Genomic DNA, 144,179 nt, shown 5'->3' with positions numbered 1-144,179 from the left:
CAGGACAAAGCTTGTACACTAAGCTCGAAGGCTCATTTTTTGTTGAAAATGAGGTAAATCATTTATTTGAAACTCCTCCTAGTTTTTTCAGATATACAGAGCTTGATGAGACTCTAATTAAAATTCGGAGGCACCAAATGCCTAAGGAGGACTGGTGGCAGGCCATGCTCCAAATTCTGCCACGGTAGTTTCAAGACATTCGGCCACTGCCAGCTCAGGTCACCAGAAGACAAGTGTAAAAAAGTTAATGTTTGAAAAGCACCCAAAAAGTGATTCATCACTAACGATGACAGCTAGCCACATTTTGAACAGCACGTCCCCAACCGACTCAGCAGCTCCCAAAGGCCAGAATATCTTCTGACAGAACATCAAGGCGCCTTTATTTTGTATTCAATGCTGTAATAAATTTCTGATAAAAATATCTCAAAAGTTGGTGAGAATATTAAGTCTGAGATAACTTAGAACTCAGATATTTTTGTAAAAAATCGAAGTATATATTCACCCCGCAGATAAGCTTAAGGGGTTGTTGTTATTTTCATTTTGGGCATCTCACTTGCTGTAAAATTCTCAGAGAAATAATAAAAAGGGTGAATGGAATTTCCGAAGCTTGGTGTACCTTGATGCATTGTGATGAATGGTGAATGTTGCAGGATTCCAGAGTGTTTCATAAAACAATAAGTCTTTCTTAAATCTCTGTATTACATGTTTTTCGAGTCTTTTGTTCTCTTTTGTTGTTTAAATGTTTTACACTTAATAGCAAAGTAGAAGAATAGTTCCAGGATTTAATCACTGATTACCCTGAACTCAATCTAAGCTATTATCCATGTTTTCTTCAGATACAGTGAAAGAAGTGTAATTCTTAATTGCTGCACTTTAAAACTATATCTTTTACAGTGATAGACATTCCCAGGGATTCAAGTTTGCCCCTAAGACATCTATCCGTTACTCATACCTTAGTTTGGTGGGAATACTTAAATACTTTAGTGAAAATTCTTAAATGCTTTCACTGCTTGTTTCATCTGTTCATGTTATAAATCAAAAATTTTGTTGTATGAAGTATCCAAATGGCCCTGTAAGTTTCACCAATTCACCTCAAGGTTCCTGGACACCTACAGCCATAGACTCCATTGCCCAATGATATTTGACTCTTTGAACACTACATCACAAGACCTGAAAGAAACTCTTCAACCAAAACATAAACAAAACTTGTGCATAATACCTAGCCTAAAACACTATCATAATAGGTACGAATCATAAAAGAGAGAGCCCTCTCTGATCACAGTTTGGCTAGAAACAGTGATCCAAAGATTGGTTAGTGGTTACCCCGGCCGTATTCCCTTGGGAGTCATAGGGAACAACCTGGGAGATAACATAATTGGCGACTCCACTGGGGACTTCTTAAGATTTTTCAATTACTATCTATCTTCCAAAGCTACCATCAAGCCTGAAACTAGCCAAGAGGCCTTAGGACTGTTTCTGTAGCACAGGGACAGCTTTAGGGAAGAGCTAGTTAGGGAATCTTCATCCTAGCTCTGAAACATATATAGCCATTCCAAAATTTTCATCCAGTCCTTGCATATATAAACTTCTTTTACAAATTCAAAAGAATATTTAGAAGCTGGCTCCCAAAAGAAACCCAAGGCACACTAGGGCAAACCCTGACCCTAATCAACCCATCATTGTTGATAATCCAAATATCATTCCAAAGAACATAAGGAGACAACAAAAGCAGGAGAAGCCTGCTGATTCAGATATAAGTTCAGATCAACCTATCCTCATTCCCACTCCTTGCAAAGTTCTTTTCCGGTCCACCCCTGGTTCCCCTAGTTCATCATCAACACCTCAAAGCCCTGCTCTCACATCTTCACCAACTGCACATACTCGTTCAACCAGTTCCCCGTTTGCTACCCACCCCACCAACCCCGTTACACCAATAATCCCTGTTGTTCCATTTCTTCCTATTAACCCTCTAAACTTCATAAACATGGCTAACAGGTATGCACCTCTGCAGATACCAGCTAATGCTCCAGCTCTACCCCAAGACTACCAGACCAAAATCTCATTTTTTGACTCCCATGGCCCTTTGACAGCTGTCCAGCATGCTAAGAAGATGCAAGACCACTTTGAGACCTATGAAATAGATGATAACAGTGTCAGGATGAGAATTTTTGTTCAAAGCTTAACTGGGGATGTTAGAACTTGGTTTAGATCCCTAAATGCAAACTCCATTGCAACCCCTGAGGACCTGTACCAAGAGTTTACCAATAGATGGGAGAAAAAGAAAGACCCACTCCACATACTTGGTGAATATGATACTATTAAGAGAGGTCCCCAAGAAACAGTTTTGGAATATTGTGCTAGGTTTAACAATGTATATAATGCTATCCCACAGAACTTAAGGCCCCCTCCTGATTTGGCCCTATATAAATTCCCTGACGGTTTTGATCCTGATATGGCTTATCAGTTGAAAGAAAGAGATCCTCCAACCCTTGCAGATGCTCAAAGGGTTGCTGTCACAGTAGAGGCCAACCTAATTGCCAAAAGAAATAGGGCAAAGTTGGAGAAAAGGACTACCTTCAAAGAAGAACCCTCGGGTTTTGATCAGAAGCTAGATGCAATCCTAAATAGCATGAAGAGATTGGGTGAAAGAGTGGAATCAGTTGAAAGAAAATCATCATGGGAGGCATCACAAAGCAACCCTCCTAGAAATCCGAATTTTAGGAGAACTCAAAACCCAAATATAGGAAAGACAAGTGCTGACCAAGACATTAGACCCCCTTTTCAAGAAAACTATGCAGAAACTTCCACAGCCAATCAGCTCAATGAAGATCCTGAAATTAACTTAATGGGCCTGGATGGTAAAAGCCATGTTTTCTTAACACAAGAAGACCATGAGGAGGATGAAAGCAAAACATTCCAAACTAAATCAGGAGAATCCTTTGACTTTAAACAAGGATATGATACTGCTGTCTATGAAGTCCATAAACAGTATAAACTGAGGAGTAGGACTGTGAATGTAAATCAGCCCGACAAGATAAAGGATAAACAGAGGTCTAAAGAAACCATGGTCACAGAACCTAATGACAAAATAAACTTGCCTGCAGAAGAAATTGTAGTTGAGGAGGTTACTGAACTACTGTCCCCACTACAACAGCCCATGGCAACTTCGTCCTCTCACCCTGATTCAAATTTTACCCCTCAAGACATGAGTATAAGGGGCAGGTTTCAAAGTCAAGATGAAATCCAACAAGAAGATTTAATGAACAGAGAAAGGGCTGTTATCCGTGACTCCAAAACCCAAATTGAAAAACCTTTTGACCTAGGTACAGAGATTGGCAAGCTAAAGATAGCAATTCCCCTCTCAGAGCTAGCCAGGCATGACATATACAAGCAACAGATCAAGAAATCTCTTCAACTCACCAATAGCAAAGATGATGTAAATGTGCTAGATGACACTCCAGAATTACTGTTTGGCCCAGAGGTAGATGGAAAAGCAGTAGTCACAGGGGTTTTACCTTTTTATGTCAGCCTGCATGTTCATGATAAAATACTGCATAATGCAATGTTCGACTCAGGCGCCTCTCACAACCTTATGCCAAAAGCAGTCATGGAAAGATTGAACTTGGATATAACAAGACCATACAAAGACCTGTTTTCTTTTGATTCTAGCCAAGTCAAATGTTTAGGCCTAATAAAAGATTTATGTGTGTCTCTGGTTCAATATCCCAACAAAACCATTCTAATGGATGTTGTAGTCGCTGATATCCCACCTAAATATGGGATGCTGTTATCAAGATCATGGGGAGCCAAGCTCCAAGGCTCCCTGCAATTAGATATGTCATATGCAACTATCTCTGTCTTTGGGCAACCAAAAAGACTTTACAAGGAAACACTCATGAAGTATATGGTCAGCAGTGAAGAAAAGCCTCAAAATTTTCCAATATATGCTGTCCATTCGGACATAGACTCCTTCATCCTCTTCAATGACAGCACAAGCCTCTCAAACAATGACATTAGGACCGAAACACTCATACAAGAACAAAACATTGATCAAACAAGTAGTACCTGCCAAACATCAATCAGCCCAACGATACACATTATCCCTCCTCTAGTTGTCAAAGATTGTCAAACAAGTGATGAAATTGTCCTAGAAAACAAATGGGAGAAGAAACCCCAACTCAGGCTCACATTGCCATCCCATGAACAAGATTTTAAATCTCCTGTCCAGCAGGATATCCTGTGGGTCCTAGAATTTGATGGCTCAGTTAACAAGTTAGGGGCAGGAGCTGGAGTGTGGATACATAACAAAGAGAAAGATTATGCAGAAGGCAGGGCTTACAGATTAAATTTTAGATGCACTAATAACATGGCAGAATACGAAGCTCTGTTGCTAGGCCTCAAACTAGCAAAGTCATTACGAGCACCTAGGCTCTCCATCATGGGAGACTCTGATCTAGTAATTCAACAAGTGAAAGGAAATTTTGTCACCAATGACAAAAGATTGAGGTCCTACAGATCTGCTGTAATTGAAATATTAGAGACCTTCTCTGAGTGTGTTATCACAAAAATTTCAAGGGGCCACAATCTCCATGCACACAACTTGGCAACATTTGCCAGCACCTTCAAATTCCCACTAGAACCCAATAACTGTTTCACAGCCGAGGTCAAATACAGACCTTCTATTCCTAACAATGTCAAATAATGGCAAGTATTTGAGGATGACATGCAAATAAACAATTTTTTAACCTTGCAACAAGAGTTCACAGGATTAAATATTGATATTGATGGAGCAAGTCAATCACAAATACTTGAATCAGCAAGTCAATCACAAATACTTGAATCAGCAAGTAAATCACAAATACTTGATGGAGCAAGTCCATCACAAATACAGTTTCAACAGTCTGCTCACCCAATGTCACCTAGAACAGCAAAACAATTACTGAGCCCAACCATTTTCAGCAATGAAAACATTCAGCAAATTCACCAAATTGACTGTGAAGAGATGAGCAACGCTGAAGCTGAAATCATACAACTCAAAGACAATTTCCTTCCAGTAGGCCTTACCCCACTAGAGGACATTTTTTATTCGAATGATGTCCCTAGGAAGCCAAAGATGCAGCCATTGGATGCAGCAGTTGAAGAATGCAACATTGGTACTATTGACAAGCCCAAAATAATAAAACTATCTGCTTCTTTGCCCCCTGATCAAAAGCCCAAATACATTGACCTCTTTAAAGAGTTTCAAGATGTTTTTGCCTGGGGTTATGAGGATCTAAAGTCCTATGATACCTCTGTCATCCAGCACACCATTCCCCTCAAGCCTAATCAAAAACCATTCAAACAGAAATTGAGAAGGATCAATCCTGTGCTCCTTCCTTCCATTGAAAAGGAATTACATAAAATGTTCAAAGCTGGTATCATAGCACCAATCAGGTTCTCTGAGTGGATTTCAAATTTGGTCCCTACAAGAAAGAAAACTGGTGAGATTAGACTTTGTGTAGACTTAAGGAATCTGAATCAAGTATCACTCAAAGATAACTACCCTTTACCCAAAATGGATCACATTCTCCAAAGAGTAGTAGGGGCTTCAAGGATATCATTGCTTGATGGGTTCTCAGGCTTTAATCAAATCCTAGTACACCCTGATGATCAAGACAAAACTGCATTTACAACCCCATGGGGAACTTTCAAGTATGTAAAAATGCCCTTTGGATTGAAAAACGCAGGGGCAACGTTTCAAAGAGCAATGGACATTGCTTTTGCAAAAGAGATTCATGACTTCTTGGTCATTTACTTAGATGATCTTACACCCTTTTCAAAATCTGACCAAGAGCACTTGAAACATTTGAGACAGATTTTCATAACATGCAGGAAATATGGTATTTCCTTAAACCCCAAGAAGTCATTATTTGGCTTGGAAGAAGGGAAACTCTTAGGACACATTATTTCAAAAGATGGCATAAGAATTGATCCAGACAGGATACAAGCTATCCTACAAATGCCTCACCCAAGGAATGTCAAGGAGTTGCAGGGATTCTTAGGGAAGATTAACTTTTTAAGAAGGTTTATCCCAAATTTAGCAGAACTAATCAGATTATTGAACAATATGCTAAAGAAAGATTCAAAGGTCAAATGGACTGTTGAAGCAAAACAAGCCTTTGAAAGTATAAAATTGGCATTAACTCAAACCCCAGTGTTAACCAATCCTCAGTTTGACAGAGACTTTATCATTTTCTCCTTTGCCTCCCAACATACTATTGCTGCTGTTTTATTACAGAAAGATGACCAAGGGAATGAGAAGCCTATTGCCTTCTTCAGCAGGGCTCTTAGAGATGCCCCTCTAAAGTACCAAATTATGGAGAAACAAGCTTATGCCTTGATCAAAGCTATTAAAGACTTTAGGATTTACATCCTTTACTCCCATGTTGTGGCTTATGTACCAAGTCCTATTGTCAAAGACATTCTCACCCAAGAAAACTTAGAGGGCAGGAGAGGAAAATGGATTGCCAATATACTAGAATTTGACATTGAAATAAAACCTACAAAGCTGATAAAAGGGCAAGGTTTGGCCAAATTAATGACAGAAGCAAATTTCCAAGCCTTAGATATCAATCAACTGGACAGTGAAATAGAGCTGGCGACTCCAAAGATCAATGTAGCCTTTGAACAATCTCCTTGGTACTCTGATATCTGCTATGTGTTACAAAACCTGTGTGCTCCCCCAGGACTGTCCAGAACTAAGTGTAGGTTCCTAAAAATGAAAACATCTAGATTTTGTGTGATGGATGGAAATTTACTTTGGAAAAACCATGAAGGTATATTGCTGCACTGTCTAATGGAGAATGAAACTAACAATATCATGCAAGACTTCCATGCAGGAGACTGTGGTGGACATTTGTACTGGAAGTCCACTGTGGACAAGATACTGAGGGCTGGTTATTACTGGCCCACCATGTTCTCTGATGTGAAGAAATTCACAGCCTCATGTCACAAATGCCAACTGTTTGAAGGCAAAAGACAGTTGTCGCCACTTCCCTTAAGACCCATTGCAACGGAGAGACCTTTTCAACAATGGGGCTTGGATTTCGTTGGGGAAATTCATCCTTCATCTTCAGGCCAACACAGATGGATTTTAACAGCCATAGACTGCTTCACCAAGTGGATTGAAGCTGCCCCATGCAGACAAGCAAATGATTCAGTAATCATTCAGTTTTTAGAAAACAATATACTGGCTAGATTTGGCTGTCCGGACAAGATAATAACAGACAATGCTGCTGCCTTCAGATCCAAGAAAATGGTGAACTTCTGCCACAAATTTCACATTACTTTGGGTCATTCTACTGCTTACTATCCTCAAGGAAATGGCCTCGCTGAATCATCAAACAAAAGTTTAATAAATATCATAAAGAAGGTGCTGGAAGAGAACAAAAAGAACTGGCATAAGAAACTAGTAAATGCTTTATGGGCAGATAGACTAACAACAAAAAGATCAATTGGGACCAGCCCATATGAGTTGGTCTATGGACTAGAGGCCAAGTTTCCATCATCACTAGGAGTGCCTGTTATGAAGCTTCTGCAAGAAAGTCAAGCAGAGCCAAATGATATGCAAAGGAGGATCAATCAGATAATTTGTTTACAGCAAACTAGAGAACAAGTTTTCAGCAGAGTGCAGATATTACAAGAAAAATTAAAAAGGGCCTTTGATAGAAGAACCAAAGCAGAAGACTTCAATGTGGGAGACAAAGTTTTGAAGTGGGATGCAAGAAGAGAAGAGAAAGGAAAACATGGAAAATTTGATTCTTTATGGAGAGGACCATTTGCTGTCCAAGCAGTGCAAGGTAACAACACTTACTTCCTCAAGACTCTGACTGAAACTGACTTGGATGAAGGGCCTGTCAATGGCAGGATGCTGAAGCATTATTTTGACTGTTTCCCATGATTGCGACATCAGGTTCCCTTGTATATATGCAGATGTACATATTATTTCTATTTAGATTGTAAAAATGCAGTTTCCTAAGCAATTCACCAAACAGCAAGAGGCAAATAGAATCAGAGGTCTTCCAAGTAAGAAGCATACAATTTTGACACATTAATGCAGTAAAGTTCAAAGATTGGTATGGGCAGCTAAAGAGCAAGGCAATCTGACCTGTTGTTCTTGGTCTTTCAAAAGAAAAACCATCCCCATGTGGAGCCACTGTTGGATACCTATACCAATAGGTTTCATATTTCATGATTGGCAAGAGAAAGTCCAAATATGCTCTGCTTTGAGTTCACAAAGATCCCATATTTCCTAAAGAGCAAGAAGGTGTGTAAAGTGTCTCAAATGTTGATGACCTTATTTCAAATTTTGATGGATGATCCAACAGTTTAACCTGGATCATGCCATGTTTCAATTTTGAGTTATAGAATAGAGAAAGAAGTCTGTCCAAACTGTTTAATCTTGGCAGACAACTAGTTCAGGTAGAGAAGAAAAGGCTCCCAACAGCTTAATCTGGGACCTTGGAAGAGATAAGGGTAGAAGTAGATAGAAAAAGCTAAAGAAAAAGCCGAAGAAAAGAAAAGGCAAGTAAGGGTCTGCAAGTCCAAATGCACCCTCCAAGAAGAAATAAAATGCTAGGCAAGTAGCTGGGTAGGTAGTTGGGGTTGCAGAAAGGATATCCCTATCATTGCAAGAATGGTGATGATGGGCAGCAAGGCAAAAGATTACAGCAGAAAGCATGACTAATTTCCTTCACTCCCCTCCAATTTCATTTCTAACATTCCCACTAGCCTGAGATTCATGGAAAAGACTAAGGTTTCATGTTGTTTCTTAATCTTTAAGAAGCCACATTTCTTGTCTAAAGATCTTTTCATTTTGATCTACTCTTGAAACCAAGCTTGTTTCATATAAACTCAATGGTTTCCACATCCACTTACCCCCTCCTCCATAACTAACACTAACCCTACTATATAAATCCCTTATATCACCTTTTTCCCTAATATTACTAACACCAAGGTGTATAAATCCCAGCATTATCTACATATTCTCCTTTTAGCATTATAGCCAAGTAAATGGTCTAAGGGGACTTCAGTCCACCTGGGACTGTGGTCAACCTTGTCTTGGATGTGCTCTGACCTCTGGTTATGAGCAGAAGACCTGTCCCTCAACCCTCACCGTCTCTCTGCTGAAAACACACAAAAACACCATTTTCCTATATAAACCCTTGAAAAGGCCCAAAAAACCCAAAAAGTGCGAAAAACCCACTTTCCTATAGTCCTCCGCCCAATCATTAAATTGAATATTTTATTGCGCTGGCGGGCCCCCCCCCCCCCCCCCCAAACATGCTCGACCAGTCGGAAGGCCCGCCAGCCGTCAGATCTCCGTTGCCCGGATCTTAAGGTGGGCGGTCATTTTCACTCCCCGACCTGCCGACCTTTAGCGTCCGGGGAAAGTGGTTTTGGACATCCCCTACAGGGGACGCGTGGCAGGCGGTGGGGTTGTTCGGAGCCCCCCTCCCCGTTACCGCCTTTGCCCAAAGGTGGTGCGGGGAACCCGCTTACCGCCACCCCTAATACCACTTTCCTCTCATGTCAGTTGCACGTCACCCTGACGTCACCTCGCCGGTACCCGCCCCAGCGTCCCGTGGCCCTCCACGCGGACCCGCCACTGTACCCGCCCGCCACCGTGTCCTGCCACCCTGGCGAACACCTCGGCCGCCATGTCACCTCTGTATCTGGGCCCCGCCATGACGTCATGCTGACGTCATCGGTGGAAAAGCGCCAAATGCACACTTTTGCCAAAATTAACGATTTAAACGACTAAATGAGTTGTTTTCGCTCATTTTCATGCGAAAGAGAAACTAGCCATTGCCAACAGCTGCTGCGAAATCTCTCACTCAGCCATCAAATTCGACAATCCGACCATTCAAAGTTCAGAACTCGACGGCACCAACTCTCCACAACCCGGCCCGCGAGCTTCCAAGTCGATTTTCCAGGTATTTTGCCATTTCCTTCCACTTTGCCCATGAATTCCAATTCTCTGTAGAATTCACCATTAAAGACTGGTAAATTCACTTAATTCAGCTCCACCTGAGCACCTAAACCAAACCCAAGCAACCTGCCCCATCCCTAAGCCACAATTTGACATTGGAGAAATCAGTTCGCGGGTTAAAACTGCAAAATTTGCCCCCGAGGTACTTGGCATTGTTCCCTTTTGCCAAGTACAGGCCGCCTGCACTCTTCCTAATAAATTATCATTGTCTCTGCAACGTCCCCTTAGGCAATCCACATCCCTGAGAATTTTACAGCACTTTACCAACCTGCTTACAATTTTACACTAGAAGAGGACATCACACTGTGTACAGTTTCCTGCTGCTTAAGTCTTCAAAGACTTATCAAACTATTACCTCTCCCTGCACACATACAGATTATATCATGGCAGCCTCTGCATCCTCTTCCCTCAGTGTTACTCCACTGAATCAAACCAATAAGGAACTGGAGGCCTTGCCATTTATTGACAAGGATTGTCTCATCAATGACTTTGAGGGAGACAGGGACTTTTTGAAGACCTTCACTACACTAAGGGAAGACCATAAGGAGGGACTTGGTACAGATGGAATGTGGGAGTCAAACCTGCCCTATTACTGTCTCCCAGCTGTGAATGTTTTCCCTGAAATCATTCACTTGTGTGCTCAAAACTATGATCTGGAGCACAGAGCTGTCAATACTCCATCAGGGAGGATCCTTTTTTATATAAATGCTGAGTCCATCAACAAGATGTTACAGTTTGATCAAACGGAGTTGCTAGTCCCTTTCTCCATGAGGTACTTGCTGGAAGCTGGTGACAAGATGACCAGTGAGGAGCTGCAAAAGGTCACCAGGAACTACATGAGAGCTGAGTGCCAGCCTACAGGGCCACCCCCTTATCTGCATGAACATTTCAATGACTCAGGCAGGCTGCTACTGGACATGATAGCCTATGTGCTAGGTTACCAAAACAGTAAGCATGTGGATCAAGCCATGCTCGTATTGCTGTCTGCTTATAGCCCACGTCAACCCCCTGCCCGAAAGTATAACTTTGCTAAGTTCATAGCCAATAGGATTCATGATCAATTGAGCAAAATGGACAGACAGGGGGTCTTCAGATACTCAGCTTACATCTACCACCTATTCATGTTTTATCATTCTGAAGCTTTCCCATGCTACATCAGAAGGCTGGATAACAAAGGAGAGAGGAGATCTGTCATTTTCTGGACCTCAGTCTATCATGAAATCACAAATTCACCCTATACCTACTGTGAATTTGTTGACCAGTTTGTATACCCAGTCTCCTGCATGCTTATGAAGTCCCCTCCACCTAGAATATCTAATGAGATCAAGAAAGCTTTGCAGCTATCTAAGAAGTACAAAATAGGTGATTGGTACCTATATGAACACCATACTGTGTTCAGAGTATATGGCTGTGAGCTCTGTCCATACAGGCTACCCAAGTATGTTCCTATGAGATTATTTGCCTTGGAGTATTATAGGCAATTAATTCAGTCAGACCTTACCCATTTCCACAGCTCCAAGAAAAAGGCACACCTTAACTTCAAAAATGAGTTGGGCCCTTTCATCATGAACAAGAAGGAAGGATGGGAATCTGCAGACCTGATCCTCAAGGACAAATATAAATTGTCATACAGTTTTCGATGGGTCCCTTATGACCCTCAAGGTTTCATCACTGCTAGGAGAACTAAGTACAGACTCCTAGGGATTAAACACTGCCACTACCCACACATAGAAAAGTATGCCAACTTACAAGAATGGCAGCTGGACACTCTAGTTGAGAGCTTAACTGAAGAAGAAAGAATGCTTAAAAATATGAAAGAACTCGAGAAGACTATTGACCTGGACTATGTGCTCCAGGTACCTTTCAGATTGCCTCAATCAGTGGGAGGAGGGACCTCAGTTACCAGGACAGCGCCGCAGACACTCTCTACAGCAGCACCAGGCTTAGATAAAGGAAAAGGAAAGATGGATGCAGAGGATGAAGCAAAAAAGGAACAGTCAGAGCAACAATCACAGCAAAAAGATCAGCAAACAGAACAACAAACAGAGCAGCAACAAGGACAAACTGTCCTGCCACAAACTGGGCTGCCAGAAACCCCCCTAATGCAAACACCGCCACCTCAAATTGAGCCATTAACTACCTCAGTTTTGTAGACCCCAGCACATGAAGAGAGGGGTACTAAAAGGCAAAGAGAAGAGTCCACTCCCCTCAGTGGATCCTCCCACCAGCCAGAAGCCAAAAGGCAAAGGGCAGATTCCCCAGAGGTGGAAGACATTACTGAAGATGTCTTAAACGATACAGCAAAGGACAGGGAAGGCAGCCAACATACAGGGACAAGCTCCTTTCAGCAGGAGCAGAATTTACAGCTTGGTTTGGAGGTGTCATCCTCTTCTCAGCAAAGCCAGAAGCTTAAAGGTGCTAAGGCTACCTTCAAACAAATCAAGGCAGCAAATGAGTTATTGAGGGCTGAGGTTTACAAACAGTTTATAGATGCCACTCCAGCCCAGCAGGAAAGGTTGATGTCGGTCTACGACTTCAAAGAGGAAAAAATGATATTCAGCCATTTCAAACCCAAGGGGCCGCACCCAATGACAACTGCAGATTTCATCAAAACAAGGGTGGAGGTCCTGGCCAAAGACATACATCCTATGGACCAAATTGAGCTCCACAAGCAGACTGGGGAGATGGTCTATGCCACCTTGGTAGAGAAGGCCACATTGGCTCATGAGCTGAAAGAATCTTTGAAGAACACAAATACTCAATTAGATTTTGAGAGGATGTCCTCTAAGGCCAAGGACAATAGGATAAAATCCCTTGAGGAGATTATTATTGATCTAGGGCATGACCCTAGTGATCCAACCGGGGTAAAAGCTCTCATGAAGAAAAAGGATGATGATCTAAATGCCATGAAGAAGAGGTTGAGGCTATTACCTACAGAACACCCTCAGACAGCTGAATTGCAAAAAGAAAAACAAGTTAATGAACAACTTGACCTCTTACTACAGCAAGATCAAAGGATCCAAGAGCTAGAGAAAGAGCTGGAAGGAGCATTACAAGACAAACAGGGAGGATCTACACTCCAAGCTCCTCCAACAGATTCCACAACAGCAACAACTTCTGGGGCAACAGTGGCCCCCACAACAGAAGCGGCAGGTACAACAGCAGCTCCAGATGCCCACCCCAGTATAGAAGAATTGACCAAAGCTGTCAAGGCAATGGAGCTACAGGCGGATGAAATAAGGAAAGCAAAAGAAAAACTGGCAGAGATAGATGCCAAATATGATCAATCAAAGATAACGGTAGCAGAACAGGGCAGACAGATTAAGGCTCAAAAAGATAAAATAAAAGCCCTGGAGAAAGAGCTCAATCTGGAAAATACTATGGCAGAAGTCAAAAGAATCTTGTGGAATAAAATTACCCAAGCCATTATCAAACAGTGGAAATCCGTTAAAACAATGCATGAGCATATGGATTTAATTGTACAAGCCCAGACGGATGTCCAGAGGGCCAAGACAGTGTTAGAAAACAGACCTGAGCAAGCTAGCCAATTGATAGAATTTTTGAACAGGCAAGACAAAGAGGAGCTGGCAGCCGTTGGAATCACCAACAGAACAGAGGCCATCCTCATGGCTAAAAAGGTGCTAACTCTCAGAGGTTATGTACAGACGGCAGAAAGAAAAAGTTATGAGATACAGACTGAAGTTGAAGATTATAAACTCAGAATGGGAATGCTACAAGCAAGAGGACTGCCTAGCCTGTTGAGCAGCACAGGAAAATTGATCAGCAGAGATCAATTTACAAACAGGGTGGCCGCTTACATTGAAAATCAAATCACTGCATCCAGCAGTACTTCTGAGGAAACAGTTCCTCCAACAGGACAAAGCTTGTACACTAAGCTCGAAGGCTCATTTTTTGTTGAAAATGAGGTAAATCATTTGTTTGAAACTCCTCCTAGTTTTTTCAGATATACAGAGCTTGATGAGACTCGAATTAAAATTCGGAGGCACCAAATGCCTAAGGAGGACTGGTGGCAGGCCATGCTCCAAATTCTGCCACGGTAGTTTCAAGACATTCGGCCACTGCCAGCTCAGGTCACCAGAAGACAAGTGTAAAAAAGTTAATGTTTGAAAAGCACCCAAAAAGTGATTCATCACTAACGATGACAGCTAGCCACATTTTGAATAGCACGTCCCCAACCGACTCAGCAGCTCCCAAAGGCCAGAATATCTTCTGACAGAACATCAAGGCGCCTTTATTTTGTATTCAATGTTGTAATAAATTTCTGATAAAAATATCTCAAAAGTTGGTGAGAATATTAAGTCTGAGATAACTTAGAACTCAGATATTTTTGTAAAAAATCGAAGTATATATTCACCCCGCAGATAAGCTTAAGGGGTTGTTGTTATTTTCATTTTGGGCATCTCACTTGCTGTAAAATTCTCAGAGAAATAATAAAAAGGGTGAATGGAATTTCCGAAGCTTGGTGTACCTTGATGCATTGTGATGAATGGTGAATGTTGCAGGATTCCAGAGTGTTTCATAAAACAATAAGTCTTTCTTAAATCTCTGTATTACATGTTTTTCGAGTCTTTTGTTCTCTTTTGTTGTTTAAATGTTTTACACTTAATAGAAAAGTAGAAGAATAGTTCCAGGATTTAATCACTGATTACCCTGAACTCAATCTAAGCTATTATCCATGTTTTCTTCAGATACAGTGAAAGAAGTGTAATTCTTAATTGTTGCACTTTAAAACTATATCTTTTACAGTGATAGACATTCCCAGGGATTCAAGTTTGCCCCTAAGACATCTATCCGTTACTCATACCTTAGTTTGGTGGGAATACTTAAATACTTTAGTGAAAATTCTTAAATGCTTTCACTGCTTGTTTCATCTGTTCATGTTATAAATCAAAAATTTTGTTGTATGAAGTATCCAAATGGCCCTGTAAGTTTCACCAATTCACCTCAAGGTTCTTGGACACCTACAGCCATAGACTCCATTGCCCAATGATATTTGACTCTTTGAACACTACATCACAAGACCTGAAAGAAACTCTTCAACCAAAACATAAACAAAACCTGTGCATAATACCTAGCCTAAAACACTATCATAATAGGTACGAATCATAAAAGAGAGAGCCCTCTCTGATCACAGTTTGGCTAGAAACAGTGATCCAAAGATTGGTTAGTGGTTACCCCGGCCGTATTCCCTTGGGAGTCATAGGGAACAACCTGGGAGATAACACATTCATATTCATTTCCAGTGAAAGCTTTCTAAGTAAAAAAGGAATAATTCAGTGCACTGCTCTGCCTTGGGATAGTTTTCACGTTCTATGTTTTCTTCTGTTGAAAAGGATTCATGTATTTATGCCCTTTTCACACTCTTAAACAATCTCTCCACTTCATATTATTTCAAATCTAATTGCTATACTTTCCGCCTGTCTTGCCTCATGAAATAACCTGCATTTTTGAGTTAAATTCTCTGCTCATTCTATTCCTTGGCCCCACACATCCCAGAAAACTCAGTTATTCTTCAAATATCTCCATCATATTTATTTACCTAGCCTAAAATCAGTATCCATTTTTGCGTCATCTCATACCCTATTGTTTATTTTCCTGAGTGTGACCCGGAGAGATCCCTCTCCTGTTCTGGTAGGACTAGCTACCAGACTGAGCGTGGTTTGTGGTTACCCTGAATTTTGCCTTCCTTCAGCCTAAGGCAGATTTAGGTGCTAACATAGTGGCAACTCCACTGGGGAAGGAAATTCTTTGTTTGTTAGTCTTCTCCGTCGCATAAACGGAAAGTTTAACCTATAAACACCCCATACTTCTGATAATTCTAAGCTTCCGAATGATAAGTTTAGGATTTGATAGGCTGAGTAAGTTGTTCATGTCCTGTTGATTTTTTGAAAATAGCACGCTGGCTTCAAGACAATATACCAGAGCCAATCTATATCTAGATCCTCCTCATATCTACAAAAACCCCAATTTGATTCCAAGACTCCTTCATCAAGAGAGCTCTATAACTCTTGTGTTCAAATCCCATTCATGTCCTGAAATTTTTTAGTATCTTGAAGAGCTTGAGTTTGATGAACGGTTTGAAATATCATTGTTCGAGACCAAATCCGAAAGGGTTGTTGACTCTACTATCCCCAATCCATAGTTTCTTGTAGACCTAGAAACTGAAAGGGCTAACCGGTCAATTGATAATTATATTGCGACACAGCTTCAAACTCAAATTGTTAATTCCCTACAAACTGCACACACCCATCCAACACCTCCAAGACCAAACCCACCAAGAGTGATGGCTACCCGTTTCGCACCTCTTGTGCTGCCTCAAGTTCTAGATGATATGCCCGCAGATTATCAAAGCAAAATCCCTTTGTTTGATGGTGCCCCTCACAGCGTTACCGCTCAGAAACATGTGGACAGAATGGCAGATTTCTATGACCTTCATGAAATCGATGCAGAAAATGTAGCAATGAGACTCTTTGTACAAACATTTTCAGGTGAAGTTAGGAAATGGTTTAGAGGTTTGCCGGTTTCTCATATTGCTACCTTGGCTGAACTGCAAAGACAATTTTTAGACCGCTAGGAAGTGAAAAAGAATCCTCTTCAAATTCTTGCTGAGTATGACCAGATCAAACGAAACGCTGGTGAGTCGGTCCAAGACTACTGCATTAGATTCAATTCCGTTTATAATGAAATTCCTGATCATCTAAGGCCACCTGTGGGACTAGCTATGATGAAATTTCCGAATGGTTTTGATGCTGACATGGCTTATCAACTAAGAGAAAGAGAGCCGGCCACAATGGAAGACATGCAGAAAATTGCGGTCAGCGTTGAAGCAAATCTGCTATCCAAGAGAGAGAGAGAGCAAAAGCAGAAAAGAAGGTCACAGTCAAGGAAGAGTCTTCCTCGATGGATCAATTACTCAAGAAGGTAGAGCAGATGCTTGAAAGGGTGAAACTCGACAAACCTGAGCCACAAGGTAGAAATCCTAACTTTCGTGGCCAGCAGCAGCCACAATATAGGATAAGGCAGAGAGATCAGCAAGCCCAAGATCAAATAGCACAGCAGCCAGTACAGCCACCTCTGCAGCAAAATTTTGTGAATGGACTGGAGTCTGATGAGGAGGGGAAGGTAATAGGGGAAGAGAACCACTTCTTTACTCCGGATGATTTTCCTACTTACATTACTAAAGAGGAGGAGTATGCGGAAAGTTCAGCTGCACACAAAGACGCAGATTTCATTCTAGCAAGTGACACTATTTTAGAAGAAGAATCAGAGGAGTATCAAAGAGGCTATATGAATGCTCTGTCCGCTCAGTAGCAGCAATATTCACTTAGAAACAGAGATGTGCCAGTTAACCCAATTCAGAAGAGGAAGGAAGTTTCATCATCAAAGAAGGATTCGTCAGTTGCACAAAAGAAAGGCAAAGAGGCACTTGGACCTGACGGCAGCAATTCACCATCAGTAGAAAAATCAAATCAGCAAATTGTATCGAGGGAAAAGGAGAGGAAAGAAGTCCTGGTCAAAGAGGTAGAAAAGACTTCCGCTTTTAGTTTAGAGAATGAAATTTCTAAATTGAAGGTATCCATTCCCTTGACTGAAATAATGAAGAACAACAGTTATAGAGGGCAGGTTTCTAAGATTTTAAATTGTGATCCAATGTATGATATGGTGAATGTCGAAGATGATCAACCCGAAATGAATTTTGGGCCAGCATTGAATGGTGAGTCTCCAGATAACGATGTGCCAACTTTTTATATCAGTTTAAGATTGCATGATTTTGTGTTACACAATGCCATGTTTGATTCTGGAGCTTCTCACAATCTCATTCCCAAGGCTATCATGGATAAGTTGGGTTTGGACATCACCCGGAAATACCATGATCTCTATTCGTTTGATTCCAGCAAAGTAAGGTGTATCTGGCTCATCAAAGACTTGGTTGTAAGTCTGGATCAAATCCCAGTGAAGAATGTTTTGATGGATATTGTGGTAGCGGATATTCCTCCCAAGTTTGGCATGCTTCTTTCCAGATATTGGGCAGAAAAATTGAAAGGGAAACTACAACTAGATTTCTCCTATGAAACAATTCCGGTGTTTGGTCAAATGAGAAAACTGTATCGGGAACAAAAAATGAAATACATGATTACAAGCAAGGAGAAACCCATTAATCATCCAATTAATTATGTACATATAGATCTAGAGCCTTTTGTTTTGTATTCAGATAGTTTTAATGATGTAGATAGTCAGTTAGTTGAATCAGAAAGTATTCCAAAAATAGTAGAAAATTTCAAAGAAGTTTTGAAGAAAGAAGGACGAGAACAACAAAACACCATTGAGAAATCAGCTGAAGGTAATGGACAGTAAACAGGAAAAACAGAGCCAACAGAATTTCAGCACTTGGAAGGAGAAGAAGAAGGTTTGCAGACCATGGATTTCGACAGTGCAGTGGGAAATGATGGTGTTGGAATTGGTATTTGGGTACGCAGTCCTTTCTCCACCCCGAACAAGGTGCCTAGTAATGTGTGGGTATGCTTTTACGAATTAGATTTTGATTGTTCGAACAATGAGGCTGAGTATGAAGCTCTGATTGCTGGCCTAAAGATTCTAAGAAAGATGAATGCTAAAAGGATTGCAGTATATGGCGACTCCGAATTGGTTATTAAGCAGGTCAGAGGTGAATATCAAGAAAAGCATCCTCGGATGCAGGCTTACCGGAATGCAGTCCTAGACATCCTGAAATCATTTTCAGAATATACCTTGACATGTGTGCCTTGTATTCAAAACAACATTGCTGCATTGCTGATGCTCTTGCTAAGGCAACCAGTAGTTTGAAGATTCCAATGAACTCTAGTAATAAATTCGAAATCCATGACAAGCATCGTCCGACTATCCCCAATCAGAGGTATTGGCAAGTCTTCCAAGATGATGAGGAGATTGATGATTTTCTGCAAAACAAAGGTAAGTTCAAAGAGACCTCAATTGATGAAGAAAATGATGATGGCAAATATGAGGTGCAGATCAATCAAATGGACATGTTGCAGCTAAAGGATAACATCATTCCTAAAGGCTTGATACCTTTAGAAAACTCTTTGATCAAGATGACGTAGCCCGCAAACCAACATTGCAACCAACAGAGAAGGGTGTTGAAGACGTCAATATCGGAACAACTGCTAATCCTAAAATGGTAAAATTGTCTAAAGCATTGCCACAAAAGATGAAAGCCAAATATATCAGTTTGTTGTCTTCATTTGCTAACGTTTTTGCTTGGGACTATTTTGACTTGAAGACATACGATACCAATATAATTCAGCACACTATACCCACTAAGCCTAATCAGAAACCTTTTAGACAGAAGTTGAAAAGGCTAAACCCAAAACTGCTGCCATCAATTGAAAAGGAGATAAACAGGTTGTACAAATCAGGAATCGTTGTTCCCATCAGATTTTCAGATTGGATATCCAATTTGGTGCCCGTGTGGAAGAAGACAGGTGAGATTCGCTTATGCATCGATTTTAGGAATCTCAATAAAGTTTCATTGAAAGATAACTACCCACTGCCCAAAATGGATCATATACTTCATCGAGTAGTTGGGGCATCTCGTATGTCACTACTTGATGGTTATTCTGGATATAACCAAAATTTTTTCCATGAAGATGACCAAGACAAGATAGCATTCACCACTCCGTGGGGAACTTTTCATTACGCTAAAATGCCTTTTGGTTTAAAGAATACGGGTGCCACCTTTCAGCGGGAAATGGACTTGGCTTTTGCAAATGAGAAGGATGTCTTTTTGGTTGTATACCTTGATGATCTAACAGTGTTTTCCAAATCTGATGAAGAACACATGTATCATTTGAAAGTTGTCTTTCAAAAGTGCAAAAAATATGGTCTATCGCTGAATCCGAAAAAGAGCTTGTTTGCCATGGAGGAGGGCAAACTACTTGGGCACATCATCTCAAAAGATAGCATTCGTATTGATCCAGCGCGTGTGCAAGAAATTCAGCAAATCGATCTGCCCTAGAGTAAGAAGGAGATTCGATCGTTCAATGGTAAAATGAATTTTTTACACCGCTTTGTACCTAATCTTGCTGAGCACCTAAGAGACATCACAAACATGCTTAAGAAGGACAACCAAGTGAAGTGGACGGAAGAGGCTGTAAAATCTTTCAATTTAGTCAAATTAGCTCTTTCTTCAGCTCCAATTCTAATCAGCCTGGAATACACTCAGGATTTTATATTGTTTTCATTCGCTTCGGAGCATACTATGGCAGTGGTGTTGATGTAGAAAAGAGATGATCATGAAAGACCGATTACTTTCTTCAGCCGAACTATAAGAGATGCAGCCTTAAAATACAACATCATTGAGAAGCAAGCCCTCACACTTGCGAAAGCATTGAAAGATTTTCAGGTATACATTCTGCATTCTCATATTTTGGCTTATGTTCCTAACGTTGCTGTCAAAGATGTTTTAGTGTAGACCGATCCGGAAGGAAGACGAGGCAAGTGGATCGCAGCTTTGTTGGAATATGATGTCGAGATAAAGCCCACAAAGTTGGTTAAAGGACAGGGATTGGCAAAGTTAATGGCCGAATCAAACTTGCACCCCTTAGACATAAATCTGATCACTACTTTGTCCGATGAGAATCACGAAGGTTCATCAATTCAGGTATCTGAAATGTTTGCTCTTTCTCCGTGGCATTCAGACATCATATATGTGCTTCAAAATTTGTCACCACCACCCGGCATGACTAGAAACAAAGCTAGAACTCTCAAATTAAAGGCTGCCAAGTTTTGCATTCTAAATTCTGCACTTTATTGGAAAGATGCCGATGGCATTCTTTTGAATTGTTTGGTGGAAGAAGAAGCAAAGCAGGTCATGGAGGATTTCCACTGAGGAGATTGTGGTGGTCACCTTTTTTGGAAAACAACAAAAAATAAAGTTTTGAGAGCGGGATACTATTGACCGACATTGTTTTCTGATGTATATCAGGTTGTCAAGAGCTGTCATAAATGCCAAATTTTTGAAGGAAGGCAGAAATTACAACCTTTGCCGCTTAATCCCATTGAGGTGATTGCCCCTTTTCAGCAATGAGGGTTTGATTTCATTGGTGAAATTCATCCTGCTTCTTTCGGTCAGCATCGATGGATTCTCACGGCAACAGATTAATTCACGAAATGGATCGAAGCAATTCCTTCCAGACAAGCTACAGATATGGTAATTATTTCATTCCTTGAAAATAACATCTTGTCTCGCTTCGGTTGCCCGAATAAATTAATCATTGATAACGCAGAAGCTTTCAAATCGAAAAGGATGGTAGAGTTTTGTCATAAATATCACATCATTTTGGGTCACTCAACTGCCTATCATCCGCAACGCAATGGATTGGCAGAGTCTTCTAAGAAATCTTTGGTCAACATCATTAAAAAGTTGTTGGAAATCAACAAGAAGAGCTGGCATAAGAAGTTGGTCAATTCACTTTAGGCAGATCGGGTCAGTCTGAAGAAACCCATTGGTATGTCCCCCTTTGAGCTTGTGTATGGAGTTGATGCCTTGTTTCCTACCTCTCTTGCAGCCCTGGTAGTCAAACTTCTTCAGGAAGCCGATAGTGAAGATGATCCTATGCAGAGAAGATGGAATCAAATGATCCATTTGTAGCAGACCAGAGAAGAAGTTTTCCAAAACACATCCAAGTTGCACGAGAAAATTAAGAAAATTTATGACAGAAAAGCAAAGGCGGATAGATTTCAGCTAGATGATGTAGTGCTGAAGTGGGATGCAAGGAATGAGGAAAAGGGTAAGCACGGTAAATTCGATAATCTCTGGAAAGGTCCCTTCAAGATTGCAGCATATCGGGGTCATAATGCCTTTCTTCTGAAGGAAATGAAGGGGGGAAGATTGACCAGGAGGGCTGATAAATGGTCGGCTGCTCAAGCGGTACCACTTCTGAGTTGTTTCTACTGTTTCCATTGTCATTGTAAATACCATTTTATTTTAGTTTTTGTTAGAGTTTTTCAAGTCAGTCTTTGAGTCATTTTAAGATCAAATTTGAGTCAATTTTTCAGTCATTTTGGTTTCATAATCGAGTCGGTTTGAGTCAAGTTTTAGTCAACAAATGAGTCATAGCCTCGTGTTGTTTGTAAAAATAATGACTCCATAGCCCAATGGATGAAGGCACTATTTGCTCTCCCAAAGATCTGTCGTTCTTGGCACCTCCAAGGAGCTACCATCCCCCATTGGAGCCAATGTTAGATTCGGTCTTGTCAGTGCTCCGTCAAAGATCAAAACTCTTTCTGCATTTCATTTTTAGGTGTCTCGCTCCATTCATTCAGCTGCATTCCACTAGGGGCATGACATAATCTGATGGAAGGGCATTATCATTCATTCCCCTCATGTCTTGTACCTACTGGCTTAGGTCTTTTCATCAATGTTTATTAAAGTCCATGACAGTCAAGGTTTGATATTTTAATGGACAAGAGTCATTTCGGTCATTAATTCTAGGGATTAGTCATTTGGTCTTCAAACAATGTCCAATAAAGCCAGCAAGGCCAGAGGGAGGCTCTCATAAAGTTGTGATTCACAGATTTTCATCGTCATGTTGATAGATTACGACTGTTCTTCAAAACTCTGTTTTGAAGAAAAGTCAACAGTTTATCATTTGTAATAATTTTGAAAAGTTTCTCAGTGGATTTCTCCAAGCGCAGCCCTGGCCTCCTTAGCCAAATTCAATGTCGGCTACCCCTGCAAAAAATTGCCAAAAATTTCATCATTTTAGTTAAAGAAATCAAAAGGAAGTGTGAAAAGCAGAGTTGTATTAATTGTGAAAAAATGCCAAAGTGAAAACATTACAAAATGGGTTTTGGAGAAAGGAAAAATCAAATCCAACTCTTGCAAGATATTTCTCCAAGTATATAAATAATTTGTACCAAGTTACATTCATAAAATCTCATAGCAAAGTCGAGTTTGGAGGTTGAAGAACAAACCATAACATGAAAGGTCGTGATTGTGTCAAAGGATTGGAGCGCGGTGCACAGGTGGAGCAGCGCGACGCACTTGGGATTTCCGCTCAGTGTTAATTTGAATGGGCGCGACGCACTGTTGGGTCCCTATAATACTAGTGATTACCCCATTACTATTATAGTTATACCCCTTATTTATATTTTTGTGCCCCTATTACCCCCTTATTGTTATTTTTGTGCCCCATAGAATCCCTCTCTTGTTATTTTTGTGGCTTTATATTATTATTGTTAGGTCGGCTGGATTATATTGTGACTCCTTAGACTCCTATATATATAGAAAGGAGGTTTTTTCATTTGAATTATCCAAGAATTGTTCATTTATGTAATGTAAAGGAGGTTTCCCCCTTGAAGAGGCTGAATTCTAAGGCGTTGATCTATCTTTTCTATCATTTCTTGAGCTAGTTTCATAACATTTGGTATCAGAGCTTTGGATTATAGGGTTTCACTGCTCCAAACAGTTTATCGTGGAATTTTCGCTATAACTCGTTTTCTGTAACGTTTCTGAAGTCGCAAAGAAAACCCATTTGAGAAGAAATCGTGCTGAACCTTGGGTCCGAATTTCAGAGCTTTTCGCACAATATTTTCGGAGATATGATCTGAGGAAGTTGGTCTTTTTGCAAACTCCTGAATTACATTCAAAATAGGTGACCTAGGGAAAATTGTCATAACTTTCTCTCTGGGAATCAGATTGAAATTTCGTAAGAAGGTACAGAAATAGGACGGACTGTAGTTTCTTGTATATCATTTTCAAAACCAAATATCGAAAATTGTACACATGGAACTTCATACAACTTCGCTCTTCTGGAAAGGTCTATAATCAGGTCATCTTGGGAGATTGTGCATAACTCTTTCTTGGAGAATCCAATTTGGATCAGACGGGTGGCATTGGAAAGAGGACACAGAGAGCTACTACAAGTCAGAAATTCAGAACTAGATGATTGGAAAGTACAGAGATACATCAGAGGCAATATCAAGCTTCTACAAAGTGAAAAAAGGTGTGTAGATTTTTTTTTTATTTTTGCTTAAGCTTGGTTTGAAAATTTATTTTGAAGGAATTCAAAGGGAATAGTAGAGAATTATTATCGGTAACTGATGCCCCAAGGAAAGAAAATGAAAACACCTATTAAGGAACCTGAAAGCTCTAGCATGACTCATGAAGAAGAGGAAGAAATGCTACATGATATATCAAAATTAAAAGAACAAGTGCAACAAATGTCACGCTCACAAAATTAACAGATGCTAAGATAAATGGCGTGGAAGCTAAGATGGACAATTTGAAGATAGATTTGAACACAAATTTGAAGACAGGCATGGCATATTTGAAGACAGATTTGACAAATTTTCTACAAGAAATACTTACTAATGGTGAAAAGGTAGTAAAGGAAACTCATGATGAGAACAAAATAAATGTTAATCATGATTCCATAGACGCTAATGTTGGATCGAAGAATCACCATATTCCAAAAATCGATATGAGGAAGTTTGATGGCAAGGATCCCGCCACATGGATATTACAGATGGAGCAATTCTTCGACCTCAATAATGTGCAAAACGCACAAAAGGTACGTATGGCAACTGTATATTTGGAACCAAATCAGTTTGTATGGTATCAATGGTTTTGTTCTCATAAAAAATTTATCACTTGGGCAATTTTTACGGAAGAATTGATAGCACATTATGAGGACACAAAAAGCAACACTTTTTTTAGCCAATTGATAAGTCTCAAACAAAAGGGTTCAATAATGGAGCACATTGAGGAGTTCCAAAAATTGAACATAAGGGTAAAAGATATTCCAGAGGAGCATAGGATTGATGTGTTCATAGGGTCTTTAAAGGATAATATCCAACATGATGTTCGCCTTTGGGAACCCGATTCATCAGAGAAGGCATTCAGGTTAGCAAGAAAAATGGAAAGCAAAATTATGGCAACTAGGAAGCATACCACTCACAACTATAAAGACGGAAGTGTTGTTGCCCCTAGTCTTCCACAACCTACAAGGTTGACACCACAACAATTAGAAGAAAAAAGAGCAAAAGGGCTTTGTTACAATTGTGATAGCAAATACAAAAAAGGTCATAAGTGTGTTGAGAAGAAATTATTCTACATAGATTGTGAAGAGGAAGAAGAGAAGGAGCAAGAAAGGTCAAAAGAAGAGGATATATTCCAGGAACAAAGCCTAGATGAAGAACAAATAAATCCGACCATATATTGTAATGCATTGGCGGGAATTACCACTCCTCAAACCATCAAGATAGAAGGACAAATCAAGAAGAAAAAGGTAATAGTGTTGATTGATTCAGGAAGCACCCACAATTTTATTCATTGTAGGGTAGCAAAAGAATTGAATTGCTTCCTATATCCAGCACCAGAGTGTTAAGTGATGATTGCAAATGGAGGAACAATAAATTGCTCTGGAAAGTGCCATAATATCAAGCTATCCATGGGAGAATATGTATTGACTAGCCCAATGCTTTCCATTCCAATGGGAGGTGTCGATGTTGTACTAGGAGTCCAATGGCTACAATCCTTGGGTACAATAGCTTTTAATTTTCAAGAACTTTTCATGAAATTTTCTGTGGAAGGAAAGGAAGTTGAATTAAGGGGTATTGCAGGGAAACCAGGAAAGATAATCAGCTCTAATGGCATGACTAAGCTTCTAAAAAGGAGCAAAGAGGTGTAATTGCACAATTATGTTCGCTAGATGTTTCCACATTGGAATCATCTATTGCTCCAAATCTCCAAAACGTCCTGGACAATCATTCCAAGGTATTTGAGACTCCCAAAGGTCTCCCACCTATGCGTGATCATGATCATGCTATTCATCTGATTCCAGGAAGTTTTCCTCCAAACATCAGGCCGTACAGATATCCCTATGTCAAAAAAGTGAAATTGAACGTATGGTTGCAGAAATGCTAGAGGCTGGTATAATTCAACCAAGTCAAAGTTCTTTCTCAGCTCCAGTAGTATTGGTGCACAAGAAGGATGGATCATGGCGCATGTGTCCGGATTATAGGGAGCTCAACAAGCTCACTATTAAAGATAAGTTCCCCATTCCTGTCATTGATGAATTACTGGATGAATTGCATGGATCAATTTACTTCACCAAGTTGGATCTTCGTTCGGGATATCATCAAATCAGAATGAAGATTGAACACATTCCGAAAACGGCATTTAGAACTCATGAGGGTCATTATGAATTTTTGGTCATGCCTTTTGGCCTTACCAATGCACCTTCAACATTTCAAGGTTTGATGAATTCAATTTTCAAACCATTCCTTAGAAAATTTGTGTTAGTACTTTTTGATGATATACTAATCTACAGCAAGTCTTGGAAGGATCATGTTGAACATGTTGACAGGGTGCTACAACTATTGGAGGAGAAACAATTATATGTAAAAAGATCCAAATGTTTCTTTGGAGTCCAGGAGGTGGAATATTTGGGTCATATTGTATCTCATGAAGGAGTTAAGGTAGACCCTAGCAAAATTAAATCCATTAAGGAATGGAAAATCCCCACATCCATAAAGCATCTGCGAGGATTTCTTGGGTTGACAAGGTATTATCGCAAGTTTGTTAAGAATTATGGGAGAATAGCAGCACCTCTAACAACATTATTGAAGAAAGATTCATTTTCATGGACTCCGGAAGCAACAAAGGCCTTTGAACATCTTAAAGAGGCAATGTGCCAAGCACCGGTCTTAGCTACACCGGACTTCACAAAAACCTTTATTGTGGAATGTGATGCTTCAGGAAATGGAATTGGTGCTGTTCTAATGCAAGATGAAAGACCCATTGCTTTTGAAAGTCGTCCAATCAAGGGAAATTTTTTAAGAAAAGCTATTTATGAGAAGGAAATGTTGGCAATACTCCATGCACTTAAGAAATGGCGACCCTACCTAATGGGAAGACACTTCAAGGTAAAAACGGATCATGATAGCCTTAAATACTTTTTAGAACAAAGATTATCCTCTGAAGAGCAACAAAAGTTGGTCACAAAGATGTTGGGTTATGACTTTGAAATAATCTACAAAAAAGGGAAGCAAAATGTGGTGGCAGATGCACTCTCAAGAAAGGATGAGGATGTGGAAGCATTGTTCTGTGCCATTTCTATTATCTAACCAGATTGGATAAACGAAGCAAGGGAGCAATGGAAGAATGACAAAGAAGTGTGGGCACTTATTCGAAACCTACAACAAGATTCCAGTACTTCTGATACATTTAGCTGGAAAAATGATTCGTTATGGTACAAAGATCGCTTATACCTCTGTAAGAATTCCCAGCTAAAACAAAAGATTCTTATGGAATTGCACACTTCTCCCTTAGGAGGGCACTCAGGATTTTTAAAAACTTACCACAGGGTTAAGAAGGAATTTTTTTGGCATGGCCTTAAATCAGATATTCAAAAGTTTGTGGCGGAATGTTTGGTTTGCCAACAAAATAAAGTTGAAACAATTAAGACACTGGGTCTATTACAACCTTTATCCATTCCAAGCCAACATTGGGAGGAGGTTTCAATGGATTTTATCATAGGTTTACCCAAGTCTGAGGGAAAGAGTGTCATCATGGTGGTAGTTGACAGACTTACCAAGTATGCACACTTTTGTGCATTATCACACCCATTTAAAGCCAGTACAGTTTCTACTGCATTTATGGAAATAGTTCAAAAGCTACATGGAAACCCAAAGATTATTGTAAGTGACAGAGATCCCATTTTCACTGGAAATTTTTGGACAGAATTATTTTCTTGTCTTGGTACTCAGTTAGCTCATAGCTCATCTTATCATCCTCAATATTATGGGCAAACTGAGATAGTAAACAAATGTTTGGAAGGATATCTTCGTTGCTTTGTATCTAATAAACAGACACAATGGGTCAAATGGTTGCCTTTGGCTGAATGGTGGTATAACACTTCCTTCCATACAGCAACAAAAATGACCCCATTTATGGCACTTTATGGGTATCAACCACCATCCATCACATCATATTTAAGAGAAAATTCTAAGGTTAAGGCAATGGAACATCACATCGAACATCAACAACAAGTCCTCCAACTCTTAAAGGAAAACCTCGTGTTGGCACAAAATAGAATGAAACAACAGGCAGATCAACATCGCAGTGAAAGAAGTTTTGATGTAGGTGATTGGGTATTCCTACAGCTACAACCATATAAGCAAATGTCCCTAAAGCAAGCTAAGAAGGATAATAAACTATCACCAAAGTATTATGGTCCGTACAAGGTGTTGCAAAAGATTGGTACTATGGCATACAAATTGGAGCTTCCTGCAGCTTCTCGATTGCACCCAGTTTTCCATGTTTCATGTTTAAAGAAGGTTATAGGCGACAAGCTCCTAATACTTGATGAGGAAGGAAAAATTATATTGGAACCAGAAGCAGTCACAGAAACAAGAACTCGACAGCTACGAAATCGATCAATTTCAGAGTATCTTATCAAGTGGAAGAACTTATCCGCCGAAGATTCCACATGGGAGGATGAGAATTTTATGTAGAAGTATCCAGAATTGCTCAAGCGTTGAGGACAACACTTTTTTGAAGGAGAGGGGCATGTTGGGTCCCTATAATACTAGTGATTACCCCATTACTATTATAGTTATACCCCTTATTTATATTGTTGTGCCCCTATTACCCCCTTATTGTTATTTATGTGCCCCATAGAATCCCACTATTGTTATTTTTGTGGCTTTATATTATTATTGTTAGGTCGGCTGGATTATATTGTGACTCCTTAGACTCCTATATATAGAAAGGAGGTTTTGTCATTTGAATTATCTAAGAATTGTTCATTTATGTAATGTAAAGGAGGTTTCGCCCTCGAAGAGGTTGAATTCTAAGGCATTGATCTATCTTTTCTATCATTTCTTGAGCTAGTTTCATAACACACACATAGAGGGCGCGGCGCACTGGGTTCTTAGCGTGGTGCATATACACAGAAGCCTGATTTTGCTCAGAATTTGCAACCAATCGCGTTCAATCCCTTGAATTTTCCAAGTGGGTTCAATCTCTCAGTGTTTCATCCATTTTTATGTTAGTATGATGTGGTTTATGGTGGCTTATGTTGCAAAAAAACTCTTAAACCCTACCACTTAAAATCATCAAAGAAAATGCTCTTAGGGTTACAAATTCATTGTATTGGTGCCAAGGTTCTTCCCCCATTTCATTTTTCCTTCTTGCCCTCATTCCCTTCTTCCCTATTCCACTTTTTCCATTTCTCCCTATCCTAAAATGCTACTAAAATCCTATTCCCTATCCCCTCCGCACATTTGTCAAAAGTAAAACCCAAAACCCTACCCCATATAAATTTTCCTAACACCCCAAACCCTACTCCATATAAAATCTCCTAAACTCCCTACTCCCTAAATAAAATTCCTCCTCATAGTCGCTAATCCCTTCATATTATTCCCCTTCCTAACAGTCCCTTGTTGCATTTTCCCCTTGGTGGCAGATTTCAACACATAAAAAAGAGCAGTTCAAGCACGGTTCATACACAACAGTCATCTTGTCTTCAGGGTATTTTGTATAGCAGTCATGGCATCCGAGCATTCATCGGACTATGGGGTGGAAACCCAAAGTGACTCTCCTTTGGAAGAACAGGCACCCCGGAGGCCTCATAAAAGTGGCAGACATGTGAGAGAGGAATCGACCACCCTTACAGAATTGCAGGTTTGTCCTCTTGCTATGTCATGTTTTCAGCATCAGTCATGTTATGAGTTTTGTCAAAAGGTAGCTAGTGTCCAATTTCATCATGAGTTGGCTCATCTTTTTGTGCTGCACTTGCACGGAGATCAAGCTATCTTGGCTGGTGTCACCTTCACACTCACACCAGAATCTGTCTCATTAGCAACCGGTATACCGAACATTGGTGAACCATGGCACAAGAAACAGAAGATTGACCGGAAGCATTATGAGCCATACATCAAAACCAGTTTCTTAAGGCATCTCAAGAGAGTGTTCTCGTTCCGATAGCTGAAGGATGAATATGTTCCACTAATGAGATTGATCATGAAATATTTCAGTTGTGAGGGACGGTTCTCTCGTCTTTATGCTTACCATTTCAGGTTGCTCATGCATTTCAGCAGGGTGCGGATGATGAACATTCCGTATTTCATTTGCCTAAACATAGAGAGGATGACCACCTCTATACAGCGCAAAACACCTCAGTAGCAACTTAACAGTGTCTATCATTTTTCTCTTATTAAGATTTTGGTGGTTCGTCAGCTTGGATTGCAGGGCATCACTTGGGATGATTTCATCTCGCGTGATTTCTTCAGAGCTTCATGGGGAGCATTAGAGGTTAATCATGAGGGTGAACCTTCTCATTGGTATGAGCGCCATGAGACTGCTAGTGTGCCGGTTTTCATTACATATCAGAAAGGCACCAGACGTTTGTTTGCAGCGGCAAAGTGAGTGTTATCTCCACGCGGGGTGGAAGGGCCCTCGCTTCCTCCATCAGCATCACAAGAACAGGACAAAGGCAAGGATCCAATGCAGGATGAGGGACCTTCAGGTGAGCCATCAGGTGAACAAGAGATCGAATTCATTCTCCTTCATGTTGATGATACAGATACAGATCCGCAAAGTGCACAGCTTAAAGAGATCATCCAGGAGCAGCAATCAGAGATCGAAGCCTTGTCCCCTGACTTGGAGAGGGCTAAGTGGAACATGAAATATCTAGAGCAGAGGAACAAACAACTTGAGGATCAGCAAGTGATCGTGGAGCTAAAAAACATTCGCGAGAATTGCCAAGCTTCGCAAAGGAGAAGAGTTGAGCTCACGTCATTGGAGCAAGAGATTAATGAGGATCGGGAGGCCAATCTCGAGAGATTTAACATGCACTTAGAGAGGCTGCTGGACAAAGTCGACAAGGACCATGAATTGCTAAGACACATGGCTTTCCACTACATGGCGCGAAACAAAGTGTGCAAGGCCCGAATCAAGAATTTGAAGGCGAAATTGAGGAAGGCAATCAAGAAGCAAAAGAGGCAAAGGGAGCTTGATCGTCTTCAGATATTGGCTGAGGCCTCTTTAGCCTGACATAACACTTAATAAGGAATCTCCAGCCCAAATTTCAAGAAATTTGTGGCATTTTGGTATTTTTGGAAATTTTTGTGCAAAAAACAGGGTTTTTCTCCCTGTGCGCCGCGCCACCTGGCGCGCGCTTACAATAGGAGGCTCCAAATGCAAAAGCATTTATAGTTTTGCACTTTCCATCGAAAATCATGACTGTTGGTGCATGGACAAGAAGTTTGGGCCAATTTTGAGTCCTTAGGAGGTCAAAAACACCCAAAAAATGACCTCTTTGCCCCTATTTGACACATAGGAAGAAGTCTTGGGAGATTGAGGTTTTGGAGGGGAAAATGGGCACCAAATTCAGAAATTTCACTTGAGTTGGAAAGTAGACAGGTAGGGCTTTCCAATAAACACACTTGGGCTCAATTTGGGCTTCAGAAAGTGCCTCAAAACCAGCTCCAAAGTGGCGCAACGCATACAGTTTTTGGCGTGATGCACAGAGACCCAAAGGCCAAAATCACTCCCGCTTCGCGAAGTTTCAATCCAAAATTTGCTCCAAGTGGGCCCACTCATTTAAAATACATTTTTCCTGGCATCAAAAGAAAATTTTAAAAATCATTTTTGGCTTCTATCCAAGTGGCCAAATGAAGGCGAACAGCCACCCAAAAAATCTACGCTCATATTTGCCTTCTTCTAAATGGTCCTCATAGAAAATTAAATGTAAGTGCTAATGGTTGGATCTTCACTTCCTGGGTTAATCGACCTTCTCATGGCAAAGCTTATTTATTGTATTGAGAGTCATTTTGTAAATGGTTGGAATTTCTGGGAAACTGTGGGAGAGAGACCCAGTCACTCACTGTACATTTTGACAGAGAATTAATGAAAGATTGTAGCTCCAGTTCATGAGATTCATGTGGCATGAGTTTAGAAAATGTATCTTCTTTATGTTTCATATGTATTTCATTATGTTTCATAGTTTCATTCATATTAATTTCCAGTGAAATCTTTCTAAGTAAAAAAGTTAGAATTCAGTGCACTGCTCTGCCTTGGGATAGTTTTCACATTCTATGTTTTCTTCTGTTGAAAAGGATTCATGTATTTATGCCCTTTGCACACTCTTAAACAATCTCTCCACTTCATATTATTTCAAATCTAATTGCTAGACTTTCCACCTATCTTGCCTCACGAAATAACCTGCATCTTTAAGTTAAATTCTCTGCTCATGTTGTTCCTTGGCCCCACACATCCCAGAAAACTCAGTTATTCTTCAAATATCTCCATCATATTTATTTACCTAGCCTAAAATCAGTATCCATTTTTGCGTCATTTCAGACTCTATTGTTTATTTTCCTGAGTGTGACCCGAAGAGAGCCCTCTCATGTTCCATTAGGACTAGCTACCAGATTGAGCATGGTTTGTGGTTACCCTGAATTTTGCCATCCTTCAGCCTAAGGCAGATTTAGGTGCTAACATAGTGGTGACTCCACTGGGGAAGGAAATTCTTTGTTTGTTAGTCTTCTCCGTTGCATAAATGGCAAGTTTAACCTAAAAATACCCCACACTTCTAATAATTCTAAGCTTCCAGATGATAAGTTTAGGATTTGATAGGTTGAGTAAGTTGTTCATGTCCTGTTGATTTTTTGAAAATAGCACGCTGGCTTCAAGATGATATACCAGAGCTAATCCAGATCCAGATCCTCCTCATATCTACAAAAACCCAAATTTGATTCCAATACTCCTTCGTTAAGAGAGCTCTATAACTCCCGTGTTCAAATCCCATTCATGTCCTGACATTTTTGAGTATCTTGAAGAGCTTGAGTTTGATGAACGGTTTGAAATATCATTGTTCGAGACAAAATCCAAAAGGGTTGTTGACTCTACTGTCCCCAATCCATTGTTTCTTGTAGACCTATAAACTGAAAGGGCTAACCGGTCAATTGATAATTATATTGCAACACAGCTTCAAACTCAAATTGTTAATTCCCTACAAGCTGCACACACCCATCCAAAACCTCCAAGACCAAACCCACTAAGAGTGATGGCTGCCCATTTCGCACCTCTTGTGCTGCCTCAAGTTCTAGATGATATGCCCGCAGATTATCAAAGCAAAATCCCTTTGTCTGATGGTGCCCCTCACAGCGTTACCGCTTAGCAACATGTGGACAGAATGGCAGATTTCTATGACCTTCATGAAATCGATGCAGAAAACGTAGCAATGAGACTCTTTGTACAGACATTTGCAAGTGAAGTTAGGAAATGGTTCAGAGGTTTGCTGATTGCTCGTATCGCTACCTTGGCTGAACTACAAAGACAATTTTTAGACCGCTGGGAAGTGAAAAAGAATCCTCTTCAAATTCTTGCTGAGTATGAGCAAATCAAACGAAACGCTGGTGAGTCTGTCCAAGACTACTGCATTAGATTCAATTCTGTTTATAATGAAATTCCTGATCATCTAAGGCCACCTGTGGGACTAGATATGATGAAATTTTCGGATCATTTTGATGCTAACATGGCTTATCAACTAAGAGAAAGAGAGCTGGCCACAATGGAAGACATGCAGAAAATCGCGGTCAGCGTTGAAGCAAATTTGTTGTCCAAGAGAGCTAGAGCAAAAGCAGAAAAGAAGGTCACAGTCAAGGAAGAGTCTTCCTCGATGGATCAATTACTCAAGAAGGTAGAGCAGATGCTTGAAAGGGTGAAACTCGATAAACCTGAGCCACAAGTTAGAAATCCTAACTTCCATGGCCAGCAGCAGCCACAATATAGGATAAGGCAGAGAGATCAGCGAGACCAACATCAAACAGCACAGCGGCCAGTACAGCCACCTCTGCAGCAAAATTTTCTGAATGGACCGGAATCTGATGAGGAAGGGAAGGTAATAGGGGAATAGAACCACTTCTTTACTCCAGATGATTTGCCTACTTACATTACTAAAGAGGAGGAGTATGCAGAAAGTTCAGCTGCAAACAAAGACGCAAATTTCATTCTAGCAAGTGACACTATTTTAGAAGAAGAGTCAGAGGAGTATCAAAGAGGCTATATGAATGCTCTGTCCACTCAGCAGTGGCAATATTCACTCAGAAACAGAGATGTGCCAGTTAACCCAATTCAGAAGAGGAAGGAAGTTTCATCATCAAAGAAGGATTCATCAGTTGCACAAAAGAAAGGCAAAGAGGCACTTGGACCTGACGGCAGCAATTCACCATCAGCATAAAAATCAAATCAGCAAATTGTATCGAGATAAAAGGAGAGGAAAGAAGTCTCGGTCAAAGAGGTAGAAAATACTTCCGCTTTTAGTTTAGAGAATGAAATTTCTAAATTGAAGGTATCCATTCCCTTGATTAAAATAATGAAGAACAACAGTTATAGAGGGCAGGTTTCTAAGATTTTAAACTGCGATCCAATGTCTGATATGGTGAATGTCGAAGATGATCAACCCGAAATTATTTTTGGGCCAGCATTGAATGGTGAGTCTCCAGATAACGATGTGCCACCTTTTTATATCAGTTTAAGATTGCATGAGTTTGTGTTACACAATGTCATGTTTGATTCCAAAGCTTCTCACAATCTCATGCCCAAGGCTATCATGGATAAGCTGGGTTTGGACACCGCCCGCAAATACCATGATCTCTATTCGTTTGATTCCAGCACAGTAAGGTGTATCGGGCTCATCAAAGACTCGGTTGTAAGTATGGATTAAATCCCAGTGAAGAATTTTTTGATGGATATTGTGGTAGCGAATATTCCTCCCAGGTTTGGCATGCTTCTTTCCAGATCTTGGGCAGCAAAATTGAAAGGGACACTACAACTAGATTTCTCCTATGCAACAATTCCAGTGTTTGGTCAAATGCGAAAACTGTATCGGGAACAAAAGATGAAATACATGATTAAAAGCAAGGAGAAACCCATTAATCATCCAATTAATTATGTACATACAGATCTAGAGTCTTTTGTTTTGTATTAAGATAGTTTTAATGATGTAGATAATCAGTTAGTTGAAGTAGAAAGTATTCCAGAAATAGTAGAAAATTTAAGAGAAGTTTTGAAGAAAGAAGGACGAGAACAGCAAAACACCATTGAGAAATCAGCTGAAGGTAATGGACAGCAAACAGGAAAAACAGAGCCAGCAGAATTTCAGCACTTGGAAGGAGAAGAAGAAGGTTTGTGCACCATGGATTTCGACGGTGCAGTGGGAAATGATGGTGCTGGAATTGGTATTTGGGTACATAGTCCTTTCTCCTCCCCGAACAAGGTGCCTAGTAATGTGTGGGTATGCTCTTACAAATTAGCTTTTGATTGTTCGAACAATGAGGCTGAGTATGAAGCTCTGACTGCTAGCCTAAAGATTCTAAGAAAGCTGAATGCTAAAAGGATTGCAGTATATGGTGTCTCCGAATTGGTGATTAAGCAGGTCAGAGGTGAATATCAAGCAAAGCATCCTTGGATGTGGGCTTACCAGAATGCAGTCGTAGACATCCTGAAATTATTTTCAGAATATACCTTGACATGTGTGCCTTGTGTTCAAAACAGCATTGTTGATGCTCTTGCTAAGGCAGCCAGTAGTTTGAAGATTCCAATGAACTCTAGTAATAAATTCGAAATCCATGTCAAGCATCGTTGGACTGTCCCCAATCAGAGGTAATGGCAAGTCTTCCAAGATGATGAGGGGATTGATGATTTTCTGCAAAACAAAGGTAAGTTCAAAGAGACCTCAATTGATGAAGAAAATGATGATGGCAAAGATGAGGTGCAGATCAATCAAATGGATGTGTTGCAGCTAAAGGATAACATCATTCCTAAAGGCTTGATACCTTTAGAAGATTCTTTGATCAAGATGACGTAGCCCACAAACCAACATTGCAACCAACAGAGAAGGGTGTTGAAGAGGTCAATATCGGAACAGATGCTAATCCTAAAATGGTAAAACTGTCTAAAGCATTGCCACAAAAGATGAAAGCCAAATATATTGGTTTGTTGTCTTCATTTTCTGACGTGTTTGCTTGGGACTATTCTGACTTGAAGACATACCATACCAATATAATTCAGCACACTATACCCATTAAGCCTAATCAGAAACCTTTTAGACAGAAGTTGAGAAGGCTAAACCCAAAACTGCTGCCATCAATTGAAAAGGAGATAAACAGGTTGTACAAATCAGGAATCATTGTTCCCATCAGATTTTCATATTGGATCTCCAATTTGGTGCCCGTGCGGAAGAAGACAGGTGAGATTCGCTTGTGCATTGATTTTAGGAATCTCAATAAAGTTTCATTGAAAGATAACTACCCACTGCCCAAAATGGATCATATACATCATCGAGTAGTTGGGGCATCTCGCATGTCACTACTTGATGGTTATTCTGGATATAACCAAATTTTTTTCCATGAAGATGATCGAGACAAGACAGCATTCACCACTCCGTGGGGAACTTTTCATTACGCTAAAATGCCTTTTGGTTTAAAGAATGCGAGTGCCACCTTTCAGCGGGCAATGGACTTGGCTTTCACAAATGAGAAGGATGTCTTTTTGGTTGTATACCTTGATGATCTAACAGTGTTTTCCAAATCTGATGAAGAACACATGTATCATCTGAAAACTGTCTTTAAAAAGTGCAGAAAATATGGTCTATCGCTGAATCCGAAAAAGAGCTTGTTTGCCATGGAGGAGGGCAAACTACTTGGGCACATCATCTCAAAAGATGGTATTCGTATTGATCCAGCACATGTGCGAGCAATTCAGCAAATCGATCTGCCCCGGAATAAGAAGGAGATTCAATCGTTCATTGGTAAAATGAATTTTTTACGCCGCTTTGTACCTAATCTTGTTGAGCACCTAAGAGAGATCACAAACATGCTTAAGAAGGATAGCCAAGTGAAGTGGATGGAATAGGCTGTAAAATCTTTCAATTTAGTCAAATTGGCTCTTTCTTCAGCTCCAGTTCTAATCAGCCCAAAATACACTCAAGATTTTATATTGTTTTCATTCACTTCGGAGCATACTATGGCAGCGGTGTTGATGCAGAAAAGAGATGATCATGAAAGACCCATTGCTTTCTTCAGCCGAACTATAAGAGATGCAGCCTTAGAGTACAACATCATTGAGAAAAAATCCCTCACACTTGTGAAAGCATTGAAAGATTTTCCGCTATACCTTCTGCATTCTCATATTTTGGCTTATGTTCCTAACGCTGTTGTCAAAGATGTTTTAGTGAAGACCGATCCAGAAGGAAGACAAGGCAAGTGGATCGCAGCTTTGTTGGAATATGATGTGGAGATAAATCCCACAAAGTTGGTTAAAGGATAGGGATTGGAAAAGTTAATGGCCGAATCAAACTTGCATGCCTTAGACATAAATCTGATCGCTGCTATGTCCAATGAGAATGAGGAAGGTTCGTCAATTCAGGTATCTGAAATGTTTGTTCTTTCTCCGTGGTATTCAGACATCATATATGTGCTTCAAAATTTGTCACCACCACCCGGCATGACTAGAAACAAAGCTAGAACTCTCAAATTAAAGGCTGCCAAGTTTTGCATTCTAAATTCTACACTTTATTGGAAAGATCTCGGTGGCATTCTTTTGAATTGTTTGGTGGAAGAAGAAGCAAAGCAGGTCATGGAGGATTTCCACCGAGGAGATTGTGGTGGTCACCTTTTTTGGAAAACAACAGAAAATAAAGTTTTGAGAGCGGGATACTATTGGCCGACATTGTTTGTTGATGTATATAATGTTGTCAAGAGCTGTCATAAATTCCATATTTTTGACAGAAGGCAGAAATTACAGCATTTTTTGCTTAAGCCCATTGGGGTGAGTGCCCCTTTTCAATAATGGGGGTTGGATTTCATTGGTGAAATTCATCCCGCTTCTTTCGGTCAACATCGATGGATTCTCACGGCAATAGATTACTTCACGAAATGGATCGAAGCAATTCCTGCCAGACAAGCTACAGATACGGTAATTATTTCATTCCTTGAAAATAACATCTTGTCTTGCTTTGGTTGCCCGAATAAATTAATCACTGATAACGCAGCAGCTTTCAAATCGAAAAGGATGGTAGAGTTTTGTCATAAATATCACATCATTTTGGGTCACTCAACTGCCTATCATCCGGAAGGCAATGGATTGGCAGAGTCTTCTAACAAATCTTTGTTCAACATCATTAAAAAGCTATTGGAAATCAACAAGAAGAGCTAGCATAAGAAGTTGGTCAATGCACTTTGGGCAGATCAAGTCAGTCTGAAGAAACCCATCGGTATGTCCCCCTTTAAGCTTGTGTATGGAGTTGATGCCTTGTTTCCTACCTCTCTTGTAGCCCTGGTAGTCAAACTTCTTCAGGAAGCTGGCAATGAAGATGATCCTATCCAAATAAGATTGAATCAAATGATCCATTTGCAGTAGACCAAGGAAGAAGTTTTCCAAAACACATCCAAGTTGTAGGAGAAAATTAAGAAAATTTATGACAGAAAAGCAAAGGCGGATAGATTTCAGCTAGATGATGTAGTGCTGAAGTGGGATGCAAGGAATGAGGAAAAGGGTAAGCACAGTAAATTCTAGAATCTCTGGAAAGGTCCCTTCAAGATTGCAGCATATCGGGGTCAGAATGCCTTTCTTCCGAAGGAAATGAACGAGGAAGATTGTCCAGTAGGGCTGATCAATGGTTGGCTACTCAAGCGGTACCACTTCTGAGTTGTTTCTATTGTTTCCATTGTCATTGTAAATACCATTTTATTTTAGTTTTGGTTAGAGCTTGTCAAGTCAGTCTTCGAGTCATTTTAAGATCAAATTTGAGTCAGTTTTTCGGTCATTTTGGTTTCATAATCGAGTCGGTTTGTCATGTTTTAGTCAATAAATGAGTCAGAGCCTATTTTTGTTTGTCAAAATAATGACTCCATAGCCCAATGGACAAAGGCACTGTCTGCTCTCCCAATGATCTGCCGTTCTTAGCACCTCCAAGGAGCTACCATCCCCCATTGGAGCCAATGTTAGAGTCGATCTTGTCAGTCCTACGTCAGAGATCAAAACTCTTTCTGCATTTCATTTTTAGGTGTCTCGCTCCATTCACTCAGCTGCATTCCACTAGGGGCATGCCATAATCTGACGGAAGGGCCTTATCATTCAGTCCCCTCATGTCTTGTACCTACTGGCTTAGGTCTTTTCATCAATGTTTATTAAAGTCCATGACAGTCAAGGTTTGATATTTTAATGGAAAAGAGTCATTTTGGTCATTAAGTCTAGGGATTAGTCATTTGGTCTTCAAACAATGTCCAATAAAGCCAGCAAGGCCAGAGGGAGGCTCTCATAAAGTTGTGATTCACAGATTTTCATCGTCATGTTGATAGATTACGACTATTCTTCAAAACTCTGTTTTGAAGAAAAGTCAACAGTTTATCATTTGTAATAATTTTCAAAAGTTTCTTAGTGGATTTCTCCAAGTGCAGCCCTGGTCTCCTTAGCCAAATTCCATGTCAGCTACCCCTACAAAAAATTGCCAAAATTTCATCATTTTAGTCCAAGAAATCAAAAGGAAGTGTGAAAAGCAGAGTTGTTTTAATTGTGAAAAAATGCCAAAGTGAAAACATTACAAAATGGGTTTTGGAGAAAGGAAAAATCAAATCCAACTCTTGCAAGATATTTCTCCAAGTATATAAATCATTTGTACCATGTTACATTCATAAAATCTCATAGCAAAGTCGAGTTTGGAGGTTGAAGAACAAACCGTAGCTTGAAAGGCCATGACTGTGTCAAAGGATTGGAGCGCAGTGCACAGGTGGAGGAGCGCGACGCACTGGGGATTTGTTCCCAGTGTTAATTTGAACGAGCGCGACACACATAGAGGGCATGACGCACTGGGTTCTTGGCGCACCGCATATACACAGAAGCCCGATTTTGCTCAGAATTTGCAACCAATCACCTTCGATCCGTTGAATTTTCCAGGTGGGTTCAATCTCTCAGTGTTTCATCCATTTTTATGTTAGTATGATGTGGTTTATGGCGGCTTATGGTTGCACAAAAACTCTTAAACCCTACCACTTAAAATCATCAAAGCAAATGCTCTTATGGTTACAAAGTCATTGTGTTGGTGCCAAGGTTCTTCCCCCATTTCATTTTTCCTCCTTGCCCTCATTCCCTTCTTCCCTATTCCACTTTTTCCATTTCTCCCTATCCTAAAATGCTACTAAAATCCTATTTCCTATCCCCTCCGCACATTTGTCAAAAGTAAAACCCCAAACCCTACCCCATATAAATTTTCCTAACACCCCAAATCCTATCCCATATAAAATCTCCTAAACTCCCTACTCCCTAAATAAAATTCCTCGTCATAGTCCCTAATCCCTTCATATTATTCCCCTTCCTAACAATCCCTTGTTGCATTTTCCCCTTGGTGGCAGATTTCAACACATCAAAAAGAGCAGTTCAAGCACAGTTCATACACAGCAGTCATCTTGTCTTCAGGGTATTTTGTATAGCAGTCATGGCATCTGAGCATTCATCGGACTATGAGGTGGAAACCCAAAGTGACTCTCCCTTGGAAGAACAGGCACCCCAGAGGCCTCATAAAAGTGGCAGACATGTGAGAGAGGAACCGACCATCCTTACAGAATTGCAGGTCTGTCCTCCTGCTATGTCATGTTTTCAGCATCAGTCATGTTATGCGTTTTGTCCAAAGGTAGCTAGTGTCCAATTTCATCATGAGTTGGCTCATATTTTTGTGATGCACTTTCACGGAGATCAAGCTATCTTGGCTGGTGTCACCTTCACACTCACACCAGAATCTATCTCATTAGCAACCGGTATACCGAACATTGGTGAACCATGGCACAAGAAACAGAAGATTGACCAGCAGCATTATGAGCCATACATCAAAACCAGTTTCTTAAGTCATCTCAAGAGAGTGTTCCCGTTCCGATATCTGAAGGATGAATATGCTCCACTAATGAGATTGATCATGAAAGATTTCAGCTGTGAGGGACGGTTCTCTCATCTTTATGCTTACCATATCAGGTTGCTCATGTATTTCACCAGGGTACGGATGATGAACATTCCATATTTCATTTGTCGGAACATAGAGAGGATGACCACCTTTATACAGCGCAAAACACCTCAGCAACAACTTAAGAGTGTCTATCATTTTGCTCTTATTAAGATTTTGTTGGTTCATCAACTTGAATTGGAGGGCATCACTTGGGATGATTTCATCTCGCGTGACTTCTTCAGAGCTTCACGGGGAGTATCAGAGGTTAAGCATGAGGGTGAACCTTCTCATCGGTATGAGCACCATGAGACTGCTAGTGTGTCGGTTTTCATCACATATCAGAAAGGCACCAGACATTTGTTTGCAGCAGCAAAGCGAGTGTTATCTCCACCCGAGGTGGAAGGGTCCTCGCTTCCTCCATCAGCATCACAGGAACAGGACAAAGGCAAGGAGCCAATGCAGGATGAGGGGCCTTCAAGTGAGCCATCAAGTGAATGAGAGACCGAATTCATTCTCCTTCATGATGATGATATAGATACAGGTCCGCAAAGTGCACAGCTTAAAGAGATCATCCAGGAGCAGCAATCATAGATTGAAGCCTTGTCCCTTGACTTGGAGAGGGCTAAGTGGAACATGAAATATCTGGAGCAGAGGAACAAACAGCTTGAGGATTAGCAAGTGATCATGGAGCTACAAAACATTCGCGAGAATCGCCAAGCTGCACAATGGAGAAGAGTTGAGCTCACATCATTGGAGCAAGAGATTAATGAGGATCGGGAGGCCAATCCTTAGAGAGTTAACATGCACTTAGAGGGGCTGCTGGACAAGGCCGACAAGGACCATGCATTGCTAAGACACATGGCTTTCCACTACATGGCGTGAAACAAAGTGTGCAAGGCCCGAATCAGGAATTTGAAGGCGAAATTGAGGAAGGCAATCAAGAAGCAAAAGAGGCGAAGGGAGCTCGATCATCTTCAGATATTGGCCAAGGCCTCTTTAACCCAGAATAACACTTGATAAGGAAGCTCCAGCCCAAATTTCAAGAAATTTGTGGCATTTTTGGTATTTTTGGAAATTTTTGTGCAAAAAACAGGGTTTTTCTCCCTGTGCGCCACGCCACCTGGCGTGTGCTTACAATAGGAGGCTCCAAATGCAAAAGATTTTATAGTTTTGGATTTTCCATGGAGAATCATGACTGTTGGTGCATGGCCAAGAATTTTGGGACAATTTTGAGTCCTCAGGAGGTCAAAAACACCGAAAAAATGACCTCTCTGCCCCTATTTTGACACACAGGAAGCAGTCTTGGGAGCTTGAGATTTTGGAGGGGAAAATGGGCACCAAATTCAGAAATTTCACTTGGGTTGGAAAGTAGAGAGGTAGGGATTTCCAACAAGCACACTTGGTCTCAATTTGGACTTCATAAAGTGCCTCAAAACCAGCTCCAAAGTGGCACGACGCATACAGTTTTTGGCGCGGCGCACAGAGACCCAAAGGCCAAAATCACTCCCGCTTCGCGAAATTTTGATTCGCAATTTTCTCCAAGTGGGCCCGCTCATTTACAATACATTTTTCCCAGCATCACAGGCAATGTTTAAAAAGCATTTTTGGCTTCTATTCAAGTGGCCAAATGAAGGCGAACAGCCACCCAAAAAATCTACGCTCATATTTGCTTTTTTCTAAATGGTCCTCATAGAAAATTAAATGTAACTGCTGATGGTTGGCTCTTCACTTCCTGGGTTGATCGACCTTCTCATGGCAAAGCTTATTTATTTTATTGAGAGTCATTTTGTAAAGGGTTGGAATTTTTGGGAAACTGTGGGAGAGAGACCCAGTCATTCACTGTACATTTTGACAGAGAATTAATGAAAGATTGCAGCTCTGGTTCATGAGATTCCTGTGGCGTGAGTTTAGAAAATGTATCTTCTTTATGTTTCATATGTATTTCTTTATGTTCCATATTTTCATTCATATGCATTTCCAGTGAAAGCTTTCTAAGTAAAAAAGGTAGAATTCAGTGCACCGCTCTTCCTTGGGATAGCTTTCACGTTCTATGTTTTCTTCTGTTGAAAAGGATTCATGTATTTATGCCATTTTCACACTCTTAAACAATATCTTCACTTCATATTATTTCAAATCTAATTGCTAGACTTTCCGCCTGTCTTGCCTCACGAAATAACCTGCGTCTTTGAGTTAAATTCTCTGCTCATGTTGTTCCTTGGCCCCACACATCCCAGAAAACTCAGTTATTCTTCAAATATCTCCATCATATTTATTTACCTAGCCTAAAATCAGTATCCATTTTTGCGTCATCTCAGACCCTATTTTTTATTTTCCTGAGTGTGACCCGGAGAGAGCCCTCTCCTGTTCTAGTAGGGCTAGCTACCAGACTGAGAGTGGTTTGTAGTTACCCTGAATTTTGCCTTCCTTTAGCCTAAGGCAAATTTAGGTGCTAACACCATCTAGGAACATGTTAGAATGCATCAAAGGGATACTTGCTTGGAATCGCCACAAATATTTAGATGCAAAAATTGTTATGATTGCCCAATCTAGTCATTCTTCATTCAATTCAAAGGCTCATCCCACCCCTTCTAGTGGCCCCAACCAAACCCTTAAGGTGCAAAAGGTGACACCTATGTAAATCACCAAAAGGAGAAGATAAGGACAGTGTTACTATTGTGATTACAAATATTTTCTAAGACTTAAATGCAAAGAACCAAAGTTATTTCAGATTAAAACTGTTGAAAATAGCTCTAACGACAAGATATGGCCCAGTGAAGTGTTCAGTGAGGATGTAATGGAACCCCAAGATACTAAAATATATACTACAACAACACTTGATGAACCACTACATCATTTCATGCATTAGCAGGTATTTCTTCTCCACAATGCTTAAAATCAAGGGCCTTTTTAAGCATGGACCAGTGGTGGTATTGATTGAGAGTGTGTTGCCACTGCTACAACACCCTCCAAAATTTCACTACATGTGAATTTTGGATCCCACTCTCATCATTGTATCTATTGTTTCCTTGATCATCAAATGTCGTATCATGTAATTCTATGAGTTTCAATTTACCTTGAATGATATCAAGTGTTGTCACATTGATTAGAACATCTTTAGGTGCACTTCATGGTCATAATACAATTCTTGTTGTAAAACAACACATTTGGGTCACAGTTGCACACACTTCACCATTTGTACTTGGGGAATGTGCATAAAGTGTTGTTTTGATGTATATTCATTTTTTATCAAGATTTTCTAAGTTTTCTTGAGTTAGTATGTGTCACACATGGTTTTATGTCTAGAACTCATCTTGCACATGATGAGTTAAGAGTGCATGAGCACACTCTAAAGCCTTGGTGGGTGATCCTACGTTGTTCAGAAGTGCGTCCTGCACCCTCTCATATAATTGGGCGCACTCCAAAAGCATGAAGCCTATTCCCTATTTTGAACTGTGCCCTCAAAAAATGACTAAGTCCTCCTTGAGTGCACTCCTTCGACTTGAAGAAGTGCACTAATGATCCTGAAGACGTGAATCTTATCCCTTCAACCTTCCCTGATGCTCCATTTTCCCTCGTGAACTGACTTGAGTGCATCATTGCACCCTGAAGGCATGAAGCCTCAACCTTCAGCCTTCAAGAGTGCTCCCTACGCCCTCCCTCTTTCCCTTGGGCACATAGTGCACTTGGGAAGCCCAAATCTTTCCCCTTCGTCCTTTGAACTTGTGATATCTGCCCTACCTTGATTTATTTCTTCCTTAGGTCACATGAGAACATGTCGAAGCCTAGAAGCTCCTCCTCCTCCATCCTTTAGCCTTTCAAAGTGTGCCCTTGTGCCCTAAAGCTCCACTCATCATTTTAAGTGCACTGAAAGGGAACGAACAAGAAAATATGCATAAAACATGGTAGAGTAGGATATTTTTAAGCTTATAGATGCTCATCGTGAGTGATTGAGAAAACATGTATTCCAGGGACCTCATGGAAAGTTCAAACAAGGAAGATCGGGCAAAGAGGATGAACAAAGGAAGCACAAGAAGAACGAAGAGAAAACTTGAACCTTGATGATAAAAACACCCCAAAGACTCCATTACATCAAAGACCATTTGTAGTGTGAGGAAATAAATAATAATATTTACTTGAAGAAATGAAGACACAAGTGGTATCCATGTCACCATTGGAGAAATTACATGTTATCAGTTATTATTAGTCCCAGTCATCAAAGACAATGACATGTGAAGTCTCATCATATGATGATGAGGAAGTCATGATGTAGTATTCTAATCATTGTAAAATACAAAATGTAATGTGTGGAAGTCCAAGAGTCATATGTGGAATGTGGAAAGTCACTTATTCATATATGGACAAAATTTCGTTAGGAGAAGTCCAAAATTCATATAGAGAATTCCAAAAGACATTTTAAGTTCAAGAGTTATTTAGAAGTCCAAAAGACACATTATTACTCCAAGAGTCATGAGGGTAATTCAAGATTCATGGGGATATGAAAGGTCATTCCCCTTATTATAAAAGCAACCTCATAACTCAAGCAAAAGGCTTTTAGAGGATTAATCTTTGGAGAGTTGCTCTTGGCTTCTCTACTTGGAATAAGAGAGAAAAACTATTCTTTGGAGAAGCAAGCAGTGACTTAATGTTCCAGTATTTGAACTAGTGTTCTCCAGTGTAATTGATGTACTTGGGTCTTTCAACTTATAATTGAATATCTATGTGCCAACACATTTTCGTGCATGTATCACATTTTTTAGGACTATTATTTGGATGTTTACGGTATATGTTGTGTTCATATGTGCTGGAGAAATTGAACCATTTCGGTGTCTTCGGTACTCATCATGTTGAATGTGTGTTGTATTCACTTTAATATCATTGTGTGAACTATTTTTCTAACAAATATTTCCATTCTCTCGTGTGCCTCTTCTAGGATAGTACTATTACTTTCCTATTAGAGACTCACTTCTTGTCCCCTCTTGTTAAGGTTTCCTTTTACATCCTACAATTGGTGCTTCACAATGTCAACTTTCTTATTATGGTTTATGTATATAATCTCTTATTTTATCCATTGAAACCAAGACCAACATTTGTGTTATGGTGGTTGGGTCAATACTCTGGATGGGGCTCCTACTCCAAACGATGTGAGGTATAATTGGGACTTCACATCGAGGAGACCCCCTTTGAATGTTGGAAAGTCCAACATTGTCAACACAGTGGCAGCACGTATAATTTTTTCCATAAACGGGTTGTTGAGTTCGTGCATTATTTTGTGAGGGAAGTATCTAATTTCTAGGTCCTTATAACCGATAGGGAGGCCATTAAATGTGAAAGTTGTTTTGAGGATACAAATCTCCAAATGGGGGACTATCACCTTAAAACACATATGTTTTCCATTGAAATGGGAGATTATGACATCGTCCTTGGAGCTGAATGGCTTCGAAAACTAGGCCCCATTACCATGGACTTCCAAGAGCTATATATGAGCTTCAAATAGAATGGACACACTCATACACTCTGTGGACTCTAGGAATTTTCTCCCACTATCATCATATCGCATAAAATGGAGAAGCCTTAAAAAAGGGACACCATGGGGTAGTTTCTCAATTCATTTCAATCTAGTATATTGAATCAAGCCCTGCTAGTATCCGTCCATATCTACAAAATGTGTTGAGTCACCATCAATAGCTGTTTGAAAAACCCAAGGAACTACCCCCTTCTCGAGGTGAGCATGATCATAGCATTTCTTTTATTCTAGTTATCCAATCACCCAATGTTTGGCCCTTGTTGTGGGGAAAAATGCCTATGCAGGACGATCCTATCCACCTAAGGTGTGACAGTGCCTTAGCAACAAACAGAGACAGCTATTCTGGTTTCTTCCTTTATGAAATGTGAAAGAAGAGAGATCAATAGACTTACCGGTGTCTTCCGTTTGTCCCTCGATCCGGTCTCTCTTCTCTTTGGGAGTTCACAGCTACTTGCCTTCTTGCTTATCCAGCTTCAACTTCCTGCAAGATCACAAGCGAACAGCTACCTGCGACAAGAGAACAGCTACTTGCGACAAGAGAAGAACTCTACACAAAGACAGATATTCACATTCATAACTAGTTTAGGATTAGAAATAAACTAAATATACTAATGCATTCATACATCAGAAATATATCAGCATATAGGAGAAACCAAGATAGCTTTATTGATGAATAACAAGGTTCAGGAAGAGATACAACCCAGAGGGCTCCAATCCAGCATCTCCTTCCCAGCAAATGGAATTCCTATCTTCACCCCCTTCAAAGCATTAAGCACCCAATGATTCCAGTCTCAAACCAACAGCAATTCTTTGCAATAACAAAATTCCAGCCACTAGATCTCATGGAGGAGAGATCCATATATAGATGTTTGGAGAGAGGATGAGTCAGCTTGAGATCTAACTAGTGTCCTCTCCCTCTGTCAGTTCTTGAGTCCACTTGGAGGTTCTTGCTTCCAGTTGGAGATTTGGAACCTCTTACTCATCACCAGTCGAATTCCCTGAGGCAAGTGTCATTTTGGAAGCTTCCTGGGTTTTGACACCTTGAGAAATGAGCCTGCCACTTGTCCATTCTCGTTCAGCGCAGGTAACCAATGTTCCAGTTGACATTCAACGCAGGTAGCCAGTGTTGGCTTTGACATTCAGCGCAAACAGCTAGTGTAGCCACTGAAATGATCCTGAATTGACTTGTTTTTGAGCAGTTTCTGGTGGAGAACTTCTGTGAATTGCTGTGGTTTGTTAGCCTTGTTCCTCTAGGGGTAGGAACAACATGTTTAGGGACTTTGGACCCCTTAGATTATGGATATTTCATGCTCAATGATGTAAGGCACAAAAATGTCTATAACAGTTGCCCCCTAAAGTATGAGGTTGTTTATCGGGCGAAATGCTTTATCAGGGGGATCCGAAGTTCATCCAATGCTGAGAGGAGACCTGTAATAAGATACAATACAATACATTATTTTTCATACTGCTTTCATGATCTAGCTGAGGCGGGCATTCCCATGCTCAGCTTTATAAATTCATTTTTCTGTACATAGAACAGACAATCGTCTGATGGTAGACTGATAATTTTAATGAAATTATCATCCTTTGAGTAGGATGATTATCTGCTGCAATGATGTACATGTCAATGTCTTTATCTTTCCTGAATATATATCGCAGCTCGGATGAATGAAACTAGATCCGGGGTCTTCAAACTCGTTCGATCTTCACTCTAAGTACAAGTCGATCCATGTGAGAATTGTTCTGAAGTCGAACATGGAAAGACATCGCTTGATTACCGGTCAATGATGTAAACCGTTAACAAGCGCGAGAGGAATCACCGATAATGATAATGACCCTCAAGGTACTGCAGTACAATTCACGTGGTGTGAATAGAGGACTTGGCGTCAAACACCACACAAAATCTTTCAGTCGAAGGTCATTGATGTATACTTGTCGCCGGAAGTGAGAAACTTGCCATTGTGGCATGCAAGCTTCAAAGTACTGAAGGGGTTGTTCCTAGATCAACTTCTTGGATAATGAGCTGATGTCGACAAGAAGTGATCTGTCACAGGAGGGCCTTAATGAATCCCACATCAGTGACACGGAACGGAGCTAATGATTTTAATGGAGGTGAAAACGATCTGTGACATATGATTCAGGGTGGTGGTCATGAAAGGATGAAGGATAATGTATGGCAGTGGATGGGACACGGTTGACTTTTTCTGAACGACTTCTCTTGAACATATGGCGACACTGATACGATGGATCGGTAGCAGTACCCCAAATATGGATGGTATGGCGAGACCATGGATGTGACCGGTGAATGAAACAACCCAACTCGATTGTGGTACGGAGGAAAAGTGTCATGTTCAAGAGCGACTTGCTACCATCAAAGTTTTCTTTAGTTTCTCCCAATTTTTCCCCAGTCATTGCTGACCAGTACCTCTTTATTTTTGTCAAGCTTGAGGAGGATAACATATGCTTGTTCTATAACCTACCCTTCGGGCAAGCCCATCACTATGTTTTAACGAGCCTAGCGATAGTGAAACTCGTTCTCGTCCAAAGACAAGTTTGTTGCTATTTAGTGATTTTAACGAGTCTAACGACAAGGATAACTCGGTCCTTTTCATTTTTAGAGAGTCTAAAAAGGTACATAAAGTTAACTCCAAAAGTCCTTTTTCGTCATCTAATCCCTTAAGTCCGAAAAAGTATAAAACAATACAGAAGGGATGAGTTTTTGATAGTTTTAGCGAGCCGAACAAAACAAGCGCTCGATCTTTTTGTGCAATAATCCCTCAGGTCCAAAAAGATTAAAATCTAGAGGAGGGATAGCTCTTCCGGTCGCTTTAACGAGCTGGAAGGCCAAAACTCGTCAATCTTTTCATATTTTACGAGTCAGTTGAAAAGAGCTTAAATAAGACTCGTCTTTTGAGGAACGAGTGATAAACAGGGTTAGCAACTGATTCCAGGTATAGGTTGGAATTTTCCAATCATGGCAGTGTCACAAGGATGGCTAGGTGAAATCACTCTTCGCAGCTGTTCCCCAAAATGGGTAAACAAACATATGGAGGTGAACGATTGGCCAATGGAAAAGTGGAGGTGACAGTGCAAACACGACCAAGGCTTTAATGGCTGATGATATTACATTCACGGTGGTTATTTACCGGGATAGTTCATTTTTTAACGAGCTTAAACGCGGGTGGAAACTTTTGCTCGATCTTATGTTTATTTTTTAACGAGCATGAACTATGTGCTAAAACTGCTCGGATCTTGCGTTTATTTTTTAATGAGCATGAACTTTGTGCTAAAACTGCTCGATATTATATGGTCAAATTTTGATTTTTACCATCACTAGCTTTGCCCTTTTCAAAGATAGTACTGTATCCTCAATTGCTGCATCAAACTAGTTAGAAATGAATAACATTTGCATGAAAATGAGATTAGAACCCTAACATTTCACTTTGAACTACGTAAAAGGCAATTAAAAGGTGTTTTTACCTCTCATTTTACCATTTCATTTGAATTTGGTTTGTTGGAGCTTTGGAGGTGTCTCTTCCCCCTTGATTTTCACCAGCTGATTCCGAGAGATTCTGCGGATGATTTTCGGCGCCATTTAGACCATGTAGGAGCTAAACTCTAGCTCTTTCTTTTCATGGTTTCCTTTTTCTATTCCGTGCCTGTTTTCTTGTTCCCATGAGCCCCTGGGGTTTTGCTAGGGCGCTCTGCCATCAGCGCAGGCAGTCCATTCGAAACCTGCGTTGAATGTCAAGCTGCATGAAGGCAGTTTGACCTTCAACACAGGTGGGACACTAGCCAGTTGCGTTGAGCATAGAGAAATAGTTCTATTGCACAGTTTTTGATGAAATTTTGCCAGTTTCTCATCAAATCCAGAATCTTACTCTTTCCCTTGTTTGTTTTGCAGGGACTTTGAGCAAAATGACCCTCACATGGCGAGAACGAGAACATGAAGAAGAGGACATGATTGCCCTCCATGACCCTGTCACGGTGAACGCGCTGCGGAACTGCGGCCTGCTGAAGTTCTTCCGTATCTCTAGTATGATATCACAGATCTCTTTACTGCAGTATATGCTTGATGCTTGGGATCCTATTAACCAAGTATTTCAGATCAGGAGCAAATCCATCCCTTTGACCGTGGTAGACATTTACTTCTTGACTGGTTTCTCGAGGCGGGGTGCCCCCATTTCTTTGTCAGGTTCGGCCCGAGGGAATGACTCCGTGAGAGATTATGGCTGCCAGTATTGCAGGGAGGGATCCCAGCCGAGTAGAGACGGCAAGGTTGTTATCCGTGAGATTACTGACAGGTCTCTCAGGTCCATTATGTATACTATCGGTAGGATGGCCGGTAGCGCATCTCTTCATGTTGCCAACAGATCTTATGTGCAGCACGCCTTGGAGTGTCTCCAACCGAAAGTATTCTGGATTTGGTTCTATTCTGACTGCCTTTGCCTTGGAGAAAATACCACTGATGCAGCCTCAGTATATCGCACTCGACTTGCCTTCTCCTACCGAGCCACGCATGCAGAGATGGGTTGATCGCATGTCTAGGCATGCTGGTCAATCTCAGATTTCTTTCACTGATACCTTCTTCAGGTGGTTCGAGCGTCAGGATATGGTCTATTCCGAGTATCCATATGTTGGTATGGATTTCCGAGGTGATCCGGACTTGGTACTGCCGGATGGCGAACAGTGGGGCGCTATTGGTAAAATCTTCGACCATATTACTGTTTACTGTTCTTATTTATAATGTCCTTGTGCTTTATTCTATCAAGACTTTAATCAAACTCATGTGTGCATGCAGATGTTGGTCCTGTTCGTCCAGCCGTTCGCCCGAGAATGCCAGTCGCTGCCCCAGCAGGGGAGACTGCTGGGAGGGTTATCCTCTGCGACCTTGACGTGGCCGAGACCCTTACAGCTGTGCAGGAGCAGGTTGAGAGCCTTACTCTCGGCATTCCCGATGTGAGGATTGATGAGTTACCTTTACAGTTGCAGCGGTATACTACTGGTGTGCCTAGACGATGGATTCGTCTCTTGCGCATGATTGCACAGGCCGTGACGTGCTATCATGAGCATCACTAGGCTAGGGTGCCCCCTAGCATTTTTGAGTTTTTGGGTCATATGACCGATTTTGTCTTGGTTACAGAACATTATGTATGAACGATAAACAGCTTATATATATATATATATTTTGATTTTCGAGTTTTATTCTGGTTGAGTTATATGATCCATATGTACAACATTGGTGATGTGTCTCTTTTTATAAATGTCGCAAATGTCTATCTAACACATAGTTTGCTAATGAGTCGGTTAATGTGTTTAAGTTTCTGGAAATGTGCTGGTATTAAATTAAATCAAACTGTCTTTCCAAAATCTTAACCCTTAGGAACATGCGATAAATAGCTAGATTGCGAATGGAATATATACCATTGAGTTGTAGTATTACGAGTTGTGAGTCTAGCCTGACAATTAGTCGGCGTATACCATGGGCGATGGCATCAGAGAGTAGTTCTATCAACGCGCTATACTCAGCGATGTTATTCGTTGATTGCCCAATACATACTCCTCTGAAACTTACTAACTCGTCGCTTGGATAAAAAATGGCCCAGGCTGCAGAGGACAGGTTCCGCGAACTACGACTCGCTCCGTCAGCATATCCAACACATGTCTCCAGAATGTTTGACATCTGCAATAAATGTAAAAAGGTGGATTACTCGACCAAAACAAACACTTTTAGCGAAAACAAAATACAACAAAAGCATACAAGTTACGATTTAAGCATAGTAACGCTTGAGGTACAACCCATTACGGGGTTGCGCCAGTGGAATTCCGTCATAATCCATTAACTCGTATGCTCCTTTTGCTAACACTCGTTTAACAATATAGGGGCCCATCCATAAAGAATTAAATTTACCTGCTCCCAATTTATCGGATTCTTGGTCATAAAGTAAGACCAAGTCACCTTTTGAGAAGACACAGGGTTTGACATTTTTGTCGAACTACGCCTTGACTCGTTTCTTATGGGCTTCGTTAGCCAAAGCGGCATCACGACGGGTTTCATCCAATTGGATTAATTCCAAGAAACGAGCCCCTTCTTCCAAAGTTCCGGGGAGGAGATCAATTGCGAGTTTAAGAGACGAAATTTCACACTGGATTGGCAAGACTGCTTCCAAGCCGTACACCAGTTGGAAAGGTGTGAACCCGGTTGCGTTCTTTACCGATGTTCGGTAAGCCCACAAGGCTGAGTACAGGATTAGGTGCCACCTTTTTTTGTGAACCCCGATCATCCTTTGCAACATATGCTTCAGGACCTTGTTGATTGCTTCAACTTGTCCGTTGGCTTGCGGATAATACGGGGTAGAGCTGTTGTGAGATAGCCCTAGTTTGGCAGCTAATTCAACCATCATGTGATTGCGAAAATGCAACCCATGATCTGTAACTATGGCCTGTGGTACGCCGAACCTGGCGACTACATGATTGAAAAAGAAAAGGGCAGTTGTTTCACCAGTGTTATCTAATGTAGGCATCGCCTCGGCCCATTTGGTAAAATAGTCAACGGCGACTATAATATACCCATGCCCCCCGGTCGAGGTGGGGTTACATTGCATGAAATCGATGCCCCATTTGGTGAAAGGCCCAACAGCAACTATTGGCTATAAAGGTGCGGGTGGTATTCTAGTTTTGCTATCAAAAAATTGACAAGCATGGCAACTTCTGACTGCGGTTATGCAATCTTTGAACATGGTTGGCCAGAAGTATCCTGCTCGTAAGATTTTTTGTGCTGTAGCATATCCAGATTGATGCCCCCCGCACGCGCCTAAATGACTTTCATTCAGGGCTTTTTCGGCCTCTTCATGGGTGAGGCACCTCCTCAGAACTGTATCGATACCACGACGGTAAAGCGTATCACCGACGATCATGTAGTCTTTCGCTTGGTATCGTATACGTTTCTGTTCTGAGTGAGAGGTGTCAGGCCTGAATTTTTGGGTTTGGAGATAAATTATTATATCTCCATACCACTCATTACTTGTAGATATCAGAAACAAACTTTCGTCCACGATTGACTCTTCTGATGTTTCATCGTTGGACGACGATGGGAGATCGCACAATAATTCTGCGAAGACTAAAGCTTTCTTTGATTTGGATTTTACAAATTCCAGATCAAACTCTTGAAGGATCGCTATCCATTTTGAATATTTGCCCCCCAGCAACTGTCGCGACAATATATAAGTCATGGGGTTGCAATCTGATAGAATGGTAGTTTTCCGAAAGAGGACATAATGTCGAAATCTTTGTATCGCTTGAACAGCAACGAGTGCTAGCTTTTCAACATAAGAATATTTGCTTTCTATATCATTTAAGTTTTTACTTAAATAATATATAGGATGTTCAATTCCATCGACTTCTTGAACTAAAACCATCGCAATGGTCGTATCTGCTGCAGCCAGATACAGGTTAAAATCTCTTTGATAGTCTGGGGCATACATTAATGATGCTTTTACTAGAGAATCTTTCAGAGCATCAAAGGAAGCTTGCACCACCTGATCCCATACAAAAGGTACATCCTTTTTCAAAAGACGAGTATAACCTTTAGCAAGTTCTACGTAATTTGGAATGAACCTCCTTAGAAAGTTTGCTTCCCCTTGGAGTTTCTGAATCTGAAGAAAATTTGAAGGTGGAGGCAAATTAATGATTGCCTGAACCTTGCAAGGGTTGAGCCAAATCCCATCCTTAGAGACTACAAAGCCAAGTAAACGACCAGAACCGACGCAAAACACACATTTGTGCGGATTGAGTCTTATCTTGTAGTGTCGGCAACGTAGAAATATCGCTATTAAATGCTGCGGATGATCAGTCCGCTTTCGCGAATGAGCCGGAAGGTCATCGAGATATGGTTGAACGATGTTCTTGATGTCATGGAAGGCATAATTCATTGCCCTCTGAAACATCGCCTCTGTGTTCTTTAAACCAAAGGGTAATCTTCGATAAGCGAATGTGCCCTACGGACAGATGAATGCAGTCTTTGACTGCTCCTGTGGGCGGATATTTATTTGATTATATCCGGAAAATCCATCCATGAATGAAAAGATTTCACATCCGGCGCATTCATCAATTATCTGGTCGATGAAGGGTGTAGGGTAGTTGTCCTTCGGACAAGCTTGGTTTACATCCCTATAATCGACACACACTCTAATTGTCCCTTGTTTTTTCATAACAGGGACAATATTCGATACCCAATCGGTTAGAGGAACCGGGTAGATGAAACCAGCATGGAGGAGCTTTTCAACTTCTGCCTTAATGGAAGCGGCTTTCTTGGGGTGCACCTGCCGAAGCCGTTGTCTTACTGGTTTGACATCAGGATACATTTTAATTTCATGTTCAACGATACTCGAGTCAATGCCTGGCATTTCATCATATGACCAAGCAAAGACATCTCTGAACTCGCGAAAAAGAGCGTTATATATTTCCAGTTCTGAAGGAGAACATCCTTTGCCGACATAAATATTCTCTACAACATTTGTCTTAGTCGAGATATTTATGGCTATAGTCTCTTCAATATTGGATAAGTTTCGCTCAGAATCCACCGTATTTACAGTATTTGATAGGAATTCAAAAACTGAAGGGTGGTAAAGGTCATGCTGAGTATCTTCTTCATATTCTGGAAGAAGGGAATGATGGTGGCAATCATTCCATGGTGCCCCCTCAATCAACATTGATTGTAGGATTCCTTCGTCAGTCCCATGCACTTTCAACCAAGGATCTAACGGGGTACAATATTCTCTAGACCTATCTACCCAAACGCTTGATGAGCGTTGATTTGGGTTCGCCTCCCATGCTCGAAACATTGATTGCTACAATATTTCTACAGGGCTTGGGGGCAAAACCATTGCATGATCCATGTTGACATCGTATTCTGAGATCTTCGTGGAAGATATCATGTTGCAAGCTCTCACCAATGCTACTTCCCCTATATAGATTGGAGGTGGAAGTGCGAAAGTTCCCATTAATGTGGGGTCTTTCAGTAGGCCTACTCCGATGTCTTGAAGCGAATGGTTGCTTCCATGGATCATGGGAATGCTTCCTGTAACTTGTGAACCATTAGGGAGGAAGTCTTGTTGGTCGACGATCGTAATCCCTCCTTGAAAAGGGAATGCGATCTTCCTAAAATAAGTCGACACAACAGCTGCCATGGCATATATCCATGGTCTTCCCAGTAGGATGTTGTAGTCAAGATTCCCATCGATGACTTCAACATCTATTTCTACTATTTTTCCTCCTAGTTCAACTTTCAAGTTATTAAGGATACCACACGGGGTATAGGTCCTTCCGTCGAATGCTTTCAATGTTGTTGACGATCGCGACAAGGTCGGAGACCCTAAAGTTTTCCAGCAACTCATCGACATAATACATGTAGATGCCCCCTCATCAATGATTGTTCGGTGAACAGTTTTGTTGAGGGCTTTCACTTGAATAAGGAAAGCTAGTTGAGCTGGTAACTGAGGATCGTATCCTTTGTGGTCGAAGGATACAAGATTGGAATCCTTAGGATCAATCCCACCAATAGCTGATAACAAAGCCTGCCTTTGGGATGGGAAATTTTGTAGTACTTCAAGAGTCGACATAGCGGATGGCGATTGGGCCAAATCTTCCACTATGTTATAATGCTGCGCCGCTCTGGCGCGAGGATTAAATTTCGACTTGTGTACTACTCCCTTTGGCGGTTTTATTGTTAATTCAGGAATGATGGGCAGTACAACTTCTGTCGAAGTTGTTGTCGATCTACTTGGTTGATCTTTACCTTTGTCGTTCGACAGCTGCGGATTCCCGTAATCTTTGTTCCTTGTCGAAATCAAAGCATCATTCTGCTGTTTTGAAACCGACAACATAAGCACTTGTGATAGGGAAGCATTTCCACTATCAACCAGATTTTGACCTGGATTTGGGAACGGATCAGTTAACACAGCTGAGGTTTGCGAACTTTTGAAGAACCTTTTTAGCTCAGCTTTGTACGGACATTCCCATGTCCGATGATCGTCATCACATATCTGACATGGATATTTCCTATTTCCAGGAGGATTTGAAGAAGTTTTTTCAGGGGATGACTCACCCTGTTTCTTCTTCTTCCCTTTTTATTGCTTCTTCTTGCTCCCTGGTTGTTTGGTTTCTTTGCCCTTATCTGCTGATACGGCATTTACTTCCGAAGCAAGAATTTCATCTTTTGCATTTTGATCTGAATTCTTACGGGCTTTCTTAGATGAAGCCTTTGTCGATTTCGCGTTTGCCGTGCCAATCACACCATCGCCGGCATGAGAGTCACTATTTGATTTAGGAGGAGGAGGAATTGAGAATTCCGGTCTAGGGGCGTCAGGTATTTTATCGTAGAGCGTGCCAGACTGAGTATAAACTAAGTCTAGATATTGTGCACGAGCAATAACTTGCTCCTCTGTTACGACTCCCCCTTTTGCCACATCTTCCGTTATAGCAGGAAGTAACGACTTTATAAACCATTCAGCTAACAGCTGATCGGGAACGTATGTTTTCACCATCCTACGATGACGACGCCACTCATGTATATGATCAGATATGTGAGTGGCCGTTGTCTGCTTGAAGTTGGTTAATATTTCCGTTCTCGTTTCATACCTTATCGGTAATTGAAATTGGGTTAAGAAAGTCGTGGCTAGGGAGCTGAAATTGTCGAACGAGGCTCTAGGTAATTCAATATACCATTTTTCCGCTGGACCCGTTAACATCCTGTGGAAAAGGCGAAGCCTTATTGAATCATCATTTAGGGTGTTTGATGAACACCACAGATGAAAAGTCATCACGTGATTCGATGGGTCTTCACCTGGATTTCCATTGAATTTAGGAATGTCAGATGGAAGTTTGTGAGGAATCGTTGGCCACCAAGGGGCGTAAGCAATCGGATCGTTGGTTAACCGGTGTAAATTGGGTAACTCTAAAGTTGCCACGAATGGTAACTGTTGATTCAGGTTAGGTGAAGCATAACCAGGTTACGATGGAATCGCTTGAGCAGTGGGCCTTTGCATACCAGCATAATGTAATTGATGTTGGTATGACTGATACGGTTGGTGGACTTGACCACTGTAAAGTGATTGGTTTTGGCCGTTTTGAATATACGGTTGTCCACTGTTCGCAAAGATCTGCTGCTCAGAACCTTGGTACACTTGCTGGAATTGTGGTTGTTGGTATTGCACCAGCCATGGTTGTGAGGCCACGTTCTGTTGTGCTATACTAACTGTTGGGCCAAGGTGTGGGGTAATTGTACCCGTTTGGACCTGTGTCGCCCCACCAGTTGGCGATTGTGGTTGTGTCCCAGGGTCAAGGGGCTGTTGCATTACAACCTGAGAAATTTGAGGTTGACATACAACAGGCAACGTTTGAACTTGCGACACTGTCACAATAGCCGGTGTGGTCGGGATGTTCGACATAGGTACACACTGTTGCATAGAATATACAACTCTTGGTTGTTGAGGTAGCATAGGTACCCAACCACTTGATGTAATTCCAGTATAACCTGAATACTGTTGTGAACTCCCGTATGGATACCCTCCCGAAGGGGGTAATGAAAGGGCATATTGCCCCCCATACGGTAGCAATCCGGAACTCAAGGGGATTGTTTGTCCTTGTGGACTGGATTGCCCAAATTGACCTCCAAATGGATCAATCTGGCGAGTCTCAACATAAGAGTTGCCAGATATTATTCCGGATGAACAAACTGGAACGGACCACACTGTCGAAATAGTCCCTTGGTGGACTCCTTCTAGCGGTTGTGAGCTAGTTGGGACAGATGGTATGCCAGCAAACATTGTCGGAGTGACGGCAGGGGCTTCTGCTGTCGCTGTGTCATTCGACACAGTCCTAGATGTTGACGGTTGTTCAGACATTTTGAGTCTATCCAATAGATTGCCTAGCGATTCTACAGGAACTTCCACTTGTGGTAGACTAACTTCTGATGTAGAAGGAAAAAGAGTGACCCCTACTCCAAAATGGGTTGGAGTACTTGCTTGCGGATCCTCTACAATTTCCTCTATCGCAATCAAACCAGGTGGAATAGGAAGACCGTCAGGTCCGTAAAATATTTCTGGTGCCGAAGAAGGGGTTGACTCGACAGCGACAGTTGTTTGAGGAGCAAGACTCTCTGAACCGGCTACAGATGTGTTGTTGGGAAAAGTATCCAATACGGAATGACCCTATCCCACTCTAAGGGTGATAGTACCTCAGCAACAACTGAATGCAAAGCTATTCAAGATTACTTCTTTATGAGATGTAAGAGAGAGGAGGAAGAGATCCACTAACCGTTATCTTCCGCTAATGATTGATCCAATCTTCCCTCTTTGCTGCTTGCTCCCAGCTCCTTGCTCTTTCACTGGCCCAGCTACACAAAGATCCTGCAAAAGCACAAGAAAAGGAAGCTACAAGAAGCATACATCCATAATTGATTCAAGGATTAGAATAAATCAAATATACAAGTATCAATACGCCACAGAGACACATGCATATAGAAGAACCTCAAATACTTTATTAATGGAAGAAGTAAAGCTCTGAGGGTGTTACAACCATAATAGGCCCAATCCAGCAACACCTCCCAGCAGAAAGAAATCTCCTCTTCACCTCCTTCAAGCAAATCACCCAATAGTTCTATACTCAAACCAACAGCACTTCCTTACAGTCACAAGATTCCAGCCCCCCTAGACCTCATGAGAGAGCTCTATATATAGGAGTTTTGGAGAAAGGATGAGTCAGCTTGAGGTTGGCATGAAGCTGACTAGTGGCCTCTCCCACTTCAGTTATTCTTCAGTTCTTAAGTCCACTTGGAGTTTCTTGCTTCCACTTGGAGATCTAGATCCTCTTACTCATCACAAGGCGAATTCCTTGATCCAAGTGTCATTTTGGAAGCTTCTTGGGCATTTGACACCTTGCAGAATGATTGTGCCACTTGGCCAATCTCGCCCAGCGCAGGTAGCCTTCATTTCTTTTGACATTCAGCGCAGGTACAGAGTGGAGCAGTTGACATTCAGCGCAGATGCTCAGTGGAGCAGCTGACATGATCCAGAATTAGCTTGTTTTTGAGTGTTTTCAGGTGGAGAACTGATTTTTAGTGCTGTGGTTTGCTGACCTTGTTCCTCTAGGGGTAGGAACAACATGTTTAGGGGCCTTGGATCCCTCAAATTATTGACATTTCATGCTTCATGCCGTTAGGCACAAAAATGTCTATAACAGTTGCCCCCTAAAGTATGAGGTCGTTTATCGGGTGAAATGCTTTATCAGGAGGATCCGAAGTTCATTCAATCGCTGAGAGGTGCCCTGTAATAAATACAATACAATACATTATTTTTCATTCTGCTTTCATGATCTAGCTGAGGCGGCCATTCCCATGCTCAGCTTTATAAATTCATTTTGGTACATATAACAGATGACCGTCTGATGGTAGACTGATAATTCTTTGCTGAAATTATCATCCTTTGAGTAGGATGATCATCTGCTGCAATAATGTACATATCAAATGTCTTTATATTTCCTGAATATATATCGCAGCCCGGATGGATGAAACTAGATCCGGGGTCTTCAAACTCATTCGATCTTCACTCTAAGTACAAGTCGATCCATGTGAGAATTGCACTGAAGTCGAACATGGAAAGACATCGCTTGATTACCGGTCAATAACGTAAACCGTTAACAAGCGTGAGAGGAATCACCGATAATGATAATGACCCTCAAGGTACTGCAGTACAATTCACGTGGTGTGAATAAAGGACTTGACGTCGAACACCACGCAAAATCTTCTGGTCGAAGGTCATTGATGTATACCTATCGCCGGAAGTGAGAAACTTGCCATTGAGGCATGCAAGCTTCAAAGTACTGGGGGGGTGTTCCTAGATCAACTTCTTGGATAGTGAGCTGAAGTCGACAAGAAGTGATCTGTCAAAGGAGGGCCTTAATGAATCCCACATCAGTGACACGGAACGGAGCTAATGACTTTAGTGGAGGTGAAAACAATCTGTGAGATATGATTCAGGGTAGCGATCATGGGTGGATGAAGGATAATGTATGGCAGTGGATGGGACACGGTTGACTCTCTCTGAACAACATCTCTTGAACATATAACGACACTGATGTGATGGATCGGTAGCATTACCCCAAATGTGGATGTTTTGACGAAGACCATGGTGATGAGATCGGTGAATGAAACAACCCAACCCGATGTGATACGGAGGAAAAAGTGTCATGTTCAAGAGCGACTTGCTACCATTAAAGCTTTGAGGTTCTCCCAATTTTTCCCCAGTCATTTCTGACCAGTACCTCTTTATTTTCGTCAATCTTGAGGAGGATAACATATGCTTGTTCTATAACCTGCCCTTCGGGCAAGCCCATCGCTATGTTTTAACGAACCTAGCGATAGGGAAACTCGTTCTCATCTAAAGACAAGTTTGTCGCTATTTAATCATTTTAACGAGTCTAGCGACAAAGACAACTCGGTCCTTTTCATTTTTAGAGAGTCTGAAAAGGTACAGAAAGTTAACTCCAAAATTCCTTTTTCGTCATCTAATCCCTTAAGTCCGAAAAAGTATAAAACAATACAGAAGGGATGAGTTTTCGATAACTTTAACGAGCCGAATAAAACAAGCGCTCGACCTTTTTGTGCAATAATCCCTCAGGTCCAAAAAGATTAAAATCTAGAGGAGGGATAGCTCTTCCGGTCAATTTAACGAGCTGGAAGGCCAAAACTCGGCAAACTTTTCATATTTTACGAGTCAGATGAAAAGATCTCAAAGAAGACTCGTCTTTCGAGGAACGAGTGATAAACAGGGATAGCAGCAGATTCCAGGTACAGGTTGGAATTTTCCAATCACGGCAGTGTCACAAGGATGGCTAAATGAAATCACTCTTCGCAGCTGTTCCTCAAAATGGGTAAACAATCATATGGGGGTGAACGATCGGCCAAATGACGGTGGAGGTGGCAGGTGCAAAACACGACCAAGGCTTTTTATGGCTGATAAATTTACGATCACAGAGGTTATTTACCGAAATAGGTTCATTTTTTATTTAAAAATGAGCTTAAACTCTGGGGGAAACATTGCTCACTGCTTTTATTTATTTTTTAACGAGCATGAAGACCGCGTTAAAACTGCTCGGATCTTGCGTTTATTTTTTAACGAGCATGAACTTTATGCTAAAACTGCTCGATATACCAGTCATAAGATAAGAAACGTCTCCTGTGAGATCTCTATTTTTTATAGAGCTTCATCTTCACTAAGCTTTGCTCCCTCTCATCCTTTCTTTATGCAAGTTCGGAAACGGCTAATCCTATGAGTTTAAAGGGCTAGACCTACAGGTTTAAAGGGAGGACCTAAAAATTTAAAAAAATAAATAGTCGTCCCTTGCTTGCATTCCAAAAGGTTGCATGCCCCCAGGTATAAAGTACAATTTCAAGGTTGCCCCTACTTATCCGATAAAACATTTGTTTTAAAGGGTGAGGCTTGCCTCTTTCTGGTTACCCAAAGATTGTTTTGTTAACACCATCAAACGAAAACATTTCCTCGGCACTGCCTACCGAAGTAGACAATGGTGAATGACTGTTGTCAAACAAGTAACCTTAACAAAAGAATCCTATCCCAGAACAACCCCTCTTCTAAATACGGACGGGGTACGGACTAGTCATATTCTTTTGCGGAAATTCTACCATATACCCAGGGTTTCCTCTGCCCGAAGCAGACCAGGATGCATGCCCCCTGGGTTCCAGTCCCATCTTTCCGAATCACTCGCACTCATCGGGAAGGAGGACTGGTGGTGGAGACATTTCTTGAGTGAATAGACCATTGAGGGTTGGTATTTGACTATTTGCGATGCGTGATCCCGGAAATGAAAGTTGGTCTACGAGCTTGACCACCCTTCCTTCGTGTGGAAAACACATTACTCTAAAGAGTGAGGAGACTATAGCTCCCATGCAATATATATAGTCTTGTCCAAGGAGTAGGTTATAATCCAAGGGTCCTTGAATGACCATCACGTTCAATTGAACAGTCTTCCCTTTCAATGTAACAGGCACATTGGGGAGGATCCCTAATGGTCGACTGGTCCCTTTGTCAAAACCCGAGAGATTTCTTATCTCAGGCAAAAGCGCCGGGGAACCCAGTGCTTTCCAAGCAACAGAGGAAAGGATACTCACAGATGCCCCTTCATCAATGATAGTGCCAGCCATTACCATTCTATAAATTTGGACTATGATTCTGAATGGTATACTGGCTGGCAACCGGGGTCTGCCTAGTTGGTTCCAATCAAAGGACACAACCAGGTTGCTTGGTGGTGGGACCGAATACACGGCCGGATACGACCCTGACGATGTTCCTTCCTGTGATAAAGGAATGGGCGCATTGCCCTGATGCTCATCAGAATCTGTGTTGATGAAAAGAATCTGGATGGTGTCATCCTTATTCTCTTCAGTGAGGGTGTCATTTGAGGATGAAACCTCTGAAGGAAGAACCGGGTCAACTGCCGTATCGACCTTTAGACTTTTGTCTGGTCCGGATTCAGTAGGTTCATTTTCAATGACTGACACTTCAGCTGACCACTTGAGCGGGCCAGCTGTATTTTCAACCAACGAAGGACTTGGCACGAGTTTTTTGTATCCAGGAGGAAGTCTCAAAGGTGAAACCGGGCGATCTTCCAAAACTCTCTCCGCTTTGTCTAAGAAGGGACAACGGTGGATGGCGTGATCGCCTTCACACAGTCTGCAGGGGGATCTTGCTCCCCCTCTTTGTCTTGAACCTTCACTTTCGCTGGTTGACGATAAGCATTCAACATGGCTATCAGAGGTTGATGCTCCCGAATTGTGCAACCGAGGGGACCAGTCCCTTAGTATCCGGGGAATACAGGGACAATCTCTATGAAAGTGGTCTCCTCTACATATGACACATGGTGATTTAGGCCCGGTCTGTGCTGTGTGTGGATTTTTGTTAGATGTCTTTTGCTTGCCCCCAGTCGCATTAGGCTCCTTCTTCTTCTTCTCTTTCTTCTTCTTTTCCTTCTTCTCCATGGGAGCTTGGCTTTTGCCAGCTCTACTTTTTGAAGATGAAGGATTGGAGGAAGAGTTATAGGAAGTAGAAGGCTGGTGGGCAGCTCTAGACTCATCTAATTGTTGACTCGACTGTTCAGGAACCATGGTGTTCTGAACTACATTGGTTGAGAAAAGCCAAATAGGCAAGCCAATTGTCAGTCCTGGAAGCGACAATGTGGCCATGTGGGGCGCACCAACTTCTCCCCAAGAGGAGAAAGGACTAGGATTTCCATGATGTGGAATTCCTTGGTTGGGGCGTTCCATGTTCTCAACCTACAGATCAACGCAGGAATAGGAGGTGATTATGTTCCGTTTAAAATAAATTTTATAACGGCGCTTTTAGACACAACTTGCTTTTTCACTTTTTAAGAGTCGAGAAAAAGCTAAAGATGACTCTAGTCTCCTTCGATGTTTTAACGAGCCCGAAGTGACAAATGCTCGGATGGACTTTTTCAGTTATAGAGTTCGAAAAAGGCCAAAAGAAACTGCTCTGGAGTTCTAGGCAGAGGGTGTGCCAAACTTTTCGCAAAACCACAGAATACGTTTTACGGTACGAGTGGTCGATCTTCGTGAATGCTGTGTTCACTGCATTGCGATCAGTAGGCCGGCCGACACGGTTTCCTATGGATAAAGGCTTTGATCCTATAGGGGTCTCCCAATATATACGCGACGGTACGTGGGAGCACAAGTCCGTATTGATACTTATCGCTTCACCGTGGAGGAATCACCCAACCACTCAACGCTAAGATATCACGTTTTAACGACGCCGGAACACGTCTCTAGCTTAGACCTCTATGTGTTTGCGTTATGTTTCAATGCGTTGTTATGTAAATTCAATTTATTTTAAGGTTGATCTTGTTTAGAAGTTTGCCTTTATGGATCACCACGAGATGTATAGTAACACTCCTGAATGCAGTCTAAGATGATAAGCAAGCTTTTCAATCTTTCAACTTTGAAAATCTTAACTACTGAGGGAAAAGAAAGATAACATCTTTTCACACAGATCATAGAGCACACACTAATGCATTTTTCCCTAAATCAACATGCAAACTGTCATAATGCACATGCACAATGCAAGTATTTCTTTTCTCTTTCTTAATGTTTGTGCGACACAAAAAGAAAGCTGTTGTATAATTTCGAATTCAATTTCAAGTGAAAGCAAACAAGCTTGTCCAAAATCAAAAGACACCTTAAGATTTACTTGTTTCGACACTAGAAATATATAAATTCAAACCATATGACGAAAGCGAAAGCTCAATCAGCTATGAACAGTAAACAAACTAACTCTTAAGATCAAAACGACACTTAATCACAGGTCTAGATCTAAGAGGCCACAGCAAGACTGGTTCACTTTCGTTATGGGAAACTGCAAATGATACAAGAAATACACAAAGAACAAACACATTTTCTTTATACAACCGAGGCGGAATAGTGGCAAGGAAAGTTGGTTTCAGATAGGCACATTGACTGGTAACAGGCAGCAAAAACAAGAGTGAAAACAGGGCAAGAAACAACAGGAAACCCCAGTAGCACTAGGCAAAACTGGTCCAGCGCAAGTAGTACACAGGCAGTTTGACCTTCAGCACAGGTAGCCCCTTCGGGAATTGCGCTGAAATGCAGACAGCCTTCACACAGCCTGCACTGAAGAACGAAACTTTCGTTTCTCTTGGTTTCCGGGTCACAGATTGCTAAAAAAATCACAGTTTTTGGCCAAATCAGAAGCTATCAGTCAAGTACACACTAAGGGATGAAAAGGAGGATGAAAAGCTATCACTAAGAGCTTATTAGAGTCCTTGTGGATCAGCTCTTCAAATCATAAACTTGCCCAGAAACTGAGCCAGAGTAGCTGCCCTCTACTTTGTATTTGAAAGATCCAAATGCAGTTCGATTCGGTACTCCCTTTGTTTATGAAATGAATAGCAAAAAACACAAACAACCAACAAGATACGTTCCCCAGTGGAGTCGCCAATTTGTTGTTGGGAAAAGTATCCAATACGGAATGACCCTATCCCACTCTAAGGGTTATAGTACCTCAGCAACAACTGAATGCAAAGCTATTCAAGATTACTTCTTTATGAGATGTAAGAGAGAGGAGGAAGAGATCCACTAACCGTTATCTTCCGCTAATGATTGATCCAATCTTCCCTCTTTGCTGCTTGCTCCCAGCTCCTTGCTCTTTCACTGGCCCATCTACACAAAGATCCTGCAAAAGCACAAGAAAAGGAAACTACAAGAAGCATACATCCATAATTGATTCAAGGATTAGAATAAATCAAATATACAAGTATCAATACGCCACAGAGACACATGCATATAGAAGAACCTCAAATACTTTATTAATGGAAGAAGTAAAGCTCTGAGGGTGTTACAACCATAATAGGCCCAATCTAGCAACACCTCCCAGCAGAAAGAAATCTCCTCTTCACCTCCTTCAAGCAAATCACCCAATAGTTCTATACTCAAACCAACAGCACTTCCTTACAGTCACAAGATTCCAGCCCCCCTAGACCTCATGAGAGAGCTCTATATATAGGAGTTTTGGAGAAAGGATGAGTCAGCTTGAGGTTGGCATGAAGCTGACTAGTGGCCTCTCCCACTTCAGTTATTCTTTAGTTCTTAAGTCCACTTGGAGTTTCTTGCTTCCACTTGGAGATCTAGATCATCTTACTCATCACAAGGCGAATTCCTTGATCCAAGTGTCATTTTGGAAGCTTCCTGGGCATTTGACACCTTGCAGAATGACTGTGCCACTTGGCCAATCTCACCCAGCGCAGGTAGCCTTCATTGCTTTTGACATTCAGCGCAGGTACAGAGTGGAGCAGTTGACATTCAGCGCAGATGCTCAGCGGAGCAGCTGACATGATCCAGAATTAGCTTGTTTTTGAGTGTTTTCAGGTGGAGAACTGATTTTTAGTGCTGTGGTTCGCTGACCTTGTTCCTCTAGGGGTAGGAACAACATGTTTAGGGACTTTGGATCCCTCAGATTATTGACATTTCATGCTTCATGTCGTTAGGCACAAAAATGTCTATAACAAGATGGAACCGGTTCAGTAACACAAGTATTTGCCCCCAGACTAGGATCAGTGTTATTGTCCCTCTGCAGCTGTTGAACTTCTTCTATAGAGGTAGGGTTTCCAGAAATGTTTGGAGTAACCGGAACCTCAGATGTTGTTGGAACACTTGTTCCAACTTTGATAGGATACTTTGAACCGGTTAAACGAGTTCGCTTTGTCCGTACTGTTTTCGATTCCGGAGACAAAGACGGTTGACTCGTAAGCCTCCGCGAACGACGGGGTTTCAATTGACTTTATTCCATGATTGCGGACTACTCGATCAACCAAAATACAAAAAGGGGAAAGTGTGTTTCCGAATTAAATGAATTTTTTAGACGCTTTTAGACACAACTTGCTTTTTCAGTTTTAAAGAGTCGAGAAAAAGCTACAGATGACTCTAGTCTCCTTCGATGTTTTAACGAGCCCGAAGTGACAAATGCTCGGACGGACTTTTTCTGTTATAGAGTCTGAAAAAGGCCAAAAGAAACTGCTCTGGAGTTCTAGGCAGAGGGTGTGCCAATTTGTTGTGGGGAAAAATGCCTATGCAGGACGATCCTATCCACCTAAGGTGTGACAGTGCCTTAGCAACAAACAGAGACAGCTATTCTGGTTTCTTCCTTTATGAAATGTGAAAGAAGAGAGATCAATAGACTTATCGGTGTCTTCCGTTTGTCCCTCGATCCGGTCTCTCTTCTCTTTGGGAGTTCACAGCTACTTGCCTTCTTGCTTATCCAGCTTCAACTTCCTGCAAGATCACAAGAGAACAGCTACTTGCGACAAGAGTACAGCTACTTGCGACAAGAGAAGAACTCTACACAAAGACAGATATTCACATTCATAACTAGTTTAGGATTAGAAATAAACTAAATATACTAATGCATTCATACATCAGAAATATATCAGCATATAGGAGAAACCAAGATAGCTTTATTGATGAATAACAAGGTTCAGGAAGAGATACAACCCAGAGGGCTCCAATCCAGCATCTCCTTCCCAGCAAATGGAATTCCTATCTTCACCCCCTTCAAAGCATTAAGCACCCAATGATTCCAGTCTCAAACCAACAGCAATTCTTTGCAATAACAAAATTCCAGCCTCTAGATCTCATGGAGGAGAGATCCATATATAGATGTTTGGAGAGAGGATGAGTCAGCTTGAGATCTGACTAGTGTCCTCTCCCTCTGTTAGTTCTTGAGTCCACTTGGAGGTTCTTGCTTCCACTTGGAGATTTGGAACCTCTTACTCATCACCAGTCGAATTCCCTGAGGCAAGTGTCATTTTGGAAACTTCCTGGGTTTTGACACCTTGAGAAATGAGCCTGCCACTTGTCCATTCTCGTTCAGCGCAGGTAACCAGTGTTCCAGTTGACATTCAACGCAGGTAGCCAGTGTTGGCTTTGACATTCAGCGCAAACAGCTAGTGTAGCCACTGAAATGATCCTGAATTGACTTGTTTTTGAGCAGATTCTGGTGGAGAACTTCTGTGAATTGCTGTGGTTTGTTAGCCTTGTTCCTCTAGGGGTAGGAACAACATGTTTAGGGACTTTGGATCCCTTAGATTATGGACATTTCATGCTCAATGCTGTAAGGCACAAAAATGTCTATAACAACCCTATAAGTGTTCATTTGCATAAAATAATGAGATTGAAAATATTATTAAGGAGCTACTAGAAGTAGGCAAGATTCATCCTAGCAGTAGCCCTTTTTCGTCCCCAGTATCCATGGTCCTAAAGAAGAATGGGGAGTGGCGCATGTGTCCTGGCTTCAGGGCCCTCAATAAAATCACCATCAAGGATAAGTTTCATATTCCCACAGTTGATGATCTCCTTGATTAACTCCATGGCACCCAATTCTTTTCCAAGTTGGATCTTCATTCATGCTACCACTAATTCAAAATGAAAGTATGAGACATTTGCAAGACAACTTTGAGAACCCATGACAGTCACTATGAATTTTTGGTTATGCCCTTTGGTCTTTGTAATTCCCTGCCCACCTTTCAAAGTTTCATTAATCACCTTCTCAAGCCATATCTCATAAAAAAGTGCATGGTATTTTTTGATGATATACCCATTTATCATAAAACATGGGAAATACATCTTCAACATGTTGACCAGATATTGCAACTTCTAAAGCTTAATAAATTATTTGTCAAATTGTCCAAGTGTTCTTTTGGAATGGAAGAGGTGTTATTTTGGAATGGAAGAGGTGGAGTAATTGGGACACATTACTCAAGAAATATAGTTGGATCCAAAAACGATTTAGGCAATGCAATATTGGCCACAACCTTGGACCTTGAAAATTCTGCGGGGATTTTTGGGTATCACGGGATAATTGCAATTTTTTTAGAAATTATGGATGCATTTGCATAGTCCTGACAAATATTCTCAAGAAAAATGCATTCCTCTAGATAGAAGTAGCTCAACAGGCCATCTTGGATATCAAGCAATCCATGTGTTCAACCTCGATTTTGGCGCTCCCATATTTTACAAAACCCTTTGTGATCGAATGTGATGCCTCATGGACTAATACTGGAGAAATCTTAAAACAAGAACATTGACCAATTACCTTCACAATCCAACAATTAAGTGGAAATAATTTGGGTCAATCTACTTATGAGAAAGAAATAATGCCCATATCACATGCAGTAGACACTTATTAACCATACTTGCTTCGATGAGGTTTCCAGATCCAAACTAACCATTATAGTCTGAAGTATTTCTTGGAGTAACGCGTATCCTCTCCACAAAAAAATAAATGGCTTATAAAAATGTTGGGCTATGACTATGAGCTAGTCCATAATAAGGGTCGCAACAATGTTGTGGAAGATACCTTATCTAGGGAATTTGAGGAGTACCACACCCTCTTATCCCTATCTTTTCCCATGACATCCTGGATTGAGGAGGCACACAATGAATGGTTTTCCCATCCATCTCTTTCCCAGCTAATTTAAAGGTTACAAGGGGATCCTAACCCTCCAATGGGTTACACTTGGTAGGAATATATTCTTTGATATAAGGATCGTGTGGTTTTCTCCCCTAACTCCACTTTCAAACCACGCATCCTAGTGGAGTTTCACTCCTCACCCGTTGTAGGACACTCGAGCTTTTAGAAGACGTATGCTTATGCACACATATTATTATTTTTGGAAGGGATGAAAGAAGACATTCTTACATTTGTGGTTGAATTTGATGTCTTCCATCACAACAAAGGTGAAACAGTGAATACACCAGGAACCTTACAACCTTTACCACTACCTACTTCTATATGGATGGATGTCTCCATGGATTTCATTAAATGTTTCACTAAATCAGGCAAAAAGTCATTCATCATGGTTGTAGTTGATGGACTCTCCAAATATTCCCACTTTTTTTCCCTACCATACCCGTTCACTCTAGCTCTGGTGGCTCAAGTCTTCATGGATGAAATTTTCAAACTACATGGCATGCCTATCTCTATTGTGTCTGACTGAGATCCCAGCTTCACTAGTAATTTCTAGTAGGAAATTTCAGATTTTGACACATGACACGCAAGTCCAAATCAGTACATATTATCACCCCCAGATGGATGCTCAAACTAAATCGGTAAACAAATGTTTGGAGACCTACCTACAGTGCTTTGCTTTGGGTAGACAACATCAATGGGTGCAATGTTTACCATTACGATAATGGTGATATAATACTAATTATCATGAACTAGTAAAGAAGACATCGTATGAGGTGGTGTATGGAAAACTCCCACCTTTTCCAACTTATTCTCTCCTAGGATCTTCCAAAGTGAAATCATTTGATAAGTTTCTTCAGAACCAAGCCGCCATTCTCACTCTTTTGAAGGATAATCTCCATCAAGCGCAAATCCAGATGAAGTAACAAGCTTACCAACATCACTCAAAAAGGCCTTTTAAGTGGATGACCTAGTGTTTCTCTGACTCCATCCTTATAATCAGAAGTCTCTCAAATAAAATGGCTTCCAAAAGTTAGCTCCAAAATTGAATGGGCCTTATCAAGTGGTTTAGTGTATTGGCTTTGTTGCCTACAAATTCGTATTGTCATCCACTTCCAAAACCTACCCTACCTTCCATGTCTCTTGTCTCAAAAAAGTTGTGGGATGCAATTGTAAGGTTCAAACCATAAGTTCGGCATTGGATGAGGAATATTCTATTTGGCTCCATCCAAAATAGGTCTTGGATTCAAGGGAATAACATCTTCGTGGCTACTATCAAGGAATTCCTCATCGAGTGGAAATACAGCTTACCATAAGATGCAACATGGGAATGAACAATTATTCGCCATAAATTTATGCATATCCAGCCTTGAGAACAAGTATGTTTCTGAAGGGGGAGGGCATGTTAGGGTCTAGGCCTAACCCATTTATTAATGTAATAAACCAAAACAACCCAGGAAAAGTCGTGATTAGTTAGTTTAGTAAATAAATCATGTAAGCATTGTAAGTGGTTGACCCACATGATAAAAAAGCAACCAAAATTAGTTATAGAATGCCATATTTAATAAATAAAGTGGTTAGCCCACATTATGCAAGGTACCACGAGTAGTTAGGGTCTTGGCTCTCGTGAAAATTTATAATGTCAAAGATAGTAAATAAAGCCTTGTCTTGTGTTGTTCCAATTGAGCTCTGCTTTATTGGAGCTTTCCCCATCGAAGAGACAAGTGAACAATATTGTTGCAAATATTAATTGAATATTTCCATTTTTGTCATCGCATCGTGTACTTTTATGTGGTATTTCTGGCATATTTCGTTCTTTGATATTTTCAGCATGTCAAGCATATTACAATAATGACCAAATTAACTGCAACAATTTTACAATTTTCACAACTCTTAGGTAAGGAAGGGAATCATTCATTCAAAATCCATGATTCAAGACCTGATGTATGCCAATTCTAAGCTGGAAAATTTAGTGCAAGGACCATTTCTTTATCATTGTTAACATAGAATTCCATGTGGCTTCCATCAGTGTTTCTCAGAATTTAAACATTCTCGTGTTTCTTTATTTCCATATACCCCAAAGGAGAAAACCAGGGGAAATAATCCAAACATAGTTAAGGATGGTATTGTCAAAATATTTCATCTACCAACTGCTTATTGTGTTATGTTTGCTATGAGGAATCTAATCCAATTTGTAAAAGAAATCCTTGATATTATTCCGTACACCCCCAGTAAGCATGCATAAACAAAATAGAAGATACAGGGTCTCAATGTTTAATAATGGGATACCCCTTATGCAATTTCTATTGCAGATATTATTATTTATATTTACTTGTAAATATTGTGGAAATGTTGTTTGTGGGGCCAAGACTAAAGTTGAATGACATATGCCAATATAAATATATTATTAAAATATTATTTATTCCACTTATTGTTTATTTGGAAATATAAGAGGATACAACACGTGAGTAGTTCGGCTACCAACTATCATTAAATTGGTTAAAACTCAGTTGTAGCCCAAGAAATGATAGTTTTCGGAAGTGAAAATTATCATAGTTAGTCCTCTATCTTTCTAAAATATTCCTACCACCATAATTAACATGATAGGAGAGAAAGGTCATGTAGTGGAAGCAGGAAGAAGGATTGCTAAAGAAAAAGGAAATATGAGAATGAAGGCTCCAGAGGGGGAGAAATATTGGACCTCAAAGAAAACAAACGTTTGAAGAGCCGGTTATCGCGGGATGTTTCTAGGGGTCTAAGGAGGAGGATCACAAAGCTCACTGATTAATTTCCTTACATCAAGATAGCCTGAGACTTGGGGAGAGTTGTTTATGAAACAATTCTTCAGTTGGGAGAAGTGTGTTAGCTCCTATTATATTTTCAAGCATTTAGATAAGTAGACAGATTGGTTAAAGGATATTCGAAGAATTTTGATGTCATAATTATTTGTACTATATGTTCAGATAGTAGAATGAATAATGAGTAGCTTTTTGGGTGAAATAATATCTAATGAAAATATTATTTTTGTTAAGGAATTCACCATAGGAAAGTTTTCTGGGTAAAATAAAAAAAAATAGTTTTTGAATAAAGAAAATGAATGAAAATAGGATATGTGTGTGTGTGTGCATACATATAAGTAAATATGTATATGTGTATACATATAAGTAAATATTGAATGTGGAAATACCCACAACTCTCTGCTAACACAGAACTACAGAAGTAGGTCTAAGGTACCCTTACATCTCTGTTAAGGGTCTAAACCTTGATTGTATATCTTGTTAGCAGAAGCCAACCACACAAATGGAAAAGTGAATTTGAGAGGGGGGTGGGGTGTAACACTAACTACCCTCTAATATATTATCACCATCAAAACACACACCGCCTAATCCTAGTTGTTTATACCCCTGAAATATCATGCAATCCATCCAAGCGTTGCGTGGACTTTAGACCATGTAAGCCCCCCTCCCCCATATTGCATGCTTATCCAAGTTAGGTCATATCACATTGAAAATTATAATGGTAGGTGAATACAGAGTAGTCAATAAATAATACATCCTTTGTAGGTGCTATTTCATGGGATTCCAACATGCACAAACGTTAAAATGGTGAAAATCGCAAAGGTTTTATTTATGATCGAGGGGGGTGTGAAAACTCGTAGGAAAAGAGAGGTTATGCTTTAAAATTATACCTTTATATCAATAACTATGAGAGTAAGGTAACTTGAACCCTTAGTACCTTAAACCATAACAAGAAATTATTATTTTTTATAGCATTTAATGAAGTATTATCATTTCATAAATAAATAGCTAGTATAATACTAATTATAAAAAATAAGAAATAAGAAATAAAAATAAAAAATATTATGTATTTCTCCATTGTGAAATTGAAGATATATTACAAATAAACAAAAAGTGCATCGAGATGGCCCCTTGAAGTTTCTCTTCTAAATATATGTCCCATTTTAGTGGTTTGTTTTGTACAAGAAGCCATAAGAAGATTTACACTTTGGGCCATAAGTGTTGATTTCACATTTTGATCAAGACTTCTTCAATAGGTTGATCATGATATCCTACTTCTAGCGGATATCCTTCATTGACTGAGAATATGCCCTTGGAACTATAACCCCACCTTAGCTTGTCTTCCTGAGGTGATATTTAGATCTTGTGAAGTTTTAATTTATTCCAAAAGTTCTGCCATATCTCTCTAGGTGGTTTAGGATGCTAGTTTTCTAAGGTAATCCATTTCCACCATCATTGGTCATTGGCCTCCTTTGCCCAATAATATTTTATGATGACTCTTCCTTAGGTAGACATTTACAGTCTACATTTTTGTAGATCCACCTAGTCCTCCATAATTGGAAATTGTTGCCAAGAGTCTTCCCATAACAAAGTTGTGTTCCCATTCTTAGCTTCCCAAAAGTAGTGCTTATAAATCAATACCCTGACCTTATTTTCCAAAGTCCAATATGATGATCCAAGACCAGATTTTTTTAATCATATTAACTATTTAGGGGGGGTTTCAAGGGGATATTTACAATTCCAAATTTGTTTCTAGATATCCAACCCTCCTTAGAGCCATGGCCACCAAAGTTTGGCTTCTAGCACCATGGTCATTGTAGAGGGGTACCTTAAACCCAATCTTCCCTTCAATTTTGGCTTGTACATCTTATCACAGGCTACTAGAGCCCATTTCTTCTCCATTATTGAGCCTCCCCATAGGAAATATCCGTGTATGCATCGCATCTCCTGAATAATGGCCACTGGAGCCATCATTGCATAGCATGGATAAGCATGCATTGCTTGTAGCGTAGCGTTTAGGATAACTAATAATCATGCCATGTTCAAGGATATAAAATTCTAGCTAGTAATTTTTTCCTGGATTTTTGTAAGTATTTATTCCCATACACTCCATCCAAGAGAATTTTCCATGATGGGATTGCCTAAGTATTTTGAAGATAAAGTGTTCATCTAGATCATTAGGATGTTCGCTACATGCCTTTATACACTCATAGGACTTTTGATTAAAAACACCCGGGATTTTGTTCTATTGATTTGCATGCCTAAAGACATATAAAATAGGTCCACGATCTGGTTAAAATCGGATACTTCCTATTAATCCCTTAAATTGTTCCTCTTATTATCTCTTTTATCAAAGATGAGGATACTTTAACTACTCCATGCTAACCCTTTTATGACAATATCTTGCTCATTATCCTATTTTGATTAAGGAATAGAAACACTTATAAAACCATGTTATTCAAGTGATAATTTAGATTTTTAATTAGTCTCTACTTAGTTTTGGGTTGCTTATGTGTTATTTTGGAGAAGTATGTTTGATTGGTTGTAGATTCTTGAAGAGAACACACATTTTTGGTATGTTTCTATTCGGATACTATTAGTTGTAATATCATGATACATTACTTATATTACTCTATTGGAGCTTGAGAATTTGGTCTTTGACCAATGCTCAATTGGAAAAATGACAAAGGTCGGCCTAACAATAGATTGGATTTGAAGCCGCTATGACAATTGGGGTATATTGTAACAAATAATTCTTTGTTGAGCTATGGAAGTAACAACATAACATCTATAACAAAATATTTTCGTAATATGTACTAATTAGTTTTGATTTTTGGTTGTGTTGTTACTCATCTAATTGTATAAATTCAAGCTCCTTTGAGATTTTTTATGACTATTGAATATTTTTTGGAGCAAGGGACTGTATTAGAGACTGTTGTGCCATTTTTTATATAATATATTATGCAATCTTTTCCTTTAAGAAGTCTTAGTCATGTGTATAATTTTCTTAGCGATGGTTGGTGAAGGAAGGGCCCCCTTCACTGATCAGGTGTTGTAGATCTGTTGATAGTTATATTAATTTAAGTATATCTAAATTATGTTCATGATTTGATTATATAGTAGTTTCCATTTACAACACTTGGTTTATGTGCTTGTTATTTGGAAGAGACTGTGGATTCTTGTAATGGTGTGAACTAATACTTATAGAATAATTATGTTTATTTCTTACTCTTCTTGATGTTGCTTCTCATTATTTGTAACACAATTTAGATTTTGGATCATTGAATATTTTCTCTCTATTACGAATGAATGACTTAGCATTGATTATGCATTAATGTTATACACAAAATGATTGATAATTGTTGTATCTGTTACTTGCAGAAGATTGCCTTGATAAGAAAGGACTTGGATTATTGTGTGGTGATTTTGTTGCTTCTTCCATAGCATAAAGTCTTTGGTTAATTTAGATTCTTGCATGAGTTATTTCTAGTTCCTAACTTTGATTGCTATCTGTGACTGAATATGTGTGTGTGTTTATTTTTTCAACTACACGACCATTGGACAACCAACATTAGAAAACATCCCTCGCCTGCATATATTTTTCACACAAACTTGAAATAGAAATACGATCCCTAGTTTGAAAAACTAAATGTGAAGTGTTATAGTTTCCTCAAGAAGTAAATTGTATTGGTTGAATTTTTTTGCGTCGTTGTTGAGGAGGTTTCAAGGGTGTGAAGAATTGATCTATTGTTGGATAGTTGCATCATTAGGGCATTACTGGGGCATGATTTTTAAAGACGGGAGGGGAATCAACCTACAGAGCTGACCACCTATCTCCCTATAGGGATAGAACTTGGTAGCCTCTCGTTCCACTGGTACCATAATAATTATATTACATGAGTGAAGCATATAGGAGTGTATGACTAGAGGTAAGAAAAAATAGCATAAAAATAACAATCCTACAGGTAAGAAAGGTAAAAAACAATAGGACTTGGGGAGGAATACATACATAAAGGATAACATCTCAAAATTGAAGGCAGTGTCTCGTTACGTTGCAAGATCTAGTTGTACGGCCATCCTAAGTGATCTTTTTACTGAAAAAGGTTAAGTCAAACCTAAGAGGAAACTAATTTATCAATGAAGATCTCAGAGGTGGAAGAAAATAAACAAATTGTTAAGGGACAGGCTAAAGAATATACACATGTGCTTGAGCATCAACACCTGGTTGAAGGACAAAGGGAAACATTGGATTATGTATCAATTTCTTGTATTCTGGTCTGAAGGACATCCCATAGGACCCTTCATCTCAATCACAGTAGTGTTTTTAAACCTATGGAGCCAAAGGTAGTCTCTCCCATTTTGTTTCAGCAAGTTCCCCCTAATTTTGGAAATACATAAGGATATTGAAGGATATAGGAAGACATGTCCAATAACACTTCCACAATCAAGTTCCATATTTTTAATAATTAGGGAAATGTCCCTATGAAACCTATTTCTTTCATATCTTTTCCCAACTTTCATGGAACTAGCATTGAAGACCCAGATGCCTTCTTGTTTGAATTTGAAGTGTTTGTAAAATATATGACTATATTGATGATTTGTAGAAGCTGAAATTATTCCCAGCGCCCTTAAAGGGAGCAGCTTTGAGGTGGTTTATGGGCCTAGGTGACAATTATATAAACACATGGGATGAGATGAAGAAGGGATTCCTTGAAAAATATCAGGAATATTGTAGAACTTGGGATATTAAGGAAGTTTTCTTTAAAATAGTAGACAAGGAAGAAGAAAATTAGGAAGACTTCGTGGACTAGTTTTATTACAATGTGCAAATATCTCCATATGCTTCACTAAGAGGAGAGATTTTTAAAATAATTCTGATTAAGGGAATACAGGATGAATGGTTGGATTTTCTTAATATAATGGTAAAAGGAGACATTTCTAAAAAAACCTATGATAATATCTATAATTTATGTATAAGTTGCTCACGAGGATTAACCAGGAGCATAGCAGGAATCGACGACATTTCTAAGGTCACAAGGTCAGCTACTGAAGGAGTAACTTGCGTGAATATTGGTAATTTATTGGAATATTTCAAGACTAACATCCTTGGAACACTAACCTCTCATTTGGATTTTCTTCAATCCAAAAAAAAATCGTTAGAAGTTAAGAAGGAACTTGCTATATTTTTCCCAAGATGCAAAACGAAGCATTCTTCTAGAGAATTCCCAGTGAAATTTGTATAAATATGAGGTATTTGTGATGAGGAACATTCTATAAAAACATGTCCATCCTTTCCTAAATTTAAATTAGTTTAGGAGCATGTCAATGAAGAGATTGAATCATATTTCTTCATGGGATCGAAGAAGTAATTACAACTACAAGCCCTAGATATGAGTCATGACCCCTCTGAATTTGTCAATATTTGGGCTAATTAATATTATCTTCCATAGACACAACCATTTTCCCCCAAGTGAAAGAATCCCCAACAATTCCAATATCCCTCTATGAAAAATAAATCCTAGTCATTGAATTGGCAACGTTATCCCTTTCTTGGACAACAATTTCCAACACCTCAACCACAATTACCTTCATTGCTTCCCCCACAATCCCAACTACAATATCTTGTGAATTCCCAATCAATGTTGCAACAAGTGGTCACTTTGTTTGACCCCAATTACCTATTCAAGTTGCACTAGATACAAATAATAAAATGGTGCAGTAATTTCAAACAACCAACTTCCTAGCCTATAGTATTTTTCATGTTGTGTGTATTGACATAAAATTTGGATTTGCAAAGATGCTTCACTCACAAAATCCACCAATTGTTATAGAATGAGTGGAGGATGAACTTTCACAATAGGAAACAAGGAAGAGTCGTGATGAAGAGGGAAATCCCCATTATATAGAAGACCTTAAAGTGATGGTAGAAAAAAACAACTCAAGTGGTTGTTTCTAATCCAACTGATACTTCAACTATTACTCCCCCATATCCTGAACAATTAGAAATAGTCAAAACAACCTTGCAATCCAAATTTGATCTGCTAGGGGAATTGCATAATATATATATATATTAAGATTCCATTGCTCCAAGAAATAAGTGATGTGTATATCAATGCTAAGATTGTCCGAGACTTATACATTAAGAAACATGGGAGAAAACCTAAGCATGCACCCATGACTCATGTTTTGCGAAAATTATCTAGTTTGATTTTAGGAGAAAATATACCTATTAAGTTTGTTGATCCTAGAACTCTAATTTTTATGGTTCAAATTCAAAAGATAATGTTTTGTTATAGACATTTTTGGGCACTGCAACCCAAATCATACATGTCCATAAACCAAGGGCTCCTAAGTCCCTAAAAGTGTTGCTTCACACCCTAAAGGAACAAGCTCAGCTGATTACATCATCTCCCAGAAGTTCTCCACAGAAAACTGCTCAGAACTGGTCAAAGCCGGACCATACAGATTGCCCAGTGCAGAGGGTGCGATGCATCCCACTTGCTCAATGTAAAGGGTGTGATGCATACTAGAAAGCCCTTCTGTAGGGTATGATGGGCAAGAGTAGACAAATGGCAGAGACAATTTGCAAGGTGGATCGTCATGGAATCTTCCAGAAACTTCTCCTGTGACACTTGCCTCTCTGAATTCGCCCAGGGATGAATAAGAGATCATGAATCTCCAAGTGGAATCAAGAAATATCAGAGAGAGGACACTAATAAAAATCCCAGAAGCTGACTCAGCCCCTGCAATCATCTATATATGGATCCCTCATCCCAGAGATCCAGAGGCTGGAATTTCGTATCTTGTAAGGAAGTGTTGTTGGTTTCTTGCTGGAATATCGTAGTGTTGGGTGATATAAGCTTTTCATGAGGTGAAGAAGGGCTTTCATGCTGGGAGGATGACGATGGGTCAGATCAATGGGTTGTAATCCTCTCTTCTAATCTTTATATCAATAAAGTTATTCAAGTTTTCCTCCACATTCTTGTATGTCTGATAATATATGCATTTGTGTGGTCAATATATATCTGGTCCTATATTGTTTATGATTGTAGATCTCTGCACTTTTAAGGTATTATGCTGCTTTGACTTTACAGGTACTCTTTGAAGCGGAGTGTTCAAGGGAGAAGTGGCAAAGACCTATCGGTGAGGAGAAGGGACAAGCGAAGAACCAAGCAAAAGATCAAGGCTGGTATTCTTTGATCCTCTCCTATCTACTTCTCATAAAGGAAAACGAAAGTAACTTTAATTTGTTTGTTTCTAAGATAGCTACCCATATTAGTGGGACTAACAACTCTGCATAGACACTAGATTTCCCGATAACAAAATGGCGACTCCACTGGGGAGTGAATAGATTGTTTGCTTGTCTGTATTTGTTTGCTTTATAAACTTACAAACGGAGCCTGAAGTTAAGCCAGCTAGCCTTCGAACTGTATTTGCTATGCAAGTGCAAAGTAGATCAATGTTGCTTCAGTCTATATCCAAGTTTTGTTTATAAACTAAACAATCGATTTTCAAACATCCTAACTTCCCTAGTGGTGGTTCTAGTAACCTCATTAGATCAGCCCCTGTGATTTCTATTTACTGACTATCATTAGCTTAGCCTAAATCCCTGAACTAAGCTGCAAACTGTGACCAAGAACCAAGTTGAAGTCTCGTCCCTGGACCATCGCACTTTCTCCTCTTGGGAATCTAGATTCATCGCACCTCCCGTGTGCAGTAGGTGTGCTGCATCACACTTTCCCTGTGTTGCAGGTGTGCTGATCAGATAATACCTCTTTTGCTCTCATATTTTGGTTTTGTGTTCACTCTCTTCAGCTTTATTCAAGAGTTTTGTTGTTTGTGATCAGTATACCACTGAGGAAACTCCCTTCCTTTGCATGATTCCGCCTCCATAGTACAAATATTTGTGAATGTTTTTGTGTATTGTGTGCCATTTACAGTTCTCTTTTACAAAAAGTAACGTAATCAAACTGTCATCTTTTGATTTGGAAGTGTCGCAAGTGTCATTTTCAATAAAAGAAAAGAATTCTATTGCTCTTGATGGTCCATTATACAGTTACTCTTGTATTTGATTTGAATTAGTAGTTTTTCAAGTGTCGAAAGCAGTTTTCAATTCAAAATAGCAAAGTGTCATCATTATCTTCCTTTCGTTTTTGAAGAGAAATTTGTTAGTACTATCGCTTTGAAAAGATAATTCAGATGTGTACTTAGCATTATTCTTGTCATTCACACATTAAGAAAGCTGAAAAAAATACATGCATGTGCATTTGCATTTAGATTGCTTGTTGGTTTGATTTAGGACAGTGCATCTAGTGTGTGGTCTCTGCTCTATGTTGAAAGAATATCATCTCGCTTTCTTTAGTAGCTAGGATTTTCATTGCAAAAAGAATATTAAACGATTGTTTATCATCATAGATTGCATTTTAGGAATTGTATATCTACATCACGTAGTGAACCTGAAGGGAAAATTTCTTAAGAAAGATCAACTGTAAAATAAATTCAATGAACATAAAAATGCTTTGGAACCTATCGCACAACATCTAGAAGTCTAGGCTAGAGACGTATTCCGGTGTCATGAAGCTTGGTAACTGTCGCTTTCATTGTTGGTTGGATGATTCCTCCTCTTTGAGACGACAAGTGCCAGTACGGACTTGTGCTCCCATGTACCATCGAGTATATATCGGGAGACCACAATAGGCTATATCCTTTATCCATAGGAAGCCGTGTTTGTCGCCCTATCGATTGCAATGCACTGAACACAGCATTCGGGAAGATTGATTGCCGTACCGTAAAAAGTATTCTGCAATTTTGCAATTGGTTTGGTAATCCCTCTGTCTATATTTCCATACTAGTCTCTTTCATTCCTTTTCAGACTCCTTAAAGGAAAAGGTCCATTTGAGCACTTGTCACTTCAGGATCATTAAAAATGGAATGCGACTAGAGTCATCTTTTGGTTTTTCTCGACTCTTAAAAATTGAAAAAACAAGTTGTGTCAAAGTGTCTAAAATCTATTTTAATCGGAATAATATCACCATTCCCGCGTTGGTCTTAGGTTGAAGAAAATGGAGTCCACCAACCAAGGATTTCCCCTTGGAGGAAATCCTAGTCCTTTATCCTCTTGGGGAGATGTTGGTGCACCTCATATGGCCACATTGTCGCTTCCAGGATTGACAATTGGCTTGCCAATATGGCTCTTCTCAACCTCCGTCATTCAGAACACCGTGATTCCTGAACAATCAAGTCGGCAACTAGATGATACTAAAGCTACCCCCAAACCTTCTACTTCATCCGATTCTCCCTCTCCTCCTTCCTCTTCGCTTGATGAAGCTGGTAAAGCCAAAAATGAAGTAACTAAGAAGGAGAAGAAGGGGAAGGAGAAGAAAGAGAAAAAGAAGAAGGAGCCAAAGGCGAAAAGGGGTAACTGGGCAATGTCTAGTGAAAATCCACACACCGCTCTATCCAAGCCTAAATCTCCATGTGTCATTTACAAAGGAGACCACTATCATTGAGATTTTCCTTGCATCCCTTGGATCTTAAGGGACTGGTCTCCTCGATTGCACAATCCGGTGTCATCAACCTCTGAAGATCATGTTGAAAGTACACCAGCAACTAGTGAAAGCGAAGCATTTGGATAGAAAAGGAAATGTAAATTTCCTTGTAAACTGTGTGAAGGTGATCACGTCATCCACTGTTGTCCCTTCCTAGATGAAGCTAAAAGAGTCTTGGATAACCATCCTGCTTCACCACTACAGCTTCCTCCTAGATACAAGAAAATATTGCCGAGTCCATCACTAGTTGAAAATCCGACCAACACGCCATCGTGGTCGGTCGAAGCATCTGTCATTGAAGATAAACCCGATGAACCCATACCAGATGAAAGTCACAAGGTTGAGGCGGCAGTCGACCCGGTCTTGTCTTCGGAAGGTCCATCTTCAGATGATACAGTCACCAAAGAGAATAAGAACGACACCGTTCAAATTCTTTTCGTAAACACAGACTCCGATGAACATGGGGGCAATATATGCGTTCCTTTACCGTAGGAAGGAAGTTCGTCAGAGTCATATCTAGCTGTCTATTTGATCCCACCTCCAAGCAACCTAGTTGTTTCCTTCAATTGGAATCTACTAGGCAGACCCCGTTTACCGGCTAGTGTACTATTCTGAATCATTGTACAAGCTTACAAAATGGTCATGGTTGGTACCTGTTATAGACATTTTTGGGCACTGAAAACCCAATCATAAATGTCCATAAACCAAGGGATCTTAAGTCCCTAAAAGTGTTGTTCCAACTCCTAAAAGAACAAGGTCAACTGATTACAACATCTCCGAGAAGCTCTCCATGAAAAACTACTCAGAACTGGTCAAAACTGGACCATCTCACCTACTCCATGGTCAAAGTGTGTTGCATCCCACCTAAATGCACATGGTAGGTGCGATGCATACTGAAAATCCATTATATGGGGTGCGATGGGTGAAAGTGGACAAATGGCAGGGTCAATCTGCAAGGTGAAGAATCATGGAATCTTCCAGAAACTTCTCCTGTGACACTTGCCTCTCTGCATTCGCCCAGGGATGAGTAAGAGATCATCAATCTCCAAGTGGAATCAAGAACTATCAGAGAGAGGACACTAATCAAATCTCAAAAGCTGACTCACCCCCCTTTACAAACATCTATATATCGATCCCTCATCCCAGAGATCCAGAGGCTGGAATTTTGTATCTTGTAAGGAAGTGCTTCTAGTTTCTTGGTGTAACATCATAGTGTTGGGCTATCTAAGCTTTTCATGAGGTGAAGAAGGGCTTTCTTGCTGAGAGGATGACGATGGGTCAAAACAATGGGTTGTAATCCTCTTTGCTATTCTTGATTATTAATAAAGCTATTCAAGTTCTCCTCCACATTCTTGTATGATTGATGATATATGAATTTGTGTGGTCAATATATATCTGGTCCTATATTGTTTATGATAGTAGATCTATGTTCTCGGATAGTGTTATGCTGCTTTGATTCTACAGGTGCTCTTTGAAGCTGGGTAGATGAGGAAGCGAGTGGCAAAGATCTATCAGAAGGGAGAGGAATCAAGCGAGGAACAAAGCGCAAGACAGAGGTTGGTCTCCTTCTTTCCCCTCTATCTATCTCTCATAAAGGAAAATGAAAGTGGTTTTAGTTTGTTTGTTTCTAAGGTAGCTACCAGCCTTAGTGGGACTAGTAGCTCTGCACAGACACTAGATTTCCCGATAACAAAATGGCGACTCCACTAGGGAGTGAATAGATTGTTTGTTTGTGTATATTTGTTTGCTTTATAAACTTACAGACGGATCCTGAAGTCAATCCAACTAGCCTTCGAATTGCATTTGTTATGCAAGTGCAAAGTAGATCAATGTTGCTTCAGTCTATCTCTGGGTTTTGTTTATGAACTGAACAATTGATTTACAAGCCCTCTAATTTCCCTTGTGGTGGCTCTAGTAACCTCCTTAGATCTACCCCTGTGATTGATTTACTGATTACCACTTGCTCGGCCTAAATCCCTGAACTGAGCTGCAAACTGTGAGCCGGAACCTAGTTGAAGTCTCGTCCCTGGATCATCGCACTGTCTCTTCTTTGGAATCTGGATGCATCACACTTCCCGAGTGCGGTAGGTGCACTGCATCTCACTTTCCCTATGTTACAGGTGCGCTGATCAGACGGGACCTCTTCTGCTCTTAGATTTTGGTTTCTGTGTTCACTCTTTTTAGCTTTATTAAGGAGTTTTGCTATCTATAGTCAGTATACCTCTGTTGAAACCCCCTTCCTTGCCATTATTCTGCCTCTATTGTGCAAATATCTGTAAAAAAATTTATGTATTGTGATCCATTTTCAGTTCTCTTTTACAAAGAAGTAGCGTAATTGAACTGTCGTTTCTTGATCTGGAAGTGTCGAAAGTGTCGTTTTCAGTCATAGAAGAGAATCTAATTGTTCTTGATAGTCGATTAAGCTGTTACTCTTGTATTTGATTTGAATTAATAGTTTTTCAAGTGTCGAAAGCAAGTTTTCAATTCCAAAATACAAAGTGTCGTCGTTGTCTTCATTTTGTCTTGAAAAGAAAATTGTTAGTAATGTCGCTTTAAAAAATAATTCAGATTTGCGCTTAGCTTTCTTTTTATCATTCACATATTAAGAAGGCTGAAAACAAATACATGCATGTGCATTTGCATTTAGACTGTTTGTTGGTTTGATTTAGGACAGTTCATATAGTGAGTGCTCTCTGCTCTATGTTGAAAGAATATCGTCTCTCTTTCCTTAGTAGCTAGGATTTTCATTGCAAAAAGAAGATTAAATGATTGTTTATCATCTTAGATTGCATTTTAGGAATTGTATAAAAAATGTAATGAATCTAAAAACGCTTTGGAACCTAACGCACAACATTTAGAAGTTTAGGCTAGAGACATATTCTGGCGTCGTAAAGCCTAGTAACTGTTGTTTTCATTGCTGGTTGGGTGATTCCTCCACTTTTAGACGATAAGTGCCAGTACGAACTTGTGCTCCCACGTACCATCGAGTATATATTGGGAGACCACAATAGGCTTTATCCTTTATCCATAGGAAGCCGTGTCTGCCGCCCTATCGATCGCAATGCACTGAACACAGCATTCGGGAAGATTAACTGTCGTACCGTAAAAAGTATTTTGGAGTTTTGCCATTGGTTTGGTAATCCCTCTGTCTAGATTTCCAGAGTAGTCCCTTTCGTTCCTTTTCAGACTCCTTAAAGGAAAAGATCCATCTTAGCACTTGTCACTTCAAGCTCATTAAAAATCGAAGGCGACTAGATTCATCTTTTGTTTTTTCTCGACTCTTAAAAATTGAAAAAATAAGTTGTGTCAAAGCATCTAAAATTCATTTAATTCAGAAACATATTTCCCCTTGATTTTTAGTTGATCGATTAATCAGCAATCATGGAAGAAATTCAATTAAAAACCCGTCGTTCGCGGAGACTTACGAGTCGACCGTCTTTGTCTCCAGAAACAAAACTATTACGGACAAAGCGAACTCGTTTAACCGGTTCCAAATCCCCTGGTAAAGTTAGAACAAGTGTTCCAACATCATCGGAGACACCGGTTACTCCAAACATTTCTGGTATCCCTGCCTTCACAGAATAAGTTCTGCAGCCACCAAAGGACAGTAGAACTAATCCTAGTGTGAAGGTAAACACTTGTATTACTGAACCAGCTCCATCTACAACTAATTCGGAAGGTGTTATTCCCCAAACATCTATCGATGTAGATTCTATCCCTTATTTGGCACCAGAAATATTTTATGGACCTGACGGTCTACCTCTTCCACCTGGTCTGATTGCTATAGAAGGGATTGTGGAGGATCCTTCATCTAACTCCATCGCAATTTGGAGTCGAGATCACCCTATATCCTTCTTCATCAGAAATTAGTCTACCGTTATCAGAAGCTCCTGTAGAATCGATGGGAAATCTTTTGGATAGACTAGAAATGTCTGAACAACCGTCAACATCTAGGACTGTGTCATCCGACACAGCAACAACATAATTTCCTGCTGTCACTCCAACAATGTTCGCCGGCATACCATCTGTCCCAACTAGCTCTCAATTGCTAGATGGTTCCCACTCAGGGGCTATTTCGACAGTATGTTCCGTTCCTGTTTGTTCATCCGGAATAATATCTGGGAACTCTTATGTTGAGACTCAGCAAATTGACCCTTCACGGTGTCAATTTGGGTAGTCCGGTCCTCAAGGACAAACAATCCCTTTGAGTACCGGATTACCGCCGTATGGGGGGAAATATACCCTTTCATTATCTCCTCTAGGAGGACAACCATACGAGAGTTCATAACAAAATTCAGGTTATGCTGGAATTACATCTAGCGGTTGGGTGCCAATACTGCCTCAACAACCAAGAGTTGTATACTCGATGCAACAATGTTTACCTATGTCTAATATACCAACTACGTCGGCTATTGTGACGGTTTCGCACGTACAAGCGTTGCCTATTGTATGCCAACCTCAGGTTTCTTAGGTTGTAATGCAACAACCTCTTGTCCTTGCGACTCAACCACAAGCACCAACTAGTGGGATGACACAGGCCCAAACGGGTACAATTACCCCTCATCTTGCTCAAACAGCCAGTATTGGACAACAACACATGGCTTCACAACCATGGCTAGTACAATATCAACAACCACAATTCCAACAAGTTTACCAAGGATCTTAGCAACAAATATTTGCAAATAATGGGCAGCCATATATTCAAAACGGTCAAAATCAACCATTCTACAATGGTTATGCCCAACAACCTTACCAAAGTTACCAACATCAAATGCATTATGCTGGTATGCAAAGACCAACTGCTCAGGCAGTTCCATCTTATCCTAGGTATGCTTCGCAAAACCTGAATCAACAGTTACCCTTCATGGTGACTTTAGAGTTACCGGATCTAAATCGGTTAACGAATGATCCAATTACTTACGCCCCTTGGTGGCCAACGATTCCGCATAAACTTCCGTCGGATATTCCTAAATTTAATGGAAATCCAGGTGAAGACCCGTCGAATCATGTGATGACCTTTCATCTGTGGTATTCATCGAACACCCTAAATGATGATTTGATTAGGCTTCACCTTTTTCAGAGAACGTTAACTGGTCCGGCAGCAAAATGGTATATCGAATTACCTAGAGCTTCATTTGATAACTTCAGTACCCTAGCCACAACCTTTTTAACCCATTCTCAGTTACCCATAAGGTACGAAACGGGAATAGAACTCCTTACCAATTTCAAACAAACGACGGCCACTCACATATCCGATCATATTCATGAGTGGCGACATCATCGTAGAATGGTGAAAATGTACGTTCCCGATCAGCTTTTAGCTGAATGGTTTATTAAGTCATTATTACCTTCCATTACAGAAGATGTGGCAAAGGGAGGAGTCGTCACTAAGGAGCAGGTTATTTCTCGTGCACAATATTTAGACTTGATTTATACTCAGTCTGGCACACTCTACGATAAAATCCCTGACACTCCCAGACTGGAATTTTCCGTTCCTCCTCCTCCTAAATCGAACAATGACTCTCTTGTCGACGATGGCGTGATTGGTACGCCAAACACGAAATCAAAAAAGGCTACATCTAAAAAGGTCCGTAAGATTTCTAGTCAAAATGCAAAAGAAGAACTTCTCGACTCGGAAGTAAATGCCATCTCAACTGATAAAGGCAAAGAAACCAAGCAGCCAGGAAGCAAGAAGAAAAACAAAGGGAAGAAGAAGAAACAGGAGGAATCATCACCTGAAAAATCTTCTGCAAACCCTTCTGGAGATAAGAAACCAAATCATCCATGTCTTATATGTGACGGGGATCATTGGACAAGAGATTTTCCATATAAAGCTGAGCTTAGAAAATTCTTCAAGAATTCAAAAACCTCGGTGGTATTGACTGATCCGTTTCCAAATCCAGGAACAAATCTGGTTGCTATTGACAATGCTGCCCCATCCCAAGTGTTGATGTTGTCGGTTTCGAAACAACAAAATGATACTTTGATAACGACAAGGAATAAAGATTACGGGAATCCACAGCTGTCGAACAACAAGGATAAAGATCAACCTAGTAGTTCAACAACAACTTCGACAGAAGTTGAGCCGCCCATCTTTCCAGAGCTAACAATAAAACCGCCAAAGGGAGTAGTACATAAGTCGACATTTAATCCTCGTGATAAAGCAGCACAGCATTATAATATAGTGGAAGATCTGGCCCAATCGCCATCCGCTATGTCAACACTTGAGGTACTGCAAAATTTCCCCTCCCAAAAGCAGGCTTTATTATCAACAATTGGTGGGATAGACCCAAAGGATTCCAATCTTGTGTCCTTTAATCACAAAGGATATGATCCTCAGTTACCAGCTCAACTAGCTTTCCTCATTCAAGTGAAAGCCCTCAACAAAACTGTTCATCGAACAATTATTGATGAGGGGGCATCTACATGTATTATGTCAATGAGTTGCTGGAAAACTTTAGGATCTCCAACTTTGTCACGATCATCGACGACATTAAAAGCATTTGATGGACGAACATATACCCCATATGGTATTCTAAGTAACTTGCAAGTTGAACTGGGGGGGAAAACAGTAGAAGTAGATGTTGAAGTAATCGATGGAAACCTCGATTACGACATCCTATTGGGAAGGCCCTGGATATATGCTATGGTTGCGGTTGTGTCAACCTACTTTAGAAAGATTAGATTTCCTTTCCAAGGAGGAATTACAATCATCGACCAACAAACATTTCTCCCTAATAATTCCAAAGTTACAGGAAGCATTTCAATGATCCATGGAAGCCCCCATTCGCTTCAAAATATTGGAGTAGGCCTACTAAAAGACCCTATATTAATGGGAACTTTTGCTCTCCCACCTCCAATCAATCTGGCGGAAGTGGCAGCGATAGGAACCTGCAATATGATATCTTCAATACAAAAGATCTCAGAAAACGATATTAACATGGATCATCTACAGGTATTGCCTCCAAGCCCAATAGAAATATTGTAGCACCCCTTCAAATCCTTGGTCACAAGTGCATTACACCGACGAAGGAATTGTTCAATCAATGACAATTGACGAGGCTCCATGGGAAAATTACCACCATCGTTCCCATTTTCTGGATTGTCAAGAAGATACTCCTAATGACCTTCATCATCCTTCAGTTTTTGATTTCCTATCAAATACTGTAAACACGCTGGATTCCGAGTGAAACGTGTCCAATATTGAAGAGACTATCGCCATAAATATCTCAACCAGAACAGATGTTGTAGAGAATATTTATGTTGGCAAATGTTGTTCTCCTTCAGAACTGGAAATATATAACGCTGTTTTTCGCGAATTCAGAGATGTCTTTGCTTGATCATATGATGAAATCCTAGGCATTGACTTGAGTTTAGTTGAACATGAAATAAAGATGTATCCAGATGTCAAACCAGTACGACAACGGCTATGGTAGGTGCACCCCAAGAAAGCCGCTGCCATCAAGGCAGAAGTTGAAAAACTTCTCCATGTTGGTTTTATTTACCCGTTTCCTCTAACCGATTGGGTATCAAACATTGTTCCTGTAATGAAAAAACAAGGAACGATTAGAGCGTGCATCGATTATAGGGATGTAAATCAAGCTTGTCCAAAGGACAACTACCCTACACCCTTTATTGACCAGATAATTGATGAATGCGCCGGATGTGAAATATTTTCATTTATGGATGGATTCTCTGGATATAATCAAATAAATATCCGCCCACAGGACCAGTCAAAGACTGCATTTATTTGTCCGTGGGGCACATTTGCATATCACAAGTTACCCTTTGGTTTAAAGAACGCAGGGGCAACATTTCAGAGAGCAATGAATTATGCCTTCCATGGCATCAAAAACATTGTTCAACCATATCTCGAGGATCTTCTGGCTCATTCACGAAAGCGGACCGATCATCCGCAGCATTTAAGAGCAATATTTCTAGGTTGCCGACACTACAAGATACGACTCAATCCACACAAATGTGTGTTCTGTGTCAATTCTGGTCGTTTTCTTGGCTTTGTAGTCTCAAAGGACGGAATTCGTCTCGACCCATGTAGGTTCAGGCAATCATAAATTTGCCTCCACCTTCAAATTTGCTTCAGATTCAGAAACTCCAAGGGAAAGAAAACTTTCTAAGGAGGTTCATTCCGAATTACGCCGAACTTGCTAAAGGTTATACACGTCTGTTGAAAAAAGAAGTACCCTTCATCTAGGATCAAGTCACGCAAGCTTCCTTTGATGCTTTAAAAGAATCCCTAATGAAAGCATCATTAATGTACACTCCTGATTATCGAAAATACTTTAACCTGTATCTGGCTGCAACGGATACAACCATCGCAAATGGTTTTAGTTCAAGAAGACAACAGAATTGAACATCCTATATAATATTTGAGTAGAAACTTAAATGATACAGAAATTAAGTATTCCTATGTTGAAAATTTGGCACTCGCAGCTGTTCAAGCGATACAAAGATTTCGACACTATGTCCGCTTTCGAAAAACTACCATTTTATTAGATTGCAACCCCATGGCTTATATATTGTCGTGACAGTTGCTAGGGGGAAAATATTCAAAATGGATAGCAATTCTTCAAGAGTTTGATCTGGAATTTGTAAAATCCAAATCAAAGAAATCCCTGGTTTTCGCGGAATTACTATGCGATCTCCCATCGTCATCCAATGATGAAACATCCAAAGAAACCATCGTGGATGAATCTTTGTTTCTGATATCTTCATGCAATCCATGGTATGGAGATATAATCATTTATCTCCAAACCCAAAAATATAGGTCTAATACCTCTCGCTCAAAACAAAACATTATTCGATACTAAGCAAAAGACTACATGATCGTCGGTGATACACTTTACCGTCATGGTGTGGATACAGTTCTAAGGAGGTGCCTCACCCATGAGGAGGCCGAAAAAGTCCTGAATGATTGCCATTCAGGCGCGTGTGGGGGGCATCAATCTGGCTACGCTACAATGCAAAAAAAATTATGAGAGGGATACTTCTGGCCAACAATGTTCAAAGATTGCATAACCACAGACAGAAGTTGCAATGCATGTCAAATTTTCGATAGCAAAACCAGAAAACCACCCGCACCCCTGCAACTGATAGTTGCAATTGGGCCATTCGTCAAATGGGGCATTGATTTCATGACATGTAACCCCACCTCGACCGGGGGGCATAGATATATCATAGTCGCAGTAGACTATTTTACCAAATGGGACGAGGCGGTGCCTACATTAGATAACACCGGTGAAATAGCTGCCCTTTTCTTTTTCAATCATGTAGTCGCCAGATTCGGCGTTCCACAGGCCATAGTCACAGATCATGGATCGCATTTTCGCAATCACATGATGGTTGAATTGGCTGCCAAATTAGGGTTGTCCCATGACAGCTCTACTCCATATTACCCGCAAGCCAACGGACAAGTTGAAGCAATCAACAAGGTCCTGAAGCGAATGTTGCAAAGGATGATTGGAGTCCACAAAAGGAGTTGGCACCTAATCCTGTACTCAGCCTTATGGGCATACCAAATGTTGGTAAGGAATGCAACCGGATTCACACCCTTTCAACTAGTGTATGGCCTAGAAGCAATCTTATCAGTTCAGTGTGAAATCTCGTCCCTCAAACTCGCAATCGACCTTCTCCCCGGAACTTCAGAAGAGGAGGCTCGTTTCTTGGAACTAATCCAATTGGATGAAACCCATCGTGATGCCGCTTTGGCTAACGAAGCCCATAAGAAACGAGTCAAGGCACAGTTCGACAAGAATGTCAAACCCTGTGTCTTCTCAGAAGGTGACTTCGTCTTAATTTACGACCAGGAAACCGATAAATTGGGAGCAGGTAAATTCAAGTCTTTGTGGATGGGCCCCTATATTGTTAAATGCGTATTAGCAAAAGGAGCCTACGATTTAATGGATTATGACGGGATTCCACTGGCGCAACCCCATAATGGATTGTACCTTAAACGTTACTATGCATGATTCAATGTAGTAACCCATTTGCTTTTGTTACATTTTTGTTTTCGCTAAGGGTAATTGTTTTGGTCAAGTAATCCACTTTTTTCATTTGTCACAGATGTCAAACCCAGTGGAATCATTTGTTGGATATGCCGATGGAGCGAGTCGTAGTTCGTGGAACCTATCTTCTATGGCATGGGCCATTTTTGATCCAAGCGGCGAGTTAGTAAGTTTCATAGGGGTATGCATTGGTCGGTCAACGAATAACATCGTTGAATATAGCGCGTTGATAGAACTACTCTCTGATGCCATCACACATGGCATAAGCCGACTTGTCGTCAAGCTAGACTCACAGCTCGTCATACTACAACTCACTGGTATCTACTCCGTCCGAAATCCAGCTATCTATCGCATGTTCCTAAGGGTCAAGATTTTGGAAAGGCAATTTGATTTTATTCAATATCAGCATATTTCCATAAACTTAAACACATTAACAGATTCATTGGCAAATTATGTGTTAGATAGACATTTGTAACATTTATAAAAAGAAGCATTTCATCAGTATTTGCATCAGGATCATGTAACTTAACCAAAATAAAACTCCGAAAATCAAATATATATATATAGTTATTTATGGTTTACACATAATGTTCTGTAACCAAGACAAATTTGGTCAAATGACCCAAAACTCAAAATGCTAGGGGGCACCCTAGTCTAATGATGCTGGTGATAACAAGTCATCGCCTGTGCAATCATGCATAAAAGCCTAGTCCATCGACTAGGCACGCCAGTAATATGTCGCTGCAACCTCAGGGGAAACTCGTCAGTCCTCACATCCGAAATACCAAGAGTGAGGCCTTCGACTTGATCCTACAATGCTGAAAGAGTCTTGGCCACATCAGGGTCATGAAGGATAGCCCTTCCCACGGCCTCTCCTGCTGGAGCGGCAGCTGGCACTCTCAGGCGTACTATTGGCCAGACTGGTCCAACATGTACATGAGCACATGAGTTTTGATTAGTCTTGATAAAAGAAAGCACAAGAACATTGTAAAAGAAATGATAAACAGAGATATGGTCAGAGAATTTACCAATGACACCCCATTGTTTGCCAGCCGGCAGTACCAAATCCGGGTCACTGCGGAAATCCATACCAGCATATGGATACTCCGAAAAAACCATCTCCTGATGGTTGAACCACTCGAAAAAGGTATCAGAAAAGGAAACCTGGGACTGACCAGCATGTCTGGCCATAAGGTCGACCCATCTCTGCATCCGTGGCTCAGTCGGTGGAGGTAAACCAAGTGAAACATACTGCGGCTGCATCAGCAGGATCTTTTCCAAGGCGAAAGCTGTCAAAATAGAACCGTATCCAAAGTTCTTCAATCTTCTATTTTTCACCTTGGTCAATTGTTCTTTCATCACAGGTAGTACTGCATCACACCAAATGAACACCTTTGGTTCAAGGCATTCCAAGGCGTACTGCATATAAGACTTGTTAGCCACGTGAAGAGTCGCACTACCAGCCAGTCTAGCAAAAGTAAATAGAATGGTCCTCAGGGACCTATCAGTAACATCTCGGATAATGATCTTGCCATCCTTACTCGGCTGAGATCCCTCTCTGCAATACCTGCTAATGTAATCTCTCACAGATTCACCCCCACGGGTCGAACCTGATAATGAGATAGGGGCACCCCGCCTCGATAAGCCGGTCAAAAAATAGATGTCCACGACAGTCAAGGGGATGGACTTTCCCCTAATCTAGAACAACTAGGTGATAGGATCCCATGCATTGAGAAAATATCGCAACAAGTTGATTTGTTGCCTCATGCAAGAGATGCGAAAAAACTTGAACAGGCCACAGTTCCGCAGTGCATTTACCGTAACCGGATCATGTAAAGCAAGCATGTCCTCTTCTTCATGCTCATGTTCTCGCCATGTAACACGCATTTTTCTCCAAGGAATCTCTGAAAACAAACAAGAGGAGAGTCAGGATCCTGATTTGGTGAAAACAGGCAAAATTTTCCATGAAAAACTGTGCATAAATTTCCCTCTTTGCGCCCATCACACCCCCAGCAGTGTTTTGGGTGGGATGCATGCTAACTGGCCAATGGCCAAGCCAACATGCATCGCACCTTTCAATATAGAAGAAGTGTGATGGAGCCAGGGCGAGTTTTTCAAACCCTAGAGGCTCAGAAAAACCAGAAAACATGCTCAAAATTCAAAAAGGAAAGGATGAAACTGAAGAGCTCAGGTTTAGCTCCTACCTGGTCCAGACGGTGTCGAGAATCATCCACAGAATCTCCTGGAATCAGCTGGTGAAAATCAAGGGGGAAGCACCTCCAAAGCTCCAACAAACCAAAGTTCAAATGAAATGGTAAAATGAGAGGTAAAAAGAACTTTTAAATTGCTTTTCACGTAATTCAAGTAAAATATTAGTGTTTTAACTCATTTTTCAAACATATATTGTTCGTTTCTAACTAGTTTGATGAAGAAATTGAGCAGGCAGTACAACCTTTGAAGGAACGAAGTTGTCAATGGTAAATTCAAGATAATCAATGACCATTATATCGAGCAGTTTTAACGCAGAATTCAAGCTCGTTAAAAAATAAACATAAGCAATGAGCAAATGTTTCCCTAGAGTTTAAGCTCATTAAAAAATGAACCAATTCCTGGTAAATAACCATCATAAATGTATTATCATCAGCCTTTGAAGCCTTGGTCGTGTTCTCATCATCACCTCCACTCTATTTTGGCCGATCATTCACCTCCATTTGATTGTTTACCCTTTTTGAGGAACAGCTACGAAGAGTGATCCTGTTAGCCATCCTTGTGACGCTGCCGTGATTGGAAATTCCAAACCTTACCTGGAATTAGCTGCTACCCAAATTTATCACTTGTTCCTCAAAAAACGAGTCTCCTTTAAGCTCTTTTCAACTGACTCGTAAAATATGAAAAGATTATCGAGTGATTGGCCTCTCTAGCTCATTAAAGGGACTGGAAGTTTTATCCTTCCTTTAGATTTTAATCTTTTTGGACCTGAGGGATTATTACACAAAGATATCGAGCGCTTGTTTTGTTCGGCTCGTTAAAAATACCGAAAAATCATCCCTTTTGTATTGTTTTATACTTTTTCGAACTTAAGGGATTATATGACGAAAAAGGATTATTGGAGTTTTCTTTACGTCCCTTTTCAGACTCTCTACAATTGAAAAGGACTGAGTTATCTTTGTCGTTAAACTCGTTAAAACCGAATAGCGACAAACTTGTCCATATAGACAAGAACGAGTTTCACTATCGCTAGGCTCGTTAAAACATAGCGATGAGTTTGCTCGAAGGGCAGATTATAGAACAAGCATATGTTATCCTCCTCATGCTTGAAAAAAATAAAGAGGTACTGGTCAGCAATGACTGGGGAAAAAATTGGGAAGAAAACCTGAAGAAACTTTATTGGTAGCAAGTCGCTCTTGAACATGACACTTTCACTCCGCATCCGAGTCGGGTTGGGTTGTTCTATTCACTAGTCATATCACCATTGGTCCTGTTATCTCAAAATCAGGCCCTGGAAGGCTGCTAACCAGGAAGACTTCAAGTAACTACTTCATACCAATCTTTTGACTAAGGCTTAGCCTCCTTAGCCTGAGAGGGCTCTCTCAAAGGGTTATTGATTTTGACTATTAATAAGATGGCTAACTCTCTTGAAACAACATTACAAATATGACGGCTGGACAAACATTACATAAGTTTCCATTGGGCCTATGGAGTCAAACATACTACAGTAAACAATGATATTTCTTTAACATAGAAGTCAGGGAATGTGACATTTAAATGTTCAAAATACAACTCTTATAAAACCACAGTTCATAGATGAGTACAGGAAGTCAGAGCAGCATAAGTGAATTCTGAGTGATTACTCATCTAAGCAACTAAAAAAAGACATAAAGGAAAAAGTAAAATAACACATCTTGAACATGGAAATGCTGTATGAATCCTGAGAAGAAAGGCATATATCTTATATTACTGAAATCTGTTCTTTACACAAGCCAAAACAGCACTCTGTTTTCATAAAATATCCAACCCTTTGTACATCAGCTCTTCTGCTATATATAGAGCTCTTTACATAACTGAGATTCCTCCTCCAGCATGAGGGGAATTCGAATTCATCCTACTATGACACCTAATGACACTCAAAACTAACTATTAAATGCAAATGACACCTAACTAGCAGTCCTAGAGACCTAATACAACTAGGAGTGTAACTCCTTATCATGATTCAACAACCTTATCCAAGCATTTAAAACATTCTTTGACACCTTGCAACCTCAAGAAGTCGAATTTGATGAAGCCTCCCACGTGGTCATCTGACTGTTGAAGACAAACCCTAGAGATTAGGGAACATGTTTCCTTGTTTTTAGGTTTAGGATCCCTGAAAATTGGCACGTGGGACAGAGCCTTTATCTCTTCATCCATGAAACATTTTACGAAACTGAAGGAGGTTTTTGTAGCCCATGTTGTCTAGAACAAAAACCTCTCCTGGTTTTTTAAAACATTCCTCCAGCTATTCAGAATCTGTCCTTGAAAAACACGTGTCAAACAGGAAATTGTCCCTTGCTCTGTTCTGGCTGAAAAATAGGTCTTGGGACAGAGGTCATAACTTCTCGTAAAAAATGTATTTGGAAAAACTGAAGGAGGTTGTTGTGAAAAACTCCATGCTGAACAAAAACCTCTTTTGGTTTTTTGAAACACTACTCCAGCTGCCCAGAATAAGTCTTTGAAAAACCGTTGTCAAACAGGAGATGAAAAACTGCACCTACAGCAGTTTCGTAGCGCAAGTTTAACCACACATTTCTCCCACCTCAGAATGGAATTGAAGAAACGGAAAGAGGTTTTTGTAATTCAAAATTTTATTAAGAAAAGCCTCTTTCAGTTTTCAAAATTGAGTTTTCAACTGCTCTGGAAAGCTTCTGGAAGTTACCTAGTAAAACAGTTTTTTCTGCTGAAACAGGAGCTACAGGGGTTTCGCAGCGCGCTGCGAAAACACTGATTTCGTAGCGCAAGGTTTAGCATGTGTATGTATCTTCATTTCTTGAATTTTCCTTTTGATTTGGGCTCAAACCTTCTCAAGTGATCTTATTATACCTCTGCAGCAACATCCCTTTCAAAATAATCTTCTTTTTCTTTCAAGGTAGATCCTCAAAAAACAAAATTGTCACCTTCAGCAGTTTCGTAGCGCGCTACGAAACTGCTGAGTTGTTTCAAAAATCACAGTTTCAACCCAAAACTTTTCTATTTGAGAACTTTGCTATTAAAACATTCTTTCAAATGTTTCAAGACTCTCCAAAACTGAATGGAAATGTTTGAAAAGATTATACCAAGCAAAACTACCAAAACTTTGAAGCATATCCTTACTTGAAGTGAGATTTCTTTATGGAGATCCTTTTTGCTGGTTCAATTGTATCTTTAAGTCTTCAACCTGTTTCTTCTGCCCTTGGTGGTACCTCCTGTACTTGCTTGAATTTGATGAAGATTTCTTATCTCTGCTCACCATGGGCTTGTTTGCTCAAACTAAGAATTGGGTCAAATGTCTATTGCATGAACACGACCAAGAGGAGCATGAGAATAACCAAGACCAATTCTCCCTTACCTTACCTTACCTTTTTCCTTTGAAATCTTTTCAGTGATAACAGGTCCATCACACCATCCATATTTGGGGTTAACGCTACCAATCCATCATGTCAGTGTCACTGATATGTTCAAGAGAAGTCGCTCAGAGAATTCACCTGTGTCTCATCCACTGCAATACATTTACGCTCCATTCTTTCATGACCACCACCCTGAATCTTATGTCGTCAGATCATTTTCACCTCCATTAAAATCATTTTCTCCGTTCCGTGTCATTGATATGGGATTCACTAAGGCCCTCCTATGACAGATCGCTTCTTGTCGACATCAGCTCATTATCCAGGAAGTCGATCTAGGAACAACCCTTTCAGTACTTTGAAGCTTGCATGCCTCAATGGCAAGTTTCTCACTTCCGGTGACAGGTTTACATCAATGCCCTTCGACCAAAAGATTTTGTGTGGTGTTCGACGCCAAGTCCCTTATTCACACCACGTGAATTGTACTGTAGTACCTTGAGGGTCATCATCATTCTCGATGATTCCTCTCGCGCCTGTTAACAGCTTACATCATTGGCTAGTAATCAGGCGATGTCTTTCCATGTTCGACTCCAGAACATCTCTCACATGGATCGACTTGTACTTTGAGTGAAGATCGAACGAGATTGAAGACCCCAGATCTAGTTTCATCCATCCGGGCTGTGACATATATTTAGGAAAATAAGGACATCAAATGTACATCATTGCTGCACAGATGATCATCCAATCCAAGGGATGATGGCTCTACGAGAATCATCAGTCTACACATAGACGATTGTCTGTCTTATGTACATGAAAATGAATTTATAAAGCTAAGCATGGGAATGCATGCCTCAGCTAGATCATGAAAATGTTATGAATATAATGTGTTGTATTGTATCTTATTACAGGTCGCCTTCCAACTTGAAAAAGCTTCGGATCCTCATGATAAAGCATTTCACCAGACATCAAAAAAGATTAATGGCCTCATGCTTTAGGGGGCAACTGTTATAGACATTTTTGGGCACTGCAACCCCAATAATAAATGTCCATAAACCAAGGGCTCTTAAGTCCCTAAAAGTTTTGTTCCAACCCCCAAAAGAACAAGGTCAACTGATTACAGCATCCCCCAAAAGTTCTCCATGAAGAACTACTCAGAACTGGTCAAAACTGGACCATCTCACCTGCTCCATGGTCAAAGTGCGCTGCATACCACCTAAATGCACATGGTAGGTGTGATGCATACTGAAAATCCCTTCTATGGGGTGCGATGGGTGAGAGTGGACAAATGGCAGGGTCAATCTGCAAGGTGGAGAATCATGGAATCTTCCAGAAACTTCTCCTGTGACACTTGCCTCTCTACATTTGCCTAGGGATGAGTAAGAGATCATCAATATCCAAGTGGAATCAAGAACTATCAGAGAGAGGACACTAATCAAATCTCAAAAGCTAACTCACCCCCCTTTCCAAACATCTATATATGGATCCCTCATCCCAGAGATCTAGAGACTGGAATTTTGTATCTTGTAAGGAAGTGCTACTGGTTTCTTGCTGTAACATCATAGTGTTGGGTGATCTAAGCTTTTCATGAGGTGAAGAAGGGCTTTCTTGCTGAGAAGATTACGCTGGGTCAGAACAATGGGTTGTAATCCTCTTTTCTATTCTTGATTATTAATAAAGCTATTCAAGTTTTCCTCCACATTCTTGTATGATTGATGATATATGCATTTGTGTGGTCAATATATATCTGGTCCTATATTGTTTATGATAGTATATCTTTGTTCTCAGATAGTGTTATGCTGCTTTGATTCTATAGGTGCTCTTTGAAGCTGGGTAGATGAGGAAGCGATTGGCAAAGATCTATCAGAAGGGAGAGGAATCAAGCAAGGAACCAAGTGCAAGAAAGAGGTTGGTCTCCTTCTTTCCCCTCTCATCTATCTCTCATAAAGGAAATTGAAAGTGGTTTTAGTTTGTTTGTTTCTAAGGTAGCTACCAGCCTTAGTGGGACTAGTAGCTCTGCATAGACACTATATTTCCTGATAACAGTACCATTATAGATGAAGGGGCTTCTGTGAGTATCCTTTCCTCAACTTCTTGGAAAGCGCTTGGTTCGCCATCGCTTCTGCCTAAGATGAGAAATCTGACAGGCTTCGACAAAGGAACCAGTCAACCGTTAGGGATGTACCTATAACGTTGAGAAGGAAAACCGTTTATATGAACGTAATGGTAGTCCAAGGACCTCTAGATTATAATCTACTCCTTGGGCGTGACTATATTTATAGCATGGGAGCCATTGTCTCCTCACTCTTTAGAGTAATGTGTTTTCCGCATGAAGGCTGAGTGGTCCAGCTCATAGACCAGCTTTCATTCCCCGGCTCACACATAGCTAATAGTCAAATGCCATCCCTAAATGGTCTTTTCACGCAAGGAATGTCTCATCAATCTTCGGTCCGTCCACCTGAAGAACGCGAGTAATTCGGGGGGACATGACTGAAACCCAGGGGGCATGCACCCTGGTCTGCTTCGGCAGGGAAACTCTGGGTATAGGGTAAGTTTCTGCGAAGGATATATGACTGGTCCAACACCCGTCCGTATAGGACAATGGGATTAGACCGGGATAAGATTCCTTCATCAAGGTTAGGTGATTGGAGCCTTTGTCCAAATGGACTAAGCCGAGGAAGTGTTTCTGTCTGCTGTGTGGATGGAAACTATCTTGCGAATGCGAGAACTTCTAAATGGTAACCTGGAAACTTTACTTCACTATACCTGGGGGCATGCAAACCTTTTGTGAGCAAGTGAAAAGCGACCAACATAACGCTAACTCTATGGTTCTGCTAACTTCAACTGCCTAAGTCGGGTGAGTGGTCGAGTCGACCGTTCATCTTCGCAGGGGCCAGATGGCACCAGCAAAGTAAAGGAAAAAATTTCCTACCTAACCTTGGTAGTGATCTTGGTAGTTAAGTAGAGGAGCGTAGTTGGTTGTTCCTAGCTTGCATACGAGAGGCAACGAAGCATAGCTTCGAAAGGTGCAAGCTCCATAAAAATTGAATCTATTGATGAGACATCCTTATTATATGACTGGAATGAGCAGTTTTTATGTGAAGTTCAAGCTCATTAAAAATTAAACCTAAGTAATGAGCAAATGTTTCCCCTAGAGTTTAAGCTCATTAAAAAATGAACCAATTTCTGGTAAATAACCATTGTGAATGCATTATCATCAACTTTTGATCCCTGGTCGTGTTCTCATCGTCACCTCCACTCTTTTTTAGCCGATCATTCACCTCCATTTGATTGTTTACCCCTTTTTGAGGAATAGCTGCAAAGAGTGATCCTGTTAGCCATCCTTGTGACACTGTCGTAATTGGAAAATTTCAAGCATTACCTGCAATTAGCTGCTACTTGAAATTATCACTCGTTCCTCAAAAAACGAGTCTCCTTTAAGCTCTTTTCGTCTAACTCATAAAATATGAAAAGACTGTCGAGCAGTTGGCCTCTCCAACTCGTTAAAGCTACCGAGAGTGCTATCCCTCCTCTAGATTTTAATCTTTTTAGACCTGAGGGATTATTACAAAAAAATATCGAGTGCTTTTTTTGTTCGGCTTGTTAAAATTATCAAAAATTCATCCTGTTCGTATTATTTTATAATTTTTTGGACTTGAGGGATTATATGATGAAAAAGGATTATTGGAGTTTCCTTTACGTCCCTTTCAGAATCTCTAAAATTGAAAAGGACCGAATTATCTTTGTCGTTAAACTCGTTAAAACCAATAGCAACAAACTTGTCCATATAGACAAGAACAAGTTTCACTGTCGCTAGGCTCATTAAAACATAGCGACGGGTTTGCCCGACAGGAAAATTATAGAACAAGCACATGTTATTCTCCTCAAGCTTGATAAAAATATAGAGGTACTGGTCAGCAATGACTGGGGAAAAATTGGGAAGAAAACTTGAAGGAACTTTATTGTTAGCAAAGTCTCTCTTGAACATGACACACGTCCGAGTCGGGTTGGGTTATTCCGTTCACCAGTCATGTCACCATTGGTCCATTGCACCATCCATATTTGGGGTTAACGCTACCAATCCATGTCAGTGTCGCCGGTATGTTCAAGAGAAGTTGCTCAGAGAATTCTCCTGTGTCTCATCCCCTGCAATACATTCACGCTCCATTCTTTCATGACCACCACCCTGAACCCTATATGATCATATCATTTTCACCTCCAAAATCATTTACTACGTTCCATCTCATAGATGTGGGATTCATTAAGGCCCTCCTACAACAGGTCACTTCTTGTCGACATCAGCTCATTATCCAAGAAGTCGACCTAGGAACAACCCTTTCAGTACTTTGAAGCTTGCATGCCTCAATGGCAAGTTTCTCACTTCCGGCGATAGGTTTACATCAATGGCCTTCGATCGAAAGATTTTGCGTGGTGTTCGATGCCAAGTCCCTTTTTCACACCACGCGAATTGTACTGTAGTACCTTGAGGGTCATCATCATTATCAGTGATTCCTCTCGCACCTGTTAACAGCTTACATCATTGGCTGGTAATCAGGCAATGTCTTTCCATGTTCGACTCGAGATCAACTGTAAAATAAATTTAATGAATCTAAGAATGCTTTGGAACCTAAGGCACAACATTTAGAAGTCTAGGCTAGAGACGTATTCTGGCGTCGTAAAGCCTAGTAACTGTTGTTTTCATTGCTGGTTGGGTGATTCCTCCACTTTGAGACGATAAGTGCCAGTACGGACTTGTGCTCCCATGTATCATCGAGTATATATTGGGAGACCACAATAGGCTTTATCCTTTATCCATAGGAAGCCGTGTCTGCCGCCCTATCGATCACAATGCACTGAACACAGCATTCCGGAAGATTGACTGTCATACCGTAAAAAGTATTTTGGAGTTTTGCGATTGGTTTGGTAATCCCTCTGTCTAGATTTCTAGAGAGGTATCTTTCATTCCTTTTCAGACTCCTTAAAGGAAAAGATCCATCTGAGCACTTGTCACTTCAAGCTCATTAAAAATCGAAGGCGACTAGAGTCATCTTTTGTTTTTCCTCGACTCTTAAAAATTGAAAAAATAAGTTGTGTCAAAGCATCTAAAATTCATTTAATTCAGAAACATATTTCCCCTTGATTTTTAGTTGATCGATTAATCAGCAATCGTGGAAGAAATTCAATTGAAACCCCGTCATTCGCGGAGACTTGCGATTCGACCGTCTTTGTCTCCAGAAACAAAACTATTACGGACAAAGCGAACTCGTTTAACCGGTTCCAAATCCCCTGGTAAAGTTAGAACAAGTTTTCCAACATCATCGGAGACACTGGTTACTCCAAACATTTCTGGTATCCCTGCCTTTACAGAAGAAGTTCCGCAGCCACCAAAGGACAGTAGAACTAATCCTAGTGTGAAGGTAAACACTTTTATTACTGAACCAGCTCCATCTACAGCTGATTCGGAAGGAGTTATTCCCCAAACATCTATCGTTGTAGATTCTATCCCTTATTTGGCACCAGAAATATTTTACGGACCTGACGGTCTACCACTTCCACCTGGTCTGATTGCTATAGAAGAGATTGTGTGATCCGAATGGAAAATGGCATCAACCCATGGTACTCATCCACCCATATTATTCATCAACCCATGGAATTTACCCATGGTATTGTAAATGGCATCTGCCCGTGGTATTGTAAAATCCACCCATGGTATTCATTCACCCATGGAATTTACCCATGGTATTGTAAATAGCATCTGCCCGTAGTATTGTAAAATCCACCCATGGAATTGACCCGTGGTATTGTAACTGAAAAATACTATAAGTAACAAGTCACATTTTGTAAAAGGACAGGTTTTCTGCCACAATGTAGCCTTTACAGTTCAGAGGCATGTAGCCGACACATCTCTTCTCAGAGATAAGCTACCATCGCCCTAGCTGGGTTATTTCTATTTCTATTTGTAAGCATATTTCAGTATTTTACAGTAATGAAATGAAGTATTATTTCCGCTGCATATCTGTCTTGATGGTTATCTCAGTAATTTGTTGCGTTCCTGTTTAAATCCAGATCAGTGGGTTTTAATAAAAAGTTTCTTTGTGGTTTTGTTTATTCGGCATTCTCCTATTTTTCTTCTGGAAATTCAAATTTTCAAATCTTGGGGTCCTTTCCCCCAAGATCCATTGCAATTTTTTAGATCTTGGGGGCCTTCTCCCAAGATCCGGATCAGTGGTATCAGAGCAGGTTATGATTCCATGGGAATGAGGGTTTCATGCATATTTCAGTCTCAATTTTTTTGCAGGAATTTTTTTTGGGCGGCGACTTTGCAGATCAGATCTGAAACATTTGGTACAAAATTTACAAAAACAAATACCAGATCTGGATTCCTCTCAAAAAATCACCCAATTTCAAAAACAAATGGGTCGAATCGGAGTTCGGATGTGGGAGATATCACTGATTTAAAATCAGCTATTTTATCAGAATTTTTGTGACGGCGGAACTGTTGCAGCACGAATCTGAGATCTCAGAGTGCCCAGATAAGGATTTCCATCACATGGGAAGATGCAAAATGGTCCTTCTGCTTCTAAAAACAGGTTATAATAAATATTCTGAGTTATATTGACTAAGTTATGCCCATTTTAATTCTGGAGTAGCATTCGAAGTGGGTTCCCATTGGAGACGTGCCCTCCCACCCCACTTTAGTAGGCACCTGCTTCACATTCATCAGTTTCAACATAGCAACATTCGGCTTGGGTTATTTGGAGATGTTCCCTCCCACCCCAGGCTATTTAGGCACCTGCTACTTCATCAGCAACCAACATCACGATTATGGGTCATCCACAAACCCACACTTCATCGAAGTCCATTTGCTAGGCCACACACTGTCAGTAACACAGTTGGTCCCAAGCATTACAGGGTATCTCTATCCTCGAATCTTCGTTCGTCATGGTTATGGGTCATCCACAAACCCACACTTTATCGAAGTCCATTTGCTAGGCCGCACACTGTCAGAATCACAGTTGGTCACAAGCATTACAGGGTATCTCTATCCTCGGATCTTCGTTCATTATGGTTATGGGTTAACCACATAAAACCCTTATCTTCAGTGGCTTTTCATATTCAACAAAGGCTTCACAGGAGGGAACTTTACGCAATGGGGACCATTGCTTCTTAAGGAGGGAGGAATGATCCGAATGGAAAATGGCATCAACCCATGGTACTCATCCACCCATATTATTCATCAACCCATGGAATTTACCCATGGTATTGTAAATGGCATCTACCCATGGTATTGTAAAATCCACCCATGGTATTCATTTACCCATGGAATTTACCCATGGTATTGTAAATAGCATCTGCCCGCAGTATTGTAAAATCCACCCATGGTATTCACTCACCCATGGAATTGACCCGTGGTATTGTAACTGAAAAATACTATAAGTAACAAGTCACATTTTGTAAAAGGACAAGTTTTCTGCCACAATGTAGCCTTTACAGTTCAGAGGCATGTAGCCGACACATCTCTTCTCAGAGATAAGCTACCATCGCCCTAGCTGGGTTATTTCTATTTCTATTTGTAAGCATATTTCAGTATTTTACAGTAATGAAATGAAGTATTATTTCCACTGCATATCTGTCTTTATGGTTATCTCAGTAATTTGTTGTGTTCCTGTTTAAAACCAGATCAGTGGGTTTTAATAAAAAGTTTCTTTGTGGTTTTGTTTATTCGGCATTCTCCTATTTTTCTTCTGGCAATTCAAATTTTCAGATCTTGGGGTCCTTTCCCCCAAGATCCATTGCAATTTTTTAGATCTTGGGGGCCTTCTCCCAAGATCCGGATCATTGTGGAGGATCCTTCATCTAGTACTCCATCGCAATTTGGAGTCGAGATCACCCTATATCCTTCTTCATCAGAAATTAGTCTACCGTTATCGGAAGCTCCTGTAGAATCGCTGGGAAATATTTTGGATAGACTAGAAATGTCTGAACAACCGTCAACATCTAGGACTATGTCATCCGACACAGCAATGGCAGAACTTCCTGCTGTCACTCCAACAATGTTCGCCGGCATACCATCTGTCCCAACTAGCTCTCAATTGCTAGATGGTGCCCACTCAGGGGCTATTTCGACAGTATGTTTCGTTCCTGTTTGTTCATCCGGAATAATATCCAGGAACTCTTATGTTGAGACTCAGCAAATTGACCCTTCACGGTGTCAATTTGGGCAGTCCGGTCCTAAAGGACAAACAATCCCTTTGAGTACCAGATTACTGCCGAATGGGGGGCAATATACCCTTTCATTGTCTCCTCTGGGAGGACAACCATACGAGAGTTCACAACAAAATTCAGGTTATGCTGGAATTACATCTAGCGGTTGGGTGCCAATACTGCATCAACAACCAAGAGTTGTATACTCGATGCAACAATGTTTACCTATGTCTAATATACCAACTACGCCGGCTATTGTGACGGTTTCACAAGTACAAGCGTTGCCTATTGTATGCCAACCTCAGGTTTCTCAGGTTGTAATGCAACAACCTCTTGTCCTTGCGACTCAACCACAATCACCAACTAGTGGGATGACACAGGCCCAAACGGGTACAATTACCCCTCATCTTGGTCAAACAGCCAGTATTGGACAACAGCACATGGCTTCACAACCATGGCTGGTACAATATCAACAACCACAATTCCAACAAGTTTACCAAGGATCTGAGCAACAAATATTTGCAAATAATGGGCAGCGGTATATTCAAAATGATCAAAATCAACCATTCTACAATGGTTATGCCCAACAACCTTACCAAAGTTACCAACATCAAATGAATTATGCTAGTATGCAAAGACCAAATGCTCAGGCAATTCCATCTTATCCTAGGTATGCTTCGCCAAACCTGAATCAACAGTTACCCTTCATGGTGACTTTAGAGTTACCGGATCTAAATCGGTTAACGAATGATCCAATTGCTTACGCCCCTTAGTGGCCAGCGATTCCGCATAAACTTCCGTCGGATATTCCTAAATTTAATGGAAATCCGAGTGAAGACCCGTCAAATCATGTGATGACCTTTCATCTGTGGTGTTCATCGAACACCCTAAATGATGATTCGATTAGGCTTCGCCTTTTTCAGAGAAATTTAACTGGTCCAGCAGCAAAATGGTATATCGAATTACCTAGAGCTTCATTTGATAACTTCAGTACCCTAGCCACAACCTTTTTAACCCATTTTCAGTTACCCATAAGGTACGAAATGGGAATAGAACTCCTTACCAATTTCAAACAAACGACGGCCACTCACATATCCGATCATATTCATGAGTGGCGACGTCATCGTAGAATGGTGAAAATGTACGTTCTCGGTCAGCATTTAGCTGAATGGTTTATTAAGTCATTATTACCTTCCATTACAGAAGATGTGGCAAAGGGAGGAGTCGTCACTGAGGAGCAGGTTATTTCTCGTGCACAATATTTAGACTTGATTTATACTCAGTCTCGCATGCTCTATGATAAAATACCTGACACTCCCAGACTGGAATTTTCCGTTCCTCCTCCTCCTAAATCGAACAATGACTCTCATGTCGACGATGGTGTGATTGGTACGACAGACACGAAATCAAAAAAGGATACATCTAAAAAGGCCCGTAAGATTTCTAGTCAAAATGCAAAAGAATAACTTCTCGCCTCGGAAGTAAATGCCATCTCAACTGATAAAGGAAAAGAAACCAAGCAGCCAGGAAGCAAGAAGAAAAACAAAGGGAAGAAGAAGAAACAGGAGGAATCATCACCTGAAAAATTATCTGCAAACCCTTCTGGAGATAAGAAATCAAATCGTCCATGTCTTATATGTGATGGGGATCATTGGACAAGAGATTGTCCATATAAAGCTGAGCTTAGAAAATTCTTCAAGAATTCAAAAACCTCGGCGGTATTGACTGATCCGTTTCCAAATCAAGGAACAAATCTGGTTGCTATTGACAATGCTGCCCCATCCCAAGTGTTGATGTTGTCAGTTTCAAAATAGCAAAATGATACTTTGATAACGACAAGGAATAAAGATTACGGGAATCCACAGCTGTCGAACAACAAGGATAAAGATCAACCTAGTAGTTCGACAACAACTTCGACAGAAGTTGAGCCGCCCATCATTCCAGAGCTAACAATAAAACCGCCAAAGGGAGTAGTACATAAGTCGACATTTAATCCTCGTGATAGAGTAGCACAGCATTATAATATAGTGGAAGATCTGGCCCAATCGCCATCTGCTATGTCAACACTTGAGGTACTGCAAAATTGCCCCTCCCAAAAGCAGGCTTTATTATCAACAATTGGTGGGATAGACCCAAAGGATTCCAATCTTGTGTCCTTTAATCACAAAGGATATGATCCTCAGTTACCAGCTCAACTAGCTTTCCTCATTCAAGTGAAAGCCCTCAACAAAACTGTTCATCGAACAATTATTGATGAGGGGGCATCTACATTTATTATGTCAATGAGTTGCTGGAAAACTTTAGGATCTCCAACTTTTTCACGATCATCGATGACATTAAAAGCATTTGATGGACGAACATATACCCCATATGGTATTCTAAGTAACTTGCAAGTTGAACTGGGGCGAAAACAGTAGAAATAGATGTTGAAGTAATTGATGGAAACCTCGATTACAACATCCTATTGGGAAGGCCCTGGATATATGCTATGGCTGCGGTTGTGTCAACCTACTTTAGAAAGATTGCATTTCCTTTCCAAGGAGGAATTACAATCGTCGACCAACAAACATTTCTCTCTAATAAATCCAAAGTTACAGGAAGCATTTCGATGATCCATGGAAGCCCCCATTCGCTTCAAAATATCGGAGTAGGCCTACTAAAAGACCCTATATTAATAGGAACTTTTGCTCTCCCGCCTCCAATCAATCTGGTGGAAGTGGCAGTGATAGGAACCTGCAATATGATATCTTCAATACAAAAGATCTCAGAAAGCGATATTAACATGGATCATCTACAGGTATTGCCTCCAAGCGCAATAGAAATATTGTAGCAATAAATGTTTTTGGCATGGGAGGCAAACCCAAATCAACGCTCATCAAGCGTTTGGATAGATAGGTCTAAGGAATATGGCACCCCTTCAGATCCTTGGTCGCAAGTGCATTACGCCGACGAAGGAATTGTTCAATCAATGACAATTGACGGGGCGCCATGGGAAAATTACCACCATCGTTCCCATTTTCTGGATTGTCAACAAGATACTCCTAATGACCTTCATCATCCTTCAGTTTTTTATTTCCTATCAAATACTGTAAACACGGTGGATTCCGAGCGAAACATGTCCAATATTGAAGAGACTATCGCCATAAATATCTCAACAAGAACAGATGTTGTAGAGAATATTTATGTTGGCAAATGTTGTTCTCCTTCAGAACTGGAAATATATAACGTTGTTTTTCGCGAATTCAAAGATGTCTTTGTTTGATCATATGATGAAATCCCAGGCATTGACTAGAGTTTAGTTGAACACGAAATAAAGATGTATCCAGATGTCAAACCAGTATGACAACGGCTAAGGCAGGTGCACCCCAAGAAAGCCGCTGCCATCAAGGCAGAAGTTGAAAAACTTCTCCATGTTGGTTTTATTTACCCGTTTCCTCTAACCGATTGGGTATCGAACATTGTTCCTGTAATGAAAAAACAAGGAACGATTAGAGCGTGCGTCGATTATAGGGATGTAAATCAAGCTTGTCCAAAGGACAACTACCCTACACCCTTTATTGACCAGATAATTGATGAATGCGCCAGATGTGAAATATTTTCATTTATGGATGGTTTCTCTGGATATAATAAAATAAATATCCGCCCACAGGACCAGTCAAAGACTGCATTTATTTGTCCGTGGGGCACATTTTCATATCGCAAGTTACCCTTTGGTTTAAAGAATGTAGGGGCAACGTTTCAGAGAGCAATGAATTATGCCTTCCATGACATCAAAAACATCATTCAACCATATCTCGATGATCTTCCGGCTCATTCGCGAAAGCGTACCGATCATCCGCAGCATTTAAGAGCAATATTTATAGGTTGCCGACACTACAAGATACGACTCAATCCACACAAATGTGTGTTCTGTGTCAGTTCTGGTCGTTTTCTTGGCTTTGTAGTCTCAAAGGACGGAATTCTTCTCGACCCATGTAGGTTCAGGCAATCATAAATTTGCCTCCACCTTCAAATTTGCTTCAGATTCAAAAACTCCAAGGGAAAGCAAACTTTCTGAGGAGGTTCATTCTGAATTACGCCGAACTTGCTAAAGGTTATACACGTCTATTAAAAAAAGAAGTACCCTTCATCTAGGATTAGGTCACGCAAGCTTCCTTTGATGCTTTAGAAGAATCCCTAATGAAAGCATCATTAATGTACACTCCTGATTATCGAAAAGACTTTAACCTGTATCTGGCTGCAGCAGATACAACCATCGCAATGGTTTTAGTTCAAGAAGACAACAGAATTGAACATCCTATATAATATTTGAGTAGAAACTTAAATGATATAGAAATTAAGTATTCCTATGTTGAAAATTTGGCACTCGTAGCTGTTCAAGCGATACAAAGATTTCGACACTATGTCCTCTTTCGAAAAACTACCATTTTATCAGATTGCAACCCCGTGACTTATATATTGTCGCGACAGTTTCTAGGGGGAAAATATTCAAAATGGATAGCAATTCTTTAAGAGTTTGATCTGGAATTTGTAAAATCCAAATCAAAGAAATCCCTGGTTTTCGCGGAATTACTATGCGATCTCCCATCGTCGTCGAACGATGAAATATCCGAAGAAACCATCGTGGATGAATCTTTGTTTCTGATATCTTCAAGCAATCCGTGGTATGGAGATATAATCATTTATCTCCAAACCCAAAAATATAGGTCTAATACCTCTCGCTCAGAACAAAAACTTATTCGATACTAAGAAAAAGACTACATGATCGTCGGTGATACACTTTACAGTTGATATAGATATATATATATCTTACCATTGGACTTAGACTACCATAGTCATCTACTCAATTTATATCATATTTTTCTATTACTAAATCTTTTGTAGAGCATCTTCTTTTGGTACCAAAACTATATCCAACCACCAGATTATAATAGTTGTTGAGAATATTCTTTTGGTAGTAGAACTATATCAAACCATTGGATTATAATAGCGTATTTTCAACATGGCATTTCTTGTATTTATAAATATATGTATTCAATCATCAAGGAGATTTATCCTCACATCAGACCATCTTGCTAGGGATTTTGTAGCTTCCTATGAAGTTGGCGATATTTCATATCATCCTGGATGTTGATGTATTCAACCCAAATAAATTCAAAACATGATAATGTAATATACTTCTCCTATATAATTAACATAAGTTATCCAAATCAAAGAATAATTTCAAAACATTCATACCTCTTACTTCAATTGTTCATATATCTTTCTTCAAACTACTCCTTATCCTGAGGATGGGACTTCATCATGCTACAATTGTATCATCAAACTTCTAGGAAGCTTGCCCCAGATTTGAGAGAGTATAAAATGTATGCAATGTCATCATGGTCCTTCTTCTACTAGGTGAATAAATCTTCCCATGAATTCATCTAATGTAGGATCCTTGAATGACCCTTTCCAACTATTTGATGCATGAACTTCTTTACTATCACGCGTTGGATGACTTCTATCAATGCACTAGGTTTTCGTATAACAGATTCTTCTAGACAATCTTCTTCACTAGGAATCTAAATTCTCATGATCGTATTCACATGAATCTTTATAATAGAGTGCCCAAGGATCCAACTTGATTACCAAGTTTACCACTTATTGGGTCCTTACAGTTCCCTCATCTCATCATGTTTGCTATAGGATCTTCCTTTCCTTTCTTTATGATGCACCTGCAACACTTACTGACAATCCAAACCAAGAAAAATGTATGATAACAAAATCATGATTTAAAACTTGATAGCCAAGGGTTTCCATGGACTCTTATAGGATGGAATCTTAGGGTTTACAAATGCCAATCCTAGATCTAGAGACTTGATGTCATATACATCTCATCTTCCTTATTTATTAATATTTGACATATGCTCTAGATTGCATGCAAACCCTAGAGACCAAGGGTTAGGGTTTCTACGAGGGAACAAGTCAACTTAGGATTAGGGTTTCCCATCACTAGGATTTCTCATGAGTCATCTAGGGTTTACAATCTTAGACATCAACAACTTTCAATAATAAAATCAGCATATCCTATAATCCTATCCAACCATCTCTTGATAGATAAATAAGCATACTATACATACCTCATGATTACGTACCTCTGAAATTTATTATCAAAATGTTGTTACAAGGCCTTATATTATGTGAAATACTCTTCTAACTGCTTTCCAAGAGTGAATATTTCGGACTTGCAACTTTTATCTTTAACACTATTCAGGATGTTCTCACTATAGGTGCTGCTACTATAGAATAACACTTTCTCCTTTGATATAGAGACAATATACCAAAGACTTGTCATATAATTACTAGTGCAAGAGTATTTACTTTCACTGCTAGAAGCTTGAAACAGTATGCCTTTTCTTCTTACTTGTTATAATGTAAGAGGATCTCTGCAAGAAGACCTCCTCTTATCTCGATACATGTAGCTTATATGTCTAGGATTTTTTTAATGTGAACAATCAGACCCTTAATATATATGAAGCTTTCTTATTGAAGACTAAGCCCTATGACTAGGGATTATCCTTGCTCTTAAAAGATGTTAAGTGACCCTTTTGATAGTGCCTCTTCACAAGCTCAACAATGATTTCAAAATTCTTGACACAAGATAATATTACAATAGTTTCTCTAAAGCAAGTTTTCTAGACATACCTTTTTCAATGTCAAAGGAGGACATTATACAGGTCATATCACTAATGTTAGGTTCAGACTATGTATAAATATGCCCAGAACAATGAATCAAAACTTTACTTCCTTCGTGGAACCTATACACTGTAGGTATGCATCATATTGCCAATTCAACTTATATGCACTGGTATTTTGATTTCTTAAGATTAATTTGTAAAGGAAGTATCGAATCCCTTCTTTCCAATGGACTAAACTTACTCTTCTATCTCAGACTTGCTAGATCTTTTGCTTCCAACAGGCCTAAATCTATTCATATAATTTGGACTTGAGTTCCTATTATGCACAGGTATATGATATGGGCTCTGGTCCTCTAACAATAGGAGTTATGCTCAGAAAAACCCTTCAATGAAACCTAAAATTTTTACTTTAGAATTTCATACCTTTGACAGTGGTTTTAATGAAGACTTTATCCTCAAGATTGAAAGGAGACTAGACTCCTTTTCTAGGGTTATTGGAGATGCCAATAAGTAGGTTTTATGATGCCTTATTTTGCATAGAATTCAGATCAATTGAACAATTTAACCTAACAAATTTGGATCTTTTAATGAAAATATCAAACCTTGTAAGGTCACCCTAGACCCTTATCCTTATGAGAATACTCAAACTTCCTCAGGTTTTTTAGATTTAATTTTTTGTCCTCCAAACATAGAACAAATTCATTTATCTACAGGGAATATGATAATTGAGTTATATAAACATACCAGAGATTATGACTTTTGAGGTTGCATAGAAATTTGGATCCTTCTAGAGTGATCACAGACCATAAGAAAACATGCGTTAAACTTTGATCTCCAGCTAGATAGATTCGGCCTTGAGTGAGTTTTCTTCCTTGTTATTTGTCCTTTCAAGATAGTGCCTTTGTCCTTTCAAAATTTTCTTTCTTGACTAGACATAGGTTTGCAGTCATATTACAGTGGTTAGGGAATTTTATATTGCCCATAATTATAATATTTTTCCTCTAAGAGCTCAATCCTATATTAAAGCCTTTCTTGAGATAAATTGGAGCCAAGGAAATCTTCTTATCTTCCCTTCCTTCAAAGCCCTCACTTCTATACCATGTTGAAAAATCTAGGGCATTCATTAGGGTTAGATTATTAAATTATTTCTCTGAATATTGACATTTACTTATGATACATTATTACATTATCATCATCATTAGTATGTTCTTTCATCAAGATAAATGCCAAAAACAAGAAGACCCCAATGCAAACATTAAAGACACCAGAGATAGGCTCCAAGCTAGGGAAAAACCCCTCCAAAGGGGAAACCAAAGGAACTCCTTATAGAATCTCTTTAAATGAAGAATTCCAAGACCAAGAAACTAGACCACCTCACCAAATACTAGGTTAGGCACCCATAAAATTTATCTCACCAATCTACCATGTTTCTGCAATAATCTGACCTATGGAAACCCTAACTTCCCATAGAAAATTCGCATCACCATCAAATAGAGAGAGAGAGAGGCTCCTTTCCTTCATTGCACCCCATACTTCTCTAAGGACCCTCACATTATATTTAGCTATGGATAAAATCACCAAAAGATAGATCCAAATTATATGTCAAATGAGGGCGAGTCCTCTTGTTTTTATAGGATTTCTAGTGGGTGCTCAAACCTCTCCTAGGTAGACTTCAAGGGGTTAGTGAACCTGGTTAATTTGGTGGTTTTTAGACTTTTCCATGACATAAAAAATATTTTCTTTACATTGATCCATGAACCCTCCAAGAGAATTTACATTATTGTGTTGACTTTGACTCAAGACTAAACCCCTAGAGCACACAATGGGTGTTGGACCTAGGGCCAATGACCATGGGAAAGAAACCCATTCTCAAAATAAATCATTTCCCTTTTACAAAAAAAAAAAAAAAAAAAAAAAAATTATTTCTTTTGACAAGCACAATAATAATTACATCGACTTATGGTTCAAACACAATTATGAAGACCAAAACTATTTACAACTTTCAACATCATCAACAGTCAATCATTCAATTTTTGCCTCTCATACGTTAAGATCAAATGAGGTATTATTTGCTTAACGTCTATTTATTAGTTTGAATTAGTGTATGAATAACATGTCACCACCTGTCTTGCCCATAAGCAAGGTCATTCAAGCATTTAAGTTGGGGTGTGTTACCACCGTCAATGACTGAACCTCATAAGTCTTGTTATTATACACAATCACATCAAACCGTACTTACCCATATCCAATTATGTCAAACCATACCCACTCAATTTAAATGGGACACTTACCAAATTTGGAAAATCTATTGCATCATCTCCCCATCCTTTTCATACAAAGTCGAGACCAGTGTCAAGCTTCAGTTGTTGGGAATTATTTGTAGAATGGTTGGCTTTGTAGTTTTCCATGAGCCTGAGGATGTGGGATAGTTTCAAAAGAAACATGATGTTTAGTGGGTATTGCATAATGTGGTATGGATGGAATATTTTCAAACGTTACATGGTTTCGACGAGGAGGTCATAGTGGAGTTTGCTCAAAATCTGGAAAATGAAAAGATCGCGGTTAAAGGAGTGGAAATCATGGTAATAGAAGAAATGGTATAAAAATTCATAAGGCTTCCTTAGTAGGGAGAACGTTGGTTTGTGATAATAACATCGATGGATGAAGCATAAAAATAATTTGTCAAAAGGAAGGAGTGTCTCTAGTCATGTGGAAAGGGCTATGTGTGTGACTTTCTATCAAGAATGTGGAAGGATGTAGATTAATTTATACAAAAGTATATGACTTGTGAAGGATGATAAAAGGTAATTTTTTCTTACCATTCAAAGTTGTTATCGCATCTCGTCATAATAAATTGATAAAAATTCCATACTTCTTGTTGAAAACATTACAACACATGGCTCACACTGCGAAGGACAATGGTCCAAAACCTTGATGAGACCGAGGAAGTTGATATTGTGGTTATAACAATGGGGTCATCCATGGAAAAACCAATGGGTGTTTAGGATGTCATAAGAAATGAAGAGGAAAAGTATAATGTGAACAATGTTATGAGAAGTGGAAAGAAACCTCTACCTTAGTCAGACAAGTATAAATACTTAAGAAAGAAAATCGGACACTGAGACAATTAATTAGGGTATTAAGAAGTCAAGTGATAATGAAATCAAAAACCTCGGGTAAGAAACTAAAAATAAATAAGAAACCTTGTTTTTCAAGAAGAAATCTACAACCTATATTGTATAGAGAGAGCTCTACATAGACATAAGCAATAGAAATCTTTTCTTCTCATTCCTTTGTTATATTACAAGAAGAATATGATATATGGATAACTCTTGCTATATCATGTCAAGAGTACATTGTTCCTCTGGAAAAATATCAATAAACTATCAGAGAGTTTGAAGAGTGGAAAATAGATTATTTTACTTTTTAGAGGATGAAGAAAATACATTGGGAGGAAGATAAGTAAAAATTTTACAGTGTGCAAGAGCAAGCAGAAAAGTTGAAAGGAGGGAAGCAGAAGATAGGAGCACTCATTCAAGAATTGTTGGGATGTCGACCACCATCACTAGTGTATGCTTTATTTCTATAGGAACAGTTTATTTCTTTCAAAATTATAGCCATTACCAAAGGAATGCCTTATCAATTCTTGTATGCAAAATCCTTCTAGAAAGGTTTTCTATGATATTGACACAGCCACTCGTCATTCCATATGTGAATTCTATCTTCATTATTTTATTCTGCCCTATGAAAGGAAATTTAATCTTACGTGCTACATAGGAGACCTTCAGTTGTGAGCCTTTGTATCTCATCTTGTACACCAAGTTAAATGGAATATATCCTAAGAGAATGTGGAATGTTCCCAGGCTACTTGTGAACTTATAATTAGGGAAGAAACATTTAGTGCACATGAATGTATTCATACCCATAATTCTATTGCAATAATACTTGTGGTTGTGAATATAATTGTGAGACTCCACACATAGATATTAGAGCAATGTGTGAAATTTATTGGTCATGTAATCGTTGATGCTCTATAAGGCATACTATATGAGACATATTCTTGGGAAAATAAGGATCTCAACTAAAGATTGGATGCATCAAGACATGCAACATAGTAATTTTGTGGGAGATGTTGAGCCCTCAAATTATTCCTTTTATTATCCTTTTTCCCAAAGTTGAGACTACCATAACTACTCCACGATATCCCGTTTTGTGACAATATCTTACTCATTATCCCATTTAGATTAAGCAATAGAAGCGCTTATAAAACCATGTTATTTAAGTGATAATTAAGATGTTAAGTGGTGTCTTCCTAGTTTTGGGTTGCTTATATGCTATTCTGGAGAAGTATGTTTGATTGGTTGCATATTCTCAAAGAATGCACAACTTTTTGGTATGTTGTTACTCTGATGTTGTTACTTGTACGATCATGATACATACTTCTATTATGATATTGGAGATCGATCATCTGGTTTTTGATTGATGCTAAAGAAAAAAAATGACAAAGGTCATCTTAATAATAGATGGGATCTGAAGCCACTCTGACAATAGAGGCATATTGTAACAAATCGTTCTCTTTTTAATTATGGAAGTAATAATATAAGATATATAACAAACTATTGTCTTAATATGTATTGATTAGTTTTGACTTTTGGTTGGGTTGTTACTCATCTGATTGTATAAATTCAAGCACCTTCAAGGATGTTATGACTATTAAATATTTTCCAAAGCAGGGGGTTGTATCAGAGACTATTGTATCATTTTTGATATAATATATTATGCAATATTTTACATCTTGAAGTCTTAGCCATGTGTATAATTCTATAGCCCTGATTGGTGAATGAAGGGCCCCATGCACTGATCAAGTGTTGTAACTCGTTTGATAGTTAGATTGAAGTATATCTTAATTACGTTTATGCTTTTATTTTATAATAGTTTCCATTTACAACAGTTGGTTTATATGCTTGTTATTTGGAAGAGAATGTGGATTATTGTAATGGTGTGAACTGATACTTGTAGCATAACTGGGTTTATTTCTTATTCCTCTTGATGTTGTTTCTCATTATTTGTAACACAATTTAGCTTCTATTTCATTGAATATTTGTTATTTGTTATGAATTATTGATTTAGCAGTGATTATGCATTCACGTTACTCATAGAACGATTAACAATGGTTGTAGTTGTTACTTGCAGAAGATTTCCTTAATAAAGTAGGATTGTTTTCTTGTGTGGTGATTTTGTTGTTTCTTCCTTAGCATAAATTATGTCGTTAATTTAGATGTGTGCATTAGTTATTTCCAATTCCTATCTTTGATTGCTCTTGTGTGACCAAATATGTGTGTGTGTTAATTTTTCAACTACATGACCATTGGACAATGAGCATTAGAAAACATCCCTCAGCTACATTAATTTTGCACAAAACCTTGAAATAGCAAGATGATCCCTGGTCTAACAAAATAAATGTGAAGTGTTATAGTTTCCTCAAGAATACAATTGTAGTGTTCGACACTTCCTGCACCATTGGTATGCCAAGATGCATCATGTTATCGAAAAATTATTGATGGGTGAGAGGCAAGTCATTTCCATACAAATGAAGTCCTTTAAGAATATGCTTAGTGGTTGCTACCTTGAAAATGTTACCTAAACCTTCCACAGTCAGAATAAATAGGAAAAGGGAGAGACTGCCTCCCTATAGAATCCCCTGAGAAACCTAAAAGGGGGTAGATGGGGATCCATTGACTAGATTCAAAAAATAAGCAAAGGAAACTAGGTTTAAGACCCATATCATCCATTCATTTGCAAAGCCCAATACCCTTAAAATATGATATATAAATCCCAATCCAGTTTATCATAATCTTTAGACAAATCCAACATGAGAATCACAGCTAGATTCTTAGTGATTTTTAAGGAATGAATAGCCTCATGTGCCATTGGAATTCTGTCTAGGATTCGTCTCCCTTTAATAAATCCTATTTGTTCTAGTGAGATGAGCTTGGGAAGAAATGGTTTGATCCTATTTGCTATGATATTCATAATAAATTTGTATATTACATTACATAATGTAATTAGCCTATACTCACTAGGGTCTTCATCCTTCTCTTTTTTTGAGACTAGAGATATGAATGTGGCATCCAACATTTTAAAAATAAACTTTGACCTCTGAGACTCCTCCACTTCCCTGCAAACCTCCTCCCTGATTATTAACTAGAAAAATTGGAAGGATTTGGTGATAAACCCATCTGGCCCAGAGGCCTTTTTGTAGGGAATCGCGTTAATGGTTCATTAAGGGAATTTTGAGGTTTAAAATGGGCCTCCTAAAGAAAAATAATAAAATAATAGTGAAAAAAATAAAATAAGGGTTATGAATTTTAAAACAAAAGAAAGAGAACTACATTTTTTTATTGTATTTTCAAGTTATCTCCTTGTAGATTTACTCACATTTCAAGTGTGCACACTCCTTGGATGAAAAAATATATTATTCATCCAACAAGTGTACACACTTGAAATTTGAGTAAACCTACAAGGAGATATGTTAAAAATATGACTAAAAAGTAGTTTTCTTATTTTTCCTCCAAAAATATTTTTCCCTTGGGATGACATCATCATCTTGAATCCTATTGGTTCTCTTGAAGTTCATTTTTTTAGTACATTTTTCATTTTCAGTCTCATTTTTTACCACAAAATTCCCCTAACGGTCTTTACTTCCTCAGAGGTAATTTCCCGCAGTAGTGTTGTGTTTTTCTCTTTAGTTATAATTGAGGGAATATACTTGGTTATCTACATAGTTGACCCCTATTTATCCATTGCGGGATCAAAAAAATTATTTTGAAATAATTGGATCAACTCTTGAGACATCTCCTGATGGATTTCCATATTTTTACCATCAAAATCTCTCATGGAAGAGATTATTTTATGTTGTCTGTATTGTAACACAGATTTATGGAAAAAAACCATGTTTTCCCCAATTCCTTTAGCCATTGAATGTGGGATTTTTTCCTCCACAAGCTTTCCTCCTGCTTCCTACGTTCTTCTAATTCCTTAAGAGTTTCCTCCTCTATCTTCATCAGGATGTCCGAGCGTCCATACAGACTTTCCTCCTACTGTATTTTTTTCCATTATAAACCTCCAAATTTCGTTTTTCTTCCAAAATGTCTCCAAAACACCCCTTAGCTGTCATTTTATGTGTTTTAACTTTTTGTATAAGGACAAAATTATTGAGCCTTCAATGTTTCATATTTCCTCCCACCATTTATGAATGTTTGAAAGACACTCTTGGTGCTAAATCCAAAGCTTCTTGATTCTAAATGGACGATTTCAAGGGTGTGCCTTTAGATCAAGATTGAGACATATCACCTAATGATTTGATCCATGGGTAGGGAGGATGGATGCTTCAATAAATACATCCCATGACATAATGTTCTTCAAACTAAGAAAATGGTCCAATATTGATGCAATTTGTTGTTGTCCCCCTATCTAATTATTCCAAGTGAACACCCTGTTGATTATGTTAATCTCTACGGGGCCAAGGGAATCAGTAGCTTCCTAGAAAGAAACTTCCTTCACCTCCAATCTCCAAAGTTCCCCCTTCTTGCACAATGACTTAATCAGATTGAAATCACCCACAATAAGTTATGGATATGGGGAGATTATATTTTCAATATGGGTGATCGACTTAATAAGCATTTCTTTATCATAAGGGGTTTCAGTCCATACACATTGGATAAGTGGGATTTCTCTCTCAAGCCAACAAACTAGAATTGCACGATCAAGCCCAGAAATGTAGCAAACATATTAATCACTTTGATTTCTTGATCATCCCACAATACCGATATTACTCCTAAATTCCATTGGGCTTATATTGTATCATTTGGCATTTCCTTTTCCAGTTGTTAGTGAAGTTGGATAGAGCCTCTCCTAAGATTTTAGTTTTTTTTCCCACCATTTATCTTTCAAGAGTCTTTGTTTTTCATGGCTATTAAGGTCCCTCATATTCCATGATATAATCTTCGTGATTGAGGTTCGTTGTTGCCACAGAATACCTCTATGATAACTCTAACACGTTCAGAATTTAAATTTGCATATTAATTATTATAATCATTATTATTTTGAATTTATAAATTTATTTGAAAAAAATATATATTTTAATATTTTTAAATTGAAAAGAAAGAATTAAAAATTAAAGGAAAAATTATAATAAATAAACTATAAAGAAAAAAGCACCGAAGATGGATTTTTATAAGTTATGGTTTAAAAGTATTGCAACTTTAATCTCCCTTAAAAAGAGGGTATTAATGGTTTTTTTGTAATGTTATAGATGTTTAAAGATATGTTTAAAAATTATTGTATTTTTAAGATTAAGAAACAGGGTGTTCTTGGTAGCACTACCTTTTTTTAAGTGTTAATTTTGAAGTGTTTTTTAATCATGATATTACTTTTTTAAGACATGCTTGAAATTGTTGTAATTTTAATCCTTAAAAAAGTGGTTTCTACAAGTAGCACTGCTTTGTGATTTTTGTGTTGTTTTTAAGGTTTTTATGTGCAAGGTTTTCAACATTAGATTTCTTTTTTATGTCAGAATTCTTGTTAGGTCAATAACTTTGTTTTCTTCACAAAAAGCAAAAAGGCACTTGAAAATGAGACACTTGGGTGTATGTACCCTTTGTTTAGAAACTCTTCTAGTTGAACCTACAATTCTTTCATCTTTGATGTGCTCATTATATAAGGATTCTTCAATATTTGGGTAGCACCACGAATCAAATCAATAGAAAAATCAATGTCTCTTTTTTATGGCAATCCAGGTAATTTCCAAAATGTGTCTTCACATTCTTTCGAAATTGGATAGTCCTTAAATTCAGCACCTTATCTTTCTTTATTGTTTCCATATGTGTTACTATATTTGACAGCCTTTTTGTAGAAATATGGTGATAGAATTGCAACTACTCAAGAAATTTAATCTAAATCAAGAGACACAATTCTATTCTACTGCTCTACATAAATTAATTCATAATTTAGAACAACATTTGCAAACATGCATCAATCACATACACAAGTACATAGATTTATCTAGGGGAAACCAACTGGTAAAAACCCCTCAAGCTTGCACTAATCAATGAATTGAGAAACTATTACAATTGCTAGCTCCAGCCATGAGCTCAACCTGCAAAAGAATAATTGTTCTCCTACTCAATGAACAAGCTCTGGCCAACACTTATCGAAATATTTTCTCATTGATGCTCCTATTTCCTTGCGAAAATCCTGATGAAATTAACCCCTATTATTTAGGAATTTCCTCCAAAATGTTTGTGTAATTCCCAAGGATTTATCATTGATTGCATGCAACACATGTACACCCAAAACAGTTTACAAATGATGTTACACTACCTTAGAATCTCCACCACAGCTGAGCAATTAAAATTCCTTGCATGCGTGATCTATTTTTGGTTGATTTATCAGTTAACTATATGATGTATAAGTTACACTGTTGTCCCACTACACAACTAGCCTTTAACTAGTTCTATTAATTGTCAGAACTAGTTTAACTCAGTACAACTAGAAATAACTAAACTGTATTGCTATAAATTAGCAATCACACATGCCTAACTGAACTTCAAGCTCTCTAACTTGAATTTACTGAGCTAACTGACTGACAAGAGCCATTTCACCTCAGTTAATTGCCTTCAAGTTGTTTGTTGATGTGGAAATTTTGAATTTTCTCAATTTGACCAAGGCTATGTAGAATTCCTGCAAAAACTCCTATAGATCTAGAATTCTAGTTAAATTAAAAACAAGTAATTTGCTGATATTCAAGAGAGGAGAGAAAGAATTTGCTTCATAAAATCAATGTATTAAATTGATGAACAATAGTAATACATGAGCAAACAAACCTGTAATCCCAAAAGAGGTGGTTATATAGAAATTGCCGAATCTAGAAAACTAGGAAAAAACTAGTAAAAAACTAGAAAAGGCTAAGAAAAGCTAAAGGGAGGCCTAACATATCAACAATGACTCAAGAAAACCTATCCCAACTATCAACCATGACGAAAGCATGAGGAGGGACACATTTCCCAAGGAAGGAAACTTTAAAACATGTTAAAATGGTTTGGGGGACCAAATCCCTTGATTTAAGGGGGAATCTTCATGTGGGGCATCAATGCTCAAATAACTCACGTGGATGAGGTGTGGTTAGGTGTGAACATGCACTTAGATGTCTAAATGGTTTAGGAAAGTGGTTGGACCAATATTTACATAATATTAAGCCTTTAAAGGCAAAAAACAAGGGAAAGTTGGTCCACCGAGCTAGTTTACCAAAAAGCAAGTGTGAACATGATTTTTATTGCATGTGGCTAAGTCAAGGATACTTAGGCTAAAAAATAAATGTAGATGTTAGGATTATATTCCCACACCCCCCCTTCATCCTAACTCACTTATCTAAACTGAGTCTCATCCAAGATGCCATGTTAGGTACTCAAGTAAAATAAATAAAAGATCCTCATAAAATGAAGAAAGAGGGAAAACCTCGTGGGAACCCCCCCCCCCCCCCCCAAAAAAAAAAAAAGAGGAAAAAAGGGCTAAGTGGCTAGAAGGGCCTACTCAGCTGTCTCCACCACTCCAAGCATAGCTCTCAGTTCTGAAAATTTATTTTCAGTGAAAGACTTGGTGAAGATGTCTACAACCTGCTGCTCAATGGGGCAGTACTGCAGTGATATGAATCACTCACGGGTCAGCTCGCGGATGTAATGCATGTGAATCTCGATGTTCTTGGTCCTCTACCTCTAAATTGGATCAATCGATATCTGAATGGACCCCTGATTGTCACAAAATATGACAGTTGAAAGTGGATACTGAATACCAAACTCGGAGAGAAACCCTACAACCAAACAACCTGTGTACTTTCATTCACTACAACTCTATTTCTGCCTCGGTTGTAGATAAAGCAATCGTGGATTACTTCTTGCTAGGCCAGCAAAATGGCCCTGAAAAAAGCTGAAAACATAACCAAAGGTGGACTTGCGGTCTGTACCATCACCAGACCAATCAGAATCTGTGTACCCAATCAGTGAAATTGGCAATCTGTAGCATAAAAGATACCAAAACTTGAAGTACCTTTCACATATATAAGGATTCTCTTTGCAGATTTCCAGTGAACAACATGGGGCTCCTACATATATCTGGAACAAACTTCTACTACAAAATATATATCAGATATGGTGTGAGTAAGATACAACAAACTCCCGACCAACTGTCGATACAGTGTACTGTCCACCAAAGGTGTAGTACCAGCATCCTCAAATCTTATCCCCAAAAGAAAGGGAGATGTTGCTGGCTTGCATTCTATCATCTGAAAGTAGACAAGTATATCTAATCCATACTTAGACTATGCCATCTTGATCCCTGAAGTAGACTGAGAAACTTCAAGACCAAGAAAGTAGTGCAACAGTCCCAAATCTATCATGTAAAATCGATTGTGCAATGCTGATTTTTTCGAATCAATAGCTGAGGTAAGGTTCCCTGTCATTAGTAAATCATCTACATAAAGTACTATCAGCAAAATGGAATCATCATGTTGTAGGAAATAAGCATTCAGATCGGATTTTCATCGAATGAATCCAATGGAAAGCAAGAAAGAATCCATCTTTGCATACTAGGCTTTGGGAGCCTGTTTTAGGCCATACAAAGATTTCTTTAATTTGCAAATGAGGGAAGAGTTCTGAATGTATCCCTGTGGCTAATCCATATATATCTCCTCCTTGAGATCTCCATCAAGAAATGCACTCTTCACATCCATGTGATGAACTTCCCATCTACGAGAAGCAGCAATGGCTAAAACTAGTCAAATGGAGTCCATTTTTGCAACAGGTGCAAATGTCTCTGTGTATTCTATGCAATGTACCTGTGAATATCCTTTTGCAACAAGTCAAGCTTTGTACTTGCTGATCTCACCATCTGCATCAATCTTTTTTCCATAGATCCATTGGCATCGAACAAGCTTTCTTCCTTTCGGAATAGGAACCAAGTCCCATGTGGTTTTTTCCATGAGAGCAGAGTACTCTTCATCCATGGCAGCCTCCCACGGCAGCAGCCTCAAAGTGTGAATGTGGATCTGAACCAAGTGACATATAGCAATGTATGGGAAGCAATGGTTTGGTGGCATCCAAGGCTTGAGGAGCCCCAAAAAACTATGATGTAGTCCTTCTCGCATCCGCAGGATCACCGACTAGTTCACCCGCATCTTACAGGGTTTTCTATGCCCAAGTTTGTAGCTGAGTTGGAGCAGCCATAACCTAACCCTCATCCTATGAATCAGACCCAAGAGGCTTCTCGGATGGCCGCTCTAAAGTGCTTGAAGAATTTTTGGACTCCTCCTCATCAGTGGTAATAAGCGGTTCCTCAGTAGGGTCTGTTGGAAAATCATGTAGTGATTCTTCTTCAAACTTCACACTTCGAGCTACAAGGAACTTTTCAGTGTGAGAATCCAGCAATCTATATCCTTTGACACTGTCAGGATATCCAACAAAGATACATTCAACACTTTGAGGCTCCAAATCCTTCCTCTTATCTGTCGGAATGTGAGCCCATGCTCGTGAACCAAAAATGCAAAAGTGCGATACTTTCGGTTTCTTACCGGTCCAACATTCAAATGGAGTGGTGCCTTTGAGTGCTTTGTGAGGAATGTGGTTCTGAATGCATGCTGCACAAATAATAGCTTCAGCCCATAGTTTAGGAGCTAATGATTTGGACTGTAGCATACATTTGGCCATCTCTTTTAACGACCGGTTTTTCCTCTCCATGACACCATTTTGCTATGGTGTATATGGCACTGTGTGTTGTAGCTATATACCTGCATCAATACAAAGTTGTTGCATATCTTTTTTGACATACTCCCCCCCATTATCAGTACAGAGTATCTTAATCTTACACTCAGATGAATTCTCAACAAGTGCTTTAAATTCTATAAGGCATTCAAATACTTCCGATTTTAATTTCAGGAAAAATACCCAAGGCAAGAGAAATCATCTATGAAGGTGAGTACATATCGAGCCTTACTAATTGAAGGCTGCAGGAATGGGCCTGTGATGTCACTATGAATCAGCCCAAGAGGTGAAGAAGCTCTCTGTGCCTTCCCTTTGTCAAACATTTTCTCCGGATTCTTGTCAAGAATGCATCCTTGACATACACTGCTTGTGAATTTAATAGCAGGCAATCCTTCTACCATGTTTTCCTTGTTGAGTTGATGCAAGTACTTATAGTTTAGATGGCCAAATATTTCATGCCATAACCTGCTGATATCATTAGATTGTGACAGAAATATAGTGCTAATAGATTTAGGAACAAAATGGGAGAAGAAATACAAACGAGAACCATGATATACAATTCCATGTGCAAGCTGTGAGCCCATGGAAATGTCGGTAATCACTACGGAGTCCGGAGTGAACTCCACCTCCCTTCCATAGCCAGAATGAGTGATCTGATATATCGAGAGAAGATTTGTGGACAACGAGGGAACATGAAGCACATTTTTGAAGCATCCCCCTTCAAGGTCTACAATTCCTTCTCCACACACCTTTGCGAGTGTGGCATCTCCCAAGTAAATTGGGGATATGATGCTTTATATAATGGAGGAAAATTCATCTTTTGATGTGGCCATATGGTTCGATGCACCTGAATCAAGGATCCAAGCTGATGGAGTGGATTTGATAAACATTAAAGCATAACCATCTCGTTCTCTCCCTCTCCCATCTCTCGTTCTATTATCATCCTTCTTCTTTGCATTCTCGGGCACGGTGAGATTGTGCTACTGCAATTGCTTAGCCATCTCATCGATTTTTTTCCTCATGCAATTTTCTTCAGGATGAAAACCTTTGGAACAGTAGTTGCAAAGTTTTATTTCCTTCTTCTTCTTACCCTTAGGCAAAGAATATCTCTCTGAAGATTGTACCGGTCTCTCCTTCTTTGATTCATTAAATTTACCCTTCCCTTTTTGCTTGTCTCTTCCACTACTCTTTGGAGCATCAATAGCCGCAAGTGCTTGGTTCTTTGAACGCTTGATGGCACCCATTTGGACTAACTTAGCTTTCTCTTGAGTCAATGCTACAATGAAGTCATTCAATGGAGGCATTTTCCATTTTTCCTAAGTCAATTTAGATGCTTGAAAAGACGATACAAATACGGAATATTCAGGGCCTAATTTCGAGAGAATCGAAAGGATGAGTTGATCTTCCTCTTTCTTGACTCCACATGCATCAAGTTCAATGAGGAGGGATTTAAACTTGGTGAAGTATTCTTGCAGGTTGTTGAAATGAGTTGGACTGAGGGATATGAGTTCATTCTCTAGTTGATGCACTCTCATTTCATCCTACTTGTTGAATAGTCCTTCTAATGTGGTCCAGACCGAATTGGGAGTAGTGGATCCGCTAACATGAAAGAGGAGTTCTATGGAAATTGATAGGCATATCAGCCCAATTGCTTCATCTAATTTATTGAAATACTTGATCTTCTCTGCTTCAAAAGTCTGTTAAGTCTTTGTTCCCATTGTTACCCTGTAAATCCCTTTGCTTCGAAGGAGCAGAGTGATCTTTGTCTTCCATTTGAAGTAATTGAAAGGATTTAGAATGAGTTTAGTGGGCTAAGAGATATGATCCATTGCTTCTTTCTACGCCTCTTGATGATCTATACCTGCAAATAAAACCGTGTACAGTCCACTAGATTCAAACTAGCTCTGATACCATGTAGAATTCCTGCAGAAACTCCAATAGATCTAGAATTCTAGTTAAATTAAACACAAGTAATTTGCTGATATTCAAGAGAGGAGAGAAAGAATTTGCTCCATAAAATCAGTGTATTAAATTAATGAACAATAGTAATACATGAGCAACCAAACCTCTAATCCAAAAGGGAGGTGGTTATATAGAAATTGTCGAATCTAGAAAACTAGGAAAAAACTAGAAAATACTAAGAAAAGCTAAAGGGAGGCCTGAAATAGCAACAATGACTGAAGACAACCTATGCAAACTATCAGCCATGAGGAAAGCATGAAGAGGGGCGCATTTCCAAAGTAAGGCAATTTTAAAACATGCTAAAATGGTTTGGGGGACCAAATCCCTTGATTTAAGGGGGAATCTTCATGTGGGGAGCCAATCCTCAAATAACTCAAGTGGATGAGGTGTGGTTAGGTGTGAACATGCACTTAGATGTCTAAATGGTTTAGTAAAGTGGTTGGACCAGTATTTCCATAATATTAAGCCTTTAAATTCAAAAAACAAGGGAAATTTGGTCCACCAAGCTAGTTTACCAAAAACCAAGTGTGAACATGATTTTTAGTGCATGTGACTAAGTAAGGATACTCAGGCTAAAAAATAAATGTAGATGTTAGGCTTATATTCCAACAGGCTAAGCCAAATTGAGCCTTTCTTGCTACACTTATCATCACTTTTCTAAAACTTTTCTTCATATGCAATGATGAAATCTCTCTAAGGGGTATAGGCCTTTGAATGACCTGAACTATCCTTAAATTCCTCTCTTCATCAAGGAATGTAAAAGCCTTGTTGTAGCGATTAAGGAAAACATTTTCTAACCAATCAAGCAATCATATGACTAATGCGATATGATGTTCAATTTTTCCTTAGTGCTAACTCCATTCATATTTACTAGGCATTCCTTCAAAAGGTCATTGATTCTTCTCTTGGTTCCAGTGGCGAGCTAGACCAACCAATACTTTTCATGCTTACATCTCGTAAATTTAAAACTTTCAGTCAAATTAGGATCTATATAGCTATGTCTAGCTTTGTAATCAATTAAAATAGCTATAGGAAGATTATTCTTAAAGAAATGCGGCTTGAATCATTTCTTCATCTAATCCATCTTTCCTTTCTTTGTCATCCCAAGCTTTTTAAGAAGTTGGCCTTCGCTTGTTCTCATCGCAAAGCTATTGGGCCTTATTCTTGTCTTCCTCCAAGTTATTTAGTTCATCAAAATGAATTTTTCCTTGTATAATGATGATAACCCACTCATAAACTTCTAAATTTTAACCTTCTAATCATTGAAAAAATCCACGTATCTCAAAATCTCTAGAAATGTCTTCTCATACTCTTTCATAGTCATGTTTTCTAGATTGATATCGAAGAATTCTTGCATGTTCTTATCATATTAATGCTATGAAAGTGTTTTCATTAGAATTATTTCTTGAAAGGCTTCCAAGAAATTCTCTTCTCATTGATGTGCTTGACTTTATTTAACTAGTCCAAGCACATGGATGCTTTTCCCTATAGATGATCAATGAGAATTATTGCTTCAAGATTTAATGAATACCTATGAAACTATAAATACTTTATCATGCCCAATAACCATGCTTTGACTTCTTCGCATTTTATATATTCACCATTAAATGTTGGTGGATTGAGTTTCGTGAGCTCACCTTGCAAGCAATCCAACTCAAAGCTTCTCATGTGATGCCTTACAAGAGAAACTTGGGTTTCTCTCTAATCTTTAAAATGAATGAGTTGATTGATAGAGTAAGATCCACACATTTAGGTGTTATAGTCGACATTTCAAAACCTCCATCGGGGTCCATTTTCAATGAGCTCTTATATTCTAATGCCTTGGTGAATGGTAATACTATACTAGCACTTTTTAAATGCTTGGATGCTTTGTGTTCATCTCTCATTTTATGAGATCGGCGATTTGTTTCATGTCTTATAATGGACTCCTTGTAAATTTTCCTATGAAAATTGTTTAAATTTTGTCCTCTTGAGCTCTTATCACCTTTTCAATATATGCCCTATAGCTCTACACTTCCTTCTATAAGCTCCTCATTATCTCAACTAGCACTAGAAGCTCCACTTTGCTTCTATGTACATTGGACTCTATTTTTGCATTGCTCAAAACTGTATTTAGCTCTTTGATTTCATCTCCATGGCTATAAGTACCTTCTACACCCTCCATTTCTTCAATCCTCATCTATAAACCAAATACTTTCTTCTTGTAACTCTAATTGTACAAAATTTGTTGATTATTGTTTGAGTTATGCATATTGCAAAATACTTTATTTATTATGCTACAAATCAAATTTTATCTTAACTCATGAAGAGTATAGATACACTAAACCAAATTTTAAGTTTTTATACATAATCTACTCTGACTCATTTTTCCATTGACTATACCCATTTTGAATTTTGAACTAAGAGTTATAGTTTTCTGAAATTGGCAATTCACCCTTTTTCAATACTTCTTTAATCAATACAATAATTCTCAAAGGGTACGTTTTGCCACTTGTAGTAGAAAAGATATTAGGAACTAGAAAAAACAAAAACAAAAATGTATCCACTATAGATAGTACCCATGATTGTGAATGCACAACAACTCCCTAGTTGGTAATCTTTTGCCCTAAGTTTTTTCATATAATTTTAGAATTATCAACATTTTGCTTTTTATAGTTTTCTCAAACTTGTAATTTTTAGCAAAATTTCTATCTCTAAATGGAGGAAAACATGGAAATTTTCAATAAAACAATTATTTTGGGTTTGTTGAGCAGCTAAAATGACAAGTAAATAAAAAAAAAAATTGGATTAATGATTGAGGTCACTTCTCCTCATTTGAAGATTTCAAAAATCCTCCCAAAGTAGATTGGAATAGTGGATTTTTCCCTATTTTGGCACTTACACTCCAAACCTTTTGAAATTTAGCCAAAATCCCAACTAGGTACCTTCATGTATGCTTTTCGGACTCACTATAAAATTCTTATCCTCGTGTAGGTCCTGTTATTGCGCACCACCATATTGTTCAAAAATTACTAATTTGCATTTTCTGAAAATTTGGTGCAAAATTGGCCAATGACCCTCACTAGCGTTATTGCAAGTTCTGACAATACAAACTTAACTCCAAATTTCATCTTCTGTTGAGTAAATTTGTTCTTGTTATGACCAAAATTAGATTTTGGCTCAAGACACTTTTTTTTAAATACAGATCATCATCTATCGATGTGGCAACCTGATGACATGACATGGTATGTGGTGGCTAATATGACACTTGTGTCCACTTGTCAATCCATGATTCATCCATGTCATGATCCCCTTTGTGAGCTGAAGAATTCTTCTATCGTCAGTGACTTAATTTCTCCCATCAACTATCACCAAAATGCACTTCAACAAATTACAAAAAATATCATTTTTGGTGAATTGAAATAAACCTCTTTTTCAGCGAACTTCAAACTAATTATTTCAATAGATTTCGAAAAATTCTTTTTAAACAAAATTTTAAAAATTTCCTCCGTAACCTCGAAAAAACACTTATTTTTCTACCAACTTCAAAACTTCTTAGAACAAATTCCAAAAAACTTCTTTTTCAACCAACTTCCAAAATAATTCTTTCAGTGAACTCTGAAAAACTTATTTTCCAATACACTTCAAATAACTTTTTTTTGGGCAAACTTAAAAAACCTTCTTTCAATAGACTCCAAAAACTTTTTTTGTGGGTGAACCTAAAAAGGATTGTTTTTGGAAAACTTCGGAAAACTTCTTTTCCATGGCTAAACTACAAAATGCACTTCAGTGGTACTCAAAAATTCTTATTTATCAAACCAAAAAATTTCTCACTTCATCACATTTTCATCGCAGTCCAGATTTCCTTTCGAAAACCGAAAGTTTCCCTGCCTAAATTTTCATTGAACTCTCAAGTTCTTCTTCAATGAGCCATATATTTCACTTGACGGAATTTTCGTCTAACACAAAATTCTTGCTGACCTGGAAAAGTGAAAAATATGATCGCGGTGGATTTTCTTAAAAAATATGTGCTTTTCACCAAAATTGGATTTTCTTAAAAAATTTCGTCCATATCGAGGATGAATTAGGAATTCTGATCTCAAGATCAAACATGATCTATTTTGTTAATTCAATAGACTTACACAATGGCCTTGAGACTCTTCCACCATGGCTCTATCATTGTGGACTTTGTCAGCATACATGGCCGAGTATAATTTACATACATCATACATCATTTATTATAAGTAATTTTTGGAAGAAGAAAAAAAAAATTATAAACTATAGGAACAAAAAAATTGACCACTCTAGCTAATTTAACTTTATTTAACCTGATTTTGGTGAGAAAATGGAGGTTTCACTCCAAATTTACAAATTCCCTCAAATTTGATGCAGATTAATACAGTGAATTGGTCAAATTTGTGTTAGTATTTGGCTCATAAGAATTTAATGTTGAAACATTTGCTCTAATCCCACTATGTAATGCACCCAAATCGCAGTTTGAGGTGCTTTACTACTAATTTGTCTCTAATACCATGTAAAAATGGAAATGTGCACAGTGTGATAAATATGCTTAGTAACTAAAAATAACTTAAAAATTGTGAATGCAAACAAATCAACTACACACAGCAACATTCAATCATACAAAACATGATTTAAATATGGCATTCATACAGAGCATTAAAACAATAAATTAAAACAATTAGCAAACATGTGTCTTATAAATATTTTACACAAGTGGTTGTATATGTCAAACATTCCACCTCAAATTCTATTTTCTTCTTCTCACATGTTTGCTTAACTCTCAACATTTCCAAGGATGATTGTAACTAGCCCATGATATCATAACTAGATTGATAGCTCTCTCATCCACCTCTTACATGAGTGTACTTGCCCCTATGATTCAATAGCTAGCTAAGGTGACTTCCACCAACCTCACACATGGATTCAATAATTGGGTTTTGATAAGTCAAAGATTATATAGTATGAATAATTACTCTAAGAAAATGACATGGAATTATAGACATGTAGAATTTCCCCCTGGGCCCCCCTTTTATCCCCTTCTTTTGTCAAATCATAGCCCTCCCATGACTCTATCATTATCTTTGTTGTGGTCAATGATGAATTTTATTTTATTATTTTTACATGTACAATGCTTACATATTACATCATTGGGCCATTGACCATTCATAACATATACAATTATAGATTGCTAATACAGGGATCAAAATTGGGGTGTTAAATAATTCTGCATTCTAATGATCTTTGGTTACATTGCTTCCATGACATTTTATGCATCTTTCTCTCTTAGCCAAAAAGATCTCTTGAGAGTGAGGATATAGGAGAAAACGGGGAAAACCAAAGGGGTAAGGGGAAGGCCGAAATATATGACCCTTCTTTAACCTTCTCTCTTACTTTATTTTTTTAATTTTCATTTAGTTATATTTTATTTCCCCTTATATTTGCCTCATTCATATTGTATAGTTTCTTTTTTTAATAAAGTTCACTAACCTTCATAAATTGCTAATTTAATCTTGTAGATAATGAGCCTTTACACCCATTTGTTGGTTTGGATCCATTTTGGATCATTATACCAAACAACTTCATCTTGACTTAAGAAATAATACTAAAGGATTGCAACCTTGGAATCTTTGACCAATTGAATAAGATTAAACCACTTCTTCAGGGAATAAGCTACCAATATGGGAGGAATGACCCACCTTTTATCCATAATATATTGTTCAAAACGCCACTTCAATGATTTCAAAATTTAATGACCACAACATACAATCAAGCTTCCATTTTTATACTCATAAACCAAACAATATCATTTACCATCAATTCACTAAATAGATCCATTTTCAACTTCTTTAGGTTGTTCTTCCCATGGCTTTAAATACTCCCTTGATTGGATAACTTCATATAGGGTTTTGTCAACTTTATTAGCCTAGAAATCATATCTTTGGTTGCCAAAATTGACCCCGTGGTCTACCTTTTCTACTCAACAACTCTATCATCCTATTGTAATTTATCTAATCTCATTTTCATCATACTCTTTCATTAATTCTCTGAAAGGAAGTGAATTCAAATTAATTCTCCCATTTTGCACAGCATTTGTCTAGTATGATCATAATTTAACAAGAACACACCTTTAAGTTTCAATTTACAAAGGCCATGAGAAATTCATCTAAACCAATGGAAGCCCATAGTATCATGTTTATTACTCAAACTTATCCATGAAATCTACAACATCTCCCTTCTTTTGTACCATCTTCAAAATAGAATTGAGCTTTTATGCCTTAGTCGTTGAATTCCCTAAGGTCCTTGATACTTTTCACTTTTGCTAATTCATTATTCATAGATATCATCTTATGATGGGAAAACTAATGCCAAAAGGATTCACGAGCCTCTAATTCATCTACTCCTATACATCACAAATTTACATATGGTATTTAATGCTAGCAATGAAGTTAGATCTCGTCAATCTTCAATAGGCTTATGTGATCTTCAATGGACTTATCCAACAATCTCGATACATCATCTAAAAACATGTTTGACACCATAACTATAATTCCAAATTTTGGGTTTAATATTCAACGAAAAATACAATCAAAATTATATCAAGGGACGTTGAGAGTTTAAACTTAGAAAAAACCCTAACCGTTAGGTCCATATAATACTAGTTTAGCCCCTTTGTTGGTATTTTTATTGTACACCCTTATTGTTATTGTTGTGCCCATGTAGCCCCCATATTTTTATTCGTGTGCCCCATAGAAGCCCACTATTGTTATTGTTGTGTCCTTACATTATTATTGTTATGTGGGCTCTAAATGTATTGTGACCCCTTAGACTCCTATATATACCAAGGAGGTCTTGTCATTGTTGAAATATGGCAACAAGAATATTCCAATTTAATTTGTCCTTGAATTAAATTGTGAATTAAAATCGAATTTAGTCTTAGCAGCTACTTGGAAGTAATTAATTAATTTATTTTAAATTAATTAGTTGGAGAAATTCAAGTTAGAAGTCTTTCTGAAGTCATGCAAGAGTTATCCCTTAAATTAAAGAGATAAGATTGAGTTATATTTTAGTTGTAATTAGTTAACTCAGTTTATTGAGTTAAGTCTAGTTAAATTAGTTCCAAACTGTTTGAAGAACTAATAGTGAGTTAACAATCAGTTGATGCATGAATGCACTCAACTAGTGCTACTCCAGTCAACTAAATATTCCCTCATCAGAAACTCATGCATGTCTATTCTGAGAAAGACTCAATTGAGATAAATATTCAAGGATAGTGTACTATCAGTTGCATGTGTTTTCTCATGGAGAAAACTCATGCATGAAGTCAAGGATTTATCCTTGAGGATTGCGTAGTTTTGAATGATGATCATCCACTTGGTAGTAGGAAATCCTCCACAAGGAACAACGCAAGGAAATAAGAGCTTGGAGGGCAAAGAGGAAGGCTGGAGAGAAGCCAAGATTGCCTGTGAGCATCTCTGAGGATTGTACTGAGAGCTGGCTAGCTGTGAGAGCTAAGGCTTTGTATAATTCCTATATATTTCCACCATGTATGATAATACAATAGTGTGGGGTTTTTTAGCTGAGGCTTTCCCAAAAGTATTTTCATGTGTATTGTGCCATTGATTATTCTTCATCTGGTTATATTGTTCAACTCGATCTTTAAGCTTACGCAAATTAATAGTAGAAGTAGGTTATAGTATTTTGCTTTGATTTATATTGCATTATCGGGTTAACCTACACAGATTTTCTACAGTCGTTTGTATCATCCAAGAATTTTTCATTTATGTGATGTAAAGGAGGTTTCCCCCTCGAAGAGGTTAATTTTTCAAGTCATTGATCTATATTTTATTTTGTTTTGTGATCTAGTTGCATAACATTTGGTAGCAAGGCTTGGATTCTAGGGTTTCCCTGCTTCAAACAAGTCATCTTGCCATTTTAACTAAATATTTTTTTTCTATGAAGCTTCAAAAGATGAAATTCCGACCACGTGGAGAAAAACGCCTCATGAAATTCATGTAAAAATTTCAGATCTTGGTCCACTATATTGTCTGAGATATGGTCTAAAGAAGTTAGGGTTTTCACATGCTCCATAATTCGGTCTCAAATAGGTGACCTAGGGAAAATCATCATAACTTTCACTAAAAAGATTGGATATGAATTTTGTAAAAAGTGAACAAAAGAGCATGGACTTTAGTTTTTCGTGTATCATTTTCAAGGCTAAAGATTGAAACAATGACATGTGTCATTATGTACAAGTTCACTCTATTGAATTAGTCCATAATCAATTCATCACAGGAGATTTGGCATAACTTTGTCCTGAAGAATCCAATCTTGGTCTGACTCGTGGAATTGGAAATAAGACTCAGATGGATAACGTAGGATGAAATTTTAGACCTTGGAGAGCTGAAATTACAAAGATACAACAATTTCAAGATCAAGCTCCAAAAAACATTAAAATGGTGTATTTTTTAAAATTTACATAAATTTTTGTTTGAAAAATCAGTTTGAAGTGATTCAAAGGGAATATTGAAGCATATGTATCATTATTTAGTTCCAATATGTATCAGAACAAAAATATGGATACACCCAATAAGTAACCAGAAATCTCTACCATGATGCATAAAAAAGAAGAAGAAATGCAACATGATATATCAAAGTTACATGACCAAGTGCAGTAAATTTCATTCTCACTCACAAAGAGAAACCAAAAATGAATTGGGAGTAATAAATGTTAATATGGATGGTTTAGAATAAAAAAAGAAAAGGGACAGGGAAGGTTTAAAAGCAGACATGGAAGGTTTGACAAAGTTGCTACGGGAAAGGCTCCCTAATGGTGACGAGGTAGTCCATGAAACTCTTGATGAGAAAAAAAGGAATGTGAATTATGATTTTAGAGACTCTAACCCAAGGATGAAGATAAATCATATTCCAATGATATATATGAGGAAGTTTGATAGTAAGGATCCAATAACATGGATACTACAGATGGAGCAATTCTCTTATCTGTATGATGTGTCACACACACAAAAGGTATGAATTGCATCTTCATATTTAGAACAAAATTAGTATGTGTGTATTGATGGATTTGTTCTCATAAATCAATTTTCACTTGGACAATTTTTACAGAATAATTGGTATCACATTATGAGGATACAAAGAGAAATACCTTCTTTAGCCAATTGATAAATCTCAAATAAAAGGGTTCAATGGTGGAGCACATTGAGGACTTTCAAAGATTGAATATAAAGGTAAATGATATTCCAAAGGAGCATAATATTGATGTCTTCATAGGTACTTTAAAGGATAACATCCAACATGAGATTCTCTTTTGGGAAGCTAATTCATTGTATAAGGCATTCAAAGTGGCAAGAAAAGTTGAAAGAAAAATTATGCCAACAAAGAAATCTACCACTCACAACTATAAAGATGGAAGTGTTGTTTCTCCTAGCCTCCCACAACATACAAGGTTGACACTACAACAACTGGAGGAAAAAAGAGAAAAAAGGCTTTGTTACAGTTCTGATAGAAAATACTAAGGGTCATAAGTGTATTGATAAGAAATTATTTTACATATATTGTGAAGAGGAGGAAGAAAAGGAACAAGAAACATCGAAAGAAGAGGATATAGATCAAGAACCAACCCCATAAAAAGAAGAAATGAATCCAACCATATCTTGTAATGCATTCTCAAGAATTACCACTCCTCAAACTCTCAAGATAGAAGGATATATCAAGAAAAAAAGGTAATAGTGTTGATCGATTCTATTAGTACCCATAATTTTATTCATTGTATGATAGCCACGGAGTTGAATTGCTTTTTATATCCAATACCAGAGTTTCAAGTGATGGTTGCAAATGGAGGAACTATAAATTGCTCAAGGAAGTGTCATACTATCAATTTAACCATAGGGGAATATGTATTGAATAGACCAATGCTTTCCATTCCAATAGTTGGTGTTGATGTTGTATTAGGAGTCCAATGGTTACAATTTTTGGGGGCAATAGCTTTTAATTTTCAAGAACTTTTCTTGATTTTTTCCTGGGAAGGAAATGAAATTGAATTAAGGGGCGTCATGGGGAAATCAAGGAAGATAATTAGCTCTAATGGCATGAAAAATCTTTTTAAGAAAGAAAAATGAGACATAATTGCACAATTATGTTCACTAGATGTTCAAACATCGAAATAATTTGTTTCTTCAGATCTCCAAATAATCTTGGATAATCATTCCAAGGTATTTGAGACTCCCAAATGCCTCCACCTATTTGCGATCATGATCATGCTATTCACTTAATTCTAGGAAGTGTTCCTCCAAACATCATACTTTATAGATATCTCTATGCCCAGAAGAGTGAAATTGAACGTGTGCTTACAGAAATGCTAGAGGTGAGTATAACTCAACCTAGCCAAATTTCTTTCTCTGCTTCAGCAATATTGGTACACAAAAAGGATGGATCATGGCATATGTTTTCGGATTACAGGGAGATAAAAAAGCTCACTATTAAAGATAAATTTATCATTCTTGTCATTGATGACTTGTTGGATGAATTACAAGGAATAATTTACTTCACCAAGTTGGATCTTCATTCAAGATATCATCAAATTAGAATGAAAACTAAATACATTTCTAAAATAACATTCAAAAATCATGAAGGTCATTATGAATTTTTGGTCATGCTAGCCCCAAGGGATAACTCAGTCGGTCAAGTTCTTTTCCTAAGTACCTCACCTATCGGGAGATCACAGGGGCAAATATCCTCAATGCCCCTGGGGTTAAGCCTTGCTAGTTTGGCTAGTAGGTAGATCCCTTCGATTGATCTAACTAGATTTTCCCGTGGATGTAGCAGCCACTCAATGTACGTGAACCACCTTGTTGGGTCCCTATAATACTAGTGATTACCCAATTACTATTGTAGTTTCATCCCTTATTAATATTTTTGTGCCCCTATTATCCCCATATTGTTATTACTATGCCCCATAGAATCCCTCTATTGTTATTTTTGTGGCTTTATATTATTATTGTTAGGTCGGCTGGGTTATATTGTGACTACTTAGACTCCTATATATAGAAAGGAGGTTTTGTCATTGGAATCATCCAAGAATTGTTCATTTATGTAATGTAAAGGAGGTTGCCCCTTCGAAGAGGCTAAATTTTAATGCGTTGATCTATCTTTTCTATCTTTTCTTGAGCTGGTTTCATAACATTTGGTTTCAAAGCCTTGGATCCTAGGGTTTCGCTGCTCCAAATAGGTCATCGTGGCATTTTCGCTATAACTGTTTTGCTACGACATTTCAGAAGCTAAAACAAAAACCCATTTGAGTAGACATCGTGTTGAACCTTGGGTCCAAATTTCAGAGCTTTTTGCACTATATTTTTGGAGATATGATGTGAGGAAGTTGGTCTTTTTGCAGACTCCTGAATTACATTCCAAACAAGTGACCTGGGGAAAATCGTCATAACTTTCCCTCTGATCATCAGATTGAAATTTTGTAAGAAGTTACAGAAATAGGATGGACTGTAGTTTCTTGTAGATATTTTTTAGAGCCAAAGGTTGAAACAGTGACTCATGGCACGTCGTACAAGTTCACTCTACTGAACTAGTATATAATCAAGTCACTGTGGGAGATTTCACATAGCTCTTCCTTGCAAAATCTAATTTGGGTAAGACTGGTGGAATTGGAAAGAGGACACAGAGGGCTACTACAAGTCGCAATTTCAAAATTGGATAACTAGAAAGTACAGAGAAGCATCAGAGGCAATATCGAGCTCCTACAAAGTGAAAAAAGGTGTGTATATTTTTTAAATTTTTGCTTAAGCTTGGTTTGAAAATTTATTTTGAAGGAATTCAAAGGGTATAGTAGAGCATTATTATCAGTAAATGATGCCCCGAGGCAATAAAATTCAAACACCTAGTAAGCAACCCGAAAGCTCTAGTATGACTCATGAAGAAGAGGAAGAAATGCTACATGATATATTAAAATTACAAGAACAAGTGCAAAAAATGTAACTCTCACAAAAGCTAACAGAAGTTAAGATAAATGGTGTGGAAGCTAAGATGAATGGCATGGAATCTAATATGGACAACTTAAAGATAGATTTGAACACAAATTTGAAGACAGGCATGGCAGATTTGAAGTCGGATTTGACAAATTTTCTACAAGAAATACTTACTAATGGTGAAAAGGTAGTAAAGGAAACCCATGATGCGAACAAAAGAAATGTTAATCATGATTTCTTAGACTCTAACGTGGGATCGAAGACCCACCATATTCCAAAAATCAATATGAGGAAGTTTGATGGCAAGGATCCCGCAACATGGATATTACAAATGGAGCAATTTTTCGATCTCAATAATGTGCAAAACACACAAAAGGTACGTATTGCAACTTTATATTTGGAACCAAATCAGTTTGTATGGTATCAATGGATTTGCTCTCGTAAACAAATTATCACTTGGGCAATTTTTACATAAGAATTGATAGCACATTATGAGGATACAAAAAGCAACACTTTTTTTAGCCAATTGATAAGTCTCAAACAAAAGAGTTCAATAATGGAGCACATTGAGGAGTTCCAAAAATTGAACATAAGGGTAAAAAATATTCCAGAAGAGCATAGGATTGATGTGTTCATAGGGAATTTAAAGGATAATATCCAACATGATGTTCACCTTTGGGAACCTAATTCATTAGAGAAGGCATTCAGGTTAGCATGAAAAATGGAAAGCAAAATTATGGCAACCAGGAATCATACCATTCACAACTATAAAGATGGAAGTGTGGTTGCCCCTAGTCTTCCACAACCTATAAGGTTGACACCACAAAAATTGGAAGAAAAAAGAGTAAAAGGGCTTTGTTACAGTTGTGATAGCAAATACACTAAAGGTCATAAGTGTGCTGAGAAGAAATTATTCTACATAGATTGCCAAGAGGAAGAAGAAAAGGAGCAAGAAAGGTCAAAAGAAGAGGATATACTCCAAGAACAAAGCCTAGATAAGGAAGAAATGGATCCAACCATATCTTGTAATGCATTAGCGGGAATTACCACTCCTCAAACCATCAAGATAGAAGGACAAATCAAGAAGAAAAAGGTAATAGTGTTGATTGATTCAGGAAGTACCCACAATTTTGTTCATTGTAAGGTACCAAAAGAATTGAATTGCTTCTTATATCCAGCACCAGAGTGTCAAGTGATGGTTGCAAATTGAGGAACAATAAATTTCTCTGGAAAGTGCCATAATATCAAGCTATCGATGGGAGAATATGTATTGACTAGCCCAATGCTTTCCATTCCAATGGGAGGTGTTGATGTTGTACTAGCAATCCAATGGCTACAGTCCTTAGGTACAATAGCTTTTAATTTTCAAGAACTTTTCATGAAATTTTCCATGGAAGGAAAGGAAGTTGAATTAAGGGGTATTGCAGGGAAACCGGGAAAGATAATTAGCTCTAATGGTATGACAAAGCTTCTAAAAAAGGAACAAAGGGGTGTAATTGCACAATTATGTTCGCTAGATGTTTCCACACTGCAATCATCTATTTCTCCAGATCTCCAAAAAGTCTTAGACAATCATTCCAAGGTATTTGAGACTCCCAAAGGTCTCCCACCTATTCGTGATCATGATCATGCTATTCATTTGATTCCAGGAAGTGTTCCTCCAAACATCAGGCCATACAAATATCCCTATGCCCAAAAGAGTGAAATTGAACGTATGGTTACAGAAATGCTAGAGGCTGGTATAATTCAACCGAGTCAAAGTTCTTTTTCTGCTCCAATAGTATTAGTGCATAAGAAGGATGGATCATGGTGCATGCGTCCAGATTATAGGGAGCTCAACAAGCTCACTATTAAAGATAAGTTTCCCATTCCCGTCATTGATGAATCACTGGATGAATTGCATGGATCAATTGACTTCACCAAGTTGGATCTTCGTTCAGGATATCATCAAATCAGAATGAAGATGAAAGACATTTCAAAAACAACATTTAGAACTCATGAGGGTCATTATGAATTTTTGGTCACGCCTTTTGGCCTTACCAATGCACCTTCAACATTTCAGGGTTTGATGAATTCCATTTTCAAACCATTCCTTAGAAAATTTGTGTTAGTATTTTTTGATTATATACTAATCTACAGCAAGTCTTGGAAGGATCATGTTGAACATGTTGACAGGGTGCTACAACTATTGGAGGAGAAACAATTATATGCAAAAAGATCCAAATGTTTCTTTGGAGTACAAGAGGTGGAATATCTGGGTCATATTGTATCTCATGAAGGAGTTACGATAGACCCTAGCAAAATTAAAGCCATTAAGGAATGGAAAATCCCCACATCCATAAAGCATTTGCGAGGATTTATCGAGTTGACAGGGTATTATCGCAAGTTTGTTAAGAATTACGGGAGAATAGCAGCACCTCTAACAACATTATTGAAGAAAGATGCATTTTCATGGACTCCAGAAGCAACAAAGGCCTTCGAACATCTTAAAGAGGCAATGTGCCAAGCACGAGTCTTAGCTACACCAGACTTCACAAAAACCTTTATTGTGGAATGTGATGCTTCAGGAAATGGAATTGGTGCTGTTTTAATGCAAGATGAAAGACCCATTGCTTTTGAAAGTCGTCCAATCAAGGGAAAGTTTTTACACAAATCTATTTATGAGAAGGAAATGTTGGCAATACTCCATGCACTTAAGAAATGGCGACCCTACCTAATGGGAAGACACTTCAAGGTAAAAAAGGATCATGATAGTCTTAAATACTTTTTAGAACAAAGATTATCATCTGAAGAGCAACAAAAGTGGGTCACAAAGATGTTGGGTTATGACTTTGAAATCATCTACAAAAAAGGGAAGCAAAATGTGGTGGCAGATGCACTCTCAAGAAAGGATGAGGATGTGGAAGCATTTATGTGTGCCATTTCTATTATCTAACCAGATTGGATAAACGAAGCAAGGGAGGAATAGAAGAATGACGAAGAAGTGTGGGCACTTATTCGAAAGTTACAACAAGATTCCAGTACGTCTGATACATTTAGCTGGCAAAATGATTCTTTATGGTATAAAGATCGCTTATACCTCTGTAAGAATTCCCAACTAAAACAAAAGATTCTTATGGAATTGCACACTTCTCCCTTAGGAGGCACTCAGGATTTTTAAAAACTTACCACAGGGTTAAGAAGGAATTTTTTGGGGATGGCCTTAAATCGGATATTCAAAAATTTGTGGCGGAATGTTTGGTTTTCCAATGAAATAAAGTTGAAACAATTAAGACACCGGGTCTATTACAACCTTTATCCATTACAAGCCAATGTTGGGAGGAGGTTTCAATGGATTTTATCACAGGTTTACCCAAGTCTGAGGCAAAGAGTGTCATCATGGTGGTAGTTGACAGACTTACCAAGTATGCACACTTTTGTGCATTATCACATCCATTTAAAGGCAGTACAGTTTCTACTGCATTTATGGAAACAATTCAAAAGCTACATGGAAACCCAAAGATTATTGTAAGTGACAGAGATCCCATTTTCACTGGAAATTTTTGGACAGAATTATTTTCTTGTCTTGGTACTCAGTTAGCTCATAGCTCATCTTATCATCCTCAATTTGATGGGAAAACTGAGATAGTAAACAAATGTTTGGAAGGATATCTTCGTTGCTTTGTATCTGATAAACAGACACAATGGGTCAAATGGTTGCCTATGGCTGAATGGTGGTATAACACTTCCTTCCATACAGCAACAAAAATGACCCCATTTATGGCACTTTATGGATATCAGCCACCATCCATCACATCATATTTAAGAGAAAATTCTAAGGTTCAAGCAGTGGAACATCACATAGAACATCAACAACAAATCCTCCAACTCTTAAAGGATAACCTCGTGTTGGCACAGAATAGAATGAAACAATAGGCAGATCAACATCGCAACGAAAGAAGTTTTGATGTAGGTGATTGGATATTCCTACGGCTACAACCATATAAGCAAATGTACCTCAAGCAAGCTAAGAAGGATAATAAATTATCACCAAAGTATTATGGTCTGTACAAGGTGTTGCAAAAGATTGGTACTATGGCATACAAATTGGAGCTTCCTGCAGCTTCTCGATTGCACCGAGTTTTCCATGTTTCATGTTTAAATAAGTTTATAGGTGACAAGCTCCCAATTCAAACAATATTTCCAGAGCTTGATGAGGAAGGAAAGATTATATTGGAACAGGAAGAAGTCACAGAAACAAGAACTTGACAGCTATGAAATCGATCAATTTTGGAGTATCTTATCAAGTGGAAGAACTTATCCACTAAAGATTCCACATGGGAGGATGAGAATTTTATACAAAAGCATCCAAAACTACTCAAGCGTTGAGGACAACACTTTTTTGAAGGAGAGGGGCATGTTGGGTCCCTATAATACTAGTGATTACCCAATTACTATTGTAGTTGCATCCCTTATTAATATTGTTGTGCCCCTATTATCCCCATATTGTTATTATTGTGCCCCATAGAATCCCTCTATTGTTATTTTTGTGGCTTTATATCATTATTGTTAGGTCGGCTGGGTTATATTGTGACTCCTTAGACTCCTATATATAGAAAGGAGGTTTTGTCATTGGAATCGTCCAAGAATTGTTCATTTATGTAATGTAAAGGAGGTTTCCCCCTCGAAGAGGCTGAATTCTAAGGCGTTGATCTATCTTTTCTATATTTTCTTGAGCTGGTTTCATAACACACCTTCAACAAAAAAAAATATGGCTATGCCTTTTGGCCTCACTAATTCACCTTCCACATCTCAAGGTTTGATTAATTCCATTTTCAAACCCTTCCTTAGAAAATTTGTGTTAGAATCTTTTGATGATATACTAATCTACAGTAAGTCTTGGAAGGATCATGTTCAACATGTTGAAAAGGTGCTCAAACTATTGGAGGATAAACAATTGTA

This window comes from Pinus tabuliformis, chromosome J (assembly GCF_031772625.1).
Source record: "Pinus tabuliformis cultivar Carrire ecotype Pingquan chromosome J, CPIR1, whole genome shotgun sequence".
NCBI classification, from domain to species: domain Eukaryota; kingdom Viridiplantae; phylum Streptophyta; class Pinopsida; order Pinales; family Pinaceae; genus Pinus; species Pinus tabuliformis.
Note: the sequence above shows the minus strand (reverse complement) of the source record.